Source organism: Patagioenas fasciata, chromosome 13 (genome assembly GCF_037038585.1).
Source record: "Patagioenas fasciata isolate bPatFas1 chromosome 13, bPatFas1.hap1, whole genome shotgun sequence".
NCBI lineage: Eukaryota > Metazoa > Chordata > Aves > Columbiformes > Columbidae > Patagioenas > Patagioenas fasciata.
Genome location: NC_092532.1, coordinates 6,623,225 through 6,767,403, shown reverse-complemented (window position 1 = coordinate 6,767,403; position 144,179 = coordinate 6,623,225). Strand labels below are relative to the sequence as shown.

Genomic DNA, 144,179 nt, shown 5'->3' with positions numbered 1-144,179 from the left:
AATATTGATTAAATACTCCTTCCTCTCCTCAAAATGAGGAATTACTTCCATAATAGTGTGCAGAATCAAAACTCATCTTAGAACTGTAATTTTCACCATTCAAATAAGAGCTCCTAGGTATACAAATTAAAAGAAGAATTACAAAGTACCGTAAGTCGGTTTTAAAAGTTTCATGGGTCTGAATTCTGTACAGTTGGACTTACAATAGTTAAGACTTCTAGCTCATAAATTAGGGAATCTGAAATACTTTCAGAATTAATGTAGTTTTTCCACAGTGTGAGACACATTGGAGAAAGTGTAGTTTGAAGGCTATGACATGATCTTAAATTAGCCATTGATAGCTTCTGCTATTCAGGAGCCATTAATACAGCCAGTCTTGTTCATTTTTAAATACACTGGCAGTGTCCGAATATTATATACTTATGTATTCTTTTTTATATGAAGTGAGCCTAGGAAGATAGGCAGCTTCCTATGGGGAATAAATAAATTCCATGTTTCTGACCCTCTGTTATAATAGTGAGTTTGCAGCTGAAGTTTTACCCTTTTGCTGCTGACTGAACAGGCACTAACAGCAAATCCTGTGATTCCACCCTAAGAACTAAACAACAAAGTTTGCTGATGCACTTTGTCTTATCACGTCCTCAGAGAAAATAAATATGCAGTCAAAAGCATTTTGATGTTGGTGCATCTGTAGCTGCATCCATTCCTGCGATTTCATTGTAACAAAAACACTAGGAAAAATAAGTACAACATCTTTAACTGGCAGTACTGTAAGAAAAAGTTTCCAGCTTATGCTTTCTTTTAAGAAAACAGAGAAATACCACACTGTTAAGTGTAAGCTAGAAGGGGTTGTTGTATTTTATTTGCTTTGATTTGATTTGTTTCCAATCTTGTTCCTAAAATAACCAAACTTCTCATTAATCTTTACTAATTTTGATCTTTGTTTTCTTATGCTTCATTAACAGACTTGTCTTGTGCTATGGTAAATCTGGCTGAAACAGAGAACAACAGCTCGAGAGAAATGGGAAGCACAGATCTGGGCAGCATTTGCCACCAAGCTGTGAAGGTCTGTATGGGAACTGGTATTTTGGGTAATAAGTTTTGGGCAGACCTTCCCAAATGAAATACTTTTCTGGTATCTACCTGGCATTATTTAGCGAGAAGGGCCAGTGACATTCAGTAGCTCCAGCCTTACCAGAAAATATCAGTTCCAAAGAGTTTACCCAGATATTGCTTTTACTACTGTCCTTCGAAATGATGAGAGAACTGTAACACAATGAATTCCTCCTTATGGACAACTTCTAGTGTTGTGCACTGTGAAATAAACTCTTTCCATTCACTGCTTCACAGATGCATTTAAAATGAAACTACTAATTTTTAAATATTCTTGCATGTTTATCAACATATTTTAAGGATCTGATAATTTCTTTCTCTTAAAGAATATGTCCCGTTATCAGCAATTATACATTCACCACTCAGTAATTAAACAAAGGGAGACCAGCACAGAGAAATTTAAAATAATCCCTGCATTGGAGACTACACCATTTTCATAAACGTAAAAAAAAAAAAAAAGCATCTAAATTGACTACTTGACTGCTTTTATTTTTACTTATTAATAGATTGTGATCTAAAGTGTTCATAGTATGTTCTTCTAGTACATAAATCACAAAGGAATTGCACTTGGAAGTATGAAAGAGATGTTCAGGGGTTCAGGTTTTTAACCATGTTTCTAGTTCTGCTTTTTGGCTTTGAAAAAGAGAAAATAACATTTCACGTTTCCATTCTGAGAAAGAAAGACTCACATTAATTTTCATAGTTATCAAGTCAGGTTTGTGTAGTCATACACGATATTTTTCAAATGTCTTTTAGTAGTCTCCCTATAGAACTACATGGCACTTCAGTGGGAGACAAGCACAGATTTTTTAGCCAGGGAGCATGTGTAGTGTCTCAGTCAACAGCGCGATTTTGCTGTTTCTCTGCCCACGGGTTCCGCCCGGGACTGGAACAGCTGCAGACCACCACCTAGTGGTGCCGAGCCTTCCGCTGACAAACTAAAGACCGAGTTTAACTTGTCTCCTCTCTCCCTAGTTCAGATGATTTCTCAAACACAGGTATTGTGAAAAATCTTGACCAACACTTTTTTCTTGTGCTAACCTAAAAACATTGTTTTAAATGAAATTCTATGTGACCAAGAGGCCACCAGCATCCTGGCTGATACCAACACTGGTGTGGTCAGCAGGCCCAGGGCAGTGACCGTCCCAGTGCTGGGCACTGGTGAGGCCAAACCTCCAATCCTGGGGGCAGTTTTTGGCCCTGCATGCCAAGAAATCCCTTGAGGTGCTGGAGCGAGTTGAGAGAAGGGAACAGAGCTGGTGAGGGGCTGGAGCACAAGTGTGATGGGAGCAGCAGAGGGACCTGGAGGGTTCAGCTGGAGAACAGGAGCTGAGGGGAGACCTTCTGATCTCTGAACTGCCTGAAAGGAGCTTGGAGCCAGGGGGGATCGGGCTCTGCTCCCCAGGAACAAGCGCCAGGAGCAGAGGAAACGGCCTCAAGTTGCGCCAGGGGAGGTTGAGGTTGGATTTAGGAACAATTTCTTCCCCAAAGGGCTGTGGGGCATTGGAACAGGCTGCCCAGGGCAGTGCTGGAGTCACCATCCCTGGAGGGTTGGACAGACGGACATGAGGTTCTCAGGACATGGGGTAGTGGTGGGCTCGGCAGTGCTGGGTTAACAGTTGGACTTGATGATCTTAAAGGTCTTTTCCAACCAAAATGATTCTGTAATTCAGACTTCCGGCCAAAACAGATATAAAGTATCTAAAGTTAGGAAAAAAAGTGTCTAAATTTATTTTGACTTGTACTAATCTTCTCATATTTTCTACAGGTACCAATCCATAGGGAAAGAAACCTTTTATAAGGTAAGCAATACGCAAAAAGCATTATGGGACAGATTATTCTCTTATGTTGGTTAAAATACAAAGATTTTGTTCAGTAGAATTCATTCATATCTGATATGATTAAGAAGGTGATCTAGTCTACCACATTATTTTCTTGAGGGTTCTACATTTTAGCTCATGTTGCAGGTCAACTTTCTGCATTCCTCTTCAAAGTAATTCTATTTAAGTGTAGCTATTCTGCCGTTACTGATTTACCAGTGTGTAAACTAGGCATTTGTTTAACTTCCTGATGTGTCAAGCTCAGCTGAGGACATCTGTTTGGATGGGCTTTGAGCTTCAGAAACAAAATAGGGAATAAAGTTTATTACACTGCAGTTGTACGATCCATGCTGCTGGGTGAGGTTTACGCAGACACCCAAAGGTTTATTATCGCATTTTATTAAGAGCCATGTTTTCGAATTTCCTCATGTGATCACAGGACAGAAGGATACCACAAATCCAGGGTGCTTTGATATTTTAGGAATACATTTAGCATCATTTGGGCACAGAAACACTATTTAAAGTGATGGCCTTGCATCCAGATTGCAAACAGATACTGTTTCTGGATTCACACAAATGATGGCGGTGTAGATCTGTACGTTAATTACAGGTGGTTCTAATAAAAATGACAGAAAAGATGTTTTCCTTATCAGTGGTTCAGAAAAAAGCATTTAAGAAAATGTATTAGACAAAAATTAGTTATTTCTTGTCAAAGTATTATTTCTGTAGTTGGCAAAATAGGAAACTTCAGCCTATAGTGGGGTTTGGAAGATTAACAGTGTTTTGTTCAATGCCTTGATAAAGTATCAATCTGTGGTATCAACGTTAAAATATTATTCATATTATGATTGTGATATCATTTTGCAACATCCCAAACATTTTCACTGAAGTAACACTAAAATGTTGTTCGAGCCACAGAATTTTGCTGTGTAAGATCTACGACATCTGCGTGACATGCAGATGCAATAGAGATATGCGTGTGTATATAAATAATTTATGTATATAAATTTTATGTATATAAAATACATATATATATATATAAAAAGAGGTAAAGAAGGAGCAGGAGGTAGCAGGTGCCTGTTCCTGCCTGTGACAGGGAAGGGAGGGGATTTAGGCCATTGTGCAGCTGAAACACCCAGAACAGAAATTGCCAAAGGGTTTTAGAAACTGGGGCGGTGACTTGACCAGAAAAAAAAAGTTTTAAACTGACGGGAGATTTTAAAATGGCCTTTCGAGGACAGGAAGACATGAGAAGGTTATGGTAATTGTGACAAAGCGATTGCCTTAGCGTGGTATTTTGGCTTGTGGCCTAGAAACAAAAAGAATCCATCCTGTATTCATTGATTTTTGAATTTTCTCTGTAATTTTTATCCTGGAGATAGCATGGATTTTGTCATCATCTCCCAAACCTTGACAAATCACTTCAGTTTTGGTACAGTGTTTTTTGCAGTTGTTCTCCTGGGCTCAGAAGAAGTCTAATTGCAAATCAAAACGGATCAAAATTAATAAAAATAAATTTTAGACTTATTTTGCTGCTTCTCACCAGCAGCTTTTTAGAGGTATATTTTGTATGTATACATATGTGCGTATGTATACATACGTGTGTATGTATGTGTATTTAGCTATATATGTAACTGTATATATATATACACATACAACTGTGTGTATATATATATACACACGTGTATGTATACACACATATACGTATATATACACATGTATACCTATACACACGTATACTTAGCTGTAAATTAACACTGTGTGTATTCATGTACACCTGCTCAGCCACAGTGGCGGAACCTCGTGTGTATTTCGAACCTGAAGGCAGAATACGTGTTCCGTGTAACTGACGGCGCTAATTCCCGCCCCCTCTCACAGCTCCCAATCGCACGCCTCCCCGCTCCTCACGTCGGCCAATGAGAGAGGTTTACTTATCTAAGCTCCAGCCCCAGTGCTTTCTTCCTGCTGTGAGAGTGACAAGTGCGTCATCCCTGCCCATTGGTCCGCCCGCCCCGAGACGTACAGTCACTCGCGCCAATCCCGCCCCCAGGGCAGATCCCTCAGCTGCCGCCCGCCCCGCCCCGTGCCTGGAGAGGAATCGGCGTTCTGTAGCAAGGCGGCTGTCATTGGCTGGCTTTGTGGCCACCGCCCCGCCCCGCCGAGCCTTCCCGGAAGAACCGAGCGGCGATTGGCCGAAGGGAAGGCTGGGTCCGGATGTGCGCTGCTGAGGGGCGGGCTGTCAATGGGGCAGTGGCGGGGCTAGCGGGGAGCGGCGGGGCCTGGGCCGCGCCGGGCGGAGCGGCGGGAGCAGGGAGCGGGTGAGCGAGCACCTGGGCGCGGCGGCACCGCGGGGCCCGGCCCGGCCTGCGCGGGTGGGAGGCCGGCGGGGTGGTGGGGAGACAGTCCTCGGTGGGGCGGGAGGGCGGCGGGTGTCCCGGGCGGCGCACCCGAGGGGCCAACACCTGTCGCCGGAGGGGGTCGGGCGGCGCCCGCCTGTTGTCCCTGTGAGGAGCTGCCCCCGCCGCGCAGCGTCTGCCGGCGCGGGTGGCCCCAGCCCGGCCACAGGCGGGGTCGAGCGCCAGGCTCGGGGCGGCCGCTCGGGGCCCGGGGCGGCTCCGGTCCCACGGGGCTCCCTCCCTCGGCGCCTTGCGAGCGGCGGGGCCGGGCCTGGCGGGACGCAGCGCCGGACTGGCGAGAGCGGGTTCGCCCCGCTCGGGCCTCCGCAGAACTATTTGTTTTTCTCCAGCTGTCAGTCCCGTCTGAGCCCAGCCGTCCTGTGCACCTGGGCGGGTCACTCCCCCTGCTGGCTTTTAAACTGTTCGCTCTTCTGTAAACTCGTTTTCTGGACGTAGATTATGGTTTCCTGCAGAAGTGTGTTTCAGGCTGGAGGAGCTGGCAAACAGGCTCGGCGGGTCAGTGTTGTGCTCAGCGCTGCCTTGTCCAGGAGATTCAGGTGTGGGCTGGTGAGGCCCTGAAGAGCTCAGGAGCAGGTGTGCTGAGGAGGAATGTGTTCTGATGGAAACTCTCAGACACAGCTGCTGGACAAATGTGTAGCATGTAACGTGCTTCTCTGGTGCCCTGCCTGTTGAGCTTTGTTCGTTCTCAGGTGTAGGAGTGGTCCTTTGCACTTTCAGATAGGGAACAAAATGCATAGAAACATATATGTAATTTTATATATGTTCGTCTAGATTTTTTTTTTTCCTTTCTCAAATCCTTTATGTTTCCGGAAAATATTTAGAAAAGCACTCCGTTCCAAACGGATGAAATTTTTGTCAAATTGGTTTGGTGTTGTATTTAATGACTAATGAAGACACGGGAAAAATTATAGAATCATAGAATCATTTTGGTTGGAAGAGACCCTCAGGATCATTGAGTCCAACCATAACCCAACCTAACTCTAGCACTAAACCATGTCCCTAAGAACCTTGTCTAAAAGCCTTTTAAACCTCTCCAGGGATGGTGACTCCACCACTGCCCTGGGCAGCCTGTTCCAATGCCCGACAGCCTTATGACATGTGATATGACAGTAGGTATAAATAATAGAAGTAATCTATAATGAGAGAAGCTAGAGTAGAGAATGCGAAGGTGCAAGAGCAAAGTATTTAAAACTTTGGTTTATGTTAGTGATAACATGTTTTTTGCAGTATTTTATAACAATGATGAAGTACCACATGAGTTTATGCTTGCTCAGACTGTTTTCCGCTTAGGACGGTCACTGTTACTTTCTATTCTTGAAATAGCAGAAATCAGTAGAAAGTATTACTGAGTGGCACACTATTAAGCCTGTTGGTAAGTGCAGCACTGTGAATGATGACCTGTGAAAGGAGACAGGGTGATGATTTTGAGTGTATTTATTTCATTTTCATAAAATGAAGAGGGTGTCTTGAGTGCTTTCGGGAAGCTGATGACTTCAGTAGCCACAGCTCGTAGCTGCTGTAGCAGTAGGTACCTGGTAGCAGATGCTGTAGCCTGTGTAACTGCCCAAAGATTCCACTTAATGATATTGGGGCTTGGCTCTCCTTGTTTGCTGCAGACCTTCTACCTAGTGAGAAGTAGGATAAACAGTCTCACTTAAATGTGTTGTTACTTTTTAAAAAATTATTCTTGTGATTAATGCGGGGTGGTAAATTGTGAGGTGAAGGCACTAGAGAGCATTAGTAGTTGTAGATACGTTTCCTGTACAGAAGTCATTCTCTACTCACATGTAGCGTAGTGAGGAGGAATGAACATGATTTGAAATAAACTCTAAAACACCTTTGAAGGCTTTTTAAATGACTCTTCTCTGGGAAGCTGGTACTCTTAGGTTTTTAGTTTTCCATCATAAACAGTATTTTAACAGGTGAATGAGACCGGAGACAGTTTGACAACAAGTTGAGGCCAATACTATGTATTACTTATTACTGGCAGGCAACTGGATAAAAGATCTCCAAGCAGCAGAATCTCTGTAGTACAACTAGAGCTAAAATAATGTTTTGTTTGGAGATGTAAACTGTTCTTAATAGCTTGTAAGTAGGCATCTCTATAATTAAAAGCTTTTCAAAAAGCTGTGAGAGTACTGAAGATGCATAGCTGCTTTCTGAAAGGTGGAGTCAGTGAGTGAACTCACTGTGCCAGTTATCGAACTTCTGGATCAGTTCCCTGTTTCGCTGGAAGCAGGTTAGGCTGTTTTTTACATACACACCTCATTCTTTTTCCTGCTCAACTCCTATATCTCTGTCTCTGGAATAATGCAATTTACATTACCTAGTCTCAAAAAAACACCAGCCCAAACCAAACAAACGAAGAAAAAAAAAATCCCACCCCAACCCCATAATTACTCCAGATTCCAGCTCATTGTGTCTAGACCCGTCGTACCTCAGCTTCCAGCGCTTTTCTCTCTTGTCAAAGCCATGGCACGCAGGTGCTCTCTGTGCATCAGTTCCTCTGATTACACCAGAGTTTCCTGAGGAAGCGTCTTGGTACCTTCCTAGCCGAGCATCTTGTTGTCTTGCTTATTCTGACTGAGTTTCATGGACAGGAGAGGGAAAAAGTGAAAACCCCTCCCTGCCATCACAGGACATGCCTCAGTGCAGTAGCTGGGCTTTGACTCTGTTTTCAGTGGCTCAGAATGGTGTGAAACTCTCTGGCTGCTGAAGAGGAAAAATATCTGGAGGAATAACGTGTACTGGAATGTTTGAGATTGTTTTGGGGTGGGGAAATTATTTAGTTTTCATCACTTTTCTGAATGATGCTTGCATTTTTCAAATGCTTGGCTGCTTCATAATCTATGATACCTATGCTTGGATATATCAATGTTTCTTTTAAAAACTTACCTTTGCTAGACATCCTTGGAATAAATTGTCTGACTTTTTTTTTTTTCTTTTAACAAAATTGGCATTTATTTTCCTTTTAGGAAAATTTCTGATCGTAACAGATCGTTAGTTTTCTCTATAAGCTAACCGAAGCAATGGGTGAACGGGTGATGCCTTACTTGCTGTAGAAAATCGTAGTGGTTAACCCAATAGAGTCCTGTGCCATTCTCTCTGTTTGTTTCGCATCCCATGAATTGCCTCAGTCAGTGATGTACTATTGCCTGTTAAAGAAACTGAGTAAAGTGAATTGCCTGAAAACTCAGTTAATGTAACCAGAAATTGAGGAGTGGAAGGGAAACTAGGAGAACTAGGGGAAAAAACCAGTAGAGGAAATAGACTGTGCCAGACAAGAAGTGCGATGGATGGTTCTTGTACAAACAATAGCAATACTTCAAAAAAAAAGAGCAGAGAAAACCAAGGACATAGACAGTGGATGACACACTGAAACTCTAAATGCTGTTAAAGTCCTTGTTACTGAACTGCTGATCAAAAGAGCACTAAGCCTTGGAATCATAATGAAACCATTAAATAAGCTACGGCAAAACTATAGTGTTGTGTGGCTTTGTCAGTTCCTGGTGGTGTTCCAATGCGGATGAAACCAGAGTGACACATGCCTGGTGCAGACTCAATGGGAGGATCATCTCTTTTACCAGGAATGCCGGAGGTTTTTTGTAACTGGAGCGCTCCAGAAACAGAGTCAGCAGCGTGTGCGAGGGGCAGTGCTTCACCACGCGAGAAGAGCCACCGGCACTGTGCGCGGCTGGGCTGAAATGGTGCAGTCGTAACTTCTTCATATTTACACCTGTAGAGGATCTTTCTTGACTGCGCTGAGCCAAGAGATGTTTTTTGTTTTGGTTTGGTTTTTTTTTCCAGTTGGCAAGACACAAAATGGAATGCAGAACCTAGAGTGTCTTTCCAGCAGAAAAAAGGCAGGGATTCACGCGCAAAAAAATATTTCATAGCTATATTGTTGTCCTGGGGTCTAATATATAATAGAGCTTTTGCAATTTTAACTATTGTTAGTCTTAACTACAAGAAGTTTTCTTCTGAAGTTACAGAAATGTAAAGCTGGCTGCAGAATTAGAATCCTATTTATTTATAGAGTCCTGTTTATCTGTTAGAATGCACGTTCATTCTGTGTATTTTTAGGATATAAACCAGAGAGGCCTGTGGACACTCTGAAGACGCTGAGAAGCTGCAGTCCTTTATTTGGAATACACGTTATGAACCCTTTCTGGAGCATGTCTACAGGTTCTGTGCGCAAGGTGGGTGTTGAATGAGTGGGTGCCGTAACATGCAGTGAGGGTGGTGGCGGTTCTGGAAAAGCCCGTCAGACAACCTATGAATACAGTCGGAGCATGTGTGTTATCCCAAGGATCGTGTTCATCTTCAAGAAAAGTGTAAGCGAGTTGTATTACCTGGAATGTGACTGTGGATGGAGTCTGCTCCAGAATTGGTTGACTTTTCTTAGCTGAGGCATCTTTAAGTAGGGAAGATGAAACAAACTTGTTCAAATGGTTGAAACACGTGTTTCTTAGGACACTTGCTTATGGGCTTATATAGAGCTTTAACCAAATATTGCATGTGCAGTGGGTGTTGACCAAGCTGTGCCTCCATAATGCTATTGCTGCTTTAGATGGCAGCGATGATAAAAGCAGAGTAGTTCAAGGGTTAATCACTTCTTGGGTGTTCAGTGCTAGGGCAAATTATATAACCGTGTTGTTGATGCTTGTGACATAGGTGTTGTTACTAGTCTGAGTCTCAAGCACTTCAAAACACTGTAGCGTAACTTAGGCCTTTAGTCACTGCAACTAGCCTAAATCAGGTCTATAGCCTGCAGGTTTCTCTTGGCAATCTATACGCTCATTTTGGGGTCTTTAAGTAGTACAGTGTTCTCTAGTAGTGTAGCAGTGACCAAATAAGTAGGAAAGGATTGGTTTTGGTTTTTCTTTTTTTTAATAGAAGACAGCATAGGCATAAAAGGTTGATATAGCAAAACTATTTAAACTGGGCTTGATATTGCTGTCAAACGGTGATTCTCTCACAGTGGGAATGGGACTACACGATCAGCTCCAAGTGAGATGTTGGTGTCTTAAGCACAGGCATGAAGTGCAATACATAACGTTTTCTGTGTAAAGTTCTTATTTCATCTCAGCTTTACTACACTACTTTTAAAGACTATTTGAAACCTAGAGTGTGAGGATGCCTGTCAGTGGAAATGATTTATCTTGAATGCGCTGTGTGCTAGAAATAGATTGACTTCTAAGCTGATGTTCTACACTGTCTAGTTCCAGTTTCTAAATAAACGTAAGCCTCCTTAAGCGTTTGTCCTAATCTGCGGATTTCCTATCCAGCATTGATGACTTCTGTACGTGTAGGCTAGGTTTGATTGAATCAAAGTCTATTTAAAAACAAAACCTAAGGAGACACCACCCCCACCTCCCTGCCCCCAAGCAATAGAACACCAAACCCAGGAAATACTTCATTGGCCAAACTTGTAATTAGCAAGGCTGGGTTTAAATCTGTGTTAAAATATGTTCAGATATTAAATGCCTATGAAATATGGCCTGTAATCTCATGGTTCTCTTTTAATCTAACAGCGACCTGAAGCTGAAGAGAAAACTTTGAGTGGAGAGCTGCGAACCAGTCCTCTACGAGCCTCTACAAAGAAACAGTTGCCTTCTATTCCAAAGAATGCTGTGCCAATAACCAAGCCTGCTTCACCTGCCACCTCGTCCCAGTCCACAAATGGAACACATGCTTCTTATGGGCCTTTTTATTTGGAGTATTCCCTCCTTGCAGAATTGTAGGTTTTTGCTTTATTTTTTGTCTTTTTTTGGGTTGCTGGATTTATGCTTCAGTGGGAAAAAAACCATGCAGGGATCTAGTTCTTTCATAGTGTCTCTGCCTTAGTCTTTGAATAAGGCAGTAAAACTTAAGTTTCACAAAGTTTGCTTTCTGAAGCAGCAGTTTCAATCTCTTGAGGTAGCAGGGGAGAGGAAAATGAGATTAGATTTTAAAGGGTGTGTTTAGATGCAGTTATCCAAGTTATTGCATTTCTAAGTCGTCAGGTAAATGCCTTTTAGGTTTAGCAATCGTAAGAGCTTTTTAGTCAGAACTACTCAGTTTTTGGAACAAGTATTAGAACAGAAGCAAGCAGCTGTCAAGTGGGGAGGTGGTTATGAATGTAGGGTGCTGTCTGATGGAGTCAGGATGTGGGAGCTTCCTTCAGTAGTTGCATGGAACACTTGAACACCACCTGATATGACTTATTAAACGGATATTAAGAGACTCCATTCTTTCCTGACTTTCAGTGATGCCGAATGTGAAACTTAGGGAGGAGTTAGTGTGATTTAAATAGCTTATTTTGGATCTGTTGTGTTTGATCCAATCTAGTGGTTTGTAGGCTGCTGCAGGAGCACACAAATCTCTACTTGTCTGCACAACTTTCTAGTTCTATCAAGTTACATAAACTATGTTGTGCTACAAAGCTGAAGGGACTTCCTCTGTAACAGACATTCTGGATTCTCAAGTATGTTGTGCCTTTTGGAATGGAATCCCTGGAGTCCTTATGCAACATTGAGTTTCATTCCTTGCATTTAACCATTTAATTGAAAGCGAGAACTCTCAAAACATTAATCTCTCTTTTTTTCTGGGAACTGACCCTGACTTCTTAATTCAAGAAAGATCTTTTTCTTCTGCAGCATGCAAAAATGTATTGGTATCACGATGTAAACTCCTCTAGCTTAACAAACCATTATTAGGGAAATAATGAAAATTTTGGAGATCATAAGCAGAGAATTGTGTTCATATTTTGCTTTAATATTATTGTTTATTTGTGCAAGCATGAGGAGTTTAATTTAATGGGCCTATATGCCAAGTAACTGGAAAACCTATGAAGTGACTAATTTGGTTTATCGTTTTGTGTTCAGTAGAATTTGCCTACCATACAACTACAGCTGGTTAAACTTACTCGCAACTTCTTGCGTTCAATGATTTGAAAAATAGTAAAAATAGCACATTTTGCCCCAGTAGTGCTGTTGATTGTCAAGTGGAGTTTCCTAAAAGGCAAAGGGAGAGGGAGAAACTCTTTTGGTAATGATCTGGTCCTTGGGGACTGAAGATCATCACAAGACAGACAGCAAATAAGCGCAAGTTTGGGAAAATGATGTCCATCTTGTTAATGAGATGCCTCTGATCACTCGATGCAGGTCTCTAATACACCCTGCTGCTGCTTCTTATTCTCTGTTATGTTTGTCAGCTGCCAGTGTAACCTCTGTTTGACATGCAGCATAGTCTTATCTAAAACTGAAAAATTACTTGTTTAAAATTGAAGTTGAAGCTTTTGTCGCATGTCAGAATTAACTACAATTGATAGCAAGTCTGCATTCAAAATTACATAGTTGCTTTTCTTCTTTACTTTGGGGTTTTGGTATAAAAGTGGACATTTCAGTACTGACGTGCATTAAATGCATTTACTGGGGGAAGAATTTATTTCTGCTTTAACGTACTCATGGAGCTGTTCTAAATACTGATTCTGTTTGCAGTACCTTGGTTGTAAAGCAGAAATTGCCAGGCGTCTATGTGCAGCCATCTTACCAATCAGCATTAAGTAAGTTTAAACTTAACTTTTAATTTTTTATGTATACAGATATATTTAAATTCTTTCACTCAAGCAAAATTTCTCACTTGCAGTGTGGTTTGGTGTAATATTCATAAGACATGGGCTCTACCAGGACGGTGTGTTTAAATTTACTGTCAATATTCCTGATAATTACCCCGATGGAGACTGCCCGGTAAGTAGTTGTGTGTGTCTTGTTTTCTGATGTACTAAGTATGACATTTTGTTAACACTAATATACTGATTAGCTTTGAATTTCTTTGAGCTAGTTTTGTTCTGTTGGCTGGGCTCATTTGTGATGTCTTGTATGTATTTCCTAATACCTGTGGAAGAATCGTGTTACTCTGATTACTGAGGCTGGCATACAGTGAATTTCATGGGTTAGATGCATTAAAGTATTAAGTAATCAACAAGGTCTTTACTTTACCTATTGATTGCTACTTCCTTGGCAAGGAAGTTAATGTTTAAACGCTTAAAGAAGTATCTAAATTCTGAGGAGTGATATAATGGAGCATAAACTCCAAGCACCTGTGCTATGCTTGCTGAAGTACTGCAGGGTTTCTTGCCTCTCTTCTAAATTAAATTGAAACAAAGAACTAAAAGAACTTGAGAAGAAAGTTGGTGAAACAAAGGGAGAGGGAGACACTATGGTGTTACCTTCCACCTCTTTTCTCTCTTTTTATATTTAGGAAAAAATATACAAGTTATATCAATCAAAAAATGTTTTAAAAGTGGTGGCAACGTGACTCCTGAGCAGAGCAGCTGGCTGCCTTGGCCACATTTCTTGAGGAGGAAGACTAGCGGACAGGTGTATGTAACTGCTGCAGCTGGGAACGAGCTGTTAGGTCACGAAGCTGTCTGCTTGGTGTCAGGCTTTGTGTAAAGCTATTATCTTTCGAAGGACAGAACTGGTACAAAGCAGTTCCTTTCAAAAATTGGACTTTAGTACCGCTCATACAGCCAGCATTTTTTTTGCTAATATAGGGCTTTAAAATCTTCCTGTTGTAACTAAGTTTTCTTTTGGAAGAATGCACGAACACCAGAGGAAGGTGGCTGTACAGAACTGAAGGCACTGTGGTGTTGCTGCACAGTGTAGGGTGAAAAAAGTATTGGTTGTAGCTCAAGTGTGTGAAAAGCTTTCAGTCACAAATAGCTAAACAAGAAAAACTCCTTTCATTGTATCTTGTCCAATATTATTACCTGTGTAGACACTAGAGCTTATGCAGTTGGCTGGGTTAGTTTCCTGATTTGGTGATAAGCATGTGAGAGAGGACAGGACCCTGCATGTGACATGAGTGTTGGGCTGCATTTTCACAGCTGGTGTAAATCACTTCAGGTTGCTTTCTTTTAGTACTGTAACAATTAATTAGTACTTGGAAGCAACATGTAACTGACCTTCACCCAGTGGATTTAACATTAGGATTGAAGCTGTTATAACTAATTTATCTTTTCTAATGCAGCGCTTGGTTTTTGATCTGCCCGTCTTCCACCCACTAGTAGATCCTGTGTCTGGTGAACTGGATGTGAAAAGAGCATTTGCAAAATGGAGGTTAGTGGTAGCATACTGGTGTATAATTTGAAAGAAGTTTGTTCCTTTCTTCATTGTGTTTTGTTCTTTTAGGCGAAACCATAATCACATATGGCAAGTATTAATGTATGCTCGCAGAGTCTTCTACAAGATTGATACGACGAGTCCTCTGAACCCCGAGGCTGCAGTGCTGTGAGTATCTTTCTAGCATACAGACATGGTCTCATAAGAGGTTTGTTTTTCCATAGACCTGCAGAAGCAAGAGGTTTGTAGAATTATTTATCAGTTCATGGTCTCTGCCTCTAGAGCTGGTTGCGCTAGGAACTAAAGTTGAGGCTTTGCCAGGTGGCTCTAGAGCAAACCTTTGCCTTCTTGCAATTACTTAAGGTTACTTCTCTCCTGCAGGTATGAAAAAGATATTCAGCTGTTCAAAAGTAAAGTGGTAGACAGTGTCAAACTATGCAGCAGTCATTTATTTGATCAGCCCAAAATAGAGGATCCCTATGCAATCATGTAAGTACCATGAGCAAATTCACCATGTTGTAACGTTTCGAGAACAAGTTTTGTTATAGTTGTTGATTTGAAGGCTTACCCTGCCAAGCTGACTGACCTATTTTTTCTTAGATTCACAGCAACACTTTGGGTATTCTGAATATTCCTACCCTCATTTCCTTCTGTTCAGTTTTGAGTGAATCTTGAATATAATCAGACTTGTGTGTGTACTGTTTTTTCACTAAGCAACCAAGACTTAAACTCAACAAAACCACAAACAAACCAACCCCAAAACAAAGAAACAAATTACCCTAAAACACCCTCCCTCAAGTAGAGACCCATGGAGTAAATATTGCTTTTGGGCTTTCCTGAACTCAGTTTGCATGATTGTCACTTGGGTCATGCTTTTGTAATAACTTTAAGCTTGACTTCACAGGGGCTGGAGCAGTCAGCTCAGTAGTGAGTATGAGTAGAACTTCATGTAACACCTGCTGAATTGCCAGTTTCCATGGCAAGTGAAAATTAAAGCCTAAATATTTCTTGTTGAAAAGATCCACGGCAGTGGATTAATGGATTTAATTCCTAACTGTATGTTTTAACACTGAAAACTCAGACTTGTAGTTTACTTGAAATTCAGTAAAGTAAACCAAGGAAAACTGCTGCTTTCTGCCTGTTTATGATGTAGTTTGTAAAAATCCAAAGTAAGAGAGAACTATACTTTCTCCATAGTTTTTCCCCATGGAATCCAGCTATACATGATGAAGCTAGAGAGAAGATGTTGACTCAGAAGGTATGTGCAAAGTCCACATTCTCCTGTGTAGTGAGGGTTTATTGCCTGATAAGGGAGGGAAGGTTCTCTGTCTCCTTGTGATGAACATGTACCAGACAGACCTTATTCCAGCCCTCTTTTGGATCAGTGGGTGTGCTGAAGCTGATTTGCTCTCCTAACTAAGCGCTTATGTCACTGTTCTAACTCCAGTGTGTTAAGCAATTCATCATTTAGCCAGCTACAAAGCTTTGTGAGTGCAATTGTTGGCAGACGTGGCACATTTTTTTTTTGTTCAGGAAAGGAAGGGAAAGATAAAGGAGAGGTTTGTGAGCTGCCTGTTTGCTTGTCATGAGCTCGACTACTTCTGCATAACCTGACAGTCCCCAAATTCATTCTCTTCTGTTTTGAGACCTTTCGTTACTGAATCAAAGCGTCAGGGCTTTCTTTCTATTCCAAATTTTCTGATGCAGCACAAGCAGAGTTGAGTACCTTGCGCACATCTGTAACGCTACCGTTAATTGAAAGGTTCTTGCAGTGACTTCTATCACAAAACACTCTTACTAATACAGTAAGAGTGTGTTGGTTCAGCTAGCTTTCACATGAACAACACCTTTGATTTTGTGGCAGGGGAATGGGTGTGTTTGGCTTTTTTGGTTTTGGGGTGGGTTGGTTGGTTTGTTTGAATTGTTTCTTTGTACTTGACAAGAGCCGGCACACAGCACTTCTGTGTCTGCACTGAGTGGCATGACGGGTCCATCCACTGGCAGCACCTCGGGTTCTGAAATGGTGGCTGGTGTCTTTGGTGGGATGGCAAGGAAATGTGCTCTAAATGTCTTACTGACTTGAGCTCCTTGCACTAGAGCTGTGCTGTGGTTTGCTGCTTTTTTTTGTAGTTGATAAAAAAAATTGTCAGTCCGAACAGCAGTCTTCCTCACTGCAAGCTTTACATCATGTTCTTGCGTGTCTTCTTGCAGGAATGAGTTTTTTCTAATGTTCTTAATATAATACGCTGCCTGTGAGCTCAGTGTAGCAATGTTCCCAACTGCCAGAGTCATAGTAGGACTTGAGGTGAGGTGGCCTTTCTCCAACCTTAGAACACACAGGAAGATATTTTGGTCAGATTCTGACTTGCTGATGTTCTTACAAGAACTTAAGAAATATTTTGGACTTTTTTTTTTCCCCCTTCTCCTTCATTCTCCAACTCCTTTTTTCTTATCATTTAAATAAAAGACAGGTTGAGGTACTTGAAGTGGAAGGGATATGATGTCTCAGAAGGCGATAGCAAACGTATTGCCGGTGATGACTTTTCTTTCGCCTTTTTCTTTGGAGATGCACGTTAACTTCTTAAGTGAGAACTGCCATCTTCAGTGACTATTGCACGTGTGGTACTTTAGTTGCTGGAGTAGTTTGTTGATAGCAGGAATGGGCAGACTTCTGTGCCTTTCGCGATTTGTTCCCAGGTGCCGGTGTAGCTGAGAATGTTCTTTTCCGTCCTTGTAAAAGGAGGTTCTCTAATTCTGTCTCCTGCCTTTCCCTTCTTGTGTGGCCCTGGATCCTTGTTTATTGCCTGTGTAATTCCTGGGCCCTGTTCTAGAGCTGTACCAGATGATGCCGCAGTTCCCTGCCCAGCCCATGTCTTCTGCTGAATGATGTCCTGTGTGCACCACGCGATAGGCAGGTGCTGTTCCACCAGCCTAGAGCTGAACTGAGCCCCCCGGTTTGCTGTTCTCTGATGTGTTATGGCAACTCTGCCACGCAGTGCCCCCTTTTACACAAAACATGGGGAGGGACAGAAGAAGTGCACATTCAGTTTTCTTGCTGACTTAGTTTATTTTGTCAGGCAAAAGTCCTCCCATCATATGACAAGAGTCTACTTGTGTAATTATCCCTTTCTAGAACGTGGTGCATCATTCCAGGTTTGATGTAGTTGGCCCACAGGTGATCTAAGGAGCCTGTGGCAGAGTGGAGGCAGGGCTAGTTCCTGGTATGCAAAAAACCTGCGAGCTGCTCTGTTCCTTTGACCTGCTAGAGTGGGTATCTAATTTACTAATCTTCTTAGAGTACTTGAAGTCTGCCGATGCTTGAAGTTGCACCTCTCTTCCTCAGCCTGAAGCTGTTTTTCTGTCTTCAAAATTCCAATAGTCAGTCTCAACCGTTTGTTGTGTTGGGTATGAAGAGTTACTGTTTAAGCATTTAATTGTGATAAGTGCTCAGGGAGGGGAAGGACCATGCTTTGCTATACTGCATGGTATAGCAAAGGTATTGGTTGCTTCTTTGCCTTGTTAACTTGCTCTGAGGAGCCGTCAGTGGGGTGCAGTGCTCCTCAGCACACGCAGCATCACAAGTTCTGTGCTGCACTTACAATGTCAGATTAATGACAGAAATGTTTCCGTTTGGATTGATGCAGCTTTCTCTAGAACCAAAAAAATTGGCAAAGAGCCGTGCAGTGGTGCTGGGCCATGGCCTTCAAGCAAAAGACACTGTTGAAAGAGTATCTTTAAATCATTATGGTGGGGCAATAGTATGTGAACTAAGTCACTAAACCTCTCCTGTAACATCAGGGTAGTTCTGCCGATGCCACACAGGTTCACAGAAACCAAATCAACAGCCGTTTTGCTGTTTCTCTTTGAGGAGAGTAAGCTATGATAGCTTCTTTTGTGCTTGTATTTGCCAAAGGCAAAATGGATGGGGAGGGAATGAGGAGGGTTTGAGATATCCAATAATTTTGACTTCAACTTTCTTCTACGTAGAAGAAGCCAGAAGATCAGCACTGCAAAAGCACACACGTATCTGGCCTGTCCTGGGTAAAGCCTGGCTCAGTTCAGCCTTTCAGCAAAGAAGAGAAGACGATGCCCACTTAGCTCTTCTGGACCATGGTGCACAAAACACTTTCTGTGGGTGGAGGGAATGTAATGGAGGGAGAAAAGGCAACGCGGCGGTTTCCTTCTTGACTACGGATTAGTAAAACCCGAATGGTAGCAGTGACTCCAGTAAACCTGTTCAACGGATTGCTAGCTCGTAATGTTTTACATATGCATTAGGTTTTAAAGGCTTGCCTGGAGTTTGGAAGTCTCTCTTGAACACTGCAGTACTTCTACCTGAAGACTGTCTAGGGTGGGTAATTCCTCAGGGCTTTGAAATGCCTGGAGGTTTTGGATTGGTTTTTAAGCTTTTATTTTTTTCCCTCCAGGAAAAGCAATTTTTTTAAAAAAAATCTTAAATTACTGGCAGAAATATTAGCATTGGAAATATGATGCCAGAGGTAAGCTGTGTTCATGTAAACTAATATAGCAGAATTAAACACTATATTTAATGGTTTTAAATACTTTTGGTTTCTATTGTAAATACATTAGGATTTGAAATTGTAAATAGACGGTTGACTCCATTTAGCACTTTCCAGAGGTAAAACTGGGGATGATGTATGATGTATTATTGATTTGTAAATGGATATTGTCACTAGAGCGCACATTAGTCTGACAGGATGAAAGCAGAATGTCAGTCTTGTTAGACTTTTATTACATAAACACTAAAAATCAAAGCTTTTAATGGTGGTCTCTTGAGGTAATAATATTGTAGAGGATTTTAGATTCCCTAGGTGTCTAGGGGATTACTGCGGGTAGCTTGACTAATGTGTGTTAATAGTGACATCTTAAAATAAAAAGAAACTGTGATCTCACTTTTGTCGCTCTCTTTGTCCGTACTGTGGCTGTGTAGCAGAGACTGGCAGCGGGTGGGAGCACCCGCCGCACGTGTGTTCGGGCTGCGATGGGGTAACGGGTACTGCAGGGACTGGTTAAACACAGCTTTGTTGCACCCGCAGGAGAACCCCGTAAAGCACGTGGGAGCTCAGGACCGAATCTTTACTTCTCACAAGAGTCTTCCCAGTGTCAGAGCCTGGCAGAACACCTTGTTCTTGCCTGACGGGATTTTCCTGTCAAAGCCTGAATGCTTTTCCTTTGGCTCCTCATACTTGTGCTGATGGCATGAATGCAAACTCTACTGTTTAGTAACAAGTAGCGATGACTTCATGCATGTGGTGTTTGCAGAGGGGTAGTGGTGTGGTGTGTGGCTTGGCTTTGGTTTCTTATTTTCGTCCTTTGTTTTTAACTGACAAATCCACTTGTCATATAGCAACCTTTCTCTGTTCCATCTGAGAACTTCTCAGCTCTTAAGGAAATAGACAAAGACTTCACAAGTAATATGCTATTCATATACCAAATGGTTAATGTTCTGTTAAGGATGACTTGAGGGGTTTCTGTGCAGCACTTAACACTGTATAAGTTAAATACTTAATCAGTTTTGGGTAAAGTTGAAATGTTAATGCATGATGTTGCTTTAAACCTTTCAAAGTTTCTGCCTTTGAGATGCAGCGGTGTCCTGGGGCGTCTGGAGTGTCTCTGGCAGTGCTGGAATTCCATGGTAGACAGAAGAATGCAGAACGGATGTGGAGAGCAAGGATCCTCTTTCAGGCAGAGGAGGAAGTGTATCCACAGGTGCATTTCTCGGGGCTGCTCTTTCCTCCTTGACTCTCTAATTTTATAAAGTGTCTGTTACAGGACCAGGGTTCTTGACTAAAAGCTAAAATGTTCTTTCTAAACCTTAGTATATCCACTTAGTGTAATGAGAAATATAATTTAGACTAGCTCCTTCCTAAACAAATTCAAGGTTGAAGTAAGAGGGATTCTGAGCATAAGTTACTAAGCAGGTGCTTCTGGACAAAGTATTTGCAACTGAACTATTGCCTTCAGCTTTCTGAAAGCTCTTGCTAGTTTGGTATATGTGAGGTGTGGGTCTATGTAAACTGAAGGCTCTGGCAGGCTCTGGTTGTGTGAATTAGTGCAGCAGATTTAAACGTATTTAATGGCTTGAACTGCACTAGTTTTTGATTGTGAACTGTACTGAAAGTGGTGGTTGAGTGTAGGTATTCCAAGAGGATATTTTTGCCCGGGTGAGTCAATCACTGGGGCGATGTCTGTGACTTGGAGTGATTTTGTAGGGCAGTTAACTTGGAGTAAACTCAGTTTCCACTGTTGTCAATGCAAATCTGTCTCCTCTGGCTCGGAGCTCAGTCCGGCTTTGATATGAGGCTGAGAAGGTGATGTGTTGAGGCTGTGGTGTTTAAAAATGGGTAGGGAAACCTACAGCCAGTCTGCAGGGGCTCTTTGCAGGTTGCTGCTGATATACTTTCAGACAATTTCAATGCCATTACTGGAATAATTCTGTGGGTTCCCACTGATGTCGCTATTGCTGTGTCATCCCCAGAGAAGCTCATTACCATCTAGTGCTTTGATACATCAGTAACCAGAGTAGAACTGACAGACTTGGTGCAGGATGTTTGCTGTTTGAGTCTCGCAGCAGTGGCTGCTGTGCCGAGCATCTTCAGATCAAAAATGTTGAGGAGAGCACAAAATTCTGGATTGGCACTTTGGTTGGTGTGCTTTTTCCTGTAGTAGGAACTTTCTACCTCTTTATTGAAAGAAGGGTTTTCTAACATTGTTTTTGAGTTATTTATCTTGCATGCTGAAGCTAGATATTCTGTGAGAACAGGGCTTGCATGGCAGATAGCTGTAACTTTTGTGGTTTTTTTACCATGTGTCAGTATAGAAAAGAAGGGAAAACCTGTGGATCTTGGAAGAAGGCAAGCGATTCTCTCTGCTGTTCCTGTTGTCAGGATGACATGTATAGAAAGACTTTGTCTTTCCCTCTCTTCCTTACCCACCATGGGAAAGCAAGAGGAAGTAGAAACCAGGAGTAGTCGCTTCATGCCACAGCTGTTTCTTGAGAAGCTCATGAGTAACAGAGCTAAAGAGCGAGCGCGCCTGTGTGTGTGTACATGGTTTTCCTCCTGTGTGAGCAAAGGAGCGAGTAACTGGGCACACAGCACTTCTCTGCTGCAGTCCCAATTCAGAAATGACAGCCAGCATCAAATTAGTGGCTTTAAACTTAATTTTTCAGCCTTTCCAAAGCAAAGAATGTCGTTCTTGCCCTGTATTGCCAGGCCCAGGAGCTGCCTGGTCCACTCCACCTCCATGGATGAGAGGGGAGCTCTGTGGCCAGAGGTGGTGGGTGCCGCTCTCAGCACGGTGTGTTCCCGGTGCTGGCAGGTTTGGTGGCGTCTCCTGGGCCAGCGCAGTGAGTGCAGCTCTGCAGAGAGCTCCCAGCGTCTCGTCCCGGTGCAGATGTGCTCGCCACTCCCTGGGATCTTTGCTGAAGAGCCGGAAAGCCACGTGCAGAAGGGTGAGTGACCGCACCGCGCCTTTGGGAGAGCGAGAGGTGGAGGTGGTGTCTGGCTCAGCCTCCCTTCTCTGGTACCAGAAAAAATTCTTGTAGGTGGTGCAGGGCAATGCTATGACAGTGCCTGTGTTTTGGGACTTCAGCTGTTTTCTGCTGTCAGTACTTCTGAAACACTCGGTGGAAGTGAAGGCTGCTGACCTGCCGTGTTGGAGAGTCCTTGAGTGCTTCTGCACATAGACTGGGGTTTATGTGGAGAACTGTCCTGTTTTCAAGGGTGCGCTTGAGCTGTCAGGCACAATTTGCTTTTATTTATGCGTGTGTTTTCGCAGACCCGAAGGCAGCGATGCTTGAGGAGGCTCCAATGCTTGTGGATGTCTGGCTTAGCATCCCTTATTTAACGCTGCGCTCTGCAGTTTGTATTGTTAGGAAGGTGTGTGCAGGGAGCCGCTCACATCCAGCTTCACCTTCCCCAACACTTTGGTGCCTGTGGAAGGGGTGGGTGTGTGGCACAGCTCGCAGGAGCGTTTGCAGTGGCCACAGCTGCTGTCTTGTGCTTAAATCAAGCTGCTGGCAGTGCGGGTGGCTGGCAGCTGCTTGACAAGTAGCTTAATATTTTGAAAATGCTTCTTCTGTTGCTCTCTTACCTTTTTCGTGCTTTTTGTGCAGCTGATTTGCTACTTAAAACAAACCACCCTTCTTAGCGTTTCTGGCTTTTTTTATTGGCATTCTAGGGAGCAGATATCTGATAATTGTAAATATGCATGGCTTCAATTTCCATCCACCCTCCATGTCATGAGCCACTGGTTTTAGTCAAGTCTGACCCTGCTGTTGAGCAGCTTGCTTTGGGTGCTTGTTTTGTGCTGGGGAAGCCTCTGGAATGGGGTTCAGCATTTAACAGGGTGTTGCGCTTGTAAAGACTTGAGAGAGAAAAAGCCAGTGCCTTGTGACGCTGTACAAAGGGTGAAGAGCTGGGTCTGTGTCACTTTGAATGGGTTTCTCATCTGGTGCCCCTTTGGCTGGGGTGTTCAGAACAGCTGGTGGGTTTGGAGGTGCCTTGGAGTTGTCACAAGCCCATTGTGAGTTTGCAGCAGAACAGGGGAACAGAGGAGCTGAGCTGACAGCTGAGCTTGGGCGCTGCAGGGAGCGGTGCCATGGGTTTGGTTTTTTTAAGGAAAGCACATGGGAAAGGTTTTTGAGGCCTAGTGTGCTGGCCTGGAGTGTAGCCACTAAAATACTGTGAGCGCTAGTTCTGTTGCTGCTGTTATTTCTCATGCACTTCTCTTGGGAAGGCTGAAATGGCAATGTCAGCCCTGCAGATTTAGCATTCAGAGTTCAGGCACAGGGCTCTGGTGCGAAGCAGGACACGGGCCGAGCAGTGTGACCGCGCACAGCGTGCCAGCCGGGCACGGAGGCAGAGCTCGAGCTACATTGGAAAGGGATCATTGCGCTGTTTATTTTTATGATTATTCAGAAGCCTTTGTGATAAATAACTGACTCGCACATTTCCTAAGCCGCTTGGGGGAAGGGCTGGGGTAGAAGTTTAATCCCTTTTGGTCCTGGGCTGCTCTTTCGCTGCAGCTGTGGGAACACAGGACTGAGCTGTGGGGAGCAGCAGAGCGACCCTGTCCCCCACTTAGTGCTGGGGGGTGAGCATGGAGCAAATCCTGGCCGGTGTCACCACGTGTCCGTGCATAGAGGCGGCTGCTTCTGCTGTTGGTGTGTGGTTGTTGCTGGGAGTTAGAACCCACCGCAGGTAAAGATCAGTAAAGCGATGACAAGAATGATAAAACGATCCAATAAAAATGGTGGTTATATCATCTGTCTGGGCCTCTGCAGGTCTGGTGAGAAGGCTGGATTACTCTCAATCCACACTGATTGTTGAGTCTGCTGAAAAGAAAATAATTCTTTAAAGAATGCTGAATATTTTTAGTTTAGAGTGGATGACCTGAAGCATCACGTTTTTTCTAGATTGAGAAAGGGGAGAGAACACTGACTGCGTCTTCTGCGGTGGGATCTGTGTGTGAAGGGGAGCGCTGGCACAGCGCCGCAGGAATCCTGGCCTCGCCTCAGCTGCCCGCTGCCCGCACAGGTATTGCATTTAGTGAAAAATTAACCGAGAAACTGAAGTCCCTGCCAATACCTTGATAAAGGGGCATTTTCTATTATCGTCTCTGCAATTCCGAATTCTATAAAGAATATTACGGAAAGAGAAACACAAGTTTTGCTGTAGCAGCTTCAACAGTGAAGTTTGCAGTTGGACTAGATGAGCCTTGTAGGTCTCTTCCAGCCAAACTATTCTATGTCTTGAAACAAATGTTCCAAAACTTGCGATGTTTTTAGAAAAAGTAGCGTTTACATATACATTTGATTTTTTTTCCCCTTTAGAACAAGTCTGTAGCAGCTTTTTTAGCATTTGTTTCAAAGCATACACTGCAAATTGTACCTCTGTTATTATTTGCACCTGCAGGTTACTAAACGACTTGGTTTCAGAAAGGGATGGAAACAACCGAAGCTGATGAAACTTAGTGCCGTGTTTGTTGTGTCACCGATAGCTGTGATTCTTTTATTAGTTTTAAACCATTAATTGCAGTGTTCGACTGCAGTTCTTGCACTCCAGGTACATCATGTGCCTGCGGACTGCAGCTAAGTGATGGTTTTATTTTCATTGTCAAACCCAGCACGTGAGCACTGCAGACTCAGTGTAGCTTTGCACACAAGAACATAAAATTGTGAGTTTATAAATTCTTTATTGAAAAATACACTTGCGATATTTTCATACAAAGTAAATGTTAATGGTACAGAGTTACAGGAATTGTCTGACAATTTCATAAATATTTTTACAGAAACATCTACACAGTTTCTCAACTTCAGCCTTCTCATTACGCAGGTAAGAATGAAAGATGTTTTTATCTTACTTTAATTGAATTTACAGTGAGTGGCATTAAGTCCTAAATTTTCCAATTATTCAAAGGAGCAGGAATGACTGAAAACACAGAGCTTTTAGCTTTTGCTTTCTCAGAAAAACCTGGAGAATCCGCGTGTGCTACATTTCACACTAACACCACCGGTGTTCCCAGTTATGCCATTGAAAGGGAGTAAACTGGTAGTCTGCACCAGCTGTTAGTGTGTTTAATTGCTTTCTTAATAAGACTGGTATTTTGCAAGTATTTTAAAAATGAAAACAACTAGTAAGTCTCATATATGCACCACTTTCTTATCCTGTTAGTCAGGGAGCGATTTCTCCCGAGCAGCCTGATTTAATACATTTAAAAACCAAAAACCAACCCAAACCCCATCCTTTAAAAACAAAGAAAAAAGCCGAGTCTATGTGGTTGCCGTTCCTGACGCTCGGGAAAAGCGATCCGGAGAAACATTACAAGCGTATAAAGTTCCTTTTGAAAAGCAAACGTCCCCAGCTTCCCGCATTCATTGCTGTGTATACATCGGTTTAACAGGACTCTTAATGCCGTTTGCTGAAGAGGGGAGCTATGGGCTGTCAATTTGGAAATAAATACAAAAGTCAAATTGCTTCAAATACAGAAAGATATCTGAAATCAGCCTCTGAAAAAAAATATTCACATTTAGAAAGTGCCATTGCAAATATACAGCAAAACTAATCTGCCTTAAAAATGATGCTTCACAGCCCTACCAAAAGTGCCACCTTTTGAACGTGAGTTCACTTTAAAACATTGCACAGCTAAAAACAATGCACAGACAGAATTCTCTACCTTTATACAGCAACGTGCCCAGACTTTGAAGCAAAATAACATGATGGTGTTCAGGGGCACATGGAAGAACCTGAATATGGACAGGATCCACTCGACAGTGTCCTTTGGGGCTTAAAAAGGTGATTCCCACCTTCTCTTCCCAAGCAGATCCAGACTCTGCTGGAATATTACTTGTCAGTCATCATTTTTGTGGAGGTTTTTCTTGTAGTATAATTGTCTCGGTGCGATGCTCCCGTGTCTGACGCATGTACAAACAGTAAAGCGCTGGTAAAACCACTATAAGGGGACTGGTGAGAGCAGTCGGGTGTGAGTACCGGTTGCAAACGGAAGGTAGCGAGCCGTCTTCGGGCTGTGCTCTCCGCACTGAAAAGCTCCTCAGCTGCTGTGGGACACACTGCAGGAGCTGCCTGGCCTGCCCGGGTGCGGCTGAGCGCGGGGTAGGACGTGCCTCCTCGCTGGCTCCACGGGACTGTTCTGCTCCTGCCCTTCCCCACAGGCTGGGGCTCTGCGTGGGCTGGCAGGGACAGCATGGGGGCGGAGGGGACAGGGGCCCTTGGCACGGCCTGTGAGTCCATGTGACGCGCTGAGACGGTGATGCCGTCTCAGTGAGAGCCTCTGTCGTTCGCCACATCTTGCAGTCGGCGTAACAGGGCAGTGTGATTCTCCTGGCAGATTCGCTTTGCTGGCGCTTCGGTGCCGTCTTCTAAGAGAATGCCTCTCTTCTTCGTTGGCGTCTCTCCAGTTCTGACCATGCTGTTTATTTCCTTTAGCCTCTGGAGAAAGGAGGGAAAAAAAAAAATACAATTATTTCCCGTTATTGTGGCTACCAAAATACAAAGTGAACTTTTGGTAACTGCATTACAGTGGGATGACGTGTGCTTTATCTCTGGAGATCTGTACTGTACAAAGTGCTTCTTGTGACAGACTGTTTTGTCACTGTCCTGCTCTTCCCCTTCCTGTGTGTTAGTGTTACTCACACTCAAGCTAACTCCTCGTTTCAGGGCATGTGGAGCTGCAAGGCTGCCCATCCTCAGCTACAACTGCCTGACAGCAGAGAGGCAGCAGTTCCTCTGGTGAGGATGCCTCTCTGGGACCAGAGCTCACAGGATTCAGCCTGTTGCACGTTCCCCTGGTAAGTCTGTGCACGTTAACAGCCGTTTGTTGGGTTTTCCCTGAACTGGGCGGATGAGAGCCTGTGATTGTACTTTGTGTTCTGCTCCCCCAACAGTCTCTGTACTGAGTAACCCACCCATTACCTGAAAGCAGAGGGTCCTGTTGCTGCACCCCTGAATCTTTCATGTGTACCAGTGCAAAGAGTAACTTTTAAAAGTACACAAGCAGCTTGGACACCTAATTGTTTTACAGCTTCTTCGATATCTGAACAGACAGTTGGAAGAGTGTTAGTTGAGAAAATACATGGTAAACAACATAAACAGAAAGGTGCATTGCATAATCTTCTCTAATTCCACTACCAGAAAGAAAAGGTAGAATTTAGGAAAGCAAATGAAAACCCTTTAGTCTCACCTTAGATGGGCTGCTGCTGAAATAATAGAATATCTTCTCTCGAGGAGAGAGGGCAGACTCGTTTTTGTGCGGCGAGATGTAGACGGGGTGGTTCTGGGACAGCTGCACTCTGCGCGGGGAGCCGAGCCGGACAAACGGGTACGGCGAGAGCGGCGGGGAGTCCGTCTGCGCGGGAGACACGGAAACGGCTCAGTGCTTGTGTCTGCTCCCAGGTGCTACTGCAGGGGGCTTTGGTGAGTCGGTCACCTTAAACACAGCTTAGTATTTTCTTGCTAATGTCATATTGTACGTATTTAGCACAGATGCAAGTTTTGTCATGTTATTAGGCTAGATGAGTATTTTTTTAATTGATTTCCCCAACCCTGGCTGTGGCTGGTGGATGACATTGGTCAGCGCTGTGTATTTTGTACTGGAGGAAACAGCAAATAAGCATCAACAGTACTTGGTATTTCAGCAGCAGAGCATGTCCTTGGAAGTTATATTGTCATAAAAAACATATAATCCTTTGAATTTGCTAAGAGGGAGGTTAGCCATGAACACTGCATGTATAGCAAAACAAGATGTATTTACTAACGAAAGGCAGAGAATGTAACTTACTGCATTTGAAGTGTACTTGAGGGCGAACTCTTTAATCTGCTCAATGTAGACATTGTTGTAGAACTGGATGAGGTCCCCCCGCTCCTCCTCCTCCGTGTCGCTGTTGGGGCCGGTGAGGCGGGTGGGCGTGGGGGGCGCGGAGCCGGGGTGCGGCACTGGCAGGGTGCTGCTGGAGCGCATCACGGGGCTGCCGTCCCGGCTGCCTGCGGGAGAGAGCGGCACCGGCACCGTCACAGTGCGGCCGTTCCACCCGCTCCTGCCGCTTCAGCCCTGACGTTCGCTGCAAACCTGCCCGAGCTCCAGCTGCAGCAGCACAGCCGTGCAGCCCGTGCCAGCCATGCCAATTGTGTTCCTCAGCATCTCGTGTTACAAAAAAGCAGGATGTTGTTGTCAAACACCCACAAACTGCTGAGTGCGTGTATGGAAACACGTTTGCTTTCTAACTTCTTAGTGGATAAACTTCAAGTGGTTTTTCTGTATAAGCTCATCGCTATATAAGCAGAGCTAAGGCTCCATTTTTCAGGCATTCGTGCTACAGTTTTAACAGTAGCTCGCTCCTGTTGCCAGCTGGCACAATTTCAAATAAGGAACAGCAGTCTTTTTCAGCTGGTAGTAGAAATATTTGGCTTGGTAATACTTCTCCTGGTTTAATGTGGGAAGCTGCAAAATATATATAATTGTTTTCCTCCCCTTCCTGCCACCTCTGTGTGACAGAAGACATTAATACCTACAGTTCATACTGCTAGCTATTAAATATCTTGAAAACTGGTGCTAGGAATACGCAGCATCACAGATTTTATTTGCTTTCCTTTATAAAAGTTAATTCAAGGAAAGTGTATCAGTTCAAATATCAAGGAAAGAATCTCCAGAGATGCACTAAAATAGATGCTGTGGGTGGTTTGTTCTTACCTCTGGAGGCTGCTGAGAGGTTCAAGACTCAAAGTGGGTGCAATATTAGGCTTGAGTTACCGCAACTCCTAGGTGTTATCAATATATTCTTAATTGTGTCCAGGTTTACCAAAGAAGGAGCACTTTGGGGTGGTTTGACACAAAATCCAGCCCTTACTTTACGCACACGGTTTTGGAAATGGAGTTAACCCCAAGCGCCTGGGATATGGGCTCACTCACTTTTCTCTTTGTTCCTCTCTTTGCTCCGGTCCGTCGGTGAGTTCTGCTGGCTGCTGCTGTCGCTGCTGCCAGAGCAGCGGCGTCTCCGGCCTCGGATCAGGACGCTCCGATAGACCTGCGGGGAGAGCCAGGAGCATCACCAGGGCGGGACGCGCAGTTACGGGGCTGGGAAACAACAGTCTGCGTGAGACACCACCTTCTGGAAACTCCACTGGGGTATCACATTGCTTCTTGCAGACACGCTCTCCCAAGAGGAGTATTGACCAATGGGTGCTGCCTCCTTGGCTTTTACGTGAAGGTATTTCCTATTTTAGGTAAAGTTTAGCATTAAAAGCTTTTAGTAGCACAGGATTGTGGTTGTGACTGTTGTCTTTTGAGGAGAATGGCTCACAGGTGGCATTCCTTTAATACTAAACATTACTTCAAAAAGCCATCCCTTCCTAAAATAGAACCGTGACGTTTAATGAACCAGATCGCACGTTAATACCAGCTGTACTTACGTGACTCTTGGCTTGTGGTTGTGTCCGGTAGCAGCGCATGATGTTCTGAAATGATCTGTCTTCCTTCGTAACCTAAGAGGAGATGGACAGAAAGGGTTAATAGTTTTCCTGGGGGTTTTTTATTAGTTTGGGGTTTGTTGTGTGTGTTTTGTTGGGTTTGGGTTATTTGAGGAATTTTAATCTTTGGAATAAGTCTTAAAGAAGTTGTTTTTTCTTCATTCAGGCCTCACCTTAGCCATCACGTAGACGGCACACATCAGCAGCTGATCCAGGTGTCTGTCCATCATGATTTCGGGGCAGTGCACCAAGGAATGCTCAAAACACGTCCAGATCCTTTTCCGCAGCTCATCAGATATATCGAGTTTGGCGCAAAGGTCTCGCAGACGGACACTGGCCAAATGATAGACCTGTGGGAACAGAGGCTGTGCTGGGAGCCACCGCAACACGGCTTTTCTTACCCAGCTAAAGGGGGTTCAGACTTGTGCACCCCACAGAACTCGCACAAACGATAAGCCAAAGCAAGAATAACTAAATTTAACTTTTTTGCTTACAAGACATTGGTGTTTCCCGAACTGCTGTTGCTGCTAAGAAAACATTTGAATTACCCTGAGTGCAGGAATAACACTGCACAGCCTACAGCAAGAACGGTGCTGAATAAACCAGCTTGTCCAGGGGGAATTTCTTTCAGATAATCTTAGAGCAAACGGACACCTGGGAGTACTTCACAACTCCTTGCTGGCTATGGTGATAGTGAGAAGTTGTTTTGCTTTGTGAGTGAGCAGTTGCCTGCATCAGAAAACAACTCTTCAGGTATGTCCATGAATAGACAAAGAGTACAGATTAACTTTGAAATTGTATATTCTCTTGGTATTACTAAGTACAAATGTTAAAAATCACTGAAGACTTCCCAAAATGCAAAGTAAGCAAAGCACAAGTTAGACTGAGCGGTACCTTTCTGAAAAAGAGCGACAGCGAGCCCATCCTGCGAGGCCTGAGGGCCGTGGCGCTGGGGAGCTGCTGGGTTTGTCTGTGCTCCCCCGCGGGGACCTGCTGCACCGTCACCTGCCCTGGCAGCTGCAGCGCGGCCCCAGGCAGCGGCGCGGCCAGAGCCTGCGCGCTCAGGGGCTGCATGGGCGCCGGGACGGCCGGGGGCTGCGCACCCACGTTCACTTGCACCGGGAAGAAAGTGATCCCTCCGTTTTCATTGGCTATACCTGTAACGTAAGAAAAAAAAGTCTGAAATAAGTTCTTTGGGGCGGTGTTTGTGGTTGCTCGTTGGGCGAGGATTTTTAAGAATTAAGTAATTATTTTATCAGTTACTTGTAAGTATATATTTAGTATATTATATATGGAATTGTTTCGTCAAAATACTTTACATTTTCATCATAAGGAGACAAGAAGATACTGAAATAACTCAGTTTTATAACACAGGTGCTGGCAGTCTCAACAACCTGGTGCTGTACGTGTCCTGTCTCTAAATTCTGCTCCCCTGTTCATACAATTATTCCCAGTTATGAAGCTGTAAACAGACTTTTCTCTCCACTGGACTGTTGCTCCCTTTCCCCCTTGCTGCATACATTGCTCTGACAGAACGAGCCTCAGTAACTGCACAGTGGCTTTTCTCTCACCTTGTACGGGTATGGTAACGGTTTGCCCGTTATTGGCTGTCACGGTGGCAGTTGCCACTGTCACCAGTGTCTGGCCGGGCACCGGTGTCACTGACATGGCCTCGGGATTCACGTTCTGCACTGGCACCGTGTTCACCACCGGCTGCTGGGGGACACGTACAGGAGTTCCAGGCTCGGAGGCGTTGTCGTTATCCACAAACAGCCGCCTCCTCGTGGGGTTGGCTGTGGGGGAGCTGTATCTGTCGTACAGGGTGGTGGGAGAGGAGGAGAGGCCTGCGGGTTAAAAACATACACACGGATATAAAACTCCTGTTGTAGGATCCCTTACTACACAAATAGTGGAAAGAATTTAATGAGAACCAAAATACGCCATGCAAGGCTCTTCAGGAAATGTTAACAATTCCTTATGTGGCTAACAGATTGCTTTTAGACATGACTTAATCTCATATAATGCTGTGTTCAATCATTTGCTACGCTGATGTGTTATGTTGTATTTTTCCAGAGAAAAAGTTTGAGCCGCGCACTGACAAGAACCCCGCTGAGAGTTCACAATTAAAGCCATGGTCTAAGTGGAAGCGCGTTATGCTGAAAAGAAGTCTCACCTTTGCCCAGCCCTCCAGTTTCGGCACGAACCTCGTTTATTCTTCTTGGTGTCAATGGTGACCCCACAACACTGTTCCCAGCAGATCTCTCAAAGTACTGAGGTGGCATTACCTGAAATATTTATACTTTTATTAGAGTGTCTGTATCACACACCAACTACACAACAAATTTTTAAAAGCTTCTGCTCTACAAATTTTGAACAGCAAAACTGCATGGAAGAAATAAAAACAAAGAACACTGAAGAACTTACCATAAGCCTAACTAAAACTTTGTAGTAATTGTACCACTTGAGAAAATATGAACTCTAATAATCCCTTTCCGACTACAATTAAAAGTCTGTACTTTTTACCCCATTTCTTCTTGTCTAGTCGTATTTTCAAGTGTGACTGGTCCAAACCTTCCCTGCTTGTCACGTTGGTCCTTGTGCTGTGCAAATTCTGGGTGACAGTCACCTTGGTCTCGGTTGGGCTGTCGTGAACAGAGCAGAACACGCTGCGCCTCTGTGTTCTCTGCATTCATCAGCTCCTCGCGTCAAGCCGAGCTTTGGCCGGGTAAAGCTGCTCCCTGCCATCCTGTCTGATGAGGAAAACCAGGTAAAACATCTCAAGTGCTCACCTCTTCACAGGTGGGAACTTTGTTTTCGTTGTCTCTGATTCTGTCCCACAGAATGGATTCCTGTTTCCATGCCATACTTTCCAAGATCTGTTCTTCAATATGATTAAGGTGTTTCACTACTTCCCGACAAAGGCCGTCCTCTGCTCTAATAAAAACCTCAATCACCTGTAAGGTGGATAATTATCATGAATATAATGTACTTGTTTGTTTCATATATTTTTTTTCTTGCAGAAAGATCTAATTTTCAAGGAAAAGACTGTTAGAAATACTAAGGCTGCGTTACTATGGCTCAGTCATATCTTGTCTTGTGGTTTTTATCACAAGGCAAATATATTTATCTTTCCAAACTAACAGACATGTCAAGCACTGTTGCAAAATAGCCGCAAGAACAGCTCATGATAAAATGGTAACCTGCTAGTTCCTGTACAGATACATGGACACTGCTCTTGTGTTTAATTGCTAGCAGTATTTTGGTTTTTAAATGCCCAAGTACACCCTGGGATGACAGACAGGTAACTTTTTTCAATTAAAAAAGAGGCAAAGCTGAGAATGAGGGGTTAACGTGTAAGTTAACGTGCAGGTAAGGAGATGACTTAAGTGTAAGTCAACAGAGTGCTTGTGATCAGTATTTCTAGCTATTAAATTCTTTACCTTATAAAAGTGATAAACTGGAATGTCGAATATCTGGGTGATGAAGGGGAAGTTTCCAGGCGGGTTGTAGGTGAAGATAATGATCTCGAGGCAACACGCCAGCAGAGACCTGTGAAACACATCCTGCTCCAGAATTGCCTGCAAGAGAGTCACACATTTTAATACTTAATGTACAGTGTAACTATAGAATAGTAAAATGCTTTCGATTCTGCCTCTACAGAAAGATCATCAGGCTTATAAGAAGATCTTTTTTTATAAAAGACAGAACAGAATCCAAATGAGACATCTTTAATCCTTAAAGGTTTCATATATCATTGTGTTTGCAAACACAACTGAGTTCCTGTACCCTTTTTTTTCTCCCATTGAGGTGTGCGTACAGGCTACTTTTTAGAGATGCTTTTTTCCCCTCATTTTAAATACCTGTCTGCTTTGTTCTATAACTGGGTTTTTTTTTTTGTAGATCCAACTTTAAAATCAAGGTAAAATTGGATTAGTTTTCCTTACAGATAAATCGGTGTCCCCCAGTCTCTTCTTCTCTTGCTCGATGACCGACTCCAAGACCTTGTAGTACAGCACCTCAGCACGACAGAAATGTTTGCTGGCAACATCTGCAGGAATTGGAAACAGAAACAATATTGTCAAATGCGATCAAAGAATTCTGTTCTTGATCTTAAGAGATACAACAGTTCAGTAGCTTGTGTGGATTTGTGTGCTGCTGTGGCTACAGCACTTGCACAAGTAAATCAGTTAATTTTCAGTTGACTTAGGAATCGCCCTCCTGCTGCACCGCCTGGTGAATGCAGAGCAGAGTAACTTCCTACTGAACCCAGGAGTGGTGGAAACACCATATATAAGAACAAACTTTCAATTGCTATAATCTAATAAACACATTTCAAGTTCACAAAATAGATTGTTTGGAAAGTATTCCTGTGTGGATCCCACTTGCTCTGTGCAACAGAGAACACCGAAGCGACTATGTTGACTAGAACAACCACAAAGCAACGAAGTCTCTATTAACAAACAAAAAGGTCAATAGCATCTTCATAATTTTTAATCCGTCTTCATGTGCTTCAGAAATCTTGACAACTTTGCAAATAATACTTTGTGTTTATACCAGCAGGGTTTTAATGATATCTGTACTAACCCCTTTCTGTGTCAGCCAAAACTGCTGTAGGACTTTCAAAGACTACGCTTGGGCAGATTTTGCGTGGCTGACAAATGCTGTAATTGAGAGAAACGCAGTACCCTTCAGGGTGCTTTTCTTTGCCTTTCTGTAGAAACAAAAGTATCCTCACATTCCAGTAATTTAAGCTAAGCCTGGTTATAAAATTGCATGCAGGCTTAGATTTTGCCCTGCCTTAGGAACAGCAGGAAAAGACAAAAGTAATGGAAAAGACTCTTGTCCTAAAGCATAACCTGTAAATAAAACTGCAAGTTATTAGAAGTGATAAACGTGTTTACAGGTATTTTAATTCTTATCTGTAGAAGCAAAATGTTTCTCACCTTTGGAAAAATGACTGAATTCTCCTTCAGCCTGCGTGCTCTGGCAGTATATTTCGTGCATTTCTTTTACTCTGTTTGCAATGGACTGAGAAGGATCTCTGGAACATGACCTGAAAATAAAAACTAAGGATTTTCAACAGTCTATTCCTACTAAGACCAAAAAATGTAAGAATCTACAACTATTTTTATCCTATGACTAAAGCATGAAATTATAACTCTCTTGGACAGCAATACGAGCACACCCCTATGTGCCTGTGTATGGACTGTAAAATGTCCACAGCATATCATCATTATTATTATTACTATTGCTGTATATATTAGAGTAAACATGCACATCTTTTCATGGTCAGGTATAAACAACATTTTCCACACGATTCAAAAGTTGTTTAAAAAACATATTGTACCTGAGGCAACAGGTTATCTTATACAGAGAATAGATTTTATTTTTAATTTCCTACAGCATAATGTGTCTTGCTGGGTAGTGAAATTTGCTAAGGAGGAAGAAGGAAATGATTTAAAATGTTATATTAGCAGTTTGCTGTTAGAGAAGTTCAGAACTGTTTGGTTTAAAATGCTGTATGTTCTTACAGCCATCAATCTCTTAAGGACAAAGGTGTCTAAATAAAGAGAACAGTCTCTTTTGAAATTTAAATGTCTCTCTGGGTCTGATTTTACTCCATTTTACTCACATTTGAAATGACACCGTTTAGCATTAACATTTTTTATTAAAACTATTTTAAAAATAGAATTCTATGCTTACCCGAATATCAAACTTACCTGAGTATTTGCTCCAGGTTTTCACTGGGGGCATTCTTCAGTCCTGCCAGCATCGTATGGAGGCGGCTCAGACTGTACGTTGCTATGGAAACGGGTGTCACATATGGGTTGCTCTCTTTAATATACTTGCGGCCAGTAAGTGGGGTTGTAATCCTAAGTGATTTGGACTGAAAAGACAAAAAATAAGCATATCTGACTGTACATTATTATGAAAATTTTAACCAGGAGAATTCTTACCCCGTGTTACAATACATGGCTGGAAATAATGGCTAAGAATCAAACAGCCCAAAGGAGGTCGTGTCTCAGATAGGAGCCAGCAATGAAAGATTTCTCTGTGCCACTGGGATATTTGTATGAAATTGTGCTGTACAAACATCCAGAGAGGATGTGACCTTGCACCAAAAGGCAGAGACTGGCAGACAAGTGTGAACCAACCAGGCCTGTCTAAAAAAAACAAAACCAAAACCAAAAAGCCCCAGCAGTCCCATCTCTCGCGTACCAAGGGCAGCTGTAGCTCGCCAGAGCGTGCACTGAGCCAGGCTTTCCTGGCACCAAGTTTAACGCCACAAAAAGTTCCCCTGAATCTAACAGCCAGCATTTTAATTTGTTTGCATCAGGTTAAGTCGTCACATCAAAATAATTTAACATCAAGGATGTTCCTTCAACTAGGGTACAACAAAACCAGTGCGTCTCCTCAGTGCCCGGCCCAGCTCCCAGCCCTCCTCCCGTATTCCACACACACTCCCCATGTGTTTTGCTCGTCTCTGTACCGGACAGGCGCGATGGTTCCCCCAGCCCTGCTGCTTCACTCCAAAAAGAAAACCTGCGAGTTACACACCCAGGCCTACGTCAGCAAAACATAGTGGCTGACTAATGCTCTAAGCAGATCAGAAGCAAGGAATTAACAATTTGCACTGATTTTGCGGGTAAGGTTATTTTGATCTTTTCTCTGAAGAATGTTGAAGGCCATTAACCAGCTCACTCTGGAAAAAGATCACATCGCTGTTCCAGGGATGTAGACTGTTCCACCCTTCTGCTCTCTGTAATCTAATTGTACTAACGCAGCTTATATCCTTCTTTTTTTGCCTGTCTTGTGCCCTTCCTCCTTTAAGACAGCTTTTCCATCTTCAGGAACATTTTGTTGCTCTGCAATCACAGGTATATATGTCTGCATTCAAAGCCAATGCCTGTTTTTGAAAAGCTCCTCTAGACACTTTATGATTCTGAACCACGTAATGTTCTTTATCCTCTCAAAGACCATATTCTGTGCTATTTTATTAGTCATATAAAAAGACATATCTATGTATCATGCTTTTAGGCAAGCAAGGTGAAAACCATTACCTGGTGATTTAACTGAAACTCTAAACAGATGTAATGTTAACACCTGAAGCACATCTGTTAAAAGGAAACAACAATAAAACGCACAAAGCGCTGAGCAGCTTTGCATACGTTAAACACAAAACAGAGCTGTGAGGGGCACAGAAGCCACACGGGTGGGTCCAGAGGCCCCAGCAGCTGCAGAACGGCCTGTTCTGCTGTGCTTGGAAACCTTCACAGAAACCTTGACCCAAACGCACCTCTTTAGGTAACTACCAAAATATTCTTTTTTCTGGATTTAATCAACGAAAACCCAAATATTTGGAGAAATACTGGAGGAAAAAGCCAAAACGACAGCAACAAAAACACACACACAAAAAAACGCCACACACAAAAACCCCAACAAAGTAAACAATATCAATTCTCAACCAGTTACAAGCTGTAGCTCAGCTGTGCTGTGCACACTCCCAGATCACCTTGAGAAACCAAGACAGTAATATTTTAGTAGCCGCTTCTCTTCATCAGCCACAAACTCAGCTCACGCTCTGTATAAATCCAGCAGTGCAGACGACGTCACACCCACCTTGTCAAAGTGCTGCTGCAGATTGTGCTTCACCTGCACGCGTTCGGCTGTTTCCATTCCTGAAGTTGTATTTAAGCACCGTGTGAGAGTCCCAATTTCCTCATCTGCGTCCTCCCCGAGAAATATTCTCTCGTCGAGGTTTCCTACTGACAAGACGTACTCCTCGTAGGCCTTGTTGATGGCTTTGCTGCAGCAGAAAAGACAAATACAAACCCCCCTTTATTTAGACAGTGTTTTGTTCACCTGCCTCCTAAATGAACACAGTTCTGGCCTCTTGGAGTCCACAATTTATTTTAACCCTGCCTGAAGCATCTGAGCTGCTTTAAAATCTACAATATCTTAAAACATGGCAGTGCTGAGGACATTATTTTTCCATTATATCTGATGGGTTGCTATTTACTATAACCGCAGGAAGAACATAATAAAATACTAAGAACTCATTTTTGGCTGGAAACTCCTCAAAACTTACACAGCATCCCATCATCTCAAACTAAGGTTACCATTTTCAAATCATTTAAAGGAAAATAAGTCCCACTCACAAGCATCTCTAGGTTTATAAAGAAAAAAATACCATAAAGCCTGATTTTTCTCTCCCACTTCCCACTCAATGTGCTCCCACATCTTTTTCATGCTGACACTTGAGTTATATATAAAAGAAATACACAAAACAACAAAATTAGGCACCAAATAAAGCCATCCTGAGGAATTATTCCTCTTTCAAACGTGCCTCAGACTGCACCATCTCAAAGAGCAGGAATTGAAATGCAATGTAAGATATTAATATTAATAAATACATAAGCCAGCCAGCCCGTATTCCCGGTAAGATGCAGATAATAAGGTAAGTGCCATTGTGTCACACTTCAGAGGGCCACTAGTGCAAAGCAAACCATGAGCATTGTGACTCACAAGCTGTCTCCAAAGTTCCCAGGATCTAGAAAGCCAGTCAGATTTTCATCTTTTCCTTTCAAAAGCTGTGAGACAGACAGTTAAAAACAAAGTTAAGAACACAGGATAGATATTTCAGGTCTTAACAAAAGCTTTGGAAATAACAAGTAAGGAGAAATTTTGCTACATTACAGATTTCTTGACCAACCTTTTTGTCAAAAAGTTTCCGAATATATGGCTTCCAAAAATGTTCCTTTATGCCTTTTGCTTCTAAAACTAATCCATAATGTAATGAACACAGTTTTTCAATGATGCAGGGAGGATCAGATGATACTTTGTAATCCTTACTATGGAAGTCTTCAGGTAAGCCTACAATTAAGAACACAATATTATTTACTTTTGAAAATCCATAGCCTGTCTTCTTATTAAATTCTATTCTGTGTTGTCTAGGTAGTGTGAAATTAAAATGGTGAAAAAATTAGTTCTCTTGAAAGAACTATTAATTATACAACAGCCACTCAAACTGCCAATGTTATCAATACTCAATTTTGAGTAGAGATTTAAAAAAATAGATATTTAGTGATAAATATTTAAAAACCAGTTCTAATAGAAAACCAATCAAATGCTTGTGAACTATAAAATGTATTCAAGTAAATTTGAAACAATTGTCCCCATCTGAACCACTACGAAGTAAATGCGAATACTGCACAGCACTGAGAATGAAGGGTGAGCCTGGAAAGCATGGTGTCGGAAATGCAATGGAAACTTCTCCCCAGTCATTTGTATTTGTGGTTATCAAGTCCACTATAGGTGTCCATTCTCTTCAGACAGCGAACAGCAACAATCCAGAAAGGAGAGAGAAACAACCCAGTTGCCGCTATCGGATCCGAGCAGCGGAGCTTTCCAAACTGGTGCCTCTCGGGAACCCTTGGGTCTGACTGTGTCCAGAGATGACTGTGCCATCAGCTGCTCTTCCACTGACATTAAAATGTCTTTAACTGAAATTTTCACTTGGAAATTCCTTCAGTGGTATTTCCATAGTAAAATACATTCTTGACTTACTATATTACTGACGAAATTCAGCAGTCTGTTATTATACACTACATTAATAGAAACCTGACTCTCTAGTCTGATATAGAAAATATTGATTCCCCCATATTTGAAATCAATATTATTAAATTTCTTCTCTTCCACATAGATTCATCCTAATTTCAGTAGTCTTAGAAGTCCTTGCAGGCTTTGGATAAAAGTAGATAGTTTTTTTTTCAACATACCTTTAAAATTCGGATTCAGAAGTTCTTTACGGTTCGGACACTGGAGAGCGTTTCCATACACCAGATCCAAAGCACATAACAAGAGATGGTAGGAATTGACCAAGTCATCGCTGATCATAGGAAAGTTACCTATTGGAAAGACATAAGAGATTAATTGAAATTAGCATTGATTTAAAATTATTTTAACCAATAAACTGTTGAGATTTGTATAATCCCAAACATACTGTGATTACAAAAAACAACAGAGTCTTGGAAACACAGACTGGTAACTACAAATATCTGGATAGAAACACAAGTAGTAAACCACACACACACACTAAAATATAGAAAATGTAACAGTTAAATGTTTTCAGGAACAGCAGCAACTGTGTAGGAACTCAAATACATTGTGCTGTTCTGAAAAGAAACCCTACGAAAGGCTGATTAAGGGGGTGCTGCAGACTCCCTCATCCACAGCAATCAGGTTACTCAGCACATCGATCACCTGGAGCAGCACCAAGTGCACAGTGCCAACGGCCTCAAGAGAGTTTGTTACTGAAACTCTGGCAGCACAGGCCCCTGTCTGCCCCTTACATCTTCACTCCATCTGCCGGAGGCACAACCTTGTTCTGAAGGCATGAAAAAGAAGAGGTGTGAAGGGACGAGCGGGTTCCAACTGACCCTCCGTTCCCCATTCTGCATCGCTGTGAGGTGTTGCAAAGAACTTTAAGTTTTGTTTGGCCAGACCCAAGTGCTCAGATGTCCCAGAAAACACAAGCACAGCTCCCTGCTCCAGCTCCCCCGCTCTCCAGGATGGATCTATGTGCAACTCGGAGTCGGGAGATCCTTTTTCTTTATCAATCTGTTCTCTTTACAAAACTCTTGTTGTAGGCATGATCATCACAAACAGTAATAAATTTAACTCTTTTGTAAAGCACAAGAGAAATAAAGTTAAAATGTGTCTCTCTGATTTGGTTTACAATGTAGTTTTAGTTCATACACCTCTAAAGTGTTTTTTAGTTATCACCTTCCTGTACAAAAGAATCCCTGTAACCTCTTTTATCACCTTTCACAAAGATGATAGTCAGATTTATCACTCTTTACTGAACTCATTTAGGTTTATGACATACATTTAAAGGAATAGCCATAGCTAAAAGCAGTCTTGTAAACTAAACTATACCATTCATACCATAAATCACAATTCCATTAATTTATATGCACAGTGTGATTTTCTATCACTCTTTTTTTTTTTTTTTTCCAACTAAGCTCCAAATCACTCAGCTGAGCCCACTCTAAAGAACAGGTTTGTCTCCTTGAAGAAAACTATCATGTAGTAATAAACTCATTCAGAGTACATCACAATGTATATATGATTAAAACTTTTTTCTAAATTATGCTGTTACTTTTCTACCAGTAACGTACCAGCTTGTTCAAGTTTATATTCAATTTTCTGATTCCATGTTTGTTAAAAGAAGAATAATTTCAATGCAGATAATTGGAACAAATAAAGAAGCCTACATTAAATGTGTATTAACTGTACACATTTATCAGTTATTTCCAAATCATTAAAGGTTTGCAGCAATAAAAGTGCTAAATACAATAGCAAAAAGTTAATCAATAAAAATCTTAAAGAAGTAACTCTCATAACATAAGTTTACTTTCACACCCATGAAGTCTAGCATGGTAATTGTTACTATCAGCACAGTCAGAAATAAATCTAATTTTCAGTACCCATAGTTCCATACAAATGATTTGTCAATAGCATTTCAAACAGTAGCTTATTGTTCCCCTTCACAGCCTGGTACCAGATAATAAAAACCAGTTATCTCAGTGTAGTAGAGGGATGTTTTTTCCTTTCCATTTTAAAGAAAGAAAGTCAAGCTAGAGAGTTTAAAGATAAATTCTTACAAACACTATGCAAGAGCTGCAGTATCTCCAGACAAAGCCGCTGTCTTTGCAGCGTACACCGAGGGTACGACCACGAGCTGCCCCGGCAGCGATGTCAGTGACAAGCCCCAACCTGCCACTGCTGTGCGGTTGCCATGATGAGGATTACTTGCCACCCTCAAAACACTGCGAACACAACTTCACAGGAATATTTAATGCCTTAAATGGCCAACATTATTTTACATTTTTGTGCTGCCACACTTTAATAAATCTACCACTAGTCACATCCTAATTTTCAGTTTACAATTACTGAAAATTTTCCTTTTTCTTGTAAAACTAAATTGGTTATGCTATCACCTTGGTAATTTCTGCAAATTTAACTTGTATATCTGAAACTACTCACGAATTTAAATGTAGTTAATTTATGATGTAGTTACTCAAACATATTAATCAATAACTTAGCAATAGGAAGACTCGTAAAGTTCCTTTGCATGTTGCCAACTGTCCAACCTACCTATAGAGGTGAGGATTTTATAGAAAGAAAAATCTATGATTTTTTCAGACTGACCTATTTACTCTCTCGGCTGTCTGACTGCGCTAAAGAAGCAGAGTCCTGACTGCCTGGAGATAAAGTCCAGTACCAACTCTCCTCTGGACTCAGTCAAACATGAATAGATACTTCATACAACTTGGGGGAGCTATTCTGGATGGAAAAGAAAAAATTAAAATCATACTGTGGTTCAGGCTTGCAAGCAACACACTTGTCTAGGAAAAATTTCCCCAATAAAATGGAATTTGCAGCCTATTGGAAACAGGCGTCTTCTACGGAAGTTACAGTGTTCGGTACCGCACTCCTGCAATACCACAGCCCTTCTGGGTCTTTGTATGAAGCTGCGATGGGGAGGATCCAGTAACATCGCCAGTAACTTTTCCAGAAGAGCTGCTGACAGCCTCTGCAGCCCGGTGCAGTGCAGGAAGAAAGCCTAATCCGTATTGAACAGAATTAGGGCCAGATAATTCTGTATTGTGACAGCCTACTCTGTCCTGTCTTCAAAAGCAGCCAATTAAGGAAATCACAGCACACTGCAGGAATCTTAACACTGCTTTACTTTTAAATTGGGGAAAAAAAAGACAGACAAAACAGCCATGACACACCCCCAAACCAAAACAAAATCCCTTTCATCACTTTCCTTGTAGAAATTAAACTATTTATTTTCTTCTACTAGAAGTTCTCTTGCCAAAAAAATGTCTTTGGAAATGACTAATGGACCTGAATCTACAAAGATGCTCCCTCAGTGAGGAATATAAACCTGGTCTTTATTTTTCCTCAAAACAGTGTCTTACTTATACAGAATTCCAGTGCACACTCATTGAAGCAGTACCTGAGTAAAGCCTCAGGTATGCAGAAACTCTAAGACACAGGTTTGATGAAGAAAGACTTTAGACTTAAGCCTAAAATAAGGATTTAAACCTGTTTCCTCTTGTGACTTTTTCATTCATCAGTCATTATATCAAGAAAAACTGCTGAAATCCTCTACTATTGCTGTGAACTGTAAGCCTGCACTTGCAACAAAGGTCATATACACATTGCAATATACTCTGTCAGTCGCATTATTTCTACAGAAGTGTATTAAGAGAGGAACCCCTTATGTGTTCTAAAAGAATGTGAGTCTTCAAGATAGTCAGCCATTTATATATATATGAACACACACGCTACGTACGCAATGCAGGACAAACTGCAGATGGTTATTTGATGCAGTTGCTGTGTGCTCATTATTTAACGAGGCTGGAGGCACAAAGGCTGTCAAAAGAATGAGAATACTATCTGTGATACTAGTGCAAAAGTATTCACACCTAGGGTTTTATGATAGATTTTTACTAGGTTATAGATCAAATTTATTAAACATTTTCAGTGTTGCTGGAAACTTAGGAGTAATTTAAGTATTTTTTGTTCTGAGTAAACATACATATACACCTTATGTAAACTACAATAACATCTAAATATGAATTCACTACAATTCTAAGCTACTTTTCCCCTTAGGAATTTCAGCATAAATCTTCACGATACTGGAAACTTTGTAAAACTATTCCACATAAAAGCTACCAAACTATTTGGGCATACAGCTTACCTTAGAAGTGTGTAAGACACACAGCTGGGGAAACCCTGCAGCTATTCAGCATTAGGGACTGATACAACAAAACCAAGTTCGCAGTATTGAATCCCTTTCAAATCTCTTACCTTTTGCATGAACAAACAGCACCCAACAAAACTGGAAAACTTCAGTCACAGTGCACGGTTGCCGTCTTTTGGGGAAAAACACACCAGGAAGGCACATGATAAGCTCAATGAATTAATACTGATAGAACATAATACAACATTCAATCATTTTAAAAGAAAATGAAGATTTACTGCAATGCAGCCAAAGCTGTCCATACTCGATGCTCTTCCTAAATCTCTGTCCTACTTTCAAGTTTCTGGCTAGTAAGTTTGGTCTGTGTTCTTGATAACAGAAAAATCTATTGCATACAACACAGCTCATCCGTCATCAGGTCATGTGAAGAATGGTTTCAAATGTCAAAATTAACATAGATTTGACACAAAAACCAGGAAGTACCTTCCAACTAAACCTTCAAAATTATTTCACACCTTGCCATCCAAGCTAATCAACTAGCAGGGTCTGCTCTACTTAACAAAGAAATATATTTGCAGTATATTTTTATTTCCACATTATATGCAAATATTCATCTCAGTACATAATTCTATCTATAGTCCAATTCCAATTTAGTCACCATTTGCATTATACAACAAAATAATTTAGGTACAACCCTGTCTTTTACTATAGATTCAAATAGATTTGGTTACAAATGTCACCAAGTTATGGTAGCAAGAACATAGAGAGGGAAAAAAAAAAAGCAAAAAAAAAAAAAGCCAAAAATCTCAACAAAGAAATAGCCTGTAAATATTAGAAAAAGTAAAATATAATCATAACATTAATAATAATAATAAAGCAAACAAACCACAACAGCAACCAAAAATAGCAACCAAAAATGACACTTCATAGTAATGTCAATTAAAGAAATAATGAGTGGGAATAAATCAATCTCTACTGCCATGAGAAATCACAAGCCATGTTTATTAGTGCTGGCACAGACAAAACCTTGTCGAGACCAGTATAACTAGAAAACGCCAGCACATAATTTTCCTAGCACTCCTAGTAAGAAAAACAACAATGAAATAAAGCTTTTACTGTAAAGTAAAATATCCAGAAGAACTGTGTCTATGAATCAAACAGTGGGATTTAAAAATTACTGCTGGCAAAGACAGACAGACCAACTCTGATCCTATAATGAACTACCAGGAAAATACAGTCAAAATTACAACTAAACCAGCTGAGCAACTTCATTCTATTTTTGTAGACAGTCATACTCTAAAATCACTCCGTTAATAACAGAAAGGTACCTCTGTTTTCTTCCTCTCTGTTGCCGAGGTTGATCTTCTTGAGGATATCTGAAAATGTCCTGAAAAATGGGCTCATACTTCTTAAAAATGACTGCAGAAACAGTAAAGTTTCTCTCTAATCTCTCAGTTCTTTCTCTGAATTGTGAGGGTAGATTTGCCATGTCTTCCCATTTTTTCATCTTGTTAAAAAATTCAATCAAGCTGAAAGAAAAATGAACAGGTTAGATCTGAAAAGTGGTGGGTCGTGGGGGTTTTGTGTCTCTGTGTGTGTAGTTTTGTTGTTGTGTGTCTTGTTTTTTCTGGAGGGGGGGGGTCTATGTGGTTCTTCTTGTTGTTTGTATGTTGTTTTTTTCCCTGTGAAATATACCATATATTTTACTTATTTACAACAAAAGTGCAATTTCTGCTTCCCAATCTACAGATAAAATAGTGGTATGGCAGACATGACAAGGTACTCACAGCCACTCCTTCACCCATAAAAGAGGATGAGCTCAGACAACTCACAGAATATTTTTATATCCTTGGTTGTTGACCCTGTTAACTACATGTTCTTAATTCTGAGCTTTTCCTCCCAGAGACACAATCAGCTCCAACAATCAAATTATATTAATATCAGGTTTCCTTCAATATTTTTTGCATAATTTATTAACTTAAATAGAACAAACTCTGAATTCTACAATGCTAAGATTCTCCAAAGTATGAGAACCCCTAAGTTTCACTAAATTTCACCTCATGAATTTGGTTTTAATTTATTTTTCACTCCTTTATCTGCACTCACTTTTTCAATGTTACTTATCTTTGATAGCCCAGACAACAGAAACTATTTATCCACATTCTGTTCCCTGAATTTCTGATTTGGGAAAAAACTAACCCACAGGTTTAAAAGGAACACTTTGTACTGCTGAAACCAATAGCAATGCTCCAACAGTAAAGGAGATGGGGAGAAAAAGCACATAAGAGCCTTTATTTCCCCCCAGCCTACTAAATTGTTACAAAACAATCAGATTGCTAATAAATAAAGTCAAGAGTTTCAGGAAGTTTTTCTTCATGACTTTATGGACATAAATATTTGACACAAATTTGTTTATCAGATTGCGTCATTACTTTAGTTTCATAAAGAACATGGGAAAAGCTAATTCCTCTTACAAAAAAAAAAAAAATTGTGTATTTTCACAGACAAATAAAAATGGTTTCTCATGTGAGAAGTTCACACTTTGCACACTCTTCAAAAACAGACAGTTATTCAGTGACTGGTTTCTTTCTCTTTTGAGAGAGGAAAGTCAGAGATCGTCTTTCAAAAACCAGTGTTTTACACCATAGTAATGACCAAATGGAACTGTCCTATCTCTGTGGCAATGAGCTATAACACAAAGATAGTGATGATACAAATTCTATCTTTAAAAGCAGGAAACAAGACATTTAGCCTTTGTGCTCAATTTCTAAATTTCATAAGCTGATATGCAGTTTTTCAGATTTTGCAAGCATTGACGAATTAGCAAAAAGAAAAGTTACCTTTGTTCAGAACAACGCAAAATTCTTGTTAAGGATACATAATTTCCCTCAGCTGTCCCTTTGCTCACAGTTGGAACTGATTTTCTGCAAGCCACGTACAAGGCACATGCCAGCCAGTGCAGATCATTGCCCTGTGAAGTAAAACACCAAGCATCTGAAGGACTTCATGGAAAACAAAACCATACTTTTTCAGCCATGCACCTAACACCAAGAAACAGAATAGAACGGTGCCCTAAACTCACCAAGTCCAACTGGTGACAAAGTCGATTCCTTGTTTCAAAGTTCTGTTGAGCTACTTTGTATTTTTAATTACAAGAAAACCAGGTGTTAAACAGATACTTCACAGTGAACTGTGTCAAGACTGAAATTACAGTTACCTGTATAAATTTAATGTTTTACCCAAAGTTTAACAATATATTTTTAGTGTTACTCTTCTGCAATAACACTTTGTACTGCCTTGGTGTTACAAGAAAAAAAAACCAACAAAAAACAATGGTACAGGTTTTTGCTATCAGAACATTCTCCTGCCCTGAACAGTGGCAGCAGAAAAAACATAGTTTCCATTTTTCTCTGTATTATGGAACAGAACAATTACTTAATGTGAAACCTAAAGACAGAAACTAATTCCAATGAAAACCTTTCAAATCTTATTCTTCCTCTTTCATTAAAACACAGAATCACAGAATGTCAGGGGTTGGAAGGGCCCTGGAAAGCTCATCCAGTGCAATCCCCCCATGGAGCAGGAACACCCAGCTGAGGTTCCACAGGAAGGTGTCCAGGCGGGTTTGAATGTCTGCACAGAAGGAGACTCCACAACCTCCCTGGGCAGCCTGGGCCAGGCTCTGCCACCCTCACTGGGAACAAGTTTCTTCTCATATTTAAGTGGAACCTCCTGTGTTCCAGTTTGAACCCATTGCCCCTTGTCCTGTCACTGGTTGTCACCGAGAAGAGCCTGGCTCCATCCTCCTGACACTCCCCCTTTCCATATCGATAAACATTAATGAGGTCACCCCTCAGTCTCCTTTTCTCCAAGCTAAAAACGTTTGGGTTTTATTGCAGTGTTTTGTGTGAGTTTGTTGTTGTTGTTTTACAGGAATAAATTAGTACAAAACAGGGGCACAGCACACTGAATTGGGTTTTTTGCACAGGAGCAGCCTGTGCGGGTGCGGGGCCGGTCGCTCCCCGCCGGCAGCGCTCCGGGCTCCGGGCCCGGCGGGACCAGCCGCCCGTATCTCCGCACGGGGCTGCCCGGCTGTGGAACAGGAAACCCTGAATCACCCGATAACTCCAGACACACAAACGGGCGTTTTCATAAGCGCCACCTTCGTTTTCTAAAAAGCCACCGGTAAAAGACACCGTTCAAAACAAGGCGAGTGCGTCATTTTATGTCACCGCTTTAAAGAACGACGTTACAAAACCCGTAACGCCTTTAAATACCCGCGAAGTTTTGTGCCACGTTCACGCAAACCCCTATTTATTGTAATTTATTATAACTGCGCTGAAAGCACCTACGAGGGCAACTCGGTGTGACCCAGGGGTGACAATCTGACGGCTGCAGCCGGACGGGCTGAAGCAGAAAGACCGCGGCGACACAACCGCTTTTATTTTATTATTATTATTTTATTTTCGGCCGCCGGCACCGGGGATTACGGTTTCTGGCCGCTCTGGGAGCCGCAGACGCCCCGGAGAGCCGCGCTGGCCCCGCGGGCCAAGGCCGCGATCGAGGGAGGGACTGGGGGGGAACGTCCCTCACGGCGCCTCCGCCGCTGAGGCGCCGGCCCGGGCGGGGCGAGGGCGGCCGGGCCCAACGTGCCCCCGCTCGGCTGCAGCTGCCGCCCGGCGTGAGGGAGAGGCCGCCGCGCCCCAAGGGCCGTCCCCTTCCCTCCCCCAGCTTAACCCTCCCCGTCCCGCCGCACTGCCCGCCCGGGGCCGCCGCCTCAGCGCGGCCGCTCCCCCGGCCCCGCCGCCCCTCCCTCCCTCCCTCACCTCCAGGGTGTAGTTACGCTTCATGCTCTGGTAGCTGAGCCAGGCCTCGGAGCGGGCGCGCTCGTCCATGTTGAGGCTGCTGCAGAGCTCCTCGTAGCGCTGCCGGGTGTCCCCGTCCTCGGGCGGCGGGGAGGGCGCGGGGGGCGCGGCGCCCCCGGCCCCCGGCTCGGCGGGCTCGTCCTCCTCCTCGCCCGGCATCCCGCACCCCGGCGCTAGGGGGCAGCGCCGCCCCGCCGCCCACTGCGCCTGCGCCGCCGCCCCTCGCCCGACGCGCGTTCGAATCCAAACACCCCGGCGCCGGGCCCCGCCCCCGCCGCCTCTCATTGGCTGATAGGGCAAGGCTGCGCGCAGGCGCACCGCGGTCTCCCCTCCCGCCCTGCACCGCTCCCGGCGGGCGGACACGTCACGGGCCGGGAAACCGCCTCGCACAGGCGTTGGAGGCTTTGCCAAGCGATTTATGGACACTGCCATAAGTTATTACAGCAGTGCACTTGCTACTGAAAAAAACATTAATCTACTCTTTCAAAATCCTTTAGATAAAACCCCAAAGTAACAGAGCCCATGTTTCCCAGGGGGCTGTGATGACACTCACATCCTCCCTAACGCTTCGGTGCTTCCGGACATGAACTGAAATGGGTTAACGTGACTGCTCTCCTGGACAAAACTGAAAATAACGTCATTTTTCATGTAATGGTCTGAGTGAAAACTCTGACATATTCAGACACACTGAAATCTTTTTCATCCCTCAGGACAACAGCAACGTTCAACACGACTAGTGAAATAAAGAGAGATCCTTATCTAGTATTTTACCTTAGACCTCAGCTGATGAAGACCAATTATTACAAAGATTTCACTTTTTTTTTTTTTTCCTCTCATGACTCTGAGAACCTTCATTACACTAAAAAGCAAAAAGAAAATCCATTTACTTAGGTTATAATTGCTGCTGCATTAATAAAAAAAAAGAAAAAGACACTTATTGAAGGACCAGGAATTAGAACTTTTGCTGTAAAAGAGCCGAGCTTCTATCTCCTGCTTCTAGAAGCCGAACAGAGATCAAACCCCGTGATGCTGAGGAGCTGATGCGGTTGTTCCCAAATAAAAAGCTTTCTCCTCTGAGAACAGAAAACGGCTTGAGGACATGCTATCAGTCTTGGTGAGCACTGGGGAAATAGATGATCTGACATTGCGATCACAAGAATTTCCCAAACCAGCCACACTTAGGCACAGAAGAGTCTGTAAAGGGCTCTTGTGAATGGCACTGTCTTTCCTTTCGTGCGCGAGAAGGCCTGAAAAAATATCCTAGACCTGATTTGTCTAATACAGAAATGTCCCTGGCTCCTTTCAAGTAGAGAAATGCCAACTTGATTAATGCTAAGTAGTCGTGGTGCTCTTGTTTTGTGTTTTTTTTTTTAATAATAAATCTGAATGTTAGCTAGCTACAGAACATTCTAAATCGAAGCTAAAATTCAAATTACAGAAGTCAAAGTGTTTTGGGGTCATAACCTTGTGAATGGAGACACTTACCTCTAGGTACCCCTCCATTTCCAAACTTTAGCCCATCCTGTTTTGTCGAAAATCTTAGTTCTCTGTATTCTCAGTGAACAGTGTCCCTAAAATGCCGGGTTAAAAACCGAAACAATCAAAATACTGTTTCTCATTTTTGGCAGGCTGGAACTTTTGGCAGTAACAAATGATGTAATTTACTGACACCACTAGAGTTAAAATGCACTTCAACACCCTTCCTCTGTGTATAGTGTCAGTACTTTCAAAGACCTCTTTCACGTTCTTAATTACTAAAAGCTAAAAACCCATTTTCTCCTAAAAGAATAGTTTTCCTCAGGAAATGCTAACTGATACTGACCTCTGTCATTGGAGACACCCGGCCATCAGAAGTCCTTGCTGTGTCTTTTAACAGAAAAAAAATCCATTTTACAAACCATTAGTTAAAAATAAAGTGATAAAGGTTTTCTTATGGAAAGTTATTATTTTTATTTCCTTTTCCTCTAGAAGTGACAAAGAAACGATACCACCCATCTGTGTAACATTAGGGACATTCAGGTAAGCCAGGAGAGTTATTTTGTAAATTACCGTAGCTCCGTAAGTCTAACTAATCAGATACCTGTGTAACCCTGATGTCCCAGCCATGTACAGATGTAAAATTCGAAGTGTTGGTCGACCACAGCAGTGTCATCCCACGTTACTAAATAACACCGCAGAGTGGTTTACTCTGAGACAAAATACAGGACAGGAACTTGCCCGGGACACCTTGTTAATAGTCTCATCATCATATCCAGATACTGTTTCAAATAAGTTCAAAGGAATGCAAGAAATTAAACACCAATACTTTGTTGTCTTAGATCATGTGTTCCTCGGAAATTGTTTCATTGAAAAATACATCTAGTTATATTTTAATTTACAGACTGAAGACAAAATTCAAACTGGAAGAAATAAGGAGGACATGACTGAACCATTCAAGTGCAATGACAGGTTAAAACAAGAAGGCACCTGACAACCAGGGGACAACTCACCTTCAGGAGAAATGTCTGTGCCCTGTATGAAATAGATGAAAAATAACAATAGTAAGTGCTGTGTACATAATAAAAACATCTAGTAAACATGCAGAAAGTAATGCAGAGTTTAAAAGATTCAAAAGGTACTTCGCTGCCAACGTACTTACCCTGGAACATTAGGTGCGTCATTATTTCAAATTAAGTCAACTTGTGGACCAGAACCTGGACTGCATACTCCTTTCTAACCCTAACTACTGAAGGGCTGGAACAACAGCTTATTTTGTTAGAAAACAGAATTAGAGGAAATTGATTCCCAGAAAAATTACACAGTAAACCATGATCTTGGGCAGGGGTTGGAATGTCTCACATCCTTCACTTGGATTTTTTTTTAATGTTTCAAGAATAATTTCAGTTTTAGAGGTCAACACTGAAACTGAACCTTTGCTGCTGAAAGATACAGGTTTAATTCTTACACCAGCATCATTTTCACATATTGAGGCCAACATCATGGGTAGTCAAAGAATATGTTTAATAAAAAATAATTAAACTTCCATTTGCTCTATAGAACATCATAGAAAGTAATTCAATAAATTACAAATGACTTTTTAAGACGCTTGTTCAACTACAGAAAGCAAATTCAGACTACACAGAACACAACTGGCAAATATTGCAAATGTCCAAAAAAAACCTGGACTAAGACTTGGATCATGAAGCCTGAAACAAGGGATAGAAATACAAGGCAATAACAGCTAAAGTTCTTTTAGTAACTACCAACACACACTTTATCATCACCTTGGATATCCTTTTAACTTCAGCATTAGTGTAATTCTACTGAGGTTTCCTTATAACCCTTAACTTTATACAACTGTATTTGCATATAGTTTAGCTGATAGTGGGACATTTTTTTCCCCTTCTGGTTCAAACTGATTAAAAATAAACCAAATATATTATGTTCAAGTCTACACCAGCCTTCATTACTTGGAACTGTAATTGCCTTATTACATAGAAAGAATCACTAGAATGGTAACCAAACTCACTTGACCATAATTAGGAAAATACTTTATTTCATAAATCTGATATAAATTAGGTTTTAGCCACAAGATTTAGGATTTGTTTTGTGGGGTAAGGGCGGGAAGTGATGGTATTGTTGATAGACTCCGTCAGCGAACTAAGTTAATACCTGTTTGTAAAACTTTGGCTATTTCATAGATGCATCCTAGTTAAATAAAAGTGCTATATTACAAAGGGCAAAATATTAAATATGAAATACTTTTTTTTTCATGATGAAGAATTGCTACCCCCTTCTCTTGGCAGTTTTTAATTTTCACTATTGCTAAGACACTGCATGAAGGGCCAAAAATCAGAATACTATTTGGAAAAAGACATAACCAGCACAATCCAAATGGTACTTGTGTAATTGTGTCATTACATGTAATACTGCTTCTAATCATGGGGCTATTTATTTTGCACATAGAAACTTATATTTCATTGGTAAAGTTCTTGATAAAAAACAACACAGTTGTTTTACTGTACAAGCAAGCAACAGAACTATATCAAAATATACAGTTTGTTTTTTATTTTTTAAAATTTATCCCTTTGTAAAGCTTTTTCAATGACTTCTACTAGTACCTGTATCTATTTTCTCTTAACACTTGCCTATTCTTGGACCGCAAACGATGTAACCAAGGTCAACTGAAGTCCGTAAATGTGGATCTGGGCCTCGACTGTGTCAGAGTAATAGCAGCTTCAGAGGAAGGAGGAATCATATCACACATCAAATATCAGACAGATTTTATATAGTAAAGGGTTCTAAGGATTTAGACTCAAACAGATGCCTTATGCCCTGTTATTGTGGTTTCTAGGAATAAATCATCTTCCTTACTATTCAAAGTGCTTTTTCTTTAGTGGGAAACTCAGCATAACGTATGAAGTGATAGCCCAATAAGGATTTTAGGTTATATTTAATATTTAGTCAGATTTAAATCTGCAGAGAAGTTCAAAACTATCTATACTTTATTTACCATTTTGAACTGGTAACTCCAGGAGGTTTTATGACATAAAACACAAATAGAAATCTACACAAACAAAGCAAACAAACGATTTTTACATGAAGTATGCAGTGTTGAAAGGTCTTTTCAGTGGCACTTTATGACAGTTTGCCTCTTCTGAGTCTTGGGGAAACTACTCCTCATTTTGGGACTTTGAATTCTGCAGAGGGAGCCCAAAACTTTGCAAGGTGTAAACTAAATAGATCTACATGGTGCCAAGTAGCATGAGATAGGACAGTTTTTGCTTTAGTCTCCCCTCACCGCCATCAAAGAGAACAGCTGTAATAATGGGGGGAAAAAAACCCAAAAACCAGTCGTATCTCAAATAACTCAGATTTTAACATGATATACAGGATGTCTTTAAAAAAACAAAACAAAACCTGAAAACAAGTAATAGAAACCAATGTAAACGTCCTAAACTAACTCAGCTGAGGTAACAGGTAGCCAGTTTAATTGGCTGATTGGGAAAAATTTATCTTTTTTTTAAACACACTTGTACCTGAATTGGAAACAGCAGTGCATCACAACACTAGAGCATTTTCATGTAATTAAAGCAATGGATGGTGATGTAGATTCTACAGCTTTCATGACATTCATTAGCTGCCCAAATTATTGCTGAGTTTTGATCTGTAAATTATAAGTGTCAAGGAGGCTGTAAAACTATATTCAAATTAAATCAATAATATGCATAAAGTATTCTGTGTTCACTGCAAATATATTAAATATACAGCTCTTACTTGAGCATTATTTTCATAAAATTAACCCCCCAACAAAATTATAATGCCTTTTGTTGTAATTTTACACCATTGTGTATTTGATAGTACATACAAGTTCAGAAACTTATGAACTTCAAGAAATATTACATGCAAAACGTCTCTGAAAGCAGTTTGCACTTCTAAACAAATACTGAAATGTTCGGTCAGTAAATCATTGATGCACTCAACACTGGGTTATTTACAATGAAATAATTAAAGAATAAATTCAAAATCAGTTTATAATTTAAGTGCAGAGTCTGGGAATCAGTCTTCATCGCTAGAATCTGAATCCTCGGATGAAGACGATGTACTATCAGATCCAGATGAAGCATCTGCTTTCTCTGAACCCTCATCTGTGCTGTTTTCGTTGTGAGAGCTTGGCTCTGTTCCCCCTTTGTCTTCCTGATCTCTAACCCTGGAATTTTCCTCCTTTTCTTCTGTGGGCTTGGCTGAGCCTGTGTCATTGCTTTCACTGTTCTGTACATCAAAAATATTAGACTGAGACAAAGCTGGGATATGAAGATTAAGGCCTGGAGTGAGAAGCATCCCTGGGTAAAGTATGTTGGACAAAAGTAATGGGTTAAGAGAGAGAGGATTGGCAGCCGCAGCAGCAGAGGATGTCGAAGGAGAACTTGAAACAGAGTTTTCACCGCCAGTATCCGTATTTTGGTCTTCTGTCCTTTCTTTCTTTATATCTGCCTCCTTTGAATCGCTTCCCTTTTTTTCCTCTGAAAGAGGTTCTGTAGACTTGGCCAGAAGTCCTCCCATGCCCAGCAGGTTTGGTAACCCAGCCATCCCCGACAGCAGCATGGGGAACACGGCGGCCACATTCTTTGCTTCTCCTCCGGCCGCTAAGCCGGCCGGCATTCCCATTAATCCCGCTGTCACCTGCAGCGACTGCAGGCTCTGCAGGTTTTGCTGTAGGGCCTGCAGGCTGGGCAGATCCACACCCGGGATTAAGCCGTTGGCCAGCAGAGGGTTCACCGACACGCTGGCGGCCGTGGCCGCCGCCGCAGCCGCCGTCGCCTTGGCAATCTCACTTTTGGGGCGCCTGCCGCGCCGGCTGACTTCTTCCCGCACCACAGGGCCGGTGAGAATACGGTCAAACATACCTTCTGGAAGATACCCCTGCAAGAGACACAGCGGCTGTTTTTAGGATTTTGAGATGGATAAGTAAAAGCAAATTGCAATCCCAGTGTACAGGAACAGTGCCAGAGATTCCTCCGGTATGCTCGCACCACAGCTGGACGTCCAGACAACGCACTGGGATTTGTGGTGACTTTGTGCTACCGCATCTCAAAGGTCTCAAGGCCCATTTCCACAGCCAGGTCTGCACAGGTTTCTCCTCCCACCCTCCACTACCTCATCCCTACAGGTTTTTTTGCAGATCAAGCCAAATACAGCTAATGAGAGGAGCAACCTCAATTTAAGATCTAACCCAATATCGCTTTGCAATATTACCACATCCCAACTGTCTGGCAGTTTAATTTAAAAAAATTACTTAATTTAAAGCTAAATACAAATGTGTGACTGCACACAGACCAACAGTCTCTGAGCCCTTTTTATTACTGTTAGTGTCTGTTTGATGTCCTTGTATTTCACCTCATCTATAAAACTAAGAAAAAACAGTAAAAACCTCAAGCCAAATTAAAATGAAATTCAGTGTACTTTTCTTTTCAGGGCTTGCACAGTAATACTTCACCTCTGTAAGCCCTCCTGCCTAGTAATGAAGAAAGAACTGTAACAGACACTAATTCTCTTTGAAACGCACTGTCTCGAAAATTGGTCTTCAAAATGGCAATAATAAGATCAACTATTACACACCTCCACATTACAACAGCCTCTTCTCTCCCCAGCGAATATCTCTAATTTAAACTAGCCTAATACAACTAGAGAAACTCTGAACTCATGCTCTGTTCTCCTCTCCTGTGGATCGCTTAAATTCTAGAACAATTCTGCTATTATTTATACCTTGATTCACTGCACTCCAATCCTGTTCCTAGTTACCCGTTTTTGTACCAGAATGTCCCACAAGGGTACTGGAGACACTGGCATTTAGGACTTTGCAGAAAGATTACAAATTCTGTGGTCAGTCAACTAGAAAAAATGAACATTGTAATGTCTTTGTCAGAGGCTGAAAGCGTAGCATAAATAAAATACTTCTGATATGATCTAGTAGGTGAGGAAAGAGACTTCATAAGAATATTCTGTGGGCTACTACTTCTCCTAAAAACCTCCAAGGCTACATTTATGAGATGAGAAAGTCAGAGTATTACAGCACCTTCAACCAAATATCTAATTCAGGGTTGTCAGGCGCTGTCTCCCCTTCCCTCTCACTCACAGCTGTGCCAGCAAACCAGCCCAGGGAACCAAGCTGGCAGAAAAACAGTAACACTGCCTCACATCCCACATTTAATATACTACCAGAAATTTAAAGTCTGCCTTTTGGCATGCCTTTTTTTTCCATTTGCCTTGTTTTTTTTTTTTAAGATATATTTCATATCACAATTATGTCACTCCGCAAATACTCACAGACTGTTTCACAACTTCTCCCCATTCAGGAGCCACTCCGTACTCCGGATTTTCTTTCAAGAACCTGCACAAATCCTTCAGAGGTGGAGCAAACGCACCCCCCACCTGAGAAGCAGAAGATAGAATTCCGTCAGGAAATAGTTCTCATTCGATAAAGGCAACTTTCCTACCTGACACTGCTTCATCCTTGCCTTTTATAGAAAACAATATAAATAAAGTCTCACTCTGAATTACCAATGAGAACGATAGAGCTTTTGAGGGCACAGGATCAGGCTATACCAGTGCGCCGAAAGGCTAGCCGACAGGGAAGACAACCGGCTTGGCTAAACAGGGAGATTTTGAAGGAAATCAGAAATAAAAAGAGAGTTTACAGACTGTGGAAAAAAGGGCTGGCTACCTATGAAGAATTTAGGAAAATAGCTAGATCGTGCAGGAAAAAAATCAGGGAAACAAAAGTGCAGTTTGAAGTTAATTTGGCCAATTCTGTTAGGGATAATAAAAAGTCCTTCTTTAAATATGTTAATAACAAAAGGAGGGGCAAGGAAAACCTCCATTCTCTACTGGACTTTGAGGGAAATATAGTTAACAAAGATGAGGAGAAAGCTGAGGTACTTAATACCTACTTTGCCTCAATATTTACCAGTCAAACAGATGGCCCTCAGGATAACTGGCCTCTGGAGATGGTTGACAGGAATAGGAAGCCAAATAGTCCCCTTGTATTCCAAGAGGAAATAGTTGGTGGCTTACTGAGCCATCTGGATCCTCATAAGTCTATGGGACCAGACGGGATCCATCCTAGGGTGATGAGGGAGCTAGCAGAAGAGCTCGCCAAGCCGCTCTCCATCATCTTCCAACAGTCTTGGCTCACTGGGGAGGTCCCAAATGATTGGAAACTGGCAAATGTTACCCCAATCCACAAAAAGGGCTGCAAAGCTGACCCTGGCAACTACAGGCCTGTCAGCCTGACCTCGGTGCCTGGCAGGGTGATGGAGCAGATCATCCTGAATGCAATCACACAGCACCTCCAGGATGGACCAGGGATCAGACCCAGCCAGCATGGGTTTAGGAGGGGCAGGTCCTGTCTGACCAACCTGATTTCCTTTTATGATCAGGTGACCCACCTAGTGGATGAGAGGAAAGCTGTAGATGTGATCTATCTAGACTTCAGCAAAGCCTTTGACACTGTCTCCCATAATATACTCCTTCAAAAGCTGATAGCCCATGGCTTGGACAAGTGCACTCTCTGCTGGGTTAAGAACTGGCTGGAGGGCCGGGCCCAGAGAGTGCTGGTAAATGGGGCTGCATCTAGCTGGCGGCCAGTCACTAGTGGTGTCCCCCAGGGGTCAGTGTTGGGTCCAGTCCTGTTTAACATCTTTATTGATGATTTAGATGAGGGGATTGAGACCACCATCAGCAAATTTGCTGATGACACCAAGTTGGGGGGCAGTGTTGACCTGCTGGAAGGCAGGAGGGCTCTGCAAAGAGATCTGGATAGACTGGAAAAATGGGCTGATTCCAATGGGATGAAGTTCAACAAGGCCAAGTGCCGGGTCCTGCACTTTGGCCACAACAACCCCCTTCAGCGCTACAGGCTGGGCACAGAGTGGCTGGAGAGCAGCCAGACAGAAAGGGACCTGGGGGTACTGATTGACAGCAAGCTCAACATGAGCCAACAGTGTGCCCAGGTGGCCAAGAAGGCCAATGGTATCCTGGCCTGTATCAAAAATAGTGTGGTCAGCAGGACAAGGGAAGTGATCCTTCCCCTGTACTCTGCATTGGTGAGGCCACACCTGGAGTATTGTGTTCAGTTCTGGGCCCCTCAGTTCAGGAGGGATATTGAGGTGCTGGAGCGGGTCCAGAGAAGAGCAACAAGACTGGTGAAGGGACTTGAGCACATGACCTATGGTGAGAGGCTGAGGGAGCTGGGGTTGTTCAGCCTGGAGAGGAGGAGGCTTAGAGGTGACCTCATTGCTCTCTATAACTACCTGAAGGGAAGTTATAGTCAGGTGGGAACTGGTCTCTTCTCCCAGGCAGTTAGCAATAGGACAAGGGGACATGGGCTTAAACTCTGCCAGGGGAAGTTTAGGCTGGATATTAGGAAGAAGTTCTTTACGGAAAGAGTGATCAGGCATTGGAATGGCCTGCCTAGGGAGGTGGTGGACTCACCGTCCCTGGAGGTTTTTAAACTGAGATTGGACATGGCTCTTAGTGCCATGATCTAGTAAATGGGCTGAAGTTGGACCAAGGGTTGGACTTGATGATCTCTGAGGTCTTTTCCAACCTAGCCAATTCTGTGATTCTGTGATTGACTGTTTCCTGGTGGTATATACGAGATACTCTCCATTTGTTTTAAATCTGATAAAGCTGAACTCATCTATTAAAACAGTAGTCTGCAACTTCAGTACTTGACATTCCTACCAATGCTTAATATCAGAGTTTATTTAGACATAGAATGAATGGAAGAGCAACAACATGAACAAGACAACAGTGGTACAAGTATTACCAAGAAGGTTGTAATGACAATCCTGTCAAACTCTTCCTTTATCCACTAAATCATTCCTATCCTATCATTTCAGTCGAGTTCTGAAAATACTTCCATCAAGAGAATACTGCTCTTGTGAAATTATTTATTTTTTTCATGCGAAAAAGGGCACGTTAAGATTGCCAGACAGCATGTCCTAATAAAATCATCTAAGTGGGAAAGTAAGTTTTCTAATTAATCAGAAGAATTTAACGGATTCAGAAAAGAAAGGTGAAATAGTGAAAAGATGAAAAAAAGAATTCCAGTTTCTCAGTTTTCTCTATAAACTGCAACTTAAACTCACATTCTCTAAGCTACTTTTGGTGTGTCCCGCCCCAGCTACTAAACATGTAACTGAACTAAAAAAGAAAATGAGATAAAATGCATTTGGTAATTCAGAGAAGTTTGGGATAGGTTATAAATGGGAAAACCGAGGTTACCAAAGTACCAGAGTCTCAATTACGGTGTGGAAACTTATTAGAGAAAAAAGCCATCATGAAACCAGGCTGCTACAGCAAGCACAGATCCAACCTCTCGCTCCTTGACCACGGACTCTGATGAGATTCCTCTGCAGAGCTGCTGTCTCCATGCACTGAGTAAAGGCTCAAATTCTGCCTCACTCTTCTCTACAGATGCAAAAAGCTTCTGACCTCAACAGAGCAGCACAAAACCATGTGCTGCGTTCCTTGCACCTGCTCCCTAACTTTGATCCCCTGTCCAAAAACCTGAATTCAACACCTGACCTCCCATCTTCCACTGCTGGGATTTTATACAAGAATCCCCCTTCTTCTGTTTCCCTGTTACACTCCGATTCAACCCAGCAATACGATTCACAACAGTTATTTTACTGGTGAACCATAACAATCAAATGCCAGAGATAACTGGAAAATGCAAAATAATGCAGTACGCAGGATTTAAGCAATTCCAGTGGACAAGTTTCTATCAAGGATGCACTAGCAATATAATTTGTCAAAAGTAGTAAAGCAAAGATGTACACAAAATTTGCAGCTTGTGAGAATGTTGCTACTTTGATCAGAAGAGCAAATATTTCAGTGGCCAAACCTCTATATTAGTCAATGGCACAAATATTGCAATATAGTGTTGAATTCTATCTATAGAGTGTCCAATTCTATCTGAACATAAACCACATGGAAGTTTCCAGCCATATCTTAGATATTTTCATAGTTGCAAAACGTTTACTAGAAGATTGTCATTGACTTTCTTGCTCTACGCCAAAACCTTAAACCAAAAACCTTTCGTTTGCATACAGTATTTCAGCAAGTGTAATATTACGGAGTTCTTCCTTTCAGGTAACTTTTCATTTGAGGAACATCGGAATGGGAACAGTAACGTAAGTACCTTTCTGGCGTTTCTTCTATTTATGAGCTGAACACGTTCTTCACCAGTCAAACTATTAACGTCCAGTTTATTAGGATTTCGACAGCGGTGTCTTTTCTGTTTGGGCCTCCCATCGTGCAGCTGCATTCTCTGTTATAAAGGAATTAAAAAATCCCATAATTATCTTCCTGATAAAACTGTTTTAAAAATGTAAGATATCTGTGCATTCTCTTGAGTCAGGCATTCATTTGAAGTCCTCTTCAATTTCAGAAATATTTTATTAACAAAAGTAACTCATTAATCGTATAAAAGGCAGTCCAGTAGACAGCACTAAATCCTCTCTCTGATGCCTCTACCCATTGCTTTGTTTTAATAATTATTCAGTTTTCAACAGTGCTTTAACTGCCAGGAATGTTGCTACTATTTCATATAATAACATCTTTATGGAAAAAATAAGCTTGTTATTCCAGACATCATAAATATGATTTTCTTACATTCTGTTCAACATTAACAAATCTCAAACTCAGAGGTAAAATGAGAACATCATACCCACACAAACATCGCCACCACAGCACTGTATGTAGGTATGAGATACATCCTACACATCACTAAATATGCTGCTATGCATTTTCAGCTCCCATCACCAGTATCATGGTAATATGAGTTTCATTATCTCAGATTTTTTTTTTAATCCTAGGTGAGATTAGACAAAGATCAAATGTCTTTAGTATTGCATTTCTTGGCAATTCCATTTGTGATGGACAAGGAAGGCTTACAGAGCTCAAATTATGTAAAAAGAAACCAGCATTTTCCTTTTCCTAAACAAAATATCAAAATAAAGAAAGAATAATTCCATGTAACACAGAATACAAACTGAAATACATTTTATGAGTAACATTCTTGTGTTTAGCTAAAACAGAGAATACTCACAGGAATACAAGCTCCTGAATCTTCAACATATCCAGGATGTTCTTTAAGCCACCTTTCTAAATCTTTTCTTTTTGGGGCATCATCACCCGCAAGCCTCGTTCCATCTTTCAGATTAATAACGGGCACTGGGCTCTCAGCATCCAGCACGCCCTGGGACTGCGCATACGGGAGCACCGGGTTCATTCCTGCAGCCACGGGGCACGAGTTGATACCTGGATTAACCTGGAGAAATTCCAAACATCCAACTGAGTTCTCCACAGAAAACAAACCACCACAATTACTTCACATAGGATACAATGAAGGCTACAGTCCGGCGGATCATTGTGCAGACACCAAGACAGGTCCCTTTCCATCACTGTACCATCAGGTCCTGTGATAGATGTTACAGGAAAGGATGCCAGAAAACACTGCTAGGTCAAATATCAAGTTTTTAATAATATGTTGTTAATTACAGGTTCACCCAAACTAGAATTAAACTTACTTTTTGAAAACAGTTATCAATATTTAAAATACCTAATATTTAATAAACTGTACCAGCTCCCACGTGTGTAGACATTAACCATCCGTGAATCATTTCAGAAAAAAATCAACCTAATAGCTTTGAGCAATAAAGTTTTTATGTTTACAGCTGGTTATGCTCAGTGAAGGCACTGACAGTAATTTGGACCTTATTTTTGGATTTAAAATCAAGTTTACTTACATGATTAGGCTGTTTATTTCTGTTCATAAAGAGGACATCAACTCCCTCCACATTCTTCCTTCTCCCTCTTCTCTTCTTGACTGCAGGCTGACTGTCAGCTACGACTCCATTGGCACTGGCTGTTAAGTGACTGGAAGTACCTAATTAATGATGCAATAGAATTAGTGTCAGTTGTATGAGTCATTTTACAACAAGAAACACATCTGAATAAAAAAGGGAATAAAATTCCTTGAAACAGTGCCAGTACATATAATTTCTACATGTAATATCTATCAGAAATTGCCTGTTTTATGACTGTTTGAAATACCATTAATATCAGGCTCTGAAAAGCCACTCTGCTCTCGAAGTTTCCTACTACCGCCTCCTACCCCCTCCAAATAAATCTGTACAGGCAGGAAAGCTGTTAAAAACTGCTGATACCACACACATGTTCAGAGGAAGACATCCTGAAATACATATTTATAACAAGATCCTAGTGGTATGTTGCAAAAGAATTATTAAATACAAAATGCAATTGAAGGGCAGTGCATTTTTAAAGGAAACGCTCTCATCCACCTATGTATGCGATCTCAACAAACTGCAGTAATTTAATCAGAAACTGGCTTAAATCAAGCACCCAATTTTAGTAATTTCAAATATTTATTCCATATTTTAACTGCTCACTTCAGGCTCATTTTTATTTGGCAGTGTACACCTACTGTGATTTTTTAATGAAAATAAGCTATAAGTTTTTAGCTATAAGCCAAAAATTGGTTCTAGACTATTGTCCTCCATTGTTTCCTTACAAGAGGGACCAGACAGAAAGTGGAAAGTGCAAACTGGCACAGGCATAAATCTGGAACTCTACGTCCTCACTTACAAACCAGCCACAGTAAGTTCTGATTTAAACTGATTCCCATCAGTGTAGAGTGATGCACTTCAGAATTATTAAAACCTTCTCGGGGCGAGGGGGGTGTTCATAATGGCATCCTTCTAATAAATGAACACTACAGAACTGACAACCTCATATCTCAGCTGAGGTACCCAGTTTCACTAACACACTGCAGAGAATGCCCCCAGACTGCAGTTTAGCGCAAATAACATCACAAACATCTCTCTCCACCACCTGTGCATGAAGACCAACATAAGACGACATTTTATCCTGACCCTTGTGCCCCTGACGTTTCACGTACCTGATTCGGGAAGCGATTTGGGGAAGGTGACAAGGCTGGTTTCTGAAGCGTTCTGGAGTTCGCGCAGCCGAGCCAGGTATTGCTGCTGTCCCAACACACCTTCCTCGCTTTCAAACGGCCTTTTCTGAGACAGTCCCTGCTTCTGAAAAGTCAATTTCAAACCACCTTCCTGTTAAATAAATGCCAGGGTTAGAAGAGTCTCTTCTGAAGCAGAAATGACTACTTCACAGTCAGGATGCTCGCATACAAACAGTTATTCCAGAAGAGTTGAGGAAGAATGAAAACATCGTATTAGACCTTAAAACAAGCCTTGGGTCTCCTCCATGTGAAGAAGAAATCTGAACAGAAATTTTGTGGAGTTGCTTCTATGAATATAAACTTTAAATTATCTACTATCTTAACTGAAAAATTCAGACACTGAACAGCTGTCTACCGCTCTAATCCAGTCCTAAAGAAATGTCAAACCCAGTTACAAGAGGAAGTTTTCATACATTTTAATGTGCTACTAAAGGTCTCAAACCATAGATAAGAAAAATGTTTAAAGCTTCCAGCTTGCACTTAAACTGGGAAATTCACCTATAGCCCTCTAAAAGCCCATGTAATAATCAAGTGCTTGCTGGATAGGACATGCTGGAATGTTTAAAAAAAGCCAAAGAGAAATACCTTTTTCTACTAACCATATTTCTTAGAAACAGCATAAAACATGCTGAGAAGCACCAGAATGGCAAAATTTCAATCCAGAGAAATAATAATGATTCCTTCCAGGGGCTTATGCAAATAAAATAAAACAATAAAACCCAAACTAAACCCAAAAAACCAAACCCAAACCCCAAACAGTCAATGCCCAGAAGCAGCAGACCCAAATACCCACAAACAAGTGTGTGAAGGGAGTGAGAGTGAGAGCAGGCAGCCACTTGCAGGTAAAGCATGCTGCAACACCGCAATCGCAACCAGGTCCTAGGGCAATAAAAATAAACATACGTCATTGATTTTCACTGTAAACTCCTTTTCTCGTACATGCTTCTTCACCTTTGACATCTGCGGTGACTGATCGTACTCTTCTTTCAGCCCCGCGAGGGGGGGAGTGGGTGCGCTGGGCTCGCTGTAATCGGCGGCTGCCCCGGGGCTGTCCAGCAGTTTGGTTGTGTAGAACGAGGCCACCGTGTTGCTGTCGTAGCTCCGTCTGGCTGAAGGCCATTTACCTTTCAACACCGTTTGACAAATACTGTCAAGGCGGTTAATCATAACTCGATCCTAAAACAACAGAGGAAATGCGAGAGTAACACTTACCAACGCTGCACACATTGCTTTTATGTTTCATATTCCAATTCTAGATATAAGAGAAATCATAATATTTTTAATCACTGGACTTGGACTTCAGATTTTAAGTTCCTGGGTTTGTACCAATGTAGAAGTTTGTAAAAGCCACCTCTGTACTTAATATCACCACCTGTAAAAAATACACACTCAACTATACAGGGCCTGAAAATGCTTGAAACATGTTATTTCACTGATTTTTAAAGGAGAGTTACAGAACCTACCAAAGTGGTCTGTGTAGGTCTGGTTTTGACTCACTAGTAGCACGGTCTCAACCTGTGAACAGCACCAGACTGTATGTGTCAAACAGTGTTCATAAAACTACATCTACAGACTTTTATTCACATCTTACTTCAGCGTTTGAAACCATGTTATTCCTCAGTCATGGTCTTTAGACACCGGACGCAGATTTGACTTCACGCACCTGTATAACACATAGCTGAGTTTACTGGGACTCGATCTAAGTACATGTAGACTCCAAAAACTACCAAGTGTTCTGATAATTTCAGAGTGCTGTTATAATGCAAATAAAAAATGTGAACATTAAAATAACCTGTTCTGTAAGCAAGCATGTTTCTGCCAAGTTCAAGGCCCTCCCCTATATTTATATCAGTTTGATTTTGTTCACTCTGAACATTACACCTCATGAATTATCTCATCTTCATCTTAAATATGCTTCTTTTACAGTTTTTTTTCCTATGTGAACATTCTCTTTTAGAGATGCAGCTATACAACAGACATATAAAATGCTTTGTCATAATTTTACTATAACTTACCACAAACAAAATTCTTTTTTTCCCAAGATCTCCCCACAGCTCGGTGGTACGGTTTTAACGTATTTAATTGAATAGTCACATCACAACCCACCTTCTCTTACAACTTTGGTTTTCAAAGTATCATAAACTTGCCTTTGGCCAGTAGGATGCAGCCAACATGTATCCACCTTGCAGGAGGTAACTGGAATTCGGTGTCCCGTTGTTCATCTGGAAACTGTCCTGCGTCTCGTCTTGTGTTGTACTCAGAGAGGCCACACTCTCTTCATCATACGCTTTTATATGCGGGGTTCCTCCTGCTAAATAAAAACACCAGGATCATTCGATGTCATAAACTATTTGAAACATCACTGTAAAAGCTTCAGGTGAAGAAAACAAAGAACAGCGTTCAGAGGAAGTCCGAACACAAAGTTAAACCGAAGAATTGATCTGTTTGTCTTTTTCAGGATGATTGCAGATCTTTTTCTAGGTATGCAAATTCCACATATATTCCTGGTAATGTTTCAAGAGCGTAATGTATCAAACACCTAGCTATTCGAAAACAGACAGGCTTCAGACTAATCTGATAGTCCTCACTTTAATATATTTCCTTTGTAAGCCAACATGCACTAAAATACTGAATTAAATTGAAACTAAAAGTGTCACTGGAATATTGTCAATCTATTGGGATAATACTTTAAAAAAACACCCCATTTCATTTACTGGATGAAATGCTGGATGTTCCACATCTTAACACACGCGTCTGCATCATCTAATTTTTTAAAGTTTTAATGACAGAGTATTTGTTCCTAGTATCTTTCCAGTGTGTCCTCTGACTTCCCTTTACTTCTCATTATTATTTTACTTTTGCCCCCATCCAGACAACAACGTAGGTTTCTCTATGACACGATGAAACAGCCTGAAACTAAGAGAGAAAAAAAAGTGCTGCCTGAAAGGTAAATACTACATCAGCACAACGAGTAAGAGTATTCAAGGACAATCCTACAGAACTCAAATTTGTCCTAAACAATAGCAACGTATTGACTCATCTGACACAATTAAGCTCTCCTTTAAATGATGTTTCAAAGGACAGAAGCATGGCAACGCTCCATGATCACTGCACAATATATGAAATAAAAACTGGGCTTAAAATGACAATGCAGAGGAAGTCAAAGGAACTTTTCAGTGTTTACCAACCTCTTCAACACCAAGCTACAGCAAACCAGCCACTAACAGAAAGGCTGAGTGATGTACGAGACTCTGCAATCTGAGGATGGCACAATTACTCGCCTAAACAGACTGGGCTGGCACAAAGTGAGCCTAATATTTGGATGTGTAGCACACGTTACAGGATCCACCGTCTAGATCTAAATATTTATGTCATATAAGCATTCTTCTTCTCTCACTGTTCTAATGTTTGCACACAACTGTTTCCTCTGAAATATCCTTCCAGTACTACAGGCAGCAGCATCTCAATCACAGCATTTCAATTGCCCAGTAAATGAATCCTATGGTTTCCATTTGCCATTTCCACAGACTAGAAGATCCATCCGACTAGCAAAATACCTTTTTCTCTCAGGTACTGGAAAAAAAAAAGCTTATTTACTTTCGCTGTAATCCCACATCTTTTGTTATTGCACAGCGGAGAAATATTTTCACATTCTGAGTTTCAATGGGGCAAGAGTAGAGGACACTTTATTAGGAACATAATAAACAAGGATTGGTTGGTTTATTAAAAATTTTATATCACTTCACTGAAGTTTTTGCTTTTATGTTGAAGCATCCAAAAGTGTCTCTGTGTTATTTGGTCCTATGCTCTATAATAATCACCTCAGTCTTTCCTAAGCAGGTACATATTTTGAAGTGTTTAACCGTTCTAAGCTTTCAGTGCAAGTACACTGCTTGGCCACCTCCAGTTTCCAAAAAAAGCAGCTGACATTACTTGGACAGAAGAAAGCTTGCAGATTTCATGAAAACACAGTAAGGAAGCTACAAAGACAGGTGAGCAGAAGTGGAAAAAACAAACAGGGAAACCAAAAGATTCTCTAGGAAGAAAAGGAAACAGTAGTAGGGAATTCACAGTGTGTATATATATATATATATATATTTATATATATGTATATATATGTATATTCTATATTCTACTTCCGAACACAAGCCATTCAGCTCTCGTCCCACACGTGAAGCACACGCACAGTGACCTTGCCTAGTGAATCAGTCAGCAAACCCCAAGTACCTCATCCAAGGCACTGTATGAAACAAAATAGTGTACCCCTGCAATCCTTCCCAGTCACTTGAAGGATCAAGCAAATATGTTTAAGTTTACTTTCGTCAGATTTAACATCCTTTTTTAAACTTTTTCCTTTAAGAATAAACTTGTTCAGTTTAAGAGCATACTGCAGAAATATGACTACACACATACCACGCTTCTGTGTCTCCTCTTCATCGCTATCACTCTCTTCAGATGATGACGATGACGACGATGATGAGGAGGAGGATGACGACGAGGAGGATGAAGATGCTGAAGAACAAGATGAAGACGATGAAGAGCTAGAGCCTGATCGAGAGTGTGAACAAGATGAGGAAGACGAAGAAGATGAAGAAGATGACCTGGAAGAACAGGATGATCTATCTGAGTCAGAGTCTGAGTCAGAGCTGGAGTCAGACCCCCTTTTGCTGACCCTCTGTTTTTTGGAAGCCGCGTTTGGAGTTAGAGGCTCTGTCCTTGCAGCCACCATGCGCCTGTCTGTCTCTGTCCTCACGCTGGGTTTGTGGTCGGCATTTTGCATTGGTGTGCCGTTTCTTGGACTCAAAGGTTCAGATTTCATTATTGTCTGTGTCTCCTCTGTAGACATAGATTCCTCTTCAGAAGACTGGAGGTCCTCTTTCAGGTTTTCATTTTTAGCTTTTGTGTCCTCAAAAGCATTCACTTTAGCATCTGACAATCTTGACTGAGGTGTCAGAGGAGAAGCAGATAATGCCATCTGGTACTGATGCAGGAGTGGAGTAGAAGTCCTTGAGAGTGCCACTTTATTTTGATTATAGTTCCTCTGGGCAGACATAAACGAGAGTTCAGGGTCACGAAGAATATGATAATCCGTCCTACTAACTCCATGTTTAGCAGCTCCAATAAGTAAATCCCTGTCATGAGTCCCACACTCCCACCAGACAGGTAAATCTGGGTTTGGCTGGCATAGTTTTAGCCGTTCGAACAACTGTGGGTGTCTAAGAGCCTGTTCTCGCACCTTCCTTAGGAGTTCAATGCGATACAAAGTCCGAGAAGCACGTTCCTCTGTAATTGGTTGGATAAAAACGTTTGGGTCTACGAGTTCTGTAGTAAAACAAAACAAAGGTGAGAATCTGGAAAAAAAAAAAAACCCACTGCACATCAATACTAGAAGTAGATGGCTTTAATCCGTTCATATATGTCTCCCCATTATAAGCTTTGATTTTTACACTTACCACGTTTCCTTTTTGCCTTCTGCCCCATTTTTAGTTCGTAACACATAAAAGTAAACCCTTTTCAAGATAAGCACTGGCAACAGAAATTAAAGATAAAACCAAGTAAAAATAAATACACCCACCTTCTTTTGAGGGGAGACGACAGACTCTCCGGCACATGGACATAAACGCATACAAATACTTCTCCAGGCTCTCGTCGGTTTTCTTGTGCAGCCGAGCCATCGCTCGAAATTTGGTCCAGTCAAACCGTCCCCTTTCAGGATCAAACACCACGCCAAACGTGGACACAACTCTGTAGAAGTCGGCTTCTTCTCTTCTCGTCCATCTTGATCACCAAGATAAAAAAGAATTGAAATCCTGTCATTTTCTTCACTATTTCACACAGCTAGCAATTATTATTTCTTCTACATTTTTTGTATCAGGATGTATTAAAAACGTGTATTTGCACGCTGCAGGTACCTTTGCTGTCTTTCAATCTTAGCAGCCATCTTTGGATTCAGAGCAACTTCCTCATACGGAGGCTGCATCATACTGGTTTGTACTGGGAAGGTGGGCTGGATCTGCTGGGCCTGCCGATTTTTACTCGTTCGTTGATAAGCTGTTATTAGGCGGCGAAGACGTGTTGTTAAGGCAGACTGAGTGGGCCAGTAGATTTTGTCTCCTTCCATCATTTGTCCATCTATATTAGAACAAAGTCACAAGAAACACAAGTTAATAATTGCTGGTGTCTGTGGTTCTACACTAGGCAATCTAAATACATTTTAGCTGAGGGTCAGGAGACTGAATAATTCAAACCAGACTGAATGGGCTCAGACTTGAATTTGTATATATTTACCTCCATCTGCTATTACTAGATCACCCGGGGATGAAACATCATCCTGTCAAAAAACAGAAGGGAAGCAAAATTAAAAACCTAGCCCCTCTCCAGAAACTTAATTCAACTTAAATCTTATAGACAACTCATAAATATGACGAAGAGTGAGAGTAACACGTATTTCAGACAAATGGTATAATTCTGTTGTGTGCCTTGTCAACAACAACTCCCTCCCATTCTCCCCAGTTGCAGAAAGACATGGAATAAGTTCTCGCAATTTAGAAAAATATAGAAAAACTTAATAATTTGCTCAAAGAAAAGGTGGAAGTATTACAGTCTAAGTGTGTTCAAAGGAGCTATTCATAGGTGCCTACTATACCTCTATGTCATCTTTAAACAATGCTGGTGCTGGTTTATATTCTGGATCTTCTACATCCCTGTTAAAATTTCAACACAAAAGAACCCATCTTAGTAATAGTTTAGAAGTCCTTACACTCTCTTCAGTTAAGCAAAATTCATTTAGTTAGATATACTTTATTTAATTTTCTACAAGAAACAACAAAAGTATTTCAAGGCAGCTTTGGCTTGAATCCCGTCCCCCCCAGTTTGCTCTCATTCAAAGATGTTTGTTATAACCGCAGCTGCTGACCCCACTGATGAAGCGATGAATAAAAGCATTTCTCATGCTGGCAGTTACCAGTAATACTCTAACTGGTCTCCTGGTGTCACTGGTTAGCTACACAAGACTCATATATCGTGCAATCAAGCTAAACAGGTCTTTAGCACTTCGTCTCTGAAGGATTTTGCACTTGAGTGTCTAAGTAGTATTTCCGACACAGCAGCACACGACAGAGCCCTGGTTAACAACAGGGTGCTGCACTTTTCCTTTAACTGTGAAATCCCACACTTCAATGGTTGTTACACTGTTCCTAACTGTTTTCCACTCTGTGGGAGTAAAATCCAAGTAGTGTTCTTCACAACAATGACACCAAATAGTATAAAACCAGTTAAGAAGAAAAAGTACAACAGATAAATTCAATCTTTTAAGACCCCAAAACATTCATGTTCAGTTTTAAGTGCTCATACCCATCCATATAATCATTTGCTCTCTGTTCGGCAGCAACTGCTTTTTCATCTGGCTTGCCAACCCTTTCCAAGAAGCACAGTGCTGGGTCTGCCCTGATAGTGTTGTATTTTTCATAACCTATAAAGGAAAAAAAAGCGGCACAAATTCACTTTCAGAGGGAGCTGTAAAAAACTGACTGTAGGCTGTTTATTCTGAGGGGTGGGGAAGTGCATGTGCAGTCATCCGTATTACTCACCGTGTTTAAAAACTCCAATGAGAAGGGATTTATCTGCTTCTGCATCCCACCACTCGGCAGGAACTTCAGAGTGATCTGGCTCAGGGACCCAAACATCAATTTCACTATGGAGAATCACCAACAGCACAGCAACATCAGTAACATTCAGAGGAAGAAATACATCTTCATCTTCTCTTTGTACATCCCTACTTTCTGTGGGATTTTTAGACTTCTCTCTTCAAGCTTTCTGAATCAAATTAAAACTTTCCATCTACCACAAGCTCCCATAGCAGCGATTATGAATTTCCAAATGGCAATACTTCCATTAAAAAAAAAAATGAATGGAATGTGCAGCACATGACTAAGAGCATGCATAAAGAGGCACGAAAACCCCGCCAATTAGAAAGCAAAGCATATAATTCTTTCACTCATTTTTTCAGCCTATTTGACTTAAATTATTTTACTTTGTATAGCCAGACTCCTAAATAGGAACTAGAACTTCCACATGACAAGTTTCTCCAAAGCATTTAGTAAACAGAGAGCAACCAAAACACACTTCTCACAGGCTAAGCATACAAATATTTGGTTTTAACATTTCTTATTTAGGTCTAGGAAGTTATCTGAATTTTCCTTTGATAGTTTACATTTAAAGTAAACAAGCAAAAAACCTCTTTATAGTTCACCTGGCATCAACTCCATTAAACACCTTTTGGCATTCATTACCAATGACTTCTTGTTTTAAGTAATACAGCATTCTTACTCGAAGCAAGACCCTAAACAAAGAAGAAAAAATACAAATATTAGCAATCTACAAGCTCTCAATAGTTGTGGTTGGTTTTGTCTTCTGTAGCATCACAAAGCTTTCAAATCATTTTCCTAAAACATCCTTCAGTTATAAGGAGATAAACTTCCAATTTAAGTCACCTAACACTTGGTATTGTGATCACTTTCACGAATCATTTCATTGCAAACATACTTTCAAATCCCAGACAAAGACCAGGGCCAGCAGAACACTCCTCACTCACTCCATAAAATACTGCTAGGAACAAACTGCTCTTTCCATTCTCCTCCTGAGATGATTCCCTTTGGAAGAACCAAGCGGGCTGACAAGGAGGAGCTTTCACACGACCTTCTCATTCCTGCTCACTTAGAATTTGGCGCATGACCGCAATGGCTCCTCCATGCTTTATCTCAATTCTTCACTACAGCTGTATGACATTTTCAAGTAGAGTCTGACAAGTTTTGCTACAGAAGAATGATTTCTCTAAAACAAGCTCGTTCATGGTTAGGAACGAGCTTTAAGCAAGCTCGTAGCTCTGATTCTCAGAGCACAGAAAACACGCCACGTTTCTGTTCCTTTGCCAGGTGCTCCCAAACTCCTCAGTCTTTTGGCTGCTACAAGGCCCCTCAAGCCTTTAAAGTCTTCTGGGACAATGAGGAATTAAAAGAAAAAGGAATCTTTACATGAACATTGAAAGACATTTCACGCTTCAGCTACTGCTTACTTGTTGCAATGGTGTTTTATGTGCTTTTTGTATCCTTCGTCTTGCAACAGATGTTCTGGATTGTATTTTCGAAGCCATTCTGCTTTGTGTATATCAAAAGTGCTAGCCTGGGTCTTCACTTTTTTTCCTTTTCTCCCTCTAGGCACAGGGGCTGATAAGCCTATATAATTCAAAATATAATACAGTAACAGCAACAGGTAGGTATAGATCCCCATGACACCTAACAGTTCCTATACGCTACACCAGCATTGTGACGTGCGTTGCAGAAAAACTACCAGCATCACAGCCTCTGGAGATGAGGTATTTTTCTCTTTTGTCTCTTAGAGCATCTCTGGGCTACATTTCACCAGCTAAGGACACAGCACAAGGGGAAAGAAAGGAGCGTGTATTGTCACCGACCATGAAACAGAAGAGGTTCTTATGAACAGAGATGAAAGGCAAGCTCATGCAGAGAACAGCAGGCCATTCAGGTGAGCCATCAGACACAAAGCCAAGCAGAAATGACACTTCTTTTCCCACCACTTGAAATGTGTATCTGGAATAAATTCTATTTGTTTCAAGTAGGAGGCATTCAGAGAGAATTTTTAGCTGTTTTATCCCAGTACCACAGGCATGCATATACAAAGCTATTTAACTACAGAAACACACGAGCCCTTACCAAGGTGATTCTGTAACTCCCGTGTTTGCCCATCCTCCGTCGGGGTAATGAGATCCCATATAAAACTTTTGATTTTCTCATCCCCTCTGTAGTGAACAAGACAATAGGCCAATAGAGCTCGGCAAATGATCTCCACGTCGTGTTCATTCAGCTGCCTCTTGAAGCGACCATGGGACAAAATCTCTCTCCATCGGCCCCACCTGGTCCAGAGTGAAACACAAATGAGCACTTGGAAGTGAAATCCTTGGAGAGCCTGTACATTTTTGGTACAGAAGGGACGTTCTCTGTAAAATATAGTCAGCTTTCCACTTGTTTCCTTCAGCTGAAGTTACGGAGTGGAAATAAAAAAGCAACACTTGCAACAAAACTGCATCTGTTTAAGACAGATTTTTAAACAAACCTTGCCTGTTTAAAAAAAAGCACAGATGATTACTTAAGGGTTTTAAGACACAAAACTGGTAGAAACTCATATCGATAAAAAAACATTGTCATTTATCTTACAAGGTGGGTGACAGAAAACCTAAGATTTTATTTCCAAATCAATTTTAGTATGCTTGAAATAACTGGTTAGATTTTCAGTTCCTCTTTGCACCTCCTGGAAGTGCCAGATGTTCTGCAATGACAAACATCAAGTTACCTACCAGGCCTTTATTTCAGATATTTCTTTACACAGTTTTCAGCCTGCCTGCAGCACTTACTGTAATGATTTTTAGTGAGACTACTGCAGAGTCCATGTTAAATGCCTTTGAAGAAAGGTTTTCACCTCTAATGTTTCTTCAACTGCAAGTTGTGAGACGGATTTATACAAGATGCATGATAAATTTACAGAAATTCATACTCTAAATTAATTCTATATATACAAACACACCAGGTTATGGCCAACCTGCCTGGACACCTTCTTGTGTAACCTCATCTGGGTGTTCCTGCTCCAGCAGGGGGACTGGGACTAGATGATCTTTTGAGATCCTTTCTAATCCCTAACATTCTGTGATTCTGTGTAATATAGCTGAAAGTTATTCCATAAATCCAATTTAATGCATGGAAAAAGACTAGTTTTTAAAAACTTCCTAGAATGAAGAAGGACGTGTACAATACCCATAGACCAGCAAGTTTTTTTCCACCCGAAAGCACTCTGTTCTTCCGTAGCCATTGGAACGGTCACAAGGCCGGCGGAGTTTCGGTTTCTCGTCACCTTCGCTCTCCACTTCGGACAACTCTGCCAGCTCGTCCTTCGTGGCGCTGAAGGGCCGGGTTTGCTTCCTAATTCTTGGTGTATCAATAACCAGGCTGTTCTGCAAAATTTCCAACAAACCTTATCAGAATTGGTAAGCTTTTCTTAAGTAGATGGCTTCAGTTCAGAAGCATCCATTTCTATTTAATGTCATTAATAGGTATTTTGTAGAGACATCACAGGAAACACCCATGAAGCAAGTAAAACATTTTGTGGTATTTAAGGCAACAAAACATAGCTTTTATACCATGATACGAGTACATTAAACAACACTGGATATCTCATTCAAACGGAATACTTAGACTACAGTGCAGTCTCGGAGTAAAAAGGGGCACTGAAACGTTTTTAAAACAGGAATGTCTTCAAGTATAGGACACAACTTTCAGTTTTAGCTGAGTAAGAACTACATCCATTTTCTATTTTGCAGGTTCCAGCCCAGGATTTACAGACAGAGAAACAGGGCATTCAGAAAAATTACAGACTTTCAACCATTTGCAGGTCTTTAACAAAAATCCAAGACGCCAAACTCTTTTGGGACAGCAGGGAGCTAGGAAATACTCAAGCTATCAGCAGGCTGATTATCCATGCACCAACTATAGTAACAAGCACAAAACCTCTGATTTACTGAAGTATTAATCAAAAAAGCACAGAAGTCCTACACCTGCTATTTCAGAATTCAACAGCAAGCACATATTTGAAAAATCATGCATTAAAAAAGAGAAGTACTTACTCTACCACTGATAGCATCTATATCTATTTCTGCTTTTTTGGCCCATTTCTGCCAGAAGTTGGGATCATCTAGGGAAATATCAGTCCTGTTTCCAGAGGCAACAAAACTAGCCTGTAATAAATAAACCAAAATCTTACTAACATCATACTTCCAAAGTTTGTGGAGTTTGAACACCTCCATGCTGTGACAACCACATAACTTCATTTCATCAAAATCTCTCAAGCAGCTGTTAAGGCTTCAGAAGTTACTTACAGTGCAAAGCAACTCAAAAGTTCTCCTCCCCCTTAATTTTTTAAAATCAGATCCATAATATATCAGAAAAATCTAATGAACTTTTATGCACCATCAGGAGAGAAGAACATTAAGGAGCAAGATCCTTCTGCTTCGAAGCCTGAATCTAAATTACTTGAATGGAAGAAAATAGAATCTTTTGAAGAGGCTTATCAGCATTTGGGGATTTCATCTCACGCAAAAGTACTCGCTTGAGGGAAATTTCAAAGGAGTGTTTAAACTACCAACAATCAAAGCTTGAGAGCATGGAATAAGCTTAATTTCAGAAGGCATTTTAAAAAAATCCTGATACACTGCTTTTGGGAAAAGAGTAAATACGTCTAAAAATTTTTAACTCTTCTGATAAAAAGACAGTGATGATCATGTTCCTGAATTGGTTTCCTATCTCTTCTTTAGAAGACTATTTCTTATTTAAGCCACAATCAGCGAGATATAAGAGAGCCTAAATATATGTATATTTATAAACAATAAATATACATTTATATTCTTAAGAGTTTGCTGAAGTTTTTTGGGTTGGTTTTGTTTTTTGAATTGCCTCAACTGTATTGGTGAAGTACCCATGTTCCAAGCTCAGTTATACTGCTTGGATTTTTAAAAAAGTATTTATTTAGGTATTTTTTTATTTACCTGAATTTGTATTTGTTCAGATCCATATTGGCACATGCTTTGGAAATTAAGGAGTCCAAGTTTACTTTTTGTTCTGTTCATCCAGTTTTTCAGTGTAGGTTTTTGGATGCTATGGTATTACTGTTTTTCTCTTACCCACCACAAATTAGGAATTGCTGGTCCAATTTTGTCCTAGACTACCACTCCTAAAACCATACGGTCTCAGCCTCCCTCCCCAACATACACATATATAGACTCTCCACTCTCTGCTATTTTAGGAGCATGCCCCACACATAAACAACTTTTTTTAAAGAAATAATAAGCTTCACAACATTCAATTACATTTGCAGCTCTACACTGTCAAAGAACAACTTGTGGCTTCTGCACCTTGGCAAACGTGGAGCCCCTTCCTTCCGACTCAATCGTGATAGTTTTAGTCCTACGCTGCAAAATTTGGTCAATGTCTTCCTCACAGAATTTAGAGCCTTCATCTTCTTCATCCATAATGGCACCATATGCACCTCTTCGAAGCAAGTCTTCTATTTCTTTTTTGGAGAGTTGTTGGATCTGAACAAATAAAATAGGTTTTAGACAGATGAGAAAAAAAAAAATCCCCTAAAGCAATTTCTATTTTTCCTTCCCTTTCGAATATTATTACAACCTAACTGTGCCTTATAATTTATAAGTTTAAAATCTAGGTTATTAAAAGCTAAGGGAAAAGTCTAGTTGCCAGTTGAAATGCTGTGTTATGTAGTTACAGTACACACTTTTGCAGGTATGTGTCTTCATTGTTATGGCTGTTCCCAACACTGTGATGAACATAAGTTAAAAAAAATCACCTGTTAATATTAGATTTATATCTCATATTCAAGTAAGACCTAATGCTAATATGAGAAGATACAAGGAAACACACGGAAACTTTTATCTTTGTTTTAACTTGGACATTATCTACCTTAGACTTTAAAGGCAAGAAAAAGTGCAAGACTTATCAGAGTAACTATGTTTTACATTATATCAAATGCATTGTTAGCCCACATTAGAAAAAAAGTGAAGCAAACAACAGAAATATGGGAGTTTCTGTAATTTAAAATAGTTCCCATGAGATTACAAGAGGAAAGTTGTCTCAAGAAATAAGTCTACATACACCACCGACACTGTTTTCTCTTCCGCTCATACTCTGTAGAACAGCCTTATCCAGCCCCAGTTTCAGACTTGCTCTGTCAAACATCTCTCGCTCGTAGGAGTTGCGCGTTATCAGCCTGTAGACCTTCACTGCTTTGTTCTGACCGATCCGGTGACAACGGGCCTGAGCCTTTCGAAGGGAGAATGACAGCGAGAATTTAGACTTATCTAGAATAGGATAACATTCTTTTAAGAAATTGTTTCTGCTGGGGCACAAATCTCAAAAACAACAGCACAAACTCAAAAGAGAGTCAATACACATTTAAGCAGATGGAGGCTACTGGACATTTTCCACATTGTGAAGTTTTCTAAAAACAGTGTAGTAAATAAAATGCAGATGAATGATCTGTGCTGAAGGCTACTGAATGGTATTTCTCTTGCAGTAACACTAAATAAAAAGAAGCAAGGAGTAAAGGAGTTGCAACCTGAGAATGGATTGCATTTCAGCATCTAATTCCTACATTGGATTAATTCACTGCTTCTGAATACATATTAATTCTCTTCCATACATCATGTTTTAGCTGAACAGCTCTACTTTCATGAACTGTGTCAGTATACACAGAATCTAACCCCTGATTTCATAGTGTCATCAAAATCTGAAGGGTTTTATCAACGGACATAGTTTACCTGAGTTGTGTTTTTAAGAGTAATCAATTTGAAAGAAAATATTAGAACCCAGACAACCCCATATGGCCTCTCCTATTTAAGTGCAAAGTATTAATCAAAAAAGATTAAACATATGTCTGAAAAAACCCTGAACACTGAAAAATTAAGTGTGTTCAAAACAGAGACAATATTCAAAGCGACCCAATTTATAGCAATCAGGTTTGACTTCTAAGGCCTCATTCTTAAAGGAATTTACCTGCAGATCATTTTGAGGATTCCAGTCAGAATCAAAAATTATACATGTATCTGCTGCAGTCAAATTAATGCCCAGACCACCAGCCCTGGTGCAGAGGAGGAAGACAAAGCGATCGGAATCTGGTTTGCTGAACCGGTCAATGGCGGCTTGTCTGAGATTCCCTCGTACTCGCCCATCAATTCGTTCATACAAGTATCTGCAAATTGCCACGGATACACATACACATCAATACAATATTTTTCGTTAATTCAAACGGGGATTAGAACAGATCTCCTGCTTGTGTATTTATTCTTTACAGTGAATAGAAGTGATGCAAAATAACTTTGATTATCAGTGGGTAACACAAGCAGGAATCATGACAGAACTCGTGTCTCTGTAGTACTAACACACATTAGCAGGTCCACACACTGAGCATTTTAAGACAAGTTCTTCTGAACTTTGTCCATTAAAGCAAGTACCTGATTATACATACCAGGAAACACATACTACCACAGCGCTTCTATGCATTAAAACACATCATAACCTCAAGTTCTATGTGGATTTTTCCAGGTTTTTCACACACTACTCTGCTTGGGTCCCTACCCAGGGGCTCAGACACGGGATGGCATATTTTCTGTTATATATCAAATTGTCTGAATGTGTTGGGGGCAACCAAGTAACCAGCAGAAACCAGTACGTGGTGAGCTGTTACCGGACAAACTGCATATTAGTTCTGTCAAGATTAAGAGAAATAGAACAGAAGCAACATGACAGCACCTCTAACAGTCTTCATCAAGGCAGCAGTGACTCCAGGCCTTCCTAAACTAAAACCAGCACACTGAAAAGCCTGAAGTAACACCGTCATTTCTATTACGTTCGATAATTACAAAGACTCCTCTGAAACTTCTGAAATCAAGTGAAATGCTTAGAAAGGGAGCAAATACTTCTGTACACTCCAAATGGAGCAAAATGCTGGATGTGTATCTATCAGTCAAAAGCCTCACAACCGTTTTTCTTCTAATCAGCTCTAAACTGTCACAGCAGCTAATCCGCAGGACCACAGGCGTTCTGGCAGACGGCCATCGCCCACAGCCACCAATTCTGTTCAGCGTTCAGTCTCATCACGCGTGCACTCTACCATTTCTCATCAAACGGTTGCACAGAGCAGGTTTCAGCTTCCACAGGCTTCAGAAGATTCTACCTGCAGCTATGAGGCTCTGGTCTAGATGTTACAACCTTATAGAAAAAGGAATATTTTCTATACTGCACCATAAGTACTACGGTGAAGTTAAAATTAGCCTATTAAAAGAAAATGCGCAAACTGTCGAGCTCTCAGTTCAAATGGCTTTATGAAACAAAAGCATACCAGCACAGAAGTGATCTAAAATTATCAAAAAAAGCTATTAATATAATCCACTAATGATTTTCAGTACACATTCCAGTATCCGTTGCAGGAAAGCTTGACATTATTACTAGTTTTTATGTTTTTACATGTTAACTCTGTATTACTAGGTAGTTCACTGACATATACGCACTTCAAAGCAGTACGTACATTCCAACAAATGGACTATTAAAACAAACAGAACTATGCCTTCTTATAGCTTTCCAGGTTGATACAGCAACTACTGATTGCAAGCAAGTTTAAGGTTAGGTTTTAGGTGCTAAGGCTTTATTCCGTCAGGTGCTTAAATAAGCTCCTAGTTTCCATGGAGTCAACAGTGTAATCAAAGGGTGCTATTAATGTGACAGCAAAAGGTGATCTAAGGAGCTGCTGTATGGCTGGGCTGGCACTTCAGTTCTGCTGCACATTCAGAGCAGTAATCACTTAGGAAAGATAGGAAGCACATTTTTATTTTTACATAAATAGCAAACCTCCAGTTGTTTACTATTTTGTACTTACACTCTGTTGGGGGTAAGGAGCTGCATCACCCTATCTGGGCCAAGTTCAACACCATGTAAATAAAGAGCACATTCTAGGCTTACTGAGGTTTGGATGAGCAACTCTGAACTTGAACTTACTCGATTTCTGACAGGCAATGTATAAACAGTACACACATACAAGAATGTTTAATAAAAGAGGCAATAAACTGAAGGCATGTGGTTTACTTGAGCACATCTCTTTAGCAGTTCTCTGATATTTTTCATTTGGTGGTGAATAAACGCTAAGCCATCACAGAACACAGCAAGTTACATATGCTGTAATCATTAACCCTGCACTACCATTCAAAGATACATCCACTGAGATCAAGGAGACAGAACATGCAGTATCTTACCTTTTATGTATAAGGTAATCCTCCAAAATATCCAGGCAGCGAACCATTTGAGAGAAGATAAGGACCTTGTGGCCTCCAGCTTTCATTTTTGGAAGAAGTTTATCAATAAGAACCAATTTCCCAGCAGACTGGATCATTGCTTGCAGATGGAAGTCAGGAGCACTTGGGCTGTATGTTTCTTTAAACTCTCCAAGGATTTTCTCTTCAGCACCTATCAAAGAACAGATTTCTGTATCTATAGTATAGGTGTTGCTACAAATACCTCTAAATACATACCAGACTAAGTTACTAAAATCAGTGCTTGTATTCCAAATATCCCCCATTAGGCACTGCTGGAGACAGAATAAAGCTCTGGATGGGCCTCAAGCCTTCGAGGAACACCTATTTCTATGCTCTTTGAAAATAAGTCTTAGGTTTTTAAGCAGAACGTCACAGAAACAACACCTGGAATGAGGCAAAACTCCCCTTAAAAACAGCATTTTGCAGCCCCACTATGACTGAAATCATAGTAAAAACTTTAAGAGCTTTATGTGTACTTTCTTCCAAACAGGAAAAACCTCCAAGTTAGTTACAAATAAGTGAGAAAAGCCATGAGGACGGATACAGACCACATCTCCTGCCAGAACCTAGTTTTCAGCTAGTCCTTATCATGTATTTACCTTTGATGAGATAAGGGTGATTACAACACTTTCTGAGTTCCATCATAGTGTTAACCAGGTTGGGCACATTTGCTTGTCCTGCTCCTTTGGATAAGAAAGCAAAATTTTTCTCCAGAATGGCTCGATAATATTTCTTCTGAATGTTAGTTAGTTCTACTTCAATTATAGTTTCCTCCTTCGGAGCCAGTTTTTTTTCTACATCTTCCTTCAATCGTCTGAGCATCATGGGTTTCAGGATAGCTTGCAGTTTCTGAACCTAAATTAAACACAACAACCTTGTTGGAACATGAAAAAGTAACAGTGCAGTTTAATAAAGAAACAAAAATTAACTCCATATCACTATTTTTTTCCAACACTTGTATAAAATGTGTTCCATAGGGGATATGCCTTTATTTTTAACCCCAAATTACTAAATAATTTTTAATGTGCTCCAAGACCAATAAATTAATATCTTTTTAGCACTTGGTTACAAAGGTGCTGCCAATGAAGTCGGTAAATTTCAATTTTTATTCTTACTACTTATTTGCCCAATTTATAAAACTGACCCTAAAAAATAAAACCAACTCTTTTAACATAAAATATCACACTTCACTAATTTCTACTGACAAAAGAACTCACAGGTGCTCCATGGGGAGAGAAGGGGAGGGTGGGAAGCCACAACAGTTACTATCCAAAATGAAGTTTTTCCTTCAACGAAGCCACTTCTACACACTGAAGCTCAACATGAACTTAATACAACATGTAATACCTGTTCCTCTGTTTTAAGGTCTCCAAATTCTTGCATGAACGTAGATTCAGCAGGAAAACGCAAAGGTTCAAGGAAATGAAGGAGGCTGAATAGTTCTTCTACCGTGTTCTGCAGAGGGGTACCCGTCAACAGCACTTTATGCTCCTATAAGAGAGAACAAAACTCACATGACCTCATGTGCACACATCTGCACATTCTTCTGTGTTAAGTCTGAGTGTCACAACCTGAAAATACCAGTTCTGTGTACCACAATACAGAGAAACAGATTTATGAAGGAACAACAAATATCTTCTACCAGCTTTTCTTTAAATTCTGTCTTCCTGTATCTTTAATGGAGAAATGACTGAACACATCAACTTTTGCCTGTAACATTCACACATGTATCATCCTCTCTCTCCATAGTGGGGAAAATAAACGCTGAGCATGGATCAGAAAGCAAATACCATGACTTCTGAGAACACGGAGCAACAAGTGTATCCAAGTTAATAACCGAAGTCAAAACCCAGTGCCAAACAAGTCACGGTACATCTTGTAGCAATGCACCAGAAGCCTCCAGATCTGTGTAACAGCTTTTTAAAAATCTTGCACTACAGAAAATAAAACCTTAACTACAGGACTAGATGATAATTCTGTTTTAAACACTACTACTTGCTTGCTTCTAGTGTTAAATAACCTGTTTAAAATACTTTCTAGGTTTTTAAACATTAATTACTGCACAAAAACTCTAATTTAATTACCAAGCAAATTTAAAATGAGATCATCTTCATAAGCAAAACTACAGAATAATATCACTGGAAATAGATTCTGCTTGCAGTTAGAACTTGCCACATTTTGTTTGATGAAAAACATACCAGCATCAGCTACAAAAATTACATTACATTTGAAAAGCATATTGGGAACAGACATCTCCTGAGAAAACGCTGCTTGAGAGGTGTTTTTTGGCAGGTAAAACACCTTTGTGATTTATTATCATACTGTACTTAGCTAGAATCAACCCCCAAAGTGAAATATAATTACTCACAAGGTTCATTAATTTCAGTCCTTCCAAGAGTTTGCAATTTTTGTTCTTCAGTCTGTGAGCTTCATCAATAATAACACACCGCCACTCAATTGCATTTAACTCTGGACACCCACCAAGAATCATTTCAAAAGTTGTGATGATGGCTTGGAATCTGTAGGTACCTCGAACGATACGTCCCTAGAGATTCATCAACACACAGCATTTGTTACATTACCTGGAATCTATTCAATGTAAAGATTTTGTTGCTGAAATTTTAATCAAGAGCTAGCTAGACATCAGATTTGACATTATAAGTTGTTTTATCATCCCATTCACATTTATTACATCTCTATAACTCTCTAATATTAATGAGTAATTATCCATAACTACAAATCCAATATTGTCTAACCAACACTAAAATTTTAATGACTTAAATTACAGATAAAACCATCTAATAAACCTGCTTCAGAAAGTGCCTGTGGATATCGCATTTTTAACCCTGCGAAAATCTGAAAGACTGACAGGAGAAACACTACAGTCAGTCAATCAATCCAAATATATGATGGCAATACATCTAGCACTCATACAGTAAGTAATTAAAATATCACTTGCGAACTAAATGGACACTTTTTATTCAGCTTACTCTACTCCATTTGTCTGACAAAGATCATATGTAATGTAAGGCCCTCAATAAGCCAGTATACAATAACTTGCTAGAGAAACAACATGTAATTTTAATGTTTAGCACTACTTAAAAAAATTTTCAGCCTTCTCCATTTTGTAGAAATACCACGATAAATTAAAAATTGTTTATTTACGCAGAATATATACAAAAGGCAAAGAACCCCGCTTTTAAAATAGTCAGATTTCAAGTTTTTTTCATGTCATTTAATGTGAAGTATTTCAGACAGAAAAGCAAACTGTACACAGACAATGCTGGTTTACACTGGGAAAAGGAAATCAGCAGCTACTTAAAGGTAACACAGAGCTCCATCGGCTGTATTTTTGTTCTCCCTGCTCTTCAGATTCAGGACTCAACTGCCACCATCTGTGTACACTTTCATCTCCACATGAGTATCAGCGTCACCTCCATTCAACTGCAAAATTACTCAGCGTGCTGAAACAACATTCATCCTGCTGCAATCGCCCTCACCAAATTCACTCAGTAAGCATATGTTAAAGATTCTGATATGCAAAAAAGCTTAAAAACCACGTCATCGGATGTAAAATTACTTCCACTAAGACAGAGGCACGGATAATGTAAAGTCAGGTTTTCATTACTATGGGGAAGTTATTGCACAGAAGTGACCTTACGCTACCTGGGAGTCCCTGAAGTACATCTCGTACTGCTGGATCATCTGCCTGCTGATCATGCTGCCGTGATACACCACGACGTTCAGGTCGGTCCACGTGCGGAATTCTCTTTCCCAGTTTGCGATAGTGGAAAGTGGAGCTATGATCAGGAATGGGCCCCTTATCCCAGCCAGGAGGATCTCGTACAGGAACGTAATCGACTGAATGGTTTTGCCGAGACCCATTTCATCTGCTAAAATGCAATTTCGCCTGAAAGTAAAACGTATTTATTTGTTATTGGCATCAAAGAAAGTATGTCAAAGCTGTTGCTCAAATAGACAGTTTATAAAAACAATGCTCAAATATACCGGTTTAAAACAACAGGCAAAAAATGAGGCACTGTAAAAGATGCCTGTAAACGGTCCTTGGTTATAGTGAAAGAATGAACTCAGTACACAAAACCACAAGCTTCCAGTCATGCTTAGCACTGGTAGAGCCAGAGAATGGAATGTTCTGTGAAGTTCTCCTAGAAAAGTATTCCAGAAGTATTATTTTGGGACTATACCTGCCCTAATTAAGGGAATTCAAATTAATCATATTTCCTACATGTACACTCACCTTGACAAAACTGCTGGAAATTAACGACGATTCCCTAAAAGCCACAGAAGGAAAGCAGCCCAAGTACACCCAGGTACAAAGAGTGCATTACAGTATCACTAATTTCCCCTCATTTCCAAACCCAAGAACAGATGCACGCAACCAAATCACTGCGTGAAGCACCACCAGTGCTCAGCCTCAGCCACACACTCCAGCCCTTCACTGTTCGCACAGACCGTTATGGGCTTGGCTGAGAATTCAAACAAAATGTTCTTTTGCACGTCATGAAACTGAATAGTAAAATGGTGTGTGTGCTTGTGCTCTGCTCGCTGACATGACCTCTATAAAGGATGGGCAACTGGTATTTTGGAAATCAGCCAGCAGGAAGATTTGGGAACCGAAATCCAACTTAGATACAGAGAAAATTTATTCTTCTGGAAAAAATTCTTGAAAGTGATTACATTCCCATGAATACATCATAGCATTAGTGAAAAGTTAAACTTAGCTTACAATATAGAAAAGTGAATTATTTACGGGCCTTATTTTTGAACAGAGGTAACTTTATCTGAAATACATACTAATTCTAGAACTTATTTTGAAAGACACAAGTGTTCCCTGGTTGTTCCAAAAATTCAGAAAGCTTGTTCTTTGGTAGAAGTTGCTTTTTAATGTCCTCATAGCCATTGAAAATTTATTTTCAGTTATGTTAGTTTTATTCTTCTAAGATTTGTTTTATTGATATTTGTTTGGATAAAAACATATTTGTACACCCAATGGAAGATAATTTTTGTTTTGCAGTTACACCCTTTTTGTTATAAGCAGCGAAATTTGATTAAACCTGTATTCATCTCTAGCGACAGTGATTCACTCTGTATGGTTTAAAATTTACATTAAAAAAAAAGCATTCCATCCATATACCTATTGTACCAGTTGAACAGGAGCCAGTTAAGTCCTTCCAGTTGGTATTCCCTGAGCTGATTGCCGTTTTTGTATTCCCTGGATTGTTCTATCTTCTTCCAGGCATTTGGAGGCGGTCGGTCCTTTAAGGGAAAGATCAATACGTGTGCAAGGTGGTACACGCTTTATGTTTCCCAAGCATTTTAACCCATTATTTCCTGAGTGTAATTATTCAACCTTAAAACTAGGAAGACGCCATTTTTAACATTAGTAGCTAATTACTAGTCTGTGGAAACCTGAAATTTGTGTTTTATTTGTCTATATAAATTAACACCTTCCCCTTTCTCTTCAGCTCCTGCCCTGACCACTGCTGATGGCTCCACTGCACGAATAGCCAGCTCAGGAATACAAAAAAGCAGATTTGTGAGAGGTTTAGTTCCTTGAATCCATCTCACCAAGGGATCAAAGATGGTATCAGCATACACAAGACCACGATACAAAGGACTTTACAAAACAGACTGTAACAGCATCAAGGTCTATCATCTTCATGTCCCTAGCAAGCTAAAGGAAAGCTGAGAGGCTGTGTGCGTGTGTGTGTGTGTATGTATCTATACACACACACACACACACACTAGTTCCCAAGCCTGGAGACTCAAGAGGTTGGCCATCAGCTTAGCAGGCAACTTAGGACAGAAACCTTGAAGTTTTTGACTAATGCTAGGTAGGATTCCAGCAAAAAACACTCTCTTTGGAGAGTGTCTGGATCGCAATGTGAACTAACACAATCAAGCAAAATATTTTTAGTCACAGCTTTTCTGATCAGCTGTAAACTTTTTTTTTTCCAAAAAAAAAAAAACCCCAAACCTTTTTCAGTATTTCTAAAAGCTGACATTCACTCCAGACTCATGTGGTCTTATCTGGCAGCTCTGGATTTTAGATTTTGATTTGCTCTCTCTTTGTTGCCACCTGGCAGCAGGTCTCGGTCCCACAGCAGCCATCTGGCCACCCCCACACCAGCCACGCTCCTCTCATTTAAATAAATACTACAGAAATGAACTAAATATAATATGAAGACATTAATCATGACTACCGTCATTATCGGTAGATGGAAAAACCATTAAAACAAAACAAAGCTTAAATTAATACACTGTGCGTATTCAGTTACGTAAGGTAACTAAGTTAAAACAAGTGTTGTATTACACCACACAGGACACATCTTCCTCCAACAATGACATGCAGGACTTTAAACAGAACTATTTTGTTTCCTTCTGGCTCTATGAGACAGAAGACTGGTAATTTAAATATATAACACACTTCCTTATTACATGTATTTTTCTTCCTTTCAGCGAGCCCTTTATGACTAGAAGAAAAATCAAAGCAGGAAGTAATTAGGGAATCTGCCTGACAGATCTCTGTTTGCCCATTTCCTCCACTGCTGCAGCACGAGACTTGACTGTTTGTTATATATGTATGTTTATCCTGTTTTCTCATCTCAATGGTGTTTCGATTCTATGATAGCCACTTTAAATGTGTTGCTCATCACTCAGTCAAAAGCTCAGAAAGTTTTTCATCTTTTTTCCTAAACAATTGTTTTCTTTTTTAACCAAGTAACAAGTTACATGAGGCTATTTATCTAAGTCTACTCCAAAATATTATTCTTCGCTAACAAGGCTCACAGGTCCTTTCCACAGAATGTCGATAAGCCTTATGTTTTAACACAACTTTTAAGTTGGGAAAATCAAACCCAATTTGCCAAGACAGACAAGTAAATTAGATATAATGTTACCAATCTCCTTGAATCAGGCCTGGAAGCTTGCAGTTGTTCAAATTCTTCTATTTTTGCTTGATCTACATCTTCTTTCAGCTCCCACGTACTGTCTTCGTACGGCAACGAACACCATTTTACTAAATAGTAAATAACAGGCTGCAGAAGAAAATTCTGAATGTTACCAGCTTTTAATTCAGTGTACAGACTGCTAATATGCCTTACTATTTGAGCAGCTAACTGCTGGAAACCACAAAATCACTTTTTTTTAATACAATTTTAAAGATGATCTGTGTAGGTTCTTGTTATCTACCTTCTTATCCTTGGCTTCTCATGCTCTGCCACTTGCTGTATAGCCCCTGGAGTACCTTCCAACCCCACTGACCCACAAAGTCAGTTTTAGGTAAGATAAATTACTACATTGGTGGAAATGGCGTGGAGAGAACCAATTAACTACAGATGTGCTACACAGAACATCTCCTCCACTCTCCAAACCAGGCCTCCTAAGCCTAAAACAGCTTGAGAAAGTTCCTAAAACTGAGGTCTTACCAACAAAATAGAAAGTTTTAGGGGTCTGCTGGCTGACACATACATGAATTTACGAGAAGTCTCAAAATATGGAACCAAAGCAGGTTATTTCATTCAGATTTGTCCAGATAAAGAAAGAAACTGGGGGAAAGAAATACTTATCACAACACCACATTTTTTTCTAGAAGTGTAGTAATGCTGCTGCATACAACGAGAAGTTGTTTTAACTCCCAACCCTGCTTTAGGAAGACTGGGAAATCACTGTGTGGAAGCCTGTTCATTTTGCTCCCTAGAAACACCAAAAAGAATCACAGCTATTCCAACCGACCTAATCAACAACTTTTCCAGCCTTTATTCTCATCTCACGTTTTTGTTTTGCAAGAGTTTTCCAGGAAAGGTACTTAAAAAAGAGTTTTGATAAACACAGGTAGCCAGTGGACCTTGCCCTCTAAAGCCAAGGGACAGAGTTAGAACACAGGGAACCTCCACACCCTGACGACTTGTGCTTTTTGCAGCATTTACCTCTTGTCACTTCCAGAGACAGGACACGGCATCAGCCTTTTGTCAGAACTCACAAGGCAAATGCCAAACCTCACATTTATGTCAGTAACTAGCTAAGCTTTGTCTACTATGACTTACTAATACTAATAAATATACATGCCTTGGCACTCTGATTTCTATTTCAAAATACATGGCTAGCATAGGAAATTAGAAGATTGTCATGTAGTATTACTGTAGCTTAAAATTAAGTATTACTGAAGCTTAAAATCATTAAGGTGTTACTCTGAAATGTCCTGAAATTGCAATCATCAAACGCTACACAGAGGTTCATCTTCTTGACTTGCTTTAAGATATATTTACCTCACCAGTGTCCTTGTCTTCACAAAGTGATACTTCTAATACCCGGTCTACTTCAACATAGTCAGGATTAAAAGGTTCTTCTTCCATCTGCAACGCAAGATAAAAAAGATCAGTAAAGAGACAAAAAAAAACCTAGGCTAAGATTTGCTCTCATCATACACAAAATGAATTTAGCAGCTGAAAACTACTGTGGCTTTTGCGAACACCTAACATAATCCTTCCCTCCTTACTACTTTAAAGCAGTTATCCAAACGATCCCAATTTTAAACCAGGCCAAGTCATGTTAGTTCAGCAGCTCCAGAAGACTTGCTCTTCAAAGTACATTAAACAACCAGCTTGCTGCTGCAACCAAAAACCCAACCCTAATGGGAAAGTGGTACTTCTCCACACTCAGCTGTTCTATTTCAAAGCAAAATATTGATCCAAATTCTACAAGGAAAAAAAAAAGCTTTTTTAATTGTGTATTTCATACTCACATCTGCAAAAAAGTGAGCTCTTTGTGCTTGCCTTAGTTTGAATCGTTTTATTTTCTGCTGGATTCTTTTATCCTTTAAAAGCTGTTGTTCTGTGGCCCACTCACAGTGGAGATATGAGCTAAGAGAACAGAGATTAACACATTAGTGAAAGGAAAAGCAGTTAAAATCATGGTTTATAAACCAAAAATTCACTCAAAAAAAGAACTTTTCATCATTTAAGACAGAATTCACTGTAAAGATCAAAGATTTATTCCTCCAAATTATCATATTACTGCATCCAGTTAAGGCAATGAGGAGGAGCACCTGGGGGCGCTGGTGGATGAGAAGCTCAACACAATCTGGCAACGTGCACCTGCAGCCCAGAAAGCCAACCATGTCCCAGACTGCATCAGAAGCGTGGGCAGCAGGCAGAGGGAGGGGATTCTGCTCTTCTGCTCTGGTGAGACCGCCCTGCAGGGCTGCATCCAGCTCTGGGGACCCCAACGTAAGAGGGACGGGTCCCTGCTGGTGCAATTCCACAGGAGGCCATGCAGACGCTCAGAGGCTGGAGCACCACTGCAACGAAGATGGGCTGAGAGTTGGGGTGTTCAGCCTGAAGGAGAAAAGCTCTGGGGAGACCTTATAGCAGCCTCCAGTACTTAAAGGGACCTACCAGAAAGCTGGAGAGGGACTTTTTACAAGGGCATGTAGTGATAGGACGAGGTGTGATGGCTTTAAACCAGAAAAGGGGAAATTTGGATTAGATATAAGGAAGAAATTCCTCCCCATGAGGGTGGTGAGTTCTGGCCCAGGCTGCCCAGAGCAGCTGTGGATGCCCCATCCCTGGAGTGGTCAAGGGCAGGTTGGACGGGGCTCTGAGCAACCTGGGCTGCTGGAAGGTGTCCCTGCCCATGGCAGGGGTGGAACTGGGTGAGCTTTAAGGTCCCTTCCAACCCAAACCATCCTCTGATATGCTAAGAAATAAAGAGCAGCTATTGTTGGGTACTGATTCTAAAATGAAAAAAAAAGCTGAACAGTCTTGAGAAACATGTGAATCCAGAGTCTCGAAAAAATCACAGTTATGAGCAAGAATGTAATGAAAATACTCAAATATGTAAAATGAAAAATGTGCTTGCCTTTTCAACATAAAGAACTGAGTAATGACAAGAGATGCATGCAATCTGAAGTAGGAAAATACGGAAAAAATTATCTTTTTTATTTCCTGCTTGTGATGTAAAACCGTTTCTATTACTAGAAGTGTTTTTCTTCTTAAAACAGTAAGACCGACTCCTACATCAACTTCTCCTACATGTATGACACTGTAAATCTCATCTAGGTTCACAAAAAAGCTCCGATTTAAATTCATGAAATTAAAATCAGCCTCAGACATGTAGCCCCTGCTGAATTTAATAAACGTATCTTTCCTAAAAATTCTGTTCTTTTGGCAATAATGGCTATCAGCTTATTCATCAGTGCTGGTTTCACAACACCGATTATTTTAAAATTATTACTAACAATATAATACAGATTCTTAGCAATTTTAAGATCAGATTCGTAAAGAAAAATCTCAAAAGATGACAGTATCTGGCTATAAGTAATCTTCAAACAATACAAAACTTCAGTACATGAATATGATACTTATAATTTCAGTCAACACATCCAAAGAAACAACTTTAATACTTACTAGTTCTTGTATTTTACAAAAAACTCTTCTGTTTCCACAGTCATCCCAGCAGATATCTAGAAAAGGAAATTAAGGGGAAATGTAAAATGGTGGATAAAACCCCTTTTTTCAGATAAGCAACTTTATTCCATGACAATCACTTACTTCTTTCTTTGTTACCCTGGAGGATAAGATTTTGTCTACAATCGCTGCATCTTCTTCACTTGGGTTTTCCTACAAATGCAAGAAAACAACAACATTATATATATTGCAGTAAACGCCCTCTTTTCAAACTCACCAGGCTTAAAACCTTCAAACACCAGTTGCTTGTTAGAAGATCAACAATAAAGGCAAATTTGCCCTCTAACTGTAGCAATCTCTTTAATAGTCCAGGAGTAAAATTTAAAATCCAGGTTTATAATTGGAGTGAAACACACACAAAAGTACAGTAAGTCTGGCACTTCCAAAGAGCATCAGATGCAATGCTCACCTGCCAAAGACACTTATTCTGCAAGCAATGGTGATACTGATGCTTCCCAGACACAGACTCACTGAGAATGCCCTCGAGTAGATCTGACCAGTGGACATACCCAGAATTTCGTTATACAGATACGGAGAAATAAGAAACTCTGGCACACAGGTTAAAGAAAAAAAAAAGAAAACAAAACCAACGCAGCATGTGTCAAGCTCTGTTTAATAGATTTTCTCTCACCACAGATAAGAACCACACTGTGGAATGAGGCAGACAAGGTCGTGCCTGGGAATTCCAGCAGCGCTGAGGTGTGACACAGATCCGGGATTACTCAGCTCTCCAAGGCTGATGCTGGAGTTCCAGAGATAAAGAGCCAATCTTTAAAGGTCAGTTCTGATAAAAAGTCACCTTCCCTCTTGTCTGATTTGTTCCCAATCACACTATTACTCTACCTCCCTTACAACTCTGTCACTCCTTCAAACAGCTCACAAACATTTTTTCCTGTTTCTTTCCTGACACTATTTACCCAGAAGGGCTCAACAGTTTGAGTACCAGAGCTGGCACAAGTTAAGCAGTGAAGTGTAAACCAGAGGGGAGGGAGGGGTCTCCTTTTGAAAAATCTCAGTAAGCAGAAGACCCTGCAGGTTCAAATAATTTTATACTTTTGAAAGTCATAATAATATTAGCACACAGCTTTTTCACATGCCTACGCTGCATAACCCATTATTGGAGATATACCCACCCTTAGTCTTGTCCATAACTTCAGTTAAGTTGATGAATGTTTATAATAGAAAAAAAAAAAAACAGTAACAAGCCATTTCTTCCAGTTTTCAAGATCCTAGCAAGACATCATATTAAATAAGATATGGCTTAGAAATAATAGTGTATGCCTTCCAAGTTATGAGTTTTATTTACTGAACCCCTTGAGACAGTTGGGAAGTTTCTTTTACAGACCCAGCAGGTTTTTACTCACCACAAATAACTGCAAAGGCTGCTCAGCAGGTAAAGGGGCAGAATTCTTTTTGATTTTCACAGAAACTTTTGCTTCTTCTTCCGATTGTTTCCCTTCTCCTTCTTCAGCGTATTTTTTCCTTTTAACTTGACGATTGGATCTTCTCTTCTGCACGCATGAGAATAAAAACAGAGGTTTTACCAAAACCTCCCTTTAACATGAATGGCAAGTTTTGGGACATTCACTAATTCTTTAGCTATATGGAAAACCAAAGGTCAACACTTGATAGAAAACATGAAGCATGTAAATCACAGAGGGCTGGAAGTAGCCATACACTGTTTTCGACCTATTAAATTACTTTTTCTATTTCATATAAACATTTGATACTTTTTAGAGTTCAAAAGCAAACACGGGGAACAAATCTGCTACATAACAGATCTCCCATAAGCATCTGTATTTCAACAGCAATTTCATAACGCAGTATCACAGCCATGTGTTACAGTCCAATTCAGAAAGCTGAGTAAAAGATACAAAATACGCTCAAGTGTCTCTATTAAACAGCGCTACCCAAAAAATTATGAAGATTTTCATTAGCTCAGATTGCTGATGAAGTCTGATTTCATGGCTAATAAAGTTCGTTGCTCTGTTAATGTTTTTGTTTCCTCCTCCACCTTCATCAAGCTTGTATAACAGCAGCATTTTGCTTACTTTGTGTGTTCTCTCTCTAATCTTCCACTCTTGCTTCTGCAAGAATCTGAGGACAACAAGCTCCAGCCAGAAAAACAGCGTTCAGCCTAAGAAAATAATTGCTTCTCATTCACTGTTTAAGTTCCAAATCCTTAGATTATTAGGTTATAGCACATCCTTTCCACTCCTCAGTACAAATATGAGACACTGCACATTTAACCACAAGATTAATTTGTAAATCCACAGGATAAAGAAAGATCGAAAGAATCAAACTAGCCAGGTAACACTTGAAAACACTGCAGCCTGCTTTCGAGAATGGAGCATCACAAAAATAACACCTGCAAAGTAAAACTGTTGCTATAAAATAAGTTAATTATATTTGCTGCTACACAGCAAAGCGTATTTTTGTTCAGGAAAAGCCACTGCTGGTTGCAATACACTGAAGTAAACAGCTGGGAGAAGAACAACTTGCAAATAGAGCAAAAACCAAAATTCTGTGGTCATAACCAGTCTCTGCAGAGCAGATAGTAGGGAACAGCAGAATTGTAGCACAGGAACTTTCCTCCTGACTCACATTCAGCCCTTGGCTTGGCTGGTACCCGGTGAAAGACCCCGCTATGCTTCAACAACTGATTTGAGTAAGGCAGAGCAGTAGGACTACACACACCATGAAAATCAAAGAACGAGCATCACCACTACTCTGGATGAAGCTGGGACAGCACAGATCTGAAACTGCTCCATCAGTTTTCCATAATAATGGAGACAGAATGTATTTTTCAATAAAAAGTGAGCGCAGGTGGGGTGGGGTGGGGTGGCAGCACAAAAAGAAACTTCAGATTTAAACACACAAATTAATGTGATAGAAAACATCACATTGAAGTTAAATCTACAATAGACTGCTGACAGAGCAGAAATTCTTTTTTCAAAAATGCCAGCTAATAGGAGCAATGCAAAACAATGTGAGAGTCAGGAAAAGAAGGATTAAGAACCAGGTTCGAGTTTTACTCATTAAGTATTTGTTAGACTTCTGAAAACCTACTGCAGTATTAACCATCATTTTCAATCCTCCTCAACTACATCTTGTCTTGAAGTATGAGGGGATCAACAAAACATCAACACACATATGTTCTCCAACATATTAATATATAATTTAAGTTGTTTAAAAAAAACCTGAGCATTTCCCTGAGCTGAGAAGCACAGTGATAAACTAATGCTCTAATGCACAAGATAAAGTAGTACCACACATTTTGCCAAGAAATAAATCAACCTATTTAGGGAACACACTTAGTGTGAAACCAAGCATACAAAATGAATGAGGGAAAAAAAAAACCAAAAAGACCTAAAATTGCCCCCTAGAGCTTAGAAAGAGACAGTTACTTCCAATAGCAAGAGAAAATAATGAAGATGTTTGAAAACTAAACAGAGAATGAATTAATGAAGGAAATCAACTTATGTCTTTCCTGTGATGCTTCTCCCAAACTCCTTCAGAGACAGAGCAGCGCTGTGACATTGTGCAGGGTCAGTTTGCTATCCCACGCCACCCTGTCCTCTCTCTCCCCTCTGTCCTCTTCACGCCAGGACCATGCGAGTTGATGATCCTCCCTGTCTATCTGCACTAGAATTGAAGATGACCCTTGTGCTTAAAATCAAATATCCAAGAAAACAAAAATAGCGAGAAGAAATAAATTATCTTCAGCCTTTTGTATTATATTTGTCAGCCTACAAATTTATACCTGAGTACAGAGCACTGTTGATAAATTACGGTAGTTCAGAATCACCAAACGTGCTTTCACCTCCTCCACTGTACTGAATGGACTTTCTGTACCAAGGCAAACTCCCTAAGAAATACATAATTTCATGCTCCCTTCCATGTAACCTTTACCTAAGACAAGGTATCACTTAAATTAATAAAAAGTCATCCTGTGAAATGGCTTCTGATCCTTTTCCCCTCCCAGAGTTATTATCTGTGAAATACTGAAGGTCAACTGAGTGTCGCGTAACTGTTTTCCGGCACCGTTATCAAACAACAATTAATTTTTACACAACAAAGCCTTATTTTGAATATTGATTTAATCTCCGTGGATGAAATTGCCACATTCTAGCATATACCCTTACTTTCAATGGAGTTTGCCCTAAAGCAAGTAAATTATAGTTCTGTTACTAACATAGCCATAAATAGGATACAAACTCTTACCAACAGCTCATACTTCTCCATGTTTAAGTTTAATAAATAACGAGCTATGCTGCTATGATACCAGGGCAATCTATTGGGAAAAGCTCAGAAAAAGTCCCACGGGAGGTTTTCCTGCAGGGAGAGACTCCAGCACTGCAATTCTTTCTCGATCCAGCACATCCCTCCGAGTGCTCACAGGCTGCCCGAGCCTGTCCACGTATTGATCACCAATCTCCGCGAGTCGAACACTGCCACAAACCAACTCTTCCTGTTTCCACAGCAGCAGAGCTCAGAAAAAATAATAAAGTTTGAAACAAGCCTCAAAGAGCGAGTTGCACTGATCAATGTCCTGTCTGATGGGCAAACTGCATTTTCCCCACAAAGTCAGCCCCAGTCACGACAAGGTCCAACTGCCAGCTCAAGTAATGGGTATTTCCAGTCTCAGATCTATGGATTTCTGTACCGAAACGCAACAGATTCAAGCAGGGCACTGACAGCCCAGCACAGAAAAGGGACTCCAACCTGCAGGATTTTCTGATTGTCAAATGGGAAAAGCAGCTGTCAAGGTAAGGATTCCAGCTGTAAAAGAGTTGCTGTCACTGGGTCAAAAGGAGAACAGCTCTTTGGAGAGAGGGGAAAAAGACCTGTAGGAATAACAACACATACAATTTAAAAGGGAAGAAGTCTGACTGCTTACCTGTGCGTCTTCATCTTTCAATGGCCGCTGCGGAGTCTGCTTAGCATCAGATAATTCATCTGAAGACTCATTTTTTCTCTTCTGCTTCTTACCCAGTGTGATGATCAGCTTTCTGTTCGAAAAAAACAACCAACACCTAAGGGAAGGTCATATACTAGGCAACTTAACTTCAAGATTAAAAGTAACACCACATTCACTAGCAATTCCCATATTCTTCTCAATATGAAACTCAGGAAGCACCACCGCCTGAAAAATGCAAAATCTGTCTCAAAAAGCTACAAATTTACAGTAGATAATATTTTCTACTACTCTTACTGAGCTTCTTCACAGGCAACCTTACTATTGCTAACACCTCTATGTCATACGTATTTTTAAACCTATACACACAAAATTCAACATTGAAACTAATCAACAATGGCAAACTATGCAAAGTTTGCATAAATACCATCTGCAGATGATGAAAGTAAATGATTTATCACAAACCATTTATCACTGCAGAATACATCTTATTTTTATAATACTAAAAATATTAGCTGTGGACAACAATTAAAATCAGTCTGACATGTGAAACTGGGATGTTTAAATAAGTCTTTCAATGACAAAAATGAGGGACTTGCACAAATACTTTTTGCCTTTTTAAAAAGAAAAGTAAAAAAGAGAAGCTGTATTCACAATCCAACAATCTGTAAGAGATCTTGGAGCCTCTCAGAATATGTTAGAAACCAACACTGTGCTGACTAAATTAGTTACATTCTAATGAAAGAGCAGCAATTATTTCTTTGTTCAGATTTAAAGGTTACCTTGTAAATCACGATATCAATTCATCTGATTTGTTTTTAACTAAAGCGTGTCAAAACATTTATTTTTTCATATTTGAAATGTGCCTAATAGTCCTCTTCAAATATGTTTTCAGTGGCATAATTGCAGAATGATGACAAACTATCCAATAAAATCACAAAGAGCTGTCCTAAAATATGGTTTTTTTCTGTAGTATCTCATCACCAGATCCATGTTAACAGAAAATGAGGTAACTGTTCCAGCGCATGAGCCTCTTGCGTGATTTTACAGAGCAAGATTTCTCTTTGATTTGGAGCAAAGGCTTTAAAGGGCTGATGCTGCATGTACGGCACACAGAGGTGATCATGAACGTGACAGACATTTGATTTTTAAATGAACAAGGCTACTAACGATGAAGAAAATGGTAACTAAATGTTCTTTCATCAAATAAGCACTGAGATCTAAGTCAAGCTGGAAGGCGCCTCTGGAGGATGCCTGGGCCCAGCTCACTGCCAACTTCAGAGCTGGTTTATGTTGCTCAGCCCAGTCAAGTCCTGCTTATCTCCAAGGCTGACGCTTCCCTGGGCAATCCAGTCCCAATTTTGATCTACCATTTTGTGACATGGTAGATTAAATGGCTTCATAATGATTAAAATGCTTCTTGCCCAGGGCAGTGGTGGAGTCACCATCACTGGAGGGGTTTAAAAGGTGTTTAGATGAGGTTCTTAGGGACGTAGTTTAGTGGCAGAGTTAGATTATGGTTGGACTCCATGATCCTGAGGGTCTCTTCCAACTGAAATGATTCTATAAATGCACATTACTACGTTAAGCATTTGTATCCGTGCAACCATAGTTCATCCTCATTTCATGCGCTACTGCCTAATAATTATGCTCAGGTTCCTTTTGGATTCAAGCAGCACAACATGAAGGCCATGACTATCTTACTATGGGTTGTAGTGGCACCCAGCGTACAGCGGAGGATTTTAAAGACCTTCTGGTTTAGAACATGGGCTTATTTTGTGATTAGGCTGCTCTAACTGCATCTTTCCTTGCACGCTGTTTCCTCCCTGCAGTTGCAGTTGCCCCATGTTCCCCTCGCTCGCCCCTGCAGTCTGACACATCTTGTTCCATTTCTCTGACAGCTTTTGTCTTATCTTGATCTTGTAATTCCCTACCCCCAGTACTTCTATTCACAAGCATCTCCCTGAAATTTTAACATCTCTCCATGTCGCAGATCAGAACGTTTCCTCCTCTATTTCAAGACAGTGCCAGTGAGAGGAATAAACGCACGGGTTCACTTTTCTGATCCAGTGCCCAGAACCACAACGCTCCTTGCTATCAGAACTTGCTGAACGACAGTATGGTGCTAAAGTCACGCATTTCTATTAGTAAAAATGCAATCTGCTCGTATTTTGGCCAAGAACTTCTAAAAAAGTCTGCTATGTGAAAACAATGATTTTCAGAAGCTTGTAAACTGCATCATTTCTGTGAAAATTTTCCTTCAGATAACAAGTTCTCTTGCCAGTTTATAAATTTCTGCATGAAAGCATAAAGATCCTTGGCTAAAATCCCTTTTTCCACCCTGAAACAAACTGTTCTGAACAGAAACTATCTATTCTGTTTCTATGAAAAGGAAACAGCACACTGTAGACACAGAATAAATAATCTCACTAGACCCCATTCCAATTTCACCTTCTCTTGCCTTTTCAAATTTAAAAATCTATCTTGTTACATAACATCTAGAAATACTCAAACAATTAGACAATGTGCATTTCTTCAACATCAATTTCCTTCTTCTCTAACCACAAACTGAAGATTCTAAGAAGCTTATACCAACGGAAACATTTGTTAAAAAGCCATCTCATGAGCCATTAGTACTTCTGATCCTTAGCACGAGAATCCGAACGTGGTTTAGATCCACAGAACCAAAAGAACAAGTACCAGCAAGATCACCAGGACCCACTATTTGAGGAATGTTGTAATTTCGTTGTAATAAACGAAGCATCAATAAGAATGTTCCATCCCCCTTATGTTTGACAGCAGAGAATGTGAGGGGAAGAGTTGTCAGACCTTCGAACAGCTTTAAAACTGCAAAGAACAGTTTCCAAAGCCTTCCAAACAGTGAACATGAGAAGTATTAAAGAGGAAAAGAAAAATAGCAAATATGTATTAAGCATGTAAGAAAGAATAAGTATTGCTGGCCTTAAATTCACACCTGTAATACATCATTTTACTTCTGTTTTCCCAAAACAGAGAAACACTAGGTAACTGTGTCCAAAGCCACCTCCCAAATATTTGTTATATTACTAGCAATAAAACGCCTATGTTATGAACAGTATTAGTATTTATCACTAAAACCTTCACTAAAAATCTTATCTATTAGCAAAATACAAAGCAGGTATTTCCTTGACATGACAGCATTTCCTCTTGGAATGAGAGTTATATTAATTGTACAAAAACAGTCGCTCTTATTCTTTTAGCATATGTTTAATAAATAATACTAACACACTAACATCAACCACTGTCTCCTCCTGTTATATTTCAAATTAATAACTTCAGGATTGTGCAGAGATTTTTAAAACCCTCCTGTAGTCTTATTGGAAGCAACAGCCATTCCAAGCTCATACAACGTTGGAATAACAATGTAAAGGAACAAGTGTTTAGTTATTTATTCAATAAGACCACACTACTTTGCACTAGAAACTCACTATTACATCCCTTAGACCCAACTCAGGTGTCAAAACTAGATTGTGGGAGCAGAGGAACCTTCCCTGAGGAGTCACAGCTCAGTGCATGCAGAGGCATCCCAGAAGGATGATCAAATTTGGGGTTTGTGACCCATTTCTAATCACGGCAGAAGGAGCTGACGATCTAACAGATTCAGGGAGATCTCTTCCTTTCGACCATTGATCTGTTAACCAACATTTGCCCAACTGACATAAAACACAACAACCGACTCACAGTGTCCGTGCCACTTCCAGTTCTAACTGAGATTACAAAGGCTTCAAACCGCCTGAACAGGGTCACATCAACAAGGAATCACACAAAGATTTTCTGTCAGGGTCTTGGGTCCTAAAAATTCTCCGTACTCTAAACAGTACACGAGACCTACTTCAAGGCAACAAGGCTATTTACTCGTTGGAGTAGTGAACAGGATCACAAAGGACTTGCTGGATTCATTGCGACATAATTCAAGGGTTAATTTAAAAAAAGAAATCCACCATTGTTCTTTTAGCACATGAACCGATACAGTCACTGCTGATAACAGCAGTTTTGAACTGAAGGGTTACCACCCTGAATCAAACTTCTATCAATCAAATTCTTAGGATTTGGGGGATTTATTTATTTAAACTATGCAATGCTTAAAAATAAATCAATAAATAAATCCCCAACGTACTCTCATGATATTGTCCTTTACATCACAAATGCAGAGCTGCTGCTTTTCATCATGGCCATGATATTTAATTTAATGTTTGAGTAGGTGGGAATACATTGAGTACTATAAAACCTAATGCCAATCTACTTTTTTGAACAACAGAATGCTCAGAAATTCATAATTTTTCTACCCTTCACATCAAGTGCTAAGAAGCAGACTTTTTAGCTTAAATATTCATCACCTTAAATGGAAGAGGTAGAACTATAATCAGTTAGAAAAAGCTAAAAAATGGAAACCAGTTCTATGCAATAATATTAAAGGTTTAAATAGATTCCTAAACATGAACACACCTTGGTAAACAGCCAGGATATAAAAAGTGGTTCTGCAGGTCTCAGAAAAATTGTAAAGTAAGTTAATTTTAAAGAATTAACTTGATCAGTAATCAATGCATAAAGCAAACTGGTTGCTTAATTTGGTAACGCTAAATATATTATAAATGCATTCTTCTAGTTCAAATAATTCCTGTCCTATGCTTACAATGTTCTTGGTAATAAAACAATTTACTCATTTCTCTTCACCAATGCTTATGGCACAGCAACTTTACTAATTACTGAAGCCACTTCTAAACCGTTTGACTGAAATTAACCGCATTATTTCTTTGACTTCAACAGGTCAGCATTAAAAACCTTAATTCTCACCTTTACAAAGAAACTAGGGCCTGCCTGGAAAGTAACTGCTAGTAATTTAAAACTAGCAGTGGTAAATGGGAAGGAATCGTATTTTTTTCTGTACACGTAGATCTCGGAGGAATCACTACGGAAAACGTGAACAGTTAACACCAAGCCCCTAAAGACACATCAATTGTGTTTAACCAGCAAGGAGAAGACTGTTTAAAAAATCATCCTATCCCCTCAATTAAGACACAGTAGTTAAAACTCGTCTCAATCCTACATGAGGGGTACTCGATTTCTGTAGAAGCCATATTGTGTTACATCCAAAAGCACACTTGTTTTTCAAACCTGATGGCTACTGGGCAGATCAACCAAGGTCTGTTGAGGAACCAGCGTTCCAGCTCTGCCAGACCAGCAATGCAGAATTTACCAAACTGCAAATCCTTCCCAGGAGCGATACAGGACACGGGCCACACAAACGTGTAAGAGCCTTGTCAGATCCGGCAAAGTTTAGGATCACGCTTTAAATAAAAGTTCGCTGTTCGAGTGCTGGACTAGAGAAGGTACAATTGTGCTCATTTTGGATGGGCTGTGTTTGATGCCAGCAGAGATGTGAAAGATCATATCAAAAGCAAACAGTCATAATATATATATGGATATATATTTGTTGATAATTCCTATTCTTTCAGCTCTATACTTGTCTGCAAATCCAACAGGAGTCACCTGAAACACGAGTCTGACTTCTAAAAGAACTACAGATGGTAACAGTTTATAATAGTTGCTTAAATGCAAGCAATGTCATATATACAATCTTGCTATTTTTAAAGTTTTTCTCCTTATTGGGGTAAAAAAGAAAAAAACAAACAATATTTTTCTCTTCCAAATTTCAACATCTCAAAAATCCTTATTTCCAGGAGAAAACCACAATTTTTCACAGAACTGAGGTCTTCTCTTCCCCTTCTTGCCCAATAAAGCACTTGTCTTCTAAATGCATTACTTTAGCATGGGTAAATTTTCTCCCAAGATTCAGTCAGAGGTTTTTTTTTTTATTTTAAGATAAATGACAAAAATCAATGTAGCAACCCACACATTTAAAACCCCAATCCTATTTTGACATAACAATAATTTCCAGGATGTGCTCAGATTCATTAAGAAATATTTTCCTAAGAATGTAAGATAGGAGGAAACCATTAGAAGAGTTGCTTAGCCTTCTAGAACCTTTATTAGTTATTGGACTTAATTCTGTTCTTCTCTAATAAAACCAATTTTATTAATCACGCAATTTCTTTAATCACCCTTGAAATGACATATATAGTGATTCTATTCTTCTTACGTAAGATCAATAGTTACATTCGCACAGAAAACAGTCTGATAGGATTGTTTGTTAAAAGAAAATATCAAGGCTGCCTTGCAATTACTGCTCTTCAAAACCACTGTAGTATATTCCTGGCTAAACAGCTAATATTGTATTTATAGAAACACATAAAATAGTGCTAACACAACATAACGCACGAAGCTGTCTGGATACCAAAATGAAGTATGTGGATGCCTCAAAGCATTTGATCTACTGCTGTCCATCAAAACCCATAAATTCTGTACAATCTGTAATATGTGCCCCTAGAAGACTCTCTTCACCATCTGACTGCTACATCTTTAGCTGTGTGTCCTACGCAGTTAAATTAATACCTGGCAGCATGATTAAGTTAATGAGGGTGCTACTGGGGCATTAGTTGATTAAACTGGTAAATAATGGGGAAGCAAACATCCACAGCTCAACGCAAAATTATGAAAAGTTGATCAGACATAATTAAATGGGAGTCTTTCTGCCAGCTTCACTATAGATGAAACACAAATATCACACTTAAAAACAGTTTGAAAAATGTGTATTTCTCAACTGATGGTGCCTCACAAGATGCTGAAAACCGATCCTGCTGCGCACAGCTGAGCGTTGCGTGACGACACAAAACTGAATTCAGAAGTATAAACCAATAATTATAAAATAATAGCTTATTTCCCTTGTCTGATTAAAAATACTAAAAAATATTATGAGAACTATGTAGTACATCATGAGGGTGATATTTTGGCAGGGTTGGTTAATTATCCAAAACGATTAATAAAAAGCACACTCATGGCAATTCACATTAAGCTGCAGAAACTGACAGCAGCTAAACAACAGCGTGTAAGTCTTCTGGTTAGACAGACCCACAAAACGTCTATTATATAACATAAATAAATTCAGAAACATGAAAGTGAAATCAACTTTGGAAGCACACATCCAAATTCCCTCTTTAAACAAGTTGGAGAAAAAAGAAAAGGAAGCACCAAACAGTGCTCTATGGAGTACTATGAGAGGCATACATACGCCATCCCATAACCAGAAGAGAAAGAAATTAAGGCCACAAAAGTTCAGGTTAGAAATCAAGGCGAGTTTAGAGTAGTAACCTTTATAATATGGGATAACTTCTCAAGGAAGCTGTTGACTTTGAACATGTAAGAAAAGCACTGATTTCAAGAGAAAAAAAAAGAAAATGCAGAGAAATGGGCTGATTAAAAGAGCATTCATTTCTGCTCCATATACATGAGAATATGCATATGTATATGAGACATTTCAATTTGGGGAGTGATGCCAGTTAATATTTCTGTTACTGCAAAAAGAGCACGGATTTAAAAAAAAAAAAAAAAAAGATCAGACTGCAGCTAAGATTCCATTTCAGGTCCCAAGTGACACGGTTAATGCTGGAAATTCCAGCCTTCCCTTTAAAAGCAGCCTGGAGCACCAGGTCAGCGCTGGAGTGAGAGCTGCCACCTGCTCCATCCTTGGAGCTTTGTGACACCAAATGCCTTTGAAAGCTCCTTACCCCGAGGTATCCACCCAGCTGAGTCCACACAATTTTCAAGAGGGCAGACTAAATTGATGTGACTGAGGACTACAAAGTGCTCACGATACCAATCTTCCCATATGCACTTTACTTTTGATACACGTGATATCTGTAAGAATATTAACTTGCTAACAAGTTCATTAAGCTTCCAGTTTCTCCCTGTGCAGTTTATCACAGCCACTGTATTGAAGATACATGCCAAGATTGATAAAGATGGCATTTATAATATCAGATAAACTTAATTTCGAGTCGGAACAGATTACAACACTAGATGAAAGATACTTTAGTCCTGTCTGTGCTTCAAATTAAGTATAGAATATTTTAGGATATGAATTTAAAATAATTCCTTTCAAAAGGACAGTCCTACAATGATTTTATCTAAAGAGAAAACAGAGCATTCTTGTTCCTGAATGAGAGAGTCCACACACGGACTTAATCAGCAAGAATTCTGTGTAGGCAGTGGAGAGAACATTTTATTGTCAGTAAGCAGTTTTCATTTTAATCAAGGATTTACAGTCTGAAGAGAAGTAAGAAGACATTTTAATCTACTTACCCAATTTTTGTTTTCTCTTTAATTTTGGACGAGGAACCAGTTTTCGGCTTTTTGCTCTCCTTGTCCTTTGGTTTGGATTTAACTTTTCTACCCTTCTTTTCCTCCTTTCCTTCAGTTGAAACACTGGGGAAGTTTTCAGGACTCATTACCCGTGGAATGTTCCTCTCTCCTCTCTCTTTCGCTTTTGCAATCGCTTCAGATATTATGCGATTTGCCTTCTCTTGTTTACTTTCCAAATCTGCTTTTTTCTTCTGCTTCTTTTCAGACATTGCCTTCACCTGGGTATTCTGCAACTTAGTATATGATCCTGAACCATCAGTCTTCTTGGAGGAAGGAGGCTGCAGCAAGAGACAAAACGTGAAATTGCCTTATTTTAAAAATATATAAAGATTTATTGAACAAAAAAGTAACAACGTTTATGATCTGTATGTGCATTTTGAAAAAAAATAAACTGGGAGGGACTCACTCAGACACAAAAAAGGAGGAATTCTGTTTATACCCCAGAATGGCGTGGGTTTCAGAATAACTGCATCAATTGTGGGTTTGCACAACCAATCCACATACTGAAAATCGGTAAAAAAAAACCTTTTAAAATTCTCTCAGCCTTCTTTCCCCCTCTGTAGTTAGACACTCCGATCCTTAACCTTTCAAGCATTCCCATACATTCGTCACACACCTCCAGCATCCCCAATACATGTTCTCCCAAAATGTGACCAAGTGCAGATCTCCCGAAGGAACAGCGTCGGCGTTCGGCCTTCGGGAGGACACCCGGGCCAGACACCTCCAAGCAGACGCGAGATGTAAGAGACCAACTCAGTGCCGAACCGACGAGATGCTCCAACAAAATCAAGGTTAAAAACCAGACAAAAGATAAAACGAAAACTAGAATTACATAGATCTATATGAATTTAAGTACCAGAAGGCAATACTTATGTTATTTATATCAACACAAGGTCAGCGCCTTAGTTAGAAAAGGTAATCTGCTTTTATTTGCAGGTTTTTAATCACCGCTTGATCGACGCAGACTTGTTTACAGTGAACGCAATGTTCAGATGATCTCTTTAAAGCGGCCAGAAGACATGTTTTTGCTTCCCTCCCCCCTTGAGGAATGGAAAGAATTTCCTATTCAAACAGACCAAAAAAAAAAAAAAAAACCAACAAAAAACCACCACACCAACAACCAAAAAAACCCAGCAGCAGATAACAGTTGTGTTACGTTCTCACCCGTAACGCCTCTGCCTCCAGCCCTCAGAAAAGCCAGCGGGCATTTCCCGGCACATTGTGCGGCCGCATCCAGCGCCGGTCCCGGGCACCCGCTCCATGGAGCCGCAGCCGGGCCGGGCAGCGCCGGCACTGACCCGCTCCGAGCGGTGGAAATAACAAATAAATAACAAATAAATAACAAACCGGCCCCGGCCGGGACCGCAGCCGCCAGCTCAAGATGGCGATGCAGCGCGGCTCCCGCAGCAGCAGCCAGTAATAAGGAAGGTTATTCAATCCCATTAGCCTTTTAGCCCGAAGAACCCCTCCTCCTCCCACTCATTCAGCCTCCACTTACCCTTCCTCTTGGCCTCTTCACTGAAGACATTTTTGGCGGCAGACAAAGGCTTGCCCTCTGCTTTCCCAGGCGGTGCTCAAGAGAAAAGCATTGAGAGAAGATTTGCTAAATGGCCTATTTAGCGAGCCGCAGCCGAGAGATGCAGAAGGCTCCACAAACACACATAGTGATTTATCACCATGTTCCTCCCCGGGCAGCGCGGGGCCCGGCTCCCCCCTGACCCCCGCGCCCCCCTCAGCGCCGGCCGGCCGCCGATCGCCAGAGCCCAACAAAGCGGGGAAAGAAACGAACGCACAAAGCATCAAAATGCATCAGCGTGAATATTAGAGATGTCGTTAAAAACACGGGCTCCTTCCGCGGAAGTAGGCCGGCAGATGGTGCTACCCGTTATTATTCCAGCAAGGCTCCGCAGTTTAACCCCCAACAGGCCGCTCTCCCCGCCGGGCGGTACCGGCATTAACTCCTGCTCCTCCTGCCCCTCCGCTCCCGCCGCTCCACAAAGCGGAAAATCAGGGAAACTCAGAGGTTTTCTGTCTTGGGCTTCAATTCATGGCGACTTTGCAGTTCTGGCTGCCTCATGGAAACAGGCCTGGGGGCGGCACAGGAGGGCAGACCGACAGCTGCCTGTCACCTCCGCTCATCTCGCTCTCCAAAATACTTCGTAACATTTGTTGTTTGACACCAAATTCATTACTGTAAGCCCTCAGCAGTGATCGTATAAGCATTTGCTGACAGACTTCCCTGCTCCCCACAGAAAATGGAAGAACTTAGGTTGATTTTATCCCTCTGCCCCCTGCCCAGACCTACAGGAGCTTCCCCGTCCCATGCGACACAGCAAACCCGGCTCCCAGGTTGTTTTAAAGTGATACTGTACAACAGGCAAGTTTTAAAATATGTATTGTCAACCTATCAAATGAAACTAACAATAAGATATGATAAGGTTTCGTGAAAGGTTATTAAAGAAACAAGAAGCTTTTGACAGCATAGCTCCATCCTAGCAACACCCTTTATTCTCAGATGCCCATTAAAGAATGAAGATCAGGATTCAATTTCTATTTTCTTAATATGTATGTATACCTTTATCTTGTGATACATATGTGTTTTTCCCTAGAAATTTTAAAATACTGCAAGGATTTTGAGATTGTTAAGACTGGGCCTTACACTTCAGGTTAATTTCAAAATGTTCATTGCCCATGGAAAACACTAGTGGTCCCAGTACATTAAAATGATTCTTCTCTTAATAACAGCACTCCAAAGATATTTTTGCAAACACACAGCTTAATCACAAGGATTATTATTAGATTTTAATTTTACTTTTGAGAACTCTAGACAAGATGCTTCTATACTATAGTTCCAGTATCTATAACAAATTGCAGTGATTTATCTTTAAGGGCTGTTATTTCATAACTTAGTGTATTTTTTTAGCATTTTTACTATTTTGCATTTTGAGATCAGCTAAACAAAAATATTCCTAATGTACTCTTGTTATAATATCAGTTCTGAGCCAAACGCTAAAGCCAGTAGAGTTAGAGGATTTTTAAAAACAAATTGGTTGGTTTTTAAACATTCCTGGGCCAAAAGCAAATAATGCCCAGTAATGAGGTGGGTAATATAGAAATGGTGGATTTTCCATAACTCTTTTGGAATAATCTTCCTAGATTATTCCTTTAAAACATAGTTTCTTAGGCTACATTTCTTCACAGATCAAAGCTGCCTCCCAAGTTATTCCTCAACAACTTTTACTGCTTTCTTACTGGAGAATTGTGAGTATGCTGGACAAGGCTACTCAATGTTTCAGTTCCTCAGGCTGACCCTCTGCTTCTTGCTCCACACTATTGCTTTTAAGTTACGGCTCCTGCACTGCACAAACAGTAAGCTATGTGTTAGAAAACAGAGAACGTATTTTTTTTAAATTTTGCTATGACAACTCTAACCATATGGAAATGACATTCACGGAGATGCAGGAAGGCACCAGCCAGCATTTGAAGCTAAATAAAGCTGTAATGAAACCTTCATCCAGGAAGTCACCATTGTCACAAAAAAACAAAACTGGAAAGCAACACAAATGTTACGAGATTAGAAGAACGAGAAACACGCTTGCACCACACAAGACCATATCTGCATGTACTTAGCAACCAAAGCAACAAAAATAATCTAATTCAGCAGAGGTCTTTTATTCTGATAAGCATGTCATGCCTGCAAAACAGTGTGGCTATAAAATAATTAAAAGGCTATAAATCATCATGCACACTGAAAACAAGCTCCTGTGATCCCGCGGGCACAGGGGACACGGCAGGAACCGTGTCCCTTCTACGCCACTGCCTGCAAGAGCCAGGAACAGCAGCAGGTAGAGGCCGTACCGCTGTGCACATGGAAGAGCTGGCCCTAGAAAACGCTCAGGGTAGGACAGGCAGGACAGCAGTTGCAGACTTCCCCACATGCGCCCCAATTCACAGCAGCCAGGGGAGCATTGTCCCTTTGGCTGTATTCAAAAGGATCTGATATGCTGTCTTGCAGAAGCAAAACATACACGACACATCTGAATGATATCTTAATTAAACTAGTGCAAAAGCAATCAAGTCACCAGACAATATCAAGACACAGAATCATGCCAGCAGTCCTCCCAATAGCTATCAGTACTTTGCTGGGTAGGTTATTCACAGAAAGGAATTTCTCCAACGTTGTGTTGTGGGTTGCATAGGACATGTCTTCGAAGACCTTCATTGGCGTGACTACTTCCCACAGCAAGAACAAATCACTGTCCTTGAGGCTTACAGACATTGTTGGGTTTTTTTGTCCCCTTGAAGGCCTAACCCCATTTTAATTTGTTTCACAACAACCAATAGCTTAGTCACATCCTCTGCATATTACTACAAAGGAAGCCCCAAGAAGAAAGCAAGTTTAGCACAGAAAAAACTTCCATCTTCTAGAAAACCCTCCCAAATGGTGCCTTGTCTGTTCCATAAGTAAAATGTGGCTTCCACTGCAAGAACACCTTTCTTACAGTGGGTATGGCCATTCACGATAGAGAAGTATTACATTCAATTCTGTGCGTGCACAGAATGTTTAAGACTAAATATCTCTTCTGAATTGCATCCATTCTTGATACACTCAAACGACAGGTAATGCCTTTCCCTGGAATTTTAATGAGTCACACATTCCTGATTTAATTACATAAAGCACTTTTTAAAATAATGATTTTCATTTGTAGATCTCTTCACCCAAACACTCCCTACCACTAAGAAGTAAATCCTGACCCCAACTATTCCAACAGTAGAAAGCTAAAATTTACATTTGCCATGGTCTGAATGATTATTTTACCTCCACTGGAAGTAGCACACACCTGCAGGAAGGTGCACATATTACCTTGAGAACATAACAAGGTCTTGCTGGTCTAACAAGTCCTTCTGAAAAATCAAGATGACCTTGACATCAACTGCACTGAAAGTTGCTAAAATTAACCTGGAAACCTGAGCTTCATGCACTACGACATCATCTTTGTCCATGTTTGTTACTAAACAAGGAATCCCTTTGTGCATGTCAAGTCACCAAAATAAAGTCAATATCACAACCATAATACAAAAAATGAATCACAGAACTAATACTAATAATCAATAGTTTGGGGTTTTTTTGTCCAAATTGGCCTCTCAGTTTTTCACATAATAATCACATCAAAATTTGAAAACTGCCGTTGCTTTTATGCTGCTACAATTATTAAGTCTTAAAGGATTATCCATTCATCCTTTGAATTATAAAACTGTATTTAAGAATACAACTTTGAAAAAAATGCATGAACTCAACTCGGTGACTTCTGAATTCCATTCTAGTATCCAGAACTTTTTTCCTCTGGAATAGTTTGCATAAATAACTCTTCTAGCCATTTTTTTTAAGTGGTGGTTTTCTAATCAAGTGTATCTATTAAAAAAACAAACCTCACACCCTTGACAGAGTCCATCTGTAGAAAGTTCCTTACGATACGACTGCGTCACCCACATGCACACAGAACGGAATCTCCTTTGCCAAATGGCCATCCCAGCAAAAGTAGTGGTTTCCTTTAGATGATAAGCTGAAATAAGATTTCCATGGTTAATTGAGCTACTTCTGCACAGCTGATGGGAGGATCACCTCAAAAGGCAACAGGGTTTCTCTTCTCCAGAAAAATGCCTTCTCTCCCCCACACCTTCAGAGCTCCTTCTGAATTGCTGTTGATTTTCTTGTTCAACAGTTGCCCCACACCATCTGTTGGAATTGCTCCGCAACGCCAGAAGCACTGGCAAATGAAGATCCATGGGGTTCTATTATTTTTCCATTCTCCTTGGTGTGTATATGGAACTATTAAAAGAGCCAATGAAGCATTCCAAAGTGCGGTTCTTTCAATATGCTGATAATACTCTTCCTTCTTTTTCTTGCTGATTATTGTCGTTAATGAATGTCTCAGAGTTTAAGGGATACAGAATCTCAAGTCATACTTAGGTGAAACCTAACCCAAATTCAAATAGACATGTTACAAATAGATAGATTGAAAAGAAGGAAAAAGATACAGGGGAGGAACCCACATTTTCCATATTTGTTTTCTGTGATGTTGATAAATGAATAGCTAACAACCATAAAACTGTAGCCCTGCCACATTGCTATCTCTATAACAGTCACTTCAGAATGTAAATTTGTTTACTGTGATTTGTACCTCACAAGGCATTTAACACCAAGCTTATGACCAAATGTCAAATTTACGTGGAAATGAAAACATTAATGTAAAGGTCAGCAACCTTAAATTAGTCATGTTTCGCAGACGAAACACGCACCTGGTTTGCACATCACACTCTACACAGGGTGTTGGTTTCTCATCTAAACGCTACAGAACCCAGTAATAATATCACTAATTTTCCCCACTTCTATAGCTAAGATATCATAGTTGTGACTAGTAGTGGCTTCTTAACCTGTAAGCCTCTGATTTGCCATATCATTAATTGGAAGAAGCATCCAGGCAGTGTGCAATGTGAGCGGATACTGGAGAACGAGCCCACAGCACATGGGAACTTCCATTTGGAAGGCTTTGTTTGAAGACGGTTTTTTGGGGCTCAGTGCCAAATACAGTCAAGATTGTTCTGAATATTTAATAGTGGTATAAAAACTGCATGCAACTTTCACTGTGATTCCTAACGGAGGTACTAGGTATGGGAGTGTTTTAAATTGCCAGGAAACGAAAGAAATTCAGAACTTTGCCATGCTTGCTCTGCCGAGCTGAAGCACTGGACGTGTGACAGTTTGCGGTCGCTTGGTGTTCCGAGCCCATCACGTACCCACTTCTCTTTGGTTCTAGCCAGTAACGGTGAATTTTTCTTTGGGAAATGGCACGTGATACCAACAAAACCTGCTGCCTCAGCAAAGCTTTTCGGGTCCTGTTTTTTACACACAGAACTGGTAACCCTGAGCACTTACAGTGATCTAAGCCCAATGCAGCGCTTATCTTTTTTTCCCCAGTAGAAGCATTGCTAAACATGAGAAAACTGTTGCCTCTAATACATTAAAAAAAATATCATATCCAAGTCAAGCAGCATTGTGGATGCACAATAGATTTAAACTGCCAGGCTCAGACCAACGTCAGAGTCATGCCATACCTCTGCAGATTTTCTAAAGCCTTTAATACCCATCCTAAGGGTCAAAATGTTTGAACAAAAAAGCTCCACTACTCTCTTCCTTGCACTCTTGACCAATCTCACCTTGCAATTTTCAGTATTATTTGGCTCCTTAAAAAAAGCGCTGACCTAACTCAACACTCTATAAAAGGAAAGTCAGGTTTCAGTTCACAGTTTGAAACAAGTCCTGTGCAAGCAGCTGGAAATAAATCTGTACGATACTTCACCGAAGACTTGGAGGCAAGAAAATAACACACATCTTTTTGATTTAAAAAGACTAGTCATTAGGGTTCAAAACCTCCAGATGAAGCCCTGCGAATACATTGGTCCACTGAGATCTCATATCATCAAAGACATTCTTAGAAGGGATAAGTAAGTCAGCTTCTGCTGGAACACACTCTTGTTTTTACAATAAGAAAACCTGTATTTAACAGGTAACACCAGCTGGCTGCTCTAACAGTGGGGAGTGGAATCCTGCAAAGCAGCAGAAGAGAACAGTTCTCCCCAACGCTTTTTTTAAATGACCTTTTAGAATCCAGAAAAATATCACATTAACTGAAACGGCACTAATTTCTAGCCTTTTGTCATCAAACAGATGTCAGTTACAGTGATTTCTCACACCAGTAAGTGCTGCTTCAAGAACCTGTGGAGTAATGATACTGGAGAAAACCAGAATAAGCTGTACGTTTGTTCTTTCCTGTAGGAAACCTTGCATTCTCTCACAAGATTAAATTCCGTTTATTTTTGCATTATATTTTAAATCCAATGTAAGGGGACTCCCTGAACAGATATTAAATGTAAATATAAAGTGCAGTGAGGGATGCTAAAAATAACTTTTACTGTACTTAAAGACCTAAGCTTTTCTTTAGACCAAACTACTGAAACGTCTTTTTTTGGATGCCTCTCATTTCAAACAGGAAGAAAACTCCTATTAAACTCATCTTTTCCCTTAAAAGAATACAATAATAAGATACTTTATATCCTAACTTGAAGATTGAAAACAAAACCACTTCACAAAGTAGAAGAGAACAACAGGAAATCCCTAAATGACATTCCTCTGGAGTAATTTAGGTTTTCTTCTCCCCCTCCTCAAGGTAAATCATAATTTCAGACATTTTCCTGGGATTATTTTTTAAGGCTTTGGTAAAAAGAGAAACAATATACAAATATTTATTATAAAACTGCAAGAACAAGCATCACCAAGAAAATTCACACACACACATTAATTATTTTAGAAGAGAAAGATTCAGTATTCCACCTTTCCAGTTTGCAGACATCAGGTATCTTGAAAATATAACACACAGCAACATGTACCCAGTATAAACTTATTGTAGGCAAGATTTTCTAGTCCTCCTGCTACTATCTGCCGATGTTTTGCAAAGCAGAGGTAGCAGCGATACGAGTAAAGATGGCAAATGCCAATGTTGTGACCCCTACCACTGCTCTTCTGCAGTACAGAGCTCTGAAGGGAAAACTAGCAAAAAGAGTTGGGCAGACACCAGGGGCCTTTTCCTTCAGTGCTCCACAATCTAAACCATCCCTATGCCACCTAAAGCCCCTGTCAGTCTAGCAAACGCCCCACATTTTGAAATTGAAAATGGCAAAGTGGCAGCCCATTTCCACCCCATTGGGTGCTCCATCCCCGGACACATCAGACACCCTTGTGCAGTTATTGCGCTGTGGATTAACCTCCCTAACAACACGCAGCTACCTTTGTTCACTGCAGTTTCATCAAACTCACTGGCTGTCCCAAGGAAACACATCATCAATACCTTCGCCTGACTGGTCTCTGTCACAAGTTGCTTGATCTAAAACAAAACAGCAAGATACACTAGACTGCCCACCTGCCCCAAGGTGACAGAACAGTTGTCCCTCACAGAGCACGGGAGACTTCTGGCCCTTATTACAAAGCCAGTCTTTGATAATCACACATTCTTTGACTAAAGACTTAGAAGAAAGATTTAGCTAGGTTGTTTTTCAGCTCTCAGGTTACAGTTATACACACACATTCAACTACAAGTGACAACTGTTCAATTTTTATCCTGTTTATTTTGAAAAGAAAACAAACCAACCCAAATGAGGTTATACAAGCATGCCATGCAAGTTTGTGCATTTATGATACCAAGAGCCTACTAATTTATAAACCACTGATCAAATTTAGGCAAATGAGAAGAACAGAAATCTCAAAAGTAGACAGACAGGTAGAGAAGAGGTGTCTTATCCAGTGAAATGAAACACGAGCTCAGTCCTTGCGCCTTGGCGAATCCACTTAAGACATTACAATTCCAGTAACCACAAGCTACAAAATCCAACCCTTCGACACCACATGATCTGCTAATTCTTTCTCTTCTCCCTGCTTACATGTAGATTCTCATCTGACAAAAGAAAACTGGAATAAAACTTCTGCTAAAGCAAATCTAAAGGGGCCTTCGTACTCCTCACCTCCTCTTCTCCATCCCCAAATACACTCACCTGCTTTAAAACCTTCTGGTTCAAAAGATATTTTGACTAAATGGGCAAACAATCAGTCTTTTACATCTCCTCTTTTGTTATTCTTGTTTTAAAATCATGCTTCATAGTATCTAACACTGCCTTCTAACTTCTATTTTCTTCCTTCCTCCCCATGCATCTGAGCATCTTAATTGTGTACCTACTGACAGGCCTACCATGGCAAATTCGTACATAATATAGATTAAAAAATGGCTGAATAAATACTTTCAAAAAGGCAGATGCTGTGGAGTATACTTGTGCATTTATGACCCTACTTAAACTGTTGTTTCTCTATTGAAGTATTAACTTGTCTATGCATAATATCCTTCTCTAGTGTTAAATTATGATTGAAAAGGAACTTTTCAGTGTATAAATTAAAATGTATTCACTTTGAAGTTTTGGGGAAACTACGTATTCCTGAAATGCAGGGTTTATCACTCTTCCCAAAACTTTAATATAGGAACTGTAATATTTTGGATAATCTATCCTGAAAAGACTCCACTTATTGTACTTCCATTCTGATTATTCAGGCCTGTTTCAATTCTCTATGCATAATAAAAACAAAGAATCATTCTAACCCTCCATTTCAGAAACAACTCCTTACTCTATACTTTTCTATTCTTTTGATACTCTAAAGCTCCTGTCCTAAAAGCAGGCCAGTCAGAAGTCTGGTGGTCTGACAGTATAACAATTCAGATGCTCAGGTTTACATGCAGAAACAAATCCTGCAATACAGTGGTCAAAGGAAAACAACAGAAACATCATGTTTTTTAGTGAGACAAAGGAAGTTCATTTCTAATGGGAAAGATTATTTCAGAAACTGCCTGGAAAGGAACAAGGTCTCTAATGAAACAGCAGCTGACTTAGAGGCCTTGTGAGTCACAAAGGAAGTTAAACATGAGCAATTGCTAAAACCGAAAACATCATTAAAAAGCCAAACAAGAGGCCAAATAAAATCCAAGCTTGTGTTTGCTTGGAAATACAGAACGTTGGAATTCTGTAATCACAGTGCTAAGAATTATAAATTCAAATCCGTAACAAAAAGGTGAAGAATACCTCAAATGAAATCTACTTCATCCACAAAAAGAGGCAAAAGAAAGAAATGTTGCACACAGAATTTACTGAATTTTTCACCACAACTGTTATTGCTGTTTTCTTAAAATATATCTTTTTTATAGCAGCTCAAATGAATTTACACTAATCCGCATGAACTGTGTCGCTAACTTCAGCTCAGTACACAAATACGACCAAGTGAAGCTGTATCAAGCAGATTCAGACTCAGATAATCCAAGTCCACACCACTTAGGAGCGCATCATACCCAGTTTGGGCATACAATGGAATGGGAACGCTGGCCCAAAGCATCTAAGTGCTGTCATCCAGATCACAAAGCAATAATATCTGTGCCAACAACCCCCATATCAAAATAAATGCAAACTGCACCACACGCTTTGAAAACTAAAGACGCAATTACATTTGCCCGCTACAGCTTTATGCAGTTGAAAACACACCGTAACTGTCATTTGCAGGTATAAAATTACCTCATGTTAAAAATTGGAAAGGGATAGAAAGAGGTGCACAAACTCTAATTAAAATTTTAAAAGCCACATTTTTTCTGCTTTACTAGACAGTCTTTCACACTCAGGAAAACCTAAAAACTGGCATAAGAAGCCTGCAGGTTTTCCACCTGCCACTGTGGACTCAGCTTTGAGTTCACTGGGAAATATCAAGACGCAAGACAAACTTTTCAACATGGTAGATACAGACAGAAGATTCCAAACACAGGTTTAATTTTAGAAGCTGCTACAGCTTTAAACTGTAAATAGCAGCTGAAATTTTGACTTTATTTATTTGTAAGGCAAAAAGAACATTTGAGTAACCTATGCATGCCATGCAAACTAGAGGGGATGAAGTTGAACGTGTTGAGATCACCTCTGAATCCAACCTCTTTGCTACACACACAAGAATTTAAATGACATAGGCACTAATCAGACTTAAAGTCTTTGCTTTAAAAGTATTCAGGTTTTAGCTGCTGTTTTCTGTTCAAGTAGTCTTAAATCAAGCAATTTTGTTTACCTTTGGACAGAAATTATTATTTAAATGAGATTAAAAAAATATTTTTAAATGCTGATTTCAATGTAAATAAAAAAAAGAATTGGCTGCAAAAGTGTGCAGAACACAAGCTCACAAAAAGACTCAAAAATAAACTGAGAAAAGACCTTTCCTGTTTCCATTTTCCCAAGCTGCTGCCTGCCCACCCATGTCCTGATTGGTGGCCACACTTTTGTGAGCCATCAATAGTTTAGTTTTCTCATGGTTTCATAACCAACCAGAGAGGAAGACTAGGAGGCAAAAACCCACCCAAATCACCTCCAGAAAGAACAGCACGCAAGGAGCTTTTGTTAACCCAAACGCCAAGCTCCGAGTCAACGTGACACTGAGAATCAGCCCGGGACCTGTGCGGTACCTGGTTCTTGTCAGAACTTAATTTCAGTTTAAGTGTTCCTTCTACACCTCTCATGGGAGCGGTCTTGTAAGAAAACCATTTTATAATTAAAATCAAATCCCTTTTCATCCTTATGAAGTTTACTGCTGCCGCTGTTTCCTTACGCTCGCCCTCAAAACCTCTTCACTTGTTTTTCTGTCCCGGAGTCACAAGTCATCACAGTTTTGAAGGGCTGTGAACTGCAGACGCGTCCACAGTCTATATCTTTGTACTCTTCTGCTCCTTAAAGGAGTCACTTAACCTCCTGATGTGCCAGGGGCAAGTGGGCAACAACTGGGAGGACTCGCAGGAACCTGCCCGGCGTTTGGCGTTTGTCTCCACACCTCAGCTGAGCAGTTCCCGACAGGCCAGGCCGGGCAGGCCTCAGACCCGACAGAACACAAAGCCTCTTCCACAACGTGCTCTAACAGTGTCATTTACCAAATTCCACTCTAATTCTGTACTACATCAGTGCAACAGTAAAATAAAATTCCCAAGGAGGTGAAGGAGGTTACTCAGAGCACGAAGGCTCCCAGAACAACGTGCGGCACTGACCATTGCCTTGGCAGGGTCTGGGAGTGATTCTGTGATAATATTGGCAACCTCCTTCTGAATTTCTTAGTTTTTAAAAACCTATGCATTTTCACTGCTCATTCATGACAGAAAAATGAAGTATGGCGAAAGGGACATGAAAAAAAGAACATTATTTGATTCTATATTAATAGGGAAATACTGATCATGAACTATCTTTAAATCATAACAGATTGCACATTCAGGCTAGCATGCAAGATCTCTATTTACAATAATTTTATTCACTAGAAGCAGTTAAGTTTAAAAGTTTCCTCAGTCTCTAAATGTGGCTCTTTTTGGTAGTATTCCTCTTTACCTAACAGAGCAACAGAAATGTGTTTTCAATGTTTGTAATTTCAGCAAGACAAAAAAAAAATATCAGCTCTTAACATGCATTAAACAACAGGGACAGAAATTGGCAAAATAAATATATTTTAACATCAACAGCCAGGGAGTCACTAATATTTAAACCAGTACAGACTGTGCAGCATATTTCCATTTAAATTAAAGGGGGGCATACTTCTTCCACTTCAATTCAAACCAACTTCAATATTTTCGTGTCACCTTCCATGAACTACTTTAACAGCTCGCTGTGCCAGAATCTCCAATATAAAAGAGCACTTGAGCATTCTGGCAAGCCTAATGAAACCACTCCTGTTGAATCTGGTTTTCTCAATTAAATATTCCTGAACAAAAACCTTCCCCCCCGGTTGAGGAGGAAAACTAGATGCCTACAGAAAAGGAATTCATCAAAAAGAGGGGATGGCTTGAAAATGGTCACAGGTCAGAGGATGCTACTGGGGAGCAACAGGGTTTAATTTCAGGCAAAGAAAAAAAGCAGAAGCAAAAAAAACACCCAAACTGTTTTTCCCCAGAAGTCTCCTAAAAATTTCTAGAGAAAGAACACAGCACCAAGAGCTTTGCAGAGATAACCATCGCTACAAACCAGCAGGGAGCATGAACTTTTGGTAGGGGTCAAACATTACAAGTTGCAAGACCGGTCTCCAGCAACATCAGCACAGCAATAATTTTTTATCTCAGCTGAGTCTGGCTGTTAGTAAAAGCAGCAGGACTAGACCCAGCGTGAAGGTCAAAACAGGGGAAACTCTTAATGTGTTTAACAGCGATAAAGTCAGCAGAACCTGCCTTTGGGCAGGGAGCGGAATGGGATGGCGTGAGCACTGCGGGGAGCACCAGCACCTTCTGCCCCCAGCAACCATGGCCGGGTCTCCGTGTCTGAACATCTCCTGAAATCAGTCCGAGCCTCTACACATTGACAATCCACTGTTTTTCCAGCCAAAAAGCACACCGGGCTGGCACCATAAAACATGTCTCTTGTGTAGCACCTGGAGTTGACCAGGTGCCATCATGTTCTACCACCTCATTGCATCTCAAGGTATCTCCACACAGTGATATAAACAGAAGCTATGACAGACACAGCAACATAAATTCACCTGATCTTTGAAAAAGCTGTTCTTACCAAACTCAAAGACAGTAACACACATCTGATTTTGTCACTCATATGTTCCTTAAATTAATCCACCTGTCTTCCCTGTGACAACCGTGTGTGGAACAGCTGGTCACTGCTTTGAAGAACCAAAGTTCCTGCTACAGCAACATTTCCACGTGGAGCTGAGCTGTTCCTGGGCCTCAGGAGTGGCTGCTACAAACCTTTTGGAGAGAAGAAAACCAACCCAAATGTACTGCAGCTTCCAGCACTGTTTCTTACCCTTCTGCAGTACAAACCCAGGCACTGTGAGCCATAGCATGGTGCAAGTCACTAAAACCACAATAGCTGTGTTTATCTAGGAAGTTTGCTTAAAATACTGTTAAGAAAATCTCCTTCTATATGAGTGGTACTCAGCAAAGGAGACAGTACGGTAAAACAACTGTTTTTAAGATTACTCTTAAGATTATTTTAAAAACATGTCAGTCAGAACTCTCTTTCTGAAACAGTGTTTCAAATTACAACAAGCAAAATGCTCAGAACCAAAATATTTGTGATGTTTTCTTTAACACTAAGGTAAACTTCCCTTTTCTTTCCAACATATAAGCTAAATTGTGAAGTCACAAATCATCTCTTACAAGAGGCCTTCCTATCAATCTATGAAACCAGTTCTGGTTTGCAATTCAATATGCTACTGAATAGCATTATGTGCACATATATGATACATCTCTAACATTGAAATTACTTTCAAATACGGACTAACTCCTGGAAAGGCAGTACGTAAAAGATGGGAACAATTTCCTAAGATATAAATTAAAATGCTGGGCTTCACAGGGAGACATCAAGGGAGCAAAAAACCCCATTAAGTGCCAACACAGGCCAAATAATCCACACAAAAGAAAATCTGCCACATTTATGAGAGAAAAATCAATCTCTACTACAAATAACACAGCTTTCAAAAATCTAAGATGTGCCAGCTGCTTCTAGCCTAGAGCTACATTCTTAGATACATTGATCAAACTTATTCAAGTCAACATAAGAATTCTGAGTCTCATAATCCCAGAAATCCATTCACTTAAGAGTCCCCAAATTGAATTCACTCAACACCTGAAGACAGACGCTGTCCTGGAAATCCACATAACCAGCAGCTTGTGCAAACTTCTTAACCTGATAATGAACAAAAAACCACCCAAACCTCTCCACACGTAGACGGCTGTTGGGTGGACAAAGTGCAGGAAATTATTCTGATCTCTCTATATATTGAAAATTAAAGTAACAGCAAAAGTAAATTGTAAAACCTGAGTTCATAAAGCACAGAGACATTTGGACAAAAGCAACATCCATTCCAATTGTACTTCAGAATCTTTGGTTCCAAAACCACGCTACTGGTTAACAAATCTACAAGTTCTACCTCTCTGTCAGTAACAGCTCACTGACACTTTCTAAAGTGTTAATTTTCCACAAAATGTCTCAAGATGCAGCGCTGTTCTGGAAGTTTTAGAGGCAATGGTAGGTCTGAAGGCACTCAGAAATTCAGATTTTAGATTTTAGCTGCAGCTCCACGTACAATTATTTTGCCTTTACTGCAGAAAGTGAAGCTTCTCCTCCCTCCCTCCCCACCACTGTTTTTACATTTCTTCCCATGCAGAAGAACTACAGTACCTGTTGCTGTCTTTACAAAACAATTTCAGATGGGGTTTGTCTTCTGTTTTCTCTATAATTCAGTTCCACTTCCCAACACCGCACGTGCACAATTACATCAATACTCTCACACTACTGAATTACCTTCTGGTTGTTCAGGGTTAACAAGACATCTGCTTGCAAATAATTATTTAGATTATTCAATCACACTTCTTCTGCAACATTATTAAAAAATAATATCTATTTTACTTATTTTTGTCAACTAGTCTCGCCTTGCTATCTCCAGGTTTACTCCTGTAAGCTGACCCAGCCAAAAGCTTCCTTCCCATGCTTGCCATCTGTTAACTACTTTTTAGAAAAATGCTTCATTTTTGGCACATTTTAAAGACAGTTATTGCAGTCATTTAATGAGTGTGCAATTATCTCAGGAAAAACTCTATTCTTAAATTATAACAATCATTACAACAGCAAGTACTTTGTTTTCAAAAGGACACATATACAAAGAATGGGACGGCCTCATTATTTGACAGGTGATGAAGGTTGAGAGAGACTTAAGAAAAGCATCAGTGATAGTAAGAAAGATTCAAAGCAAGAAGAATGATGAAACAATTTAGCTCTACCCAGAGATGCTAATTACTAACAAACCCTTAAAACAATAAAGCAGATACTCTGGTGCATTTTCTCTGTTCTTAGAAGTCCAGCAGTTTTGGTCTTTCCCTTACTATACAGTCGTATTTTGAAAGGAAAACCAAGGGAGACGAAAAACGGATAAATTGAAAGTTATAATAAATATTGATCAGTAAATGTGTTACAGAGTAATCTCACAAACATGTACTTCCCTTCCCCAACACAGCCAATTAGTCATTTTAAAAAGAAATAAAATGTATTATATGTTTATATAAAACTTAGATAAAATACATACAAAGGGAAATGTTTATACATTCAAGAATAATAAATAAAGATATCAAAATATCTCTATCTTCAGTGATGAATACAACACTGGCAAAAAGCCACAGATTGGTAAGGAAAAGATACAATGTCCAGCTATAGTTTAAAAGACTTAGTTCATTGCAGGAATTGTGCTCCTCAAGCTCAGAGCCCTTGTCCCGCTCCTCTCATTAACTCTGCTTTTGACACAGCTTCACCACTCCCGTTCCTGCTATTTGTGCCTTCCTGAAAATAATAAAGCAAAAAAAGCTGCAAAAGATGGTACAAAGAAGGTCAGCAGAGGGATGACTTTCACAACTTGTACATGCACGATAAACCCATTAGGTGCTGGGAGACGACAACTGGGGAGCGAATTCATTGAGCTCCTAACAAGCAGAGTGAAAATTGCTCTTCAAGCACAGAGAATTAAATGCAGAGCATACAACTCCCACAAGTGTTTAAAAGGAAAGTTCAGGCAGAGATTTACTTTGGTTCATATGATGATGTCACCCCCAAAATTAACTGTAATTCAAGGAAGAAGAGCACTATAAATGTAGCAAATACGCATAGTGGGAACTATACCGGCATTATTAAATGTTTGAGGAAAAAGAATAAGGTTTTAAGATTCTTTCGGTTTGGAGATTGGCTTTCTGGGGGTGTAGGGTATGGTTTTTTTACATTTCATCATCACAAGATATGATTTTTAATGCACTCACCCCAACACAAACACTTACTGAAACAGATGTTTCGATTTCAGTTTTCAGATGACGTGAAGCATGATAAATTTTGATAGATGTATTTTATTATGCCCTGTCCCACTGAAAACCGTCATCTGCTGTTTCACAAGCAAAATATAGAGCAGCTTCATAATTCTACAGTCTGATATTGTAACAGGACTTCGGAGCCATAACCTATAGACATACTATGCAAAATAGCCAGTCTCCCCTACAAAGAATTTACATGTAGTGTGATCAGTTCATCACTTTAAAATATTTCTCATTACAAGCTCACTTAAAATTAAACTACATAGAATGTAAGAAATATGCTCTGACAAATAGTTCATCCTTGACTTGTATACATCTCCCTTAATTGCCTACATCATTGGCTTGTTGTACCTCCCATATTAGCCACAAAAGCATCACTGCTTACTATGTATTTCTTCCCCAAAAGTGCAAGATTTCCTATACAAGTAGAACAGCAACCAATGGCAGAGTAAGAAGCTCATGAGTATAATAATCATCTAAGAGGCTGTGCCATCCTGACACGTAGAGATGTCCCAGGTACGACATTGACCAAGCAGTCACCTACAATGGTCAGACTTCTCTGCTTAACTTCCAACAAGGGCAAGACAACTCTCTGAAAATCCAGTGTCAGCTGTTGCTCTAAAACAAGTGCAAGCATAAAAGCAGTTGCATGTTTCAAGTCAGTTTTTACAAGAGTCAGATGCAAGATACTGTAACCCATGAATATACTGAATTATCAAGTTATGTGTCAAACTTTCAGTCACAAAAGGGTAAAAAACCCATTCATCTGATTTAAGAACTAAGACTACCACCTTGTCCAATAGTACTTATTAATGGAAAGCTATTTTCCAGTTTAATCTCAATTACTCTGCTTTCAGGTATGTAGCCAAAAGATATTAAAACGGCACAGTGAGACGGTTTTAAACAGTTTATACTTGAGATTATCTTTCCAACTTCCTTTTTCTTCTAAACATGCAGAACCGAACGTCAAAAGCCTGCATTTTTGTCGCCTTTTTTCGACTTTATTAAAAGCAAATAGATTACGTATCCTTAGCAAGCTCGAAACAGTTTTAAGTGAAGTTCAAAAGATCAGAAGTGTTTTATTAGTCAAACTGTGACTCCATGAAACTTCAGTTTACTTTCTGTTCTCCAAATCTTATGAAAAATGCATGATGTGAAATTAAAAGGAACAATTTATTTACAATTATAATCTAATTACAGCAGGCATGGAAAGTATAACAGCAGCATAAGACATTCTAGATTGTTTTTAGTTCTGCAGTATTATTATACTGAACAGATTGTATTAATTTTTAAATTAATTTCTCTCAAAAAATATCTGTACAAGTAAAAATGTGATAAGCATGCTTGCTTTCAAATAATGAAGCAAGTATTCAATGTTCTTAATTTGAAATAACTTGAGCATAAGTGTAGTTAAAGATCTTTGGTTGTCTAATGTTGAGTCCATTCCAATAGCTACACTTTATTAACTATTTCATTAAATAAAGGTTTCCTTTCTGAAATCATCTCAGTCATTATCAAACTAAAACTCATCAAAATAATTTAAGCCCTATGTAATTGTTTCCTCAACATGCACAAAAGCCAGCGTGAAACATCGTTGTGCTAAACAATAAACATTTCACCTTAACTATTACATACACAAGTAAAAAAAATAAAAGCAAAATCCCTTCCCATTTCACTCCTGGCCTAAAGACACCCACTTTGTCAGACCCATATTCACATTCCCTCCCCGGCCCTCACCCCCCTTTTCCTCCCTAGTTAAACCACGCACCTTTGAAAAAGGCTCAGGCTGAACAAACTCACCTTGAACTTGAAATTCCACAAAGGGATCAAAGAGTAAGAGTGAGAATTAGAACTAAACACCCTCTTGGAATTGTGATCGCACAGCAGACAGATCGGAAACGCTCTGCCATCCTTTGCTGTTGCTGCTGGTATTCCACACACCGCAATGTAAAGAGGCTTCTCCGTCGGCTGCTCTGTCACTCCCTATCAATAGGTTCCTCAAACAGTTTCACAGCTACCACTTCGCAACCGGCTGCTGAAGGAAACATTCAACTGCCGGCTGATTAGATAAACTTACGGTCAGAATCCAATTTATGCAATTTATTGCGCACCCTGAAATAATAAAAATCAAACCATGCAGTTTCATAACTATCTGTTTTCTGTCTGCTTCATTTCGAAGTTTCGGGGGAAAAAGGTAAAGTTTTAATATTGTAACATTGCTCTGTTTTCACACCACTATAAAAATCAAACCCAAGCCCCCAAAACCTTAAACACCCTCCATAAGCCTCAGAGCTTCCCCTCTATTCCTGGTCACAAACCAAAGCGCTACAACTGATGTCATCAGGATTGAAGTAAGTCTTACAAAGGTGTGGTGTATACAATGGAAAAGTCACAACAGCAAGAAGGTTTTGACTTTTTGCCCGCTGCCTTGTATCCCATGTGCTCTTCACAACTCAAACTGACCCCTCTGCTCCCCCTCCCCGACCTAAAAATGAGAATGTTTGCCAAAACCAAGAGAACACATCTCCTGATATCATCCCATTAATCGAGCCAGTCTCAACCGCACAGCTCTATAGGTGCTCTGCCAACATCACACCGCAATTCTACACAAAAAAATTCACTAGTAGCAATTGGAAATTATACACTCCATAAAGACAAGCAGAAGTTGTAAGGGAGAAGCAGCCTGGTGAACCAAGACTGAAGATGAAATGTGTTAAACCCTTATCACTACACTAACGACAAAATTAGAGGGGGAAAAAAGTGTTAGATTGGCTCACCCGCAGGCCTGTGTCCTGCAAACCAAGCAGAACCAAGAGTCAGTAGTGAAGTTCCTTTCTTTTCCTTCCTAGCATTTTCTTTTTTCAATAAGACACCATTCTATATTCTCAGGTAGAGAAAATATAGGGGACAAGAATATAAAGAAGTAATACAGTCATTACAGCCTTTTTAAAGCTGCCGGCATGTACATATTTGATGTCAGAATTGCCTCTATTTTCAAAGGCACAGATTGAAAATTAGGAAACATATTCCCAAATACAAGTCAAATTCCAACTAGAATTTAAAACAGGAGTTTAAAATAAAAATTCCTACTTTCACTGTTCACATGTACGTGGATTTCAACAGACGGTCCCACAATTTTGGAAACCCCAGATAACCAGTGATGGCAGCTGAATATGTGCACTTACCACACGGAAGCTACAGCTCCCGCTGCCAAATTAGATATTGTTTTGGCATATAATGGAAGAAGTTTCAGCCATCCCTGCCAAACCTAATTGGGGCTGAAAGCTCCCGGGCAGAGCCAAACTGTGATCATGTTAAGGTGCAAACTTACAGGTAACGCTGTCACTGATACCACTCTTCGAGCATTAACAAGGAAAGCCACCAAATCGGTCTCCAAAACCACAGCAATAGCTTTAAAGATTGATACATTTTAAAAGCGGAAAGAATAATTATTTGTGCCTTTGGTTATTAAGTGTCTTCTCTATTTAAGATGTATATTCTTTTGATTTAGGATTTTTTTGAGCTGAAAAATGTGCGAGAATCTCACATATGCTGAGGTTTCTAACTTTACTTGTCCTATTTGTTTTTGAAAAGCTTAGCTACTTTGATGAGACCAAAGCAATCCAGAAACACCAGTCTGTAGTTGAATTTATTGACACTTACATGCTTCCTATAAAAGAGAAGATGACGACACAAATGGAGATAAAGATCACCATCAAAAAAATGGACTTAATATCTCAATTAAAACCATCTGGAAATTCACTATGTTATGAGAAACCACTTGCAAGGCTAAAGGATTTTCTTTCTCAACTCTTCAATGCTCACACCATTGTAATTTCTCTCAGATAATCTCAAAAACGCCGCCTGCAAAGTTTGTTTCTCTTGTATATCATTAAAAAAACTATGATATCATATTTATGTCACTTGTCCTCTGTGTGGAGGGCTTTCATACTTGAAGTAGATGTGCACGTTACAGTAAAACAACTGTGGAGCTTTTTGGTTTTGCCAAAAGTAACAAAATCAAACATAGGCACAGCCTTTTATGTTTTCTATTATTACTAATCACACCAAAAACAACAAAAAACACCAAGGAAAGGATCAAGGTGCAACACAACCAGCGCAATTTTCGCAGGAAATCAGTCACACAAACCTTATTAAAGCTCCTACAAATATCTCACTCTAAGTACTTCAAAAGACAATAAGCCATTATATTCGCACCATAAAACTGTGCTTCTCTGCTCTACTTAAGAAACATAAGCATCAGAAGGACCGGCACCATATTCTCAGCATAAACACTGCAGTTCATATAAATCTGTTTTTCTGTAATGGTAAGAAAACAACAGGAGAAAGCAAGGTCTGCATCAACAGGGTGGGTTTCTTTTGCCTAAACTAGCTGTTACTTAGACTTCTTTCAGGTCAAATAAAAGCTCAGAGACGTCAGCTACCATAATTTAGCACAAGCTCCAGTCCATATTAATCATTTGACCAGCTCAACGAATTCCGAAAGCTCACCTCCCACCCCCGAATCCCTCCATACCTGTCCCTGCAAGGTGACACGACCCCGGTCCTGCAGATGCTGATGAGAAACCGAAGAGTGCCAAGGATGGATCTGGCTTGGAGGTTGTGCCCGAACGAGGTCAGGTGAGGGTGTTACTGGCTGTGGGGTGATGTGGTGGTCCAGGTCATGCTCCAAAACATGGCTTGTGCTATCCTGAACAAACGCAGAATCGTCGAACTGCGGCAGAAGGTCCTCCTGGAGGAGGTCGTCTGGGTCAAGTCCCGTAAATGGTTCACTGTGAGTCTCGACTTGATGAAGTAAGTTGTCATCTAAAGACGTAAAACCGTTGCTTTCTATAGGATCAGTGAAATGGCTTATCTGAGAAGCAGAACCAGCAGAAGCTGGGAAACTAATATTCACAGGAGAGAGTTTTGAACTACTAAAGTTGCCCTGAGGATGCGCAGAATGCAACATTTGAAAACTATTTGAATTCAGCGGCGTACTAGGATTCAACATGTGCTCCGTCGTTTCTTGCTTGGTCCCTGTTTGAGATGTAAAGGCATCGCTTCCAGTGAAGTCGGAGATCGAGTGTGTCTGCTGGCTGGTAGAAAGAGCTGTTGTAGGCTGAAGAAGGCTGGTTGGAGAAATGTGGTTGTTAGAGTAAGAATAGGGAGATGAAAATTGTTGGCTATTATTGACAGAACACGGAGTAATAGTTGGGGACTGTCCATCAAAATTTCCTTCTTGATTCCCACAGAAATGTATCGAAGCACTCGCAGCTTGAGAAAACTGCTGAACGGACAGAGGCTGCTGTGAAGTGGATGGATTAGAAACCGCAGGCGGGTGGTTAACACTGACTCTGTGAGACGTGGACACGTTCACTTCCATGAAGTCTTTCGGCTGACTCAGAGCATCCTGCGCCGCGCCGCTCCTGCTCTGTGGCGGCCGTAGCGAGGCACACTGATGCTGCGGTTCGTTAGCCTGAAATAAGGCAAAGTCATGGTGTGCTACAAAGCTTTTGTTTTGCTGCATAGACTGAGAATGTCCTTGGTGAAAGGGGGACCCATTTTGATTGGAAACGGTCGTGGCAGTTTGATGACCCCACATAGGGCTCCCATCGGCCACGTCTGGAAACATCCCATTGGACTGGTTTTGCGGATGAATTGGTGAACAACTGAACTGAGAGTGCGGCGATAAGACATTGTCAGCGGAGCTGTTAAAGGACTGATTTACTGAGTGAAGTTTCAGTGAATCGTACTGACTCAGCTGATCAAACTCACTCATCTTCTGTTGATTTTGAGCATCTTGCACATGGTTCAATGAGTCTATGTGCAAAGGTTCAAATTCTGCACCCAAATTCAATTCATCAACAAGTGAAACAGGTCCAGGTTGAACAAAGGCATCATCTGACAAACCTTCTAATGTCTCACTAAAAAGATTGGCATCATCAAAAAAATCCATCATAGGATCAGTCATCTTGATAGGTCTGTACTGCTTTTGCTCTCAACTCCAAATGGAGTCAATTTTGGCTCTCTGCAGTGAACAGAAACAAATGACATCCAGCGGTCACCACCTTATCCACGGCATGCCAACATCCATTAGTGCTTCCGATGAAATGTTTGTCTTAAAGTGTTAAAGCATCCTATAGAAGAGAAGAAAAAAGAGAGAAAAATTACTTCCACGGCTCTCCTCATCACTTGTTCACATCCCCAGCACTTTTGCAGATTTTTGATATTTTGATCATGTCATTACAGTTTAGTTAAAGCGCAAATCAATTAAGTTATTCTTGCTTATACTCCATGCTCTGTGCAGCATTTATCACTTCTGTCCTTTATGTAATTAAAGCAATGTTTGATGTTTTAAATGTAATGGTTTCACTTTTTCATTCAGTTTGTTCTATTACCTAAGCACCATTTCGGATTCTCCTTCACCATTTTCAAAGAATTACCAAATTATAACAGAATTGTGGTTTTAGTTTTCCAGAATTAAGATGTAAATGTAGAACAAAATCATGAAATACACAATATTTACACAATAATTCTGTCTGTTTAAGCAAGAAACTTGCGAGATTATAAACGACATTTACAAACAAAGCTACCTTGACTTCAGTAGGAAAAGATGAGTTACTCTGGTTCTTCTATTTAAGTTGCATTAAGTAAGATTCTGAAAAACTAAGTTTTATCTCGCTTAAAGACATGATTGAGCTCTTATTTAAAGGAAGGACAAGGGGACGAATACAGTGACACAGCTAAAGATAAGCACATGAAAAGAACTACCTTTGGTTCAACAACGGAATTTACACACTTACGTAGTCTTGAAACACAAGTCTTTTTTATTTATTCATAGTATCACTGAGTGATCACCAATTAATTAGCTTCCGATCAGGGATTTCAGACAGCTGAGGAAGATGGTTAGTTTAACTTTAGCCTAAAAACTTGCACATTCCCAGTGTAATCAAACAGAATGGGAAATGAATTAAAATGTCTGCCTGGTATTTAACTCTCCAAGTAACCAGTAAGCCTCTAGAATAGAATAACAATCACTTAAAATGAGCATCTTCATGGAATAATCATTCCTTTATCCTGTCAGTCCATATATCTACTCTGAAGAAAAAGGGAAAGAAAACAGCCACAGCTTTTAACTCCTGCCCCTACTATTAATAGTACCAATAGTAAAGCTTCCTTTCATGCTCTCCCTCTATTTCAATTGCAACTCTTCATTAATGAACTCTCCTAAGAATATAATGAGTAGAGAACTCTTCCAGAAATGGACACCCTGGAAATGTGAAATGTTTTCTGATGGACAAGGCTTGGACTCAACCCATTAAGTACAAAGTATCTTGGACATGCTGATGAAAACCTGTTCTGCCTATACTCCTAGTCTAATGATCGAGCATTGTGCCCATAGTCAGAATAAAGCCTAACCTAAACTGATCAACCTTCTTGAGGGTTTGGAGATATACATATATATATATATATATAAATAAAAATACATAAAACTTCTGGTCTACACAGAAGAAGGACAGACAGATCCTGTATCACAGTGAAAGACACCAACTAGTGACATCTCCCAAGTACTGATTGGTATGAGTGTTAATTACTAAGAGTACAGAGAACAATCATGCTGTAAAAAAGACAGAGAAGCTTAGGAAGCAGACAGCTCAGCACAGCAAAGCAGTTGTAGATTCCAGATGATACATGTACAGCTTATTGCTTGAATTTAGGACTTCCTACCATCCCAAGTCTAACATAAAATAGACTCCATTATCTTCCAACACTGATTAAGTTGTGGGCTTATGACTAAAAGCAACAGAATGATGACTTTCCCGGTATCAAACACCTTCCAACAGAGGATAAACCACCATCAGGATCCAGGCTGATTATGTGCAGGATTCTAATACAGTTCTCTCTCATCTCAGGATATTTCAACTCAAAAGATAAGTCAGGGGAGAGCTATTTTAGCTGAGAGAAGACAACCAAGTCAGATTAAGCACGAGGAAAGAATATCGTAGACACACAACAGATGATCTAATTAAAGAAACTTTCATCTGGGGAAAGATAGACAGAAATGGTGGCAGCCATGTGTAAAATGTCATGTTCAGGCTATCAAGGACTCCACTGCTAAAAACTCACATTTGAAGCCTGTATCAATAAAAGTTCACATATTGAGACTGAGTATTAAGAGCTCAGCAGGCTGCATTCAGCTCCTCGGTTATCCCCAGACATAACCCGTATTTCGGCTTCTTTGCTCACAACCCAACAAACACTTTTCAGCTTAGTTTTTCCTACTTTCTTTCAGCATAAAGAAAAAAAGGAGGAAAGAAGAGACATATAACACAAACTCTCTTTTAAAATGCAAAGGCTTTATAAAACAAATGGTAGTAGGCATGAAAAGGAACCAAACCCTGAAGATGTCAGCTCCACTTCAAGGATAAAGACATGTAGATGGATGGATGGCACAGATGAACTTGCAAACTGAGAAATTTGAAGGTTAGATACATGAGAAACCTCTCCCAGCTAATTAGACCTATGTAAATCTATTATGAAGAAAAGAAAGGTTTTCTGTAAAGAGAAGATCATGCAGTTAAAAAAAAAAAAAGAGACAGCTTGGTTTTTGACCAGAGAAATACTTTAACCCCTCCCTAGTAATTTTCTTCAGTGTCTACAAAATTCATCACTTTTTTTTCAAGTTACAGAAAAGCATAACTTGGAAATTGAAGGATATCTGATTTAGTGGAACCAGCCTGTCACACCAAGTCATCTTCCAAATTTATTAAGCAATTGTCCTTTTTGTTTCTCTCCGCTACACTTGAATCGGAGAACATCAGATGCTCATCTTGCAAACTGTGAGGGCATACGAAGACAAACTGTGATGCATTTCTGAACTTAAGTGGTACACAAGTACCATTATTCTGTCCCTTCCTTGAAAACAAAAAACAACCACACAAAAAACCCCAAACAAACAAGCTAAAAAACCACAAACGAAAACCAACCCTACCTCCTCACACTCAACTGAATGAAACAAAAAAGCTCTGACAGGAAACTTTTTACCTGCTTTCTGTAAGTGATTCCTTCTCCATGTCCTTACCTGCTCTTATATAGTATATGACGGCAGCTACAATTACATTTTAATGCACTTTTATCTGGGCTTCTCCTTTCCCAAACAGATCTGTGGTACCAATTCAAACTTTGGATTGGCTTTTACCTTCAGCTGCTGGAAAAGCATTCAAGGAAATCAACGTTTTGAAGATTTTCATCTATTGGACTGGACAACTACCAGTTTAACAATGCAATGGCAGCCAGTGCTTTATACTAACACTTCCAAAATATTTCTCATAGATAAGCTCCTATTGGAGTTGCATTTTAATCAGAATGGAGAAACTAGTTTTGAATCCCTACTCAACAAAGCAAACTACAGTGAAGAAGTAGAATGCGTTTAAAAAAAGAGAGAGGAATAAGAACACTTCTGTCGTCCTCAAAGAGGAAAATCTTTGTTTTGTATAAACTAAACATTTCACCACAAATGATCACTGTTATTTTAAGTAATTCCATTGTACTTACTTTAGATTGTTGTAAAATTTGCCATCTTTGTGCCCCCTTACACTGAGATTTTGCGATGAAGTTACACTTCTTGTAGAAACTAAATTAATTCTAATACTGTGTATGTCTACATTCTCTACCACTATTGTATACTGATTTAATACTCATCTTCACCCAGCTTAAAGTTTGCAAGATGCTTCTACAACATCCATGTCTAAGAACCGCTTGGACCAATTCTAACCAATCAAATGAGCACCACAGAGGTACAACCCGAGGAAGCAACTGGAAGGCTATGGATGCGGTACCCGAGTTGAAGAAGTTACTGCCCCTATCAGCCAGAACGGTTTCAACAACTGTAGAACTTTAGATTGTAGAACTGTAGAAATTTAGACTTTTCTCAGTGTTATTTTGTTGTTGTTGTTTTTTAAATATAATGGAATGATTCTTCTCAGCATTGAGTTGCTCCCTTTGTATTTTCAACTCTCAACTTTGTACCAACCAAGCTGAACTTATGCAGGAAACTAAACAACAGGAACTATGGCCACTACTACTACAGGGTGACCACTGTCTAACAGGTACCTGACAAAATCACACATCAGACTCACTATTCTGAAAATAATAAAAAAAAAAGTTTGTTTTAGTTTTTGGTTTATTGGGTTTTTGTTATTTTGTTTCTTAAGTGACATGACACTTTATAAAATTAATTACCAGGAAACATCAACAGTCTCCCTCAAGTTAAGCTGAAACACATTTCAGGGTTCGCCATCTTCAGATACGCTAAAGCACCTAAAATTTCAATAGCAAGTGGGTTTTTTTCAGATTGCCAACTGTATCATTCTGTGTCTTGCACAAAACAGCATTTTCAGCAAGGAGTATTAAGTTATTCTGCAAGCATACTTAAATTGGAACAGGAACATCTCCCAGGTAGTTTTGTTTGGTTTTGGTTTTTTTGTCGGGTCACTATTTATTAAACTGAACACCTATATTTTCTTTAATTTACCAGTTCTTAATGGCAAGACATCAATTTTAAATTTAAGATCTAAAACAAAGTATTAGGACAAGTGAAATGGTATTAAAAGAGATCTTACAAGCCCAAGTGCATGAAAAACCACTGATCTCTGCATAACCCACGTTTTTCATTGAAAAACAATGTTGTATTCTGTATGGTCTAGAGCTGTCCTTTCACTCACAAACAGGATATAAACCTATTGTTGTTCCTCTTAACCTGCAAAAGCAGCTTTATTGTACTGCTACCGTAATTCTAACTTATTTTTAACTTTAAGATATTTCTCAGATTTTACCTCTTATATTCAAAACAACTTAGAAATGAAAGTGGCTCCACTCGGCCCAGTTTGGTTCCTTTCCTTGAGCGTGTGCAACAAGAATGAATTAAGACCAGAGCGCAGTTTGGAAACAGAGATTTCACATTAACATGGTTGATGCAACTACTTACAAAAAGGCAAAATAAATAAGTTAAAAACAAAGAAACTTTCTCCATTTTGATTGTCCATCAGAATTTCATAACAATCCTTCACTCCTGTCGGAACGACTGACCAAGAAGAAATAGCCTGAAAGTCTCAAAGAGATGATCCCCTTTTACACTACCTTGGCATGCGGTAGATCTGGGTTATAAAAAGACAAGCTATAGTTAGACAGAAAGAAGGAAAGATTTATTTTATGGAATACATTAAAAAAGAACAAACACTTAAGAAAACAGAATGGAATGAAGACATCTAATTTTGCTTTCAAAAAAATGAAGTGGGAGTAGCAGTAAAAGATAATAAAAACTGCTGAGGTGTTTTATTTCATTAATTGCATAGCTGATTAGTTTTGATGAAATAACAACGGGAAACAAGCTGCTCTAGGTATAAGCAACTAAATCAGGTGAAGATTCCACACATTACCGTGACATGCACACTTATACACTCTGACAGACTGAGAAGGGGTGAGCACAGACAGTCATTAGTAGGCAAGAGTTTTACATCGCACGCTCACAAAATGAGCTGGGTTGGTTGGTTTTGGTTTGGTTGGGTTATATTTTTAGGAAAGCAATGCAACCAGGCAGAACAGACTTGCTTCCGAACAAGAGATCTGCCTAAGAGACTGAAACAATCCTCCTATTTGCTAAATCCCATGTAGCATCCAACAGCGCACCAGGTTTGTGGCTTTGGCTGATGTGCCCGTCGATGAGCAGAGGGAATGCGGTGTCGGAAGAGGTGGAAATACAGGATGCTAAAAAACAGCCACTGAAAAAACCCATCACTTGTGCACAATATTCTGAAATGACAGTGATGCTCCCTCTCCATATTAAAAACAAAAGATAATTACACTATCATTATTTGTCAGCTTGAACTACGCATAAAGCTTTAGCCGAGTTCAAAAAGCTGCAGTAAATTAAACAATACAGAAGTTACTTCCCATTGACACGTCAATATAAATGATATTCTATTATAGATTTAAAGATCAATGTACACATTAAATTTAAAATGCACAGAGGGACAGCACAAATTGCTCAAAATCCCAGAAACGTAGTAAAAAACCCAGAACTTCCAGGAGAAATGAGCTCTTTTCTTCCCTAACAGAAAGGAATAAGTCTTTGTACAAGAGTGCCATGGTATCTGTAGCTAAATATGGACTGAAAAGGTGCATTTTCTCCTATTGGTATCATTAAAATTAGGAGAAAATTTGTTTGGGTAGTTTGTTTCATTAAATTAAAAAAACCACATCCAATTATATACATAAATATGCATGATTTTATTTTAAAATTGCTTTCTATTGGTATGCATTTATAATTATTTTTGAGTAATGAGCCATCCCTTTAGTAAAGTCATACCCTCAACATACTGGTTTCGTTTAGAATTCTATACTGCTACAGAGTTCACAGACATAAGGATAAATACCCAAAAGGTAACTCAAGTATGTTGCATTTTGATTTGAAGATTGAGAAGAGAAAGATTTGAAACGGATGGTCTTCAATTAAAATTGTTATGGTCATCCATAAAAGTTCGAGTCAACCAACGTGACCAGTGATACTTGGAAAGAAAACTCGTCTTCCAATGCAACTACAGACACATTTCTACCATTCTCCAAGATGTTTGTGTTCACTGCGAATGGGACAGACACCAAAGAGAAATTCTATCACAGAACTCTCTGTATGAAGCAGTATAATATCAGAAAGCCCCACAGCATATGTTTGGGCCACTTAATATAGTTAAGAGATCCGCTTTAACATCAATTTTTAACTCAAGGTAAATTTACAGGGTGTCTAAACTATATTTCAGCAAGCAGTGCTTAATATATAGAGAGAACACATGGCAAATTCTCTAATGTATGAAGCAATCATGGGGGTTTTTTTAGAGCCCTACAAAAATTAAAAATACTAATAGCATTTAGAAAAATTCATATTTTCTAGTGAGATTTTTGAGGTTGTTTTGTTTCTGCTGTTTTGAACTGTGGGTGTGTAATAACACAAAGTTTCTTTGGATTAAATATGTTTTATATAATTGAAAAAACTGTTGGTTTTTTAACTGCACAAAATTCAGATCATTTCCTTTTATTGCGTTCCAGGATGGAGTCTCTTTCTCCCCAAAACTCCAAATTCAAAAGATGTATGGGGAGATGCACGATTATGGCCTGTCGAACTGCTATATATAGGAAAAGAGATCTCAAATCACAGACCAATTTTTACAATATTTACCTATATACCATGATGTTTCCCTATCTGTAACACTAAGAGTGATTTAGTTAGAACACAGATACTTAGATATATGAATTCCAAAGTTAATTCTGAGCTAGCACACGCACCTAAAGAACCCTATACTACAAATGTACCTGATTAACCTATAAGACATAAAAATCAGTTGCTGAAACATTCTATATTAAAAATCTATCACAAGATATTTAAGAAAGGGGGCCAAGTCAAGATAAAAAATATCCTTACCCATGAATATAGAACACATCTCTTTAATGAAGAATTAAGGAGCTCAGAGATGTGCTTTAAATCCAGATGGATACCTCATCATTAGAGACCTGAAAAGGAAACATGGGAAAGTCACACAACCACCAACTTCAGGAGTATACATTCAAATGCAATAATTTAAACCCAAAAGCGTAATAGACACCATCAAAATAAAAACACCAGGATTAATGTCTGATAAATAGGCAAAGCCAAGTGCTCATATTGTAGGACCACTGGAAAACAACCCAACCCTACAAACCTCTAAAAGAGAAGGATCCTCTGCCAGAATACCAAAAGTTTTTGAGCAACTTTAAGACATAATATTAGGACTAAAAGAAAAAAAGGTTTTGAGGTTAGATTTTGAACCTGCCAATGCAAAAAGCCCCACAGATATTCTCTTTTAACAGCAGTAAGCTGTTCCACACTGACAGACAGACGTGCCGATCACAACTGACACGGCCCTCCAGGGTGTGACAGGTTTATCCAGTCCTGGCTCAAATTGAGGAGCTCTCGGTTCATCTGGAAGAGGCTTCAAAGCATTGCTCGATTGGAGGGAAAACATGCATGGGGGGAAAGTAAAGGCTTCTAGGGCCTGTGCGTAAAAGCCTCAAAGCAAATAAAAACACCCTCTGACATTAAAAGACAAACAGTTAGTTTATGAACTCACACGCTGTACCAGTCCGTTTCTCCAAAAACAACGCGACCCTTTCAAAAACACACCTGTTCTCTCCAAGGCACAGAGCAGCCTCCAGTTCCAACAAATACAGACTTCCCTTTCCCTAAATACAGTTTCTTGGTGACAAACTCTCAGACAGCTTTGCAAGAATATTAATACAGTTCAACCTTTAATCTTTATTAAAAGATACAGTTAGAGAATAGACTGCCTTAGCTTATTGAATTACTTGGTATATTGCTTTTTGTTCTCTAACAACGATAGCATCTATCACTGCATTAAGAAGCAGACCTTCACACAAAGATTATTTCTTCTCCTCACATCTTTGAGACAATGTTGTAACATGTCAAAGACATAAATTGGTTATAACAGCTATCAAAAGCCTGCAATGTTCCAGAAAAAAAAATATTCAGTACTAATTTGGTACATAAATTATCAGATTTATTCTCCTTTTACTATTCAGTAACTTTGAGACTTATTCCAAGGTTGCTAAACCATCTCTGCTGTACATTAATAGAGTGACTTAAATAATATGCAGAGATTTTTCTCTAATATTCATAAACAATAAGCATGTGCCCAAACACACACAGATGAAGGCTGCGAAAGTATTTCCAAATTTGTTTGCTGTCTATGTGAAATGACATGAATTTTATATCAGAACAGCTACCTTTAGTTCTTGGTTATTCAAAAGATAGCTGTTTTGGATCCTTCCTCAACTGGATTCTTTGTGAATCCTCAAAACAAAGAGAAAAAAAGATGTTTCTTACTCTTTAGGACAGTGCCCACTTGCTTGAACAGCTTCCAATATGGAGACAATTGCGGAGTACTTAACAGTTTGAAAAATCCTATGTTGAAAAGAAGAAAACAACATATATAACTAAATATACATTTATCAGATCTACAATACATTGTTCTAAATGTAAAATACAAGAAATACTTGACGCAGCAGAAGAATCCCTGATGTTACACTAAGTGCCAAAGAGAAATACACACAAAAGGAACTTAAGGCTTTCTTAAGAAGCAAAGTGGGAACTATCTCAACAGATTCTCAAATAAGCTTTACTGCCTGTGAACTTTTAATTACATATATATATAAATATATGTGTGTGTATATATATATATATATATCTGTTAAATGAGATATGGTAAAAAAATCGTTCTGTAAAGTCTCCTTTGGAAGAGAGTCTTAATGTCTACTTTCAAATTGGGAAAATTTACTGATAAACAACAAAGTTTATATGCTATTAAACAGAACCAGAACTAAATTTCTTATAAGCATTCCTAGATATACATTAAGCCATCTTAAAAGTTTTATAAAAATTATCTGCCACAGCCCAACTAATACAGTTTCTTCATTAAATACCGATAGAAAAATACACATTTCCCTAAGTGCACATGGATTTCCTGAAGTTCTCGATGGCATCCTAAAGCATCACTAACAAAAACTTTTGAACAATAGTAATCTCAGCTTATACACTAAACCAGAGACTTTTATATACCTTAGCGTAACAGAAAATAAACTATTCATTTCAGTTAGTTTAGAATAACTACTTTGCCCCAACTGGTATTTTTTAAAACATCGCTTCATCATTTATATTTTGTGGGCATTAATTGCAATAAAGGGACAACAACAGTACAGAGAATGATATCTTAATTTGCTACAATTGATTGTGAGCTAGAAAGATGCCAAAAGTTTGGAGAATCTTCTTGAAAATAATAAAGTTTATCCCCTGGTCAGTTTATTTCAGTGAAAATAACTGTTAGGAAGTCCAGGGCTTTGGCCACAAGATTAGTGAAGGAAGCCATACTAGTAATTAGTTTGGCTCTTTAAACATCATTGTCATTTTGCTTCTCCTAAGTGCCTGTGAAGAGTTTAATAGATTTCAGGACTTGAGTGAGTTCCTGCTTATTTTGCTAATACAGACAAAAGAACTTCCTAATGTTCTTTCCTTCAGGTTTGAATACCACTAAACCAAACGTCAAGAAATCTGCCCACAATTCTTAGCGTATCTGTACAGAACACGAAAGCCTCTTTTTGCTTTCTTGAGTTGTCAAAAGAGTTAGAACAACATATTTACTGTAATGTATTTGTAATTTACAGTTTACAAGTCACGAGAAAGACAGTTACTCAAGCTTCTTCGTAAGTTTAAAAGAAAGTCCTCTTGGGTGCTGTTCAGATTTCTGATGTAAGCATTAGGGTTTCTATAGTTTAGTCATAAATTTCAGCATTACACCTTAAATTAGACCTACAAACCACACTTCTGAATTCCGGTCTCTTTACTAAGGAACTACATGTTGCCATTTTAAGATGTACAGAAATATTTGCATTGAAAACCAGAAAAAAAAAAGAAAAAAGCCTTCTCATTTTCACATGTGGCCTAAACCAAGATTTCATTATAAAGCATCAGAGAAGCCTTCACAGCACAGTCCTCTTTCAACTCACAATCTGATAACACACCAACTTCCAATAATTCTCATGTTCTGGCCTGATAAGCATCTTTGTGAACTACTGCGAGTTTATAATCTGGGAAGTAGCACCAAGAAGAACGTGAAGGATCCCGTCTGTTTTACAGATGCCTGCGGACCACGACCCAGGAGCATAGGCTAACAGAGCTGAAGAGCTGACACTGACAGCAACGAGTCTCCTCTGCAAATAGATGAACACAATTTCAAGTCTCGACAGAACCAGATTAGGATCCCGTGACAGTAGGCGATGGAACAGAACACGTTCAGACTTCCCACTCCAAACTACATCAGCTGGCACAAACACCTCCATATATAACAGAAGCCCAGACCTTTCAGACAGGCTGTATACAATTCTCCTATTTTTTTAAGAAACTGTTTCTAAGGAGAATCGATATGAAAGTCTCTCTCCAAAAAAAGTTCCTCTCAAGCACATGTTAAACAAGACACTTGGAGTGATTTGTTCAATATACTCCTCTTAAATTAGAAAACCAATTAAAACTGCTAATAATTCAAGCAAAACAACATTTTTTCTCTTGTTTCATGGCTTCCAGCACACTCAGGACGCGTTCCTGAATCCACCTGCAATAGACAAGACACTCCAGGTGACTTCTGCTATAACATCAATACTCTGCCACAACACCCTGACAAAATGGACTTGTTAAAAACTTCCCCAGTTCAATGGGACAATTCCCATGTGTCCCTCAAGGGTATCTATGAATTGGTACTTCAAAACATACCTAAAAATTTGGTTCTGAGGCTAAATTTTAGTTTAGCTTCTGAAAACCAGCAAAAACACTTCCAAAACTACATGTTAATACCAGTAACATCATATTATATGGAATCAGGCCCATTGTCCTACCCAATGCTGTTTTTAATGCTGGAAGCCACTAACTACAATGGCTTTACTACAGGGTAACTGAAAACAAAAATATATCCTATTGAATTCTCAGATTTCTTCTAACATATGGAATATCAGATGGGTACATATTCATGCCATTATACAGACATAATGTTTCTTGAAGCTTAAAACCTTCTTCATTAAGGAGTTAAGTTTCAAACGTAATAAAAGCATTTAAAGCCATTTGCAGAACACATTTTGGAGAAATTTCTGAATTTTAGTGACCAACATAAAAGAGTAAACCAGCCTTTTAATACTGCTCATGCAACACAAGGAGAAGCGTCCAAGAACACACTTCAGAAGGAAATAATTTGGTAACCAGAGTCTCTACATTCTGCAATATGACTCAGAGAAAGAGCAAATTCAAAAATTACTATTTGTCTTCAGGAAAGGGATGGGAAACTTTTTCCCATCTTCCTGCAAATTTCAACTGTTGATTTAAAATTGAAACAAACACATGTATCTTGAAAAGAGATACACACACACTGGTGGCCTAAAGACATTAATATCTGGTATCTCTTTGGTCATCTGTATGAATGAAGTCAAAGGTTGACACATTTGCTCACTGACAGATGCCACATCAAACCAATATATTTCTGTAGAATTCTGAGTTCAAAAAAAATGCTTCCTCCCTTGTAAATTGTTTCTTGCAGCTCAGAGAGTGAACATAATGTAGAGGCACCTCTGAAAGGGGAACTCGGTTCCAAGGTGCTGCCACAAGCGGCCTTTTACTTGATCACTAAAGCACGAGGTAGCTGTGCATCCATCTGAATACCGCTGTAGATACGTTTTGAAACAACTACTACGATGCTCATGTTTCCAAAGTCAAGCTACAGCTTCACTAACCGCATTGTTAACAAGTGTTTGATTTAGAGCTGGGCTTCTGCAAGTTTTCAACACTGCAGTTACTCAAAAACACGGTCATTGTAAACTACATTATATTTTGTTCATGTCATACTTCAGAAAAAAAATACTGCTTAAAAAAAACCTCTCTCCTCCCTGTACTATTGTAAATAAGTCACATGTTCGGCCTGTTGACTTTTGGCCAGCTTACTCTCACATTTATGAATTGGCCAGACGGATAAAATATGAGAATCCTGCTGTTTCTTCAGCCAAAGCAAGAGCTCCAAACTCTTCCCGGTGGTTGTTGTATCAGCAAAAGAATCACTTCTTAACATCATGATTTCTTCTGCTGAAGGGGAAAGAGAATACTTCAATAATATCCTAACATGTTTCCAATAATGCTATCAAATCCTGAATGTTTGACTAAATAAACAGATGGCTTCTCCACAACCCACTTCTGTGTACACAGGTACCCACGTTCCTGAAGCACCGTTTCTAACTACAGGAATAACACCAGGAAATACAATGAGAGTAACTACGCAAGCCTGAGTAAGTGTGAGATTTCTACGTGTTAAGTTCACAGCTCCATAGCTGGATAGAAGCAGGACAATTAAAAGGACACATATAGACAGGTCAGTGGAAGAATATAAGGTATCCACAAAACTAGTTTGGTTAGAAAAGAAACTGAGCACTGAGGGTTACCTGATTTCAGTTAAACACAGCAGAATATTTCAGTAGGATGGTTTATGAACAGAAGTACCAAACATAACTGAGACTTTAGGTCCTGCACCTAGTGGTGCAAAGTAGAATACTGCAATCCAGTGATAAATGGGATCGTGCCATTCAACTCCATCAGATCCAACTTATCCTCATCCTTAACTGCATGAAAACTATCAAAGAAAGACAACCATGCAGGGTTTGAAGACTTATGTCTACAAGACTGACAGAAAAGAAAAAAATGCACTGTAAGGAAACCAGACCCGTAAAATATATAATTGTCCAGCTTACTGTACTTTTGAAATGTTTGAAGGATACATACACTTTCTGTATCGGGAAAACATGTATTGCCAAGTTGAAGCATACACACACAAACTTACAACTAGCTCCATAAAGCAAGTAAGAACCGAAGTGCTTTATTTACTTTATGCACAAACAAGGCAATTTTAAAGCAGCATGTCAATCTTTTTGTTTCAATCTGCCTGCATCACTAACTTGTCTCTCTCATAAAAGGAAACGAATGAACAATGCCTGGTTTAGTAGTCTGTAGTCTCTTAGTAGTGGTTCATGTCATCCATCTATAAGATAACATCACTAAAAAGACTTTTTAAAAAGCACACTGTGCTTTCTTCAACATTTCTCCATGACTGAATTCTTGGACTAATCTTCAGGAGCACTCAGCACCAGCAGCTGATGTGAAATGAGTAGGTGCTGAGATTCCTCAAAATTCTTAAAAAATTTTAAGACTTAAAATTCAGGTTCTTTTTACAGCATAAATGACAGCTTTGCTCAGCATGAGATAAGTTAATACATCTTAATCATGAAGAGCATCATAAATGCTTATAAATAGAACTACTTGGTTAAGCACAAACAAGTTAGCACAAAGTAAACCAGCGCAGATACATTGTAACTAGTTATGTATCTGCCCTTATAATCTTTTGAATGTAAAATAAATTGATATAGTTTACCCACCAATGATGGGGGGTTGGGGGGAACGAAAAAAAAGAGGAAGCTACTTCACATTTACTTTAAGGTTAAAGTTGACAATAGGTAGTAAGTAACCAGAGTTGTCGGTATCTGAAGTTCACATCCTACCTCAGTTCCCACTAACTTCTCTGGGTGCCTGTGATTTACACACAGGGCCTGACATACAGATCCTGGAATTCATTAACTTTCAAGAACATGTGAATCAATTTTTTCTCTTTGGTTTACAAAAACTGGGCACTGAAGTCCATGGTGCTTTGGAAGCCCCATCTGCCAGATGCTGGAACAACGAAAAGTCATTATTAGCTGGAGGCGTGAGGGGCTGGGGATGGGTAGAAACTTTATGAGTAGGTAACACCAAAAGATACTAACCACTACTCCTTCTTTAACAGTTACCAAAGGATAAGAACAATTATTAATTTTAAAGTGCCTATCTTGCTAAAGAAACTAGCAAAAAGTTGATCTATGCACTAATAAATTAAAACTCAGAGCCAGGCTAAAAAAATGATATTGCTCAAAGATGACTGAACGTTAATATCCTGCCTTGAATGCTAAACATATTTATACTTGCATATAAATGATTACATGTAAAAAAAAAAAAAGTGAAATAATCATTCTACCTCACACCTGCCAAATGAGAACTTGATGGTGTCAACTGACACAGGTTTAAAAACAGATGCAGAAGGCTCTCAGGACTGATGGGCCAAGTTTTCCTGAGAGGAGGATTACTTTTTACTGCTACTTCTTACGAAGTCTCAAAGAAGGCACAAGAGGAGAACTAGAAACCTTATCCCTTTACACAGATTGTTATTTTGCCCCCCGTGAGCATGTATAATAAGACAAAAGGGTTCAGATCTCTTCTGCATAAGGGTGGGAGACTGAGCTGTATTTTTTTACACTGATGAAGTTCAACAACTTTCATGAACTGAAGCAAGTTTTTAGTTGCTAAAGAACCAAGGCACTTATGATGCGAACACAGCGAGGAGTGCAAATCATTTCTTACAAACTGAAAGTCAATGTCAAAGCTGTACAGACAAATGAGATAATTTTGGACTCTTTTCACCTGATTTTCATCCCCATTCACAAAAAATTGTGTGTGGAGAAGCAATGTAGTGGTTTTAACATTTCAGTGTTTTAAGCCTCAGTAGGAAATAGCATAATTTCTCCACTTCACTAGAATAAAGTGCTATATACATACAGTAACGAGCTAGTGTCAAAATCCTCTCCTTGTCATCTCTGAAGGAATTCAGTTTGTGGCCCTACCTTTAAAATGCCAGTCCATAAAGCCCAACCTTGCCCTTTCACAGCCAAGTCCCTTTTGAAGCCTCCACCCATGCAGTGGAAACCTGCAGCCACATGTTCTCCTCACCTCAGAAACCCTCCAGCCCCAAAGGACAGCAGCAGCGTGGCATCTCCATCCCTCCAAGACACACCTCACCCTGTGTCCACCCCCCCCGTATTCCCTTCCCCAGCTCCCATGTTTTCTGCTGTCGTGGATCCAAGTCAGTGGGCTGCCAAACTCAGCTCCTCCTTTTCCCACTGCTTGGCTTTGCCTCACAAAATCACCTCAATTCCTCCCTCTGCCCACCTCTATTACCTTTTGTACGGAGAAACCAGGTCGAACATTCCCACGTCCCTGTCTGGGAAGGTGCCACATCCCCTCCCTGCCCCACAGCCCCCCCGTCCTCGGCCACACAAGGTGCTGGGGATGTCCCTGCCCTGCCTCCCTCCGCCCAGCCCTCTCCTCCTGCCGCCTTCTCGTTGAGGGAGAGACGAACATCCAACCTCCGGCTCCCCCGAGCAGGAGCCCAGCCCTCTTCCCTTGGCCCTGCCATCTTCTTACCTGCAAGAGGCCACGGGCAGGACACGCTGCCTTCACCCCCACCCGCTACCTGGGGAAGGCCCAAATCCCTCCCTTCCAAACTTTACCCCCCCCCCCGGCGGCCGCCCCTGGGCCCCGCGCCGCCTCCTCCGCCGCGCTGCGGGGCAGGGAGGCCGGGGCGGCGGGGACCGCATCCCCGGGCGCCCCCGGGAAAAGCTCGTTTCGCCACCGCCCCCCTCTCTCCTCCCACCTCCGCCGGGGCCGGCGAGCCGGTGTGGGCGAGGGGCGGAAGCGGGGAGAGCCCGTGCGGCGAGCAGGCCGCGCCGCGCCGGCCCGAGGCGGGAGGAGGGGCGGGCAGGGCTGCCGGGGCCAGCCGGTGTCTCCGGCACCTGGAGCGCGGCCTGCTCCGGAGGCGGCGGGGAGCAGCCCGGCGCTCCGCACGTACTCACCGCCGGGTTCGCCATTACGCGGCGGCGGCAGCGCCCGGAGCCGCCGGCGCTGCCCGGCAGGAGGCACACGGAGATGCCCCGCGCCTGACAGCTCCCGCCGGGGCGGCCTCGGGCAGACGCGGCGGCTCAGAGGCGGCGGCAGGAGCGGCGGCGGCGGCTTCCCCTCCCCCGCGCGGGGATTCCCCCACTCCCCCCCCCCGGGCGCCCAGGGAGCCGCTGGCCGAGGGCGGCACTCACCGGGTGGCAGGCTGGCTGGCGCAGGCCGGGAGAGGCGGGCGGCGGTGGAGCGGGGAGGGCGGCGCGGCGTGCTGGGCTCTCCTCCCCCCGCCGCCCACCGCGCAGGCAGGCAGGGCGGGAGGGGCGGCCGTGCCGGGGGGCCAAGTTTCACTCGCTCCGCGCCGCGACCCCACCGGCCCCAGCGAACCCGCGGGGACGGGCTGGGGGGCACATTTGCATATTTGTCACCCCCGCGCTGATTGGCCGCCCGCGCGGGGGCCGCTGACACGGCGCCTGGGGAAGGGAGGGAGCGGGGGGGGGCGGCGGCGCGGCCGGCGGGGCCAGGAAGGGGCGGGCGGACGGAGGCCGCGGGCAGGGGAAGGGGCGTGCGCGGGGAGGAGTGAGCGCGGGGGCGGGCAGGGGAAGCGGGAGCGTGCGAATTTCCTTCCCGAGACACCTTCGCCTCACGCCACAGCCCCCGCGGGAGGGGGCAGCCCTGGCGGGGGGGGGGGGGCGGGAGCCGCCGCGGAGCCGATAAGATGGTGTGTGCGCGGCGGGGTGAGCCGATCCAATATGGCCCCCTTCGCTGGCAGAAGCCAATCCCGGGCGCGGTTACTCTGGAGGCTCCGGCAGAGGCCGGGCCGGGGCTGCCGGGCAGGCCCCACGGAGGAGAGGCCGCCGCGGCGCTGGCTGGATGGAGCGGGGCCGCCCGCCCGCAGCGCCCGCCCCGGGGCGCGGAGGTTTCCCGGGAACGGGAAACGCGAAGCCCCCGCGCGTTTCCACCAGCGCTGCCGGCGGTTCCTCCCGCGGAGGGCGCTGCAGCCCGGGAGCAATCTCCGTTTCGTTATTAAAACACTTGGGCT

The 144,179-nt window shown here is 40.6% G+C and overlaps 3 protein-coding genes and 1 long non-coding RNA gene across 17 annotated transcripts; 2 read left to right on the top strand and 2 right to left on the bottom strand.

The window, feature by feature from the left end:
- Positions 1–5,150: 5,150 nt before the first annotated feature.
- AKTIP (AKT interacting protein) lies at positions 5,151–19,370 on the top strand. 2 transcript variants are annotated; one of them, XM_065848161.2, is made up of 10 exons: positions 5,151–5,251; positions 9,434–9,549; positions 10,885–11,090; positions 12,832–12,896; positions 12,980–13,080; positions 14,366–14,454; positions 14,527–14,625; positions 14,839–14,946; positions 15,655–15,715; positions 18,448–19,370. In XM_065848161.2, the coding sequence occupies exons 2-10, from the start codon at positions 9,508–9,510 to the stop codon at positions 18,553–18,555; spliced, it is 879 nt and encodes a 292-aa protein (XP_065704233.1). In that variant the 5' UTR covers positions 5,151–5,251; positions 9,434–9,507; the 3' UTR covers positions 18,556–19,370. The 2 variants fall into 2 exon arrangements, with proteins under 2 accessions (XP_065704233.1, XP_065704232.1); XM_065848160.2 differs by having other exon boundaries at positions 18,445–19,370.
- A 5,285-nt stretch (positions 19,371–24,655) lies between these two features.
- On the bottom strand, positions 24,656–48,318 carry RBL2 (RB transcriptional corepressor like 2). The gene is made up of 22 exons (XM_065848112.2): positions 48,066–48,318; positions 46,080–46,210; positions 44,568–44,768; positions 43,347–43,411; positions 39,242–39,370; positions 38,176–38,336; positions 37,989–38,053; positions 37,083–37,269; positions 35,183–35,349; positions 34,406–34,515; positions 33,407–33,510; positions 32,903–33,040; positions 32,252–32,416; positions 31,636–31,747; positions 31,034–31,306; positions 30,357–30,619; positions 29,636–29,812; positions 29,406–29,477; positions 28,906–29,020; positions 27,778–27,980; positions 27,181–27,345; positions 24,656–26,429 (listed from the first exon to the last, which is right to left on the bottom strand). Exons 1-22 carry the CDS (start codon positions 48,261–48,263, stop codon positions 26,259–26,261), a joined length of 3,372 nt encoding a protein of 1,123 aa, XP_065704184.1. The 5' UTR covers positions 48,264–48,318; the 3' UTR covers positions 24,656–26,258.
- LOC136107225 (uncharacterized) lies at positions 27,899–31,989 on the top strand. The gene is made up of 3 exons (XR_010652251.2): positions 27,899–29,203; positions 29,629–30,215; positions 31,536–31,989. It is a non-coding gene; the product is annotated as an uncharacterized lncRNA (long non-coding RNA).
- A 2,765-nt stretch (positions 48,319–51,083) lies between the features above and the next one.
- On the bottom strand, positions 51,084–143,600 carry CHD9 (chromodomain helicase DNA binding protein 9). 13 transcript variants are annotated; one of them, XM_065848706.2, is made up of 42 exons: positions 143,338–143,598; positions 135,689–135,766; positions 134,231–134,319; positions 125,291–126,893; positions 104,796–104,870; positions 103,238–103,575; positions 94,982–95,093; positions 91,446–91,592; positions 90,166–90,234; positions 90,022–90,077; positions 88,359–88,476; positions 87,883–87,969; positions 86,515–86,652; positions 84,750–84,871; positions 83,261–83,504; positions 81,963–82,139; positions 80,942–81,085; positions 80,194–80,449; positions 79,535–79,745; positions 77,283–77,478; positions 76,383–76,550; positions 75,626–75,805; positions 74,342–74,452; positions 73,476–73,672; positions 72,381–72,580; positions 71,723–71,882; positions 70,901–70,990; positions 70,239–70,342; positions 70,003–70,120; positions 69,296–69,353; positions 68,938–68,980; positions 68,562–68,781; positions 68,225–68,427; positions 67,063–67,971; positions 64,797–64,960; positions 63,553–63,825; positions 62,572–62,740; positions 61,400–61,539; positions 60,700–60,921; positions 59,791–59,919; positions 55,911–56,015; positions 51,084–54,506 (listed from the first exon to the last, which is right to left on the bottom strand). In XM_065848706.2, exons 4-42 carry the CDS (start codon positions 126,725–126,727, stop codon positions 53,643–53,645), a joined length of 8,754 nt encoding a protein of 2,917 aa, XP_065704778.1. In that variant the 5' UTR covers positions 126,728–126,893; positions 134,231–134,319; positions 135,689–135,766; positions 143,338–143,598; the 3' UTR covers positions 51,084–53,642. The 13 variants fall into 13 exon arrangements, with proteins under 13 accessions (XP_065704778.1, XP_071670572.1, XP_071670573.1 ...); XM_071814471.1 differs by having other exon boundaries at positions 62,572–62,713; XM_071814472.1 differs by having other exon boundaries at positions 63,601–63,825.
- Between the last annotated feature and the right edge of the window lie 579 nt (positions 143,601–144,179).

What these genes read in the sequence shown, in the direction of transcription:
- CHD9 (XM_065848706.2), bottom strand. Translation starts at nt 126,727, where the DNA reads ATGACTGATCCTATGATGGATTTTTTTGATGATGCCAATCTTTTTAGT. An exon ending in GTGTCACCTTGCAGGGACAG is followed by an intron (nt 104,871 to 125,290) that starts GTATGGAGGGAT and finishes TTTTCTCTTGAG; the next exon opens with CACCGCCTGGGAAAGCAGAG. An exon ending in GAGCTCACTTTTTTGCAGAT is followed by an intron (nt 87,970 to 88,358) that starts GTGAGTATGAAA and finishes CTTGCGTTGCAG; the next exon opens with ATGGAAGAAGAACCTTTTAA.
- RBL2 (XM_065848112.2), bottom strand. Translation starts at nt 48,263, where the DNA reads ATGCCGGGCGAGGAGGAGGACGAGCCCGCCGAGCCGGGGGCCGGGGGC. An exon ending in TCTGAATCCGAATTTTAAAG is followed by an intron (nt 38,337 to 39,241) that starts GTATGTTGAAAA and finishes TCTTAATTGTAG; the next exon opens with GCTTACCTGAAGACTTCCAT. An exon ending in AGAGAGGAACAAAGAGAAAA is followed by an intron (nt 27,981 to 28,905) that starts GTGAGTGAGCCC and finishes TCTCTCCCGCAG; the next exon opens with GCAGCCGGGACGGCAGCCCC.
- AKTIP (XM_065848160.2), top strand. Translation starts at nt 9,508, where the DNA reads ATGAACCCTTTCTGGAGCATGTCTACAGGTTCTGTGCGCAAG. An exon ending in ATCTTACCAATCAGCATTAA is followed by an intron (nt 12,897 to 12,979) that starts GTAAGTTTAAAC and finishes TCTCACTTGCAG; the next exon opens with TGTGGTTTGGTGTAATATTC. An exon ending in AACCCCGAGGCTGCAGTGCT is followed by an intron (nt 14,626 to 14,838) that starts GTGAGTATCTTT and finishes TCTCTCCTGCAG; the next exon opens with GTATGAAAAAGATATTCAGC.